At 47.3% G+C, this 144,179-nt stretch overlaps 2 protein-coding genes across 2 annotated transcripts in view; one reads left to right on the top strand and one right to left on the bottom strand.

The window, feature by feature from the left end:
* Window positions 1-21,259: 21,259 nt before the first annotated feature.
* On the bottom strand, window positions 21,260-94,032 carry LOC135057434 (uncharacterized). Its single transcript, XM_063963328.1, has 2 exons — window positions 91,487-94,032; window positions 21,260-21,981 (listed from the first exon to the last, which is right to left on the bottom strand). Exon 1 carries the CDS (start codon window positions 94,030-94,032, stop codon window positions 92,161-92,163), a length of 1,872 nt encoding a protein of 623 aa, XP_063819398.1. The 3' UTR covers window positions 21,260-21,981; window positions 91,487-92,160.
* A 30,930-nt stretch (window positions 94,033-124,962) lies between these two features.
* Window positions 124,963-144,179, top strand: part of LOC135056863 (DBH-like monooxygenase protein 2) — a 404,570-nt gene continuing 385,353 nt past the window's right edge. The window contains exons 1-2 of the mRNA XM_063962536.1: window positions 124,963-125,100; window positions 135,474-135,620. Coding sequence (XP_063818606.1) covers window positions 125,035-125,100; window positions 135,474-135,620 — 213 coding nt within the window. The 5' untranslated portion in view covers window positions 124,963-125,034. The remainder of the gene's footprint in view (window positions 125,101-135,473; window positions 135,621-144,179) is intronic.

Below are 144,179 nucleotides of genomic sequence, written 5' to 3' on the forward strand. Positions count from 1 at the left end.
GAGTGGGATCTCCCGCTAATGCCCTATAAACTCTGGTATCACTTAATTGACGTTCTAGTTCCACTTTATAATCAGAAACATTCTGAATCACGATACCCCCGCCCTTATCTGCGGGGCGTATCGTGATATCAGTGTAACTAGACAAATCTCTGAGGGCTTGATATTCCTCTCTATTCAAATTATTTCTAACCATATTAGGCAAACCAGATATCACATGTTTAGAAACAGAATCACTAAGCATTCTACCATAAGTCTTAATGGAAGGATTGTAGGAAACAGGATCAAAATGGCTACGTCTCTGTAATCGAGCCAATTGAGGTGGTAAAGATTCAACAGGAATCGCCTGTTTGCAGCTGCTATGTTTCCATTTGTTTCAGTCTGTTTTTAATTATACATGTATTTTGGTGCTTTGTTTATTATGTTCACGGATCGGTGGTTCCACCGATCATACTGTAAACTGTGAAGTTGTTTGTTTATAGTTACCCCGGTTACGCGGCGAGCGGTGATGACGTCATCTGTGGGCATCGGCATTCGCGTCCCGCGCCGGAGCTGTTTGACACGCTGTGGTGAGTCTATTTAAGGTATTTTTGTATTACATTTATTGTCCTGATGAAGAAGTAATACACTTCGAAACGTTGCTATACCCTGCTCGTTGCCTGTCATTTTTTCTGAGTGCCGCCCGTCCGTTTGCTATATTGGACCTTACAGCTATTGAGGTACCTAGGAGGGCACCAGGCAAGTAATCAATTTATGTGAGGAGTGCTGCCACAACCATGCTATATATATATATATATATATATATATATATATTTATATATTTATTGTAACACTGTAAGGGAACAAGGTGCCGTTTCGTGGGGTAAATGGCAGCTATGCAGCAGCTGAGGAATAACACAAGTCCAGTGTGTGGTGTAACTGGCCACGACCAGTTTTATTAAGCAGAAAACAAAACAAACATCAAAAGAAAATACCTTGCCTGTCTGGCACTGACTAAACATAAGACGTTCCTAACTGTCTCTAAACAAAAACACAGAGTTTTCCAACCGACACTGTATGGCTCACTTGTGTAAGGAAGCGTATTTCTCTCACAGAGATCCTGCAGTCTTCTCAGGCAGTCTGCCCACACTAATCAGGCTTGCAGCCCTATAACCCACTTACACAGCTGAAACCCTGATTAGCCCTCTGTGAGGACAAAGACCCAAACTGGGCCCAATGTCTGGAACTTGCCCTATCTCTCTTTCAGGGCCCTTATCCAGCTTTTCCAATAAACTGAAAAGGTTCTGACAAAACAAAACATTTTTCTAGAAGTTTTCATTTTCTAATACATGTAAGACAAGAACCTGGGACAAACATACCTGCCCTCAAACACTATTCCAGTGTTCTTGTCACTATATATATATATATATATATATATATATATATATATAAAATAAATGTCATACATTTTATTACATATATATATATATATATATACACAGCTGTGTAGTCATACACTTAGTGTCAATAGGCCATACAGCGCGCGATACCCAGTGTGACTGAGTCATTCCGAGGGGCACCATGTGCTATCTTTTTTCTTTAAATGTTGCATTGTATTCACATAGCAGACGCAATAAAAGACCACTCACAGTGCACCAGAGACGCCGGGCTACGACTACCTGCACAGGAATTAGTTTTTCACATGTACAAAGTTGCAGATGACGCACAACAGAACGTGGCATGAGGGAAATCTACAACCGATGCATTGTAGCACTTCATATACAGATTCAGACTCAGTCGCACACAGATGTAGAAGTGTCACACATCAGATTGATCGGTGTAATCTAGTAGAGTAGTGTTGTTGATCTCAGTTGTTATATATATATATATATGCGAATAACACGCACAATCTGAGAGAAAAAGACTTTCCTGGAAAAGACAGAAACAAGGTTCACTGGAACTCCTGACATATACAGCGTTATAAACAGACAAGCCCGTTTTAGTCACATATCTGGTATTCTGTATGCTTGTACTTTCTGTTTGAATTCTATAGTTATACAGTACCAGGGCCGTCTCCCTCATTGGGCTTAAAAGGCAGTTGTCCAAGGGTCCAAGGATTCTAGAGGCCGTAACCGAACAACTCCCCCCCTGCTGAGTGGCAGCAACAGTTGGAGAAAGGGCCCAGTGTTAGCGCTAAGCTCCTCCCTCCTAGATGTACTGTCACCGGCAGCTCAGTGTTCAGACTCTCCGTAGCGTCACTGCTGGCGCTCCCATGCAAAATCCCGGGATATTTGAGGCAGTGTAAAAGGGTATCACAGGACCCTGGTCACCGGCAGGTATTGTCCCCTCCAGTTCACCTCACCTCAACCATTAAAATCAATGGACAGTGCTAGCTTTATTTAAACCTATCAGCCAAGTCTCCCGCCGTGGGCTCGTGACCCCCTCCTGCTTTTACCATGCTTATGTATGAATTTATAATAAACATTCTTTACAGCATTTTATAATAAACATCTTTTTATATACAACTACGTGTAACCAGCCCAAACATTAAATGTGGGCGCCAATGTGTTTGGATTTTTTCCTGTGGAGGCCAATGTGTTTTACTTTTCCTGTGGGGTTAATGTGTTTTCTTTTTTCCTTCGGGGGGCCAATGTGTTTTTTTTCCCCGTGGAGGTCGATGTACGTGTTTTTTAATTTAAAAAATAAGCTGTGGGTACGGTATTCCCTGTGAGGCCACAGCCACTTTGCAGGAGCACGTGCAAAGAAACCACACCACCACCACCACCTTCCTCTATCATGGTGCGCTCCATGTCATTTTTTTTCTGGATCTGCCCCAGCCCCTCTCCCTACCACCACCTCTTGGACATCAAAGCCACCACCGTCAATTACTTATTACAATATTTGTGATGAATGCAGCCATGCCAGTGCACATTGCATATTTTTTGGCCAGCCTGTTCCTGCATTCAGTATCTATGTCGAAGATGCAGGATATAACTGAGTGTGAACCTATACGGCCCACTGCCTGCATGATCAATGGAGTTGTGTATCCCATACTACAATATATGGTTAAATGCTGAACCTGTCATCTACTATATGTATTTAGGTAATTGTCCATCTTTTTATATGGTCGTGCCTCTCAGGGAATATCTTTCTAGCCCTGATTTGCGCCCTATAAAATGCCTATGACATGTACTGTATATGTGTGATTGTATTGTATTGCACTAATGGATGTAAGGGCTTGTTGTCAGGTGTGTGCCCAGTCAGGTCAGCTGTCTAGGATATCTGGAAGTGCAGGACTGACCCCCCTCTGTTGCAGACCCCCTAAACAGGAAACAGCAGTCATCTGAAGGGCTTGTGACATCACAAATGATTACACAGGGTTTATCGTGACTCATTTTATTATATCAATGTGAACTACCCCCTTATCAGCATAAGAACCTGGCTTTGTTCTACCAGGGTCCTTTCCAGACTCCCAGGCGCCAGTTCAGCAGGGAGACAAGCTGCTCAAGGGACATTTTACATTTCTTGGATTCAAGAGCCAGCCAATCCCTGCACAGAACTCAGTGGACATGTGCATTCTGGGATTCAAGAGCCAACCAATCCCAGAGAGATAATTGCCTGCTATCGCCACCAGCATCAGAGGTTTTAAAAGGTCACACGGAAGGGCTTTTGGAGTTAGTTGAGTGAAGCTCCTGCCTTGTGAGGAGTTTTGGAATGAGGCTGTTGTCAGGAGTCGAGAGATCCTGTCAGGCCATTGGTCTGGAGACCTGGCTCTGTGGAAAGGGTCCAGTATACGCAGCCAAGCGTATTGCTCCCACAGGAGCAATCCTAGGTTACTGGCTTAAGTGTGCCAAAAGGAGCTGGGTGACTTTTTCAGGTTACCCTTCTTGCAAGAGTAGAGGATTCACACAGGCCACGTGGCCAAGATCAGCAAGACACACATCATCGCCCCTTCCAGCTAGAGATGTGCGGCTGGTACTTTTCATATTTTGGTTCTAATTCCACTTTCGTGTTTTGGATTTGGCTTGGTTTTGCCAAAACCTCTCTTTCGTGTTTTGGTTTTGGATCTGGATGATTTTTGAAAAAACATAAAAATGGCTAAAATCATAGAATTTGGGGGTAATTTGGATCCTATGGTATTATTAACCTCAATAACATTCACACCTCACAATATTGTTTTTAGGCCAAAAGGTTGCACCAAGGTGGCTGTATGACTAAGCTAAACAACACAAGTGTGCGGCACAAACACCCGGCCCATCTAGGAGTGGCACTGCAGTGTCAGACAGGAGGGCAGATATAAAAAAAGGCCCCAAACAGCACATGATGCAAAGAAGAAAAATAAGTGCACCGAGGCTGCTGTATAACTAAGTCAAGCGACACAAGTGTGCGGAACAAACACCTGGACCATCTAGGAGTGGCACTGCAGTGGCAGACAGGATGGCACTTTTCAAAACCTAGGCTCCAAACAGCACCTCATGCAAATATGTAGAAGAGGTGCAATGAGGTAGCTGTATGACTAAGCCAAGCGACACAAACAATTGGCCCAACTAGGAGTGGCACTGCAGTGGCAGACAGGAAGGCAGATATCCAAAAAAAGGCCCCAAACAGCACATGATGCAAAGAAGAAAAAGAGGTGCACCGAGGTTGCTCTATGACTAAGCTAAGCGACACAACCACCTGGCCCATCTAATAGTGTCACGCAGTGGCTGAATGTCGAAAATGGGCTGTAATTGTTCGGTCCACTGACAGCATTTCCTGCATGCCCCAATAATTTTTAAAAAATTCTGCAATTGGTGGACTTATACGGCAGTACCCCAGGACTAATACAGCAGTACCCTTTGACTCATAAGGCGGTGTCAGACAGGATGGGACTTTTTAAAAACTAGACCCCAAACAACACCTCATGCAAAGATGTCAAAGAGGTGCAATGAGGTACGGCTAAGCCAAGCGACACAAAACAATTCCCGCTGGAATTATACGTCCAAATCACTGGAATTATACTTCCAAGTCACTGGAATTAAATGGCAAAATTACTGGAATTATACATCATCCAAATCACTGGAATTATACTGCAAAATCACTGGATTTATACTACAAATTCACTGGAATTATACGTCCAAATCACTGGAATTACACGGCAAAATCACTGGAATTAATTGGCAAAATCACTGGAATTATGCGTCAAAATCACTGGAATTAAATGGCAAAATCACTGGAATTATACGGAAAAATCACGGGAATTATATGGAAAAATCACTGGAATTAAATGGCAGTACCACTGGACATACTGTATACGGAAGTGTCAGATAGGATGGCACTTTAAAAAAATAGTCCCCAAACAGCACATGATGCAAAAAAGAAAAAGTGGTTCAAGTTGGAATTGTCCATTGGGCCCTCCCACCCGCCTTTATGTTGTTTAAACAGGATATGCACACTTTAACAAACCAATCATTTCAGCGACAGGGTCTGCCACACAACTGCGGCTGAAATTACTAGTTTGTTTGGGACCCCACCAAACAAGAAGCAATCAATATCTCCTTGCACAAACTGGCTCTGCAGAGGCAAGATGTCCACCTCATCATCATCCTCCGATTCATCACCCCTTTCACTGTGTACATCCCCATCCTCACAGAGTATTAATTTGTCATAGTAACAGAGGAACATAGTATCTAAGGTTGAAAAAAGACAATTGTCCATCAAATTCAATCTATTTGTGGTCTCCTATGCACGATTATTTTGTATAAAATTTTGACTGAAGTTGATGACTGCCGTTACGTTTTACCCCTCTTTTTTATAATAACCATAGTGCGTGACTATGCCCCGTAACCCTGGATATCCTTATCCATAAGGAATTTATCTAACCCATTCTTAAAGGTGTTGACTGAGTCGGCCATTACAACTCCCTTAGGCAGGGAATTCCAAACACGTATCGTCCTTACCGTAAAAAAGCCTTTACGCCGTATTGTGCGGAATCTCCTCTCCTCTAACCTGAGCGAGTGCCCACGTGTTATCTGTGATGATCTAACCAAAAACAGGTCCTGCGCAAGATCTGTATATTGTCCCTTTATATATTTGTAAATGTTGATCATGTCCCCTCTTAATCTCCTCTTTTCCAGTGTAAACATGCCTAGTCTTGCAAGCCTTTCCTCGTATTCCAGCATCTCCATACCCTTAATTAGTTTGGTCGCCCGCCTTTGAACCTTTACTAGCTCCAGGATATCCTTTTTGTAGTAAGGTGCCCAGAATTGTACACAGTATCCAAGGTGTGCCCTCACAAGTGATTTATATAACATCCCTAGCATCAATTCCCCATTTTATGCATGCTAATATCTTATTAGCCTTCTTTGCTGCAGTCCTACTTTAGGTACTACTGCTTAGTTTGCTATCTATGAGGACACCCAAGTCCTTTTCCAGTATAGAATCCCCTAATTTTACCCCATTTAATAGGTAGGTGTTATTTTTGTTCTTGTTACCACAGTGCATTACCTTACACTTGTCTGTATTGAAGCGCCTTCTCCATTTCGCTGCCCAAGCTTCTAATTTAACTTAGTCGTTCTGAAGCGACACAACATCCCCCCCCCCCCCCCCCCACATTTATAACTTTACACAATTTGGTATCATCTGCAAAAATTGTCACCATGCTCTCTAGACCTTCTGTAAGGTCGTTAATGAAAATATTGAACAATAGCGGTCCTAATACTGAGCCTTGCCGCACACCGCTTAGCACTTCAGTCCAAGTTGAAAAAGATCCATTAAGATCCATTAACCACAACGCGCTGCTCCCTATTATCTAACCAGTTTTTGACCCAAGTGCATATTTGTGCTTCCTAGCCCTGATTCTTGTAGCTTGTAGATAAGTCTCATGTGTGGTACAGTGTCGAATGCTTTGGCAAAAAAGATTAAATCTGCCTCTTTACCCTGATCTAGGTTTGCGCTTACTGTTTCATAAAAGCCAAGTAAGTTGGTTTGACAGGATCTGTCCTTCATAAACCCATGTTGATTCCTTTTAATGACCTTATTGACCAAGGAACTTCTGAATACTATCTCTTAGAATACCTTCCAATACGTTCCCCACTATAGATGTAAGACTAACTGGTCTATAATTACCTGGTTCAGCTTTACTTCCCTTTTTGAATATAGTGACTACTTCCGCTATACGCCAGTCTTTGGGAACCATACCTGATATCACTGAATCCTTAAAGATCAAAAATAGCGGTTTTGCAAGTTCAGAGTGAAGCTCCGTTAGAACCCTTGGGTGAATATCATCAGGACCTGGTGACTTATTAATCTTTAAATGTTTTAATCGGTCACAGACTACTTCCTCGCTTAAATAAGTACCTATCAGTGGGATATTCTCATTATTGAGATTATGTGTTAGTCCCTGAATTGGGTCCTCTCTAGTAAATACTGTTGAAAAAAACTCATTTAGTGTGTCCACTATGTCATTATCATTTTTGCTTAAGACTCCCAACTTGTCTTTTAAAAGGCCTATACTCTCCTTCTTTAATCTCTTGCTATTAATGTATTTAAAGATTTTTTTGGGATTCGCTTTGCTTTCCTTTGCTACTAGTTTTTCAGTTTCTACTTTAGCCGCTCTTATTTCCTTTTTGCAAATTTTGTTACATTCCTTATAGTGCTGAAATTATTCTGCTTCCCCGTCAGATTTGTATTTTTTAAATGCTCGCCTTTTCTTGCCCATAAGTTCCTCTATGTTTTTGTTAAGCCACATCGGTTTATGATTTTTATTCCTTTTTTGCTGCTCATAGGAATAAATTTGAGTGTATTTTTAGCTAGCAGGAATTTTAGTACCTCCCATTTCTCCGTGGTATTTTTTCCTAAAAACAAACCTTCCCATTCAATATCCCTGAAAAATACCCTCACCTTTAAAAATTTGCTTTGCTAAAGTTTAGAGACCTAGTTGAGCCAGTATAGGGCTGTTTATGAAAACTGATATTGAATGTGACCATATTGTGGTCGCTGTTTCCTATGGGTTCCCCTACTATAATACCTGATACCAAATCCCCATTGTTTGTTAATACCAGGTCTAAGATTACATTGTACCTAGTTGGTTCCTCAATTAGTTGAACTAAGTAGTTATCATTAAGTGTGTTTAGAAACATATTGCCCCTAGCAGTATCACATGAATACTTTTTCCAGTTTATCTCTGGATAGTTAAAATCTCCCATCACTACTGTCTCCTACTCCTGCTGCTCTTTCATTTTGCTTTAGTAACAATTCCTCGTCAGATGCGTTGATACCAGGCAGCCTATAGCATACACCCAATACTAACTTTTTTATTTCTTTTTCCCTGCATGCAATTTCTACCCATAATGTCTCGACAGTGTCTACAGTCCCCTCCTGAATAACTTCCCGTATATCAAGTTTTAAAAATTTCTTTACGTAAAGACACACCCCTCCACCCTTTTTATTTAGTCTGTCTCTTCTAAACAGTGTATAGCCCTCTAGATTGACTGTCCAATCATGAGATTCGTCCCACCAAGTTTCAGTAATGCCTATAATATCATACTGTTTGCTTGCTGCAAGTATTTCTAGTTCGCCCTTTTTACCAGTAATGCTTCTAGCGTGTACACACATACAACTAAGATAAGTATTTTCCCTTGCGTTAGGGACATCTTTCACCTTATCTAGCAATGATGACCTGTAATCGTCATTGGTAAGTGCTTTGGTAAAATCTCTTTTAGTACCCATGTTAGTAACCTTACCGCCTGCTCTTACCCTCCCCCAACTTCTCTCCCATTTCGTTTACTACCGCCATCCCCACTATTCTCACTGCATGACCCGTAGTTTCTAGCTAAACCCTCCTAGTTTAAAATCTCCTCCAAACTTCTAACCATCCTTTCCCCCCAGCACCGCTGTCCCCCCTCAGTCAGGTGCAATCCGTCACGACAAAAGAGATGGCGCCTGACTGAGAAGTCCGCCCAGTGTTCCAGGAACACAAACCCTCTTTCCTGCACCAATCCCTAAGCCACACATTTATCTCCCTAATCTCCCTGTGCCTCCTTGGACCAGCACGTGGCACGGGTAATATTTAGGAGAATATTACCTTAAATGTCCTTGCCTTAAGTTTCTTTCCTAAGTCCCTATAGTCTTTCTTAAAGACATCCCACCTACCTCTAACTTTGTCATTGGTGCCAACGTGCACCAAGACTACCGGGTCTTTCCCAGCCCCTCCCAACAATCTATCTACCCGGTCCGTGATGTGCCATACCCGAGCACCCGGGAGACAACAGACTGTACGGCGATCACGGTCCCGGTAGCAGACTGCCCTATCTGCCTTCCTGATGATAGAATCCCCTACCACCACCATCTGACTAGGTACCTCACTATCTTTTATCCTAACTGCGCCAGAGGGACCGATCCTCTGGATGCTAGAGGGAGCAGTCTCCTCCGGCAAGTCATTTCTTCACTATCATCCTCCAATTCCTCGTCCAGTTGGGCAAATTTGTTTGGATTTGATAGGTCGGAGATGTCGAGCCTCCCCCTCTTTTTCTTCCTTCTAACTGTGACCCAGCTGGCTACCTGATCATCATCCTCTTCTACCAGTGACCCCTCCCGCAACTCCTCCACCGTTCTGTCTAAACTTTGGTTGAGATTGTGAATCTCTCTCAGTCGCATACCGTTTTGCTATAGATCACTTACCTGGGCTTCCAGGGCAATCGTTCGCACACACCTCATGCAGATGTAATCACACTGGGCCGGTAGCTCCAGGTGTGCATACATCTTGCATGACATGCACTGAGTGAGGTCCCCAATCACAGCCCCTCCCATATTGTTTGTAAGGTCTAACTCCCTGTTACTCTCAAAGAAAAAGAAGCAAAAAGAAAAAGTAGAAGACAAACAATCTCACTTATACAATAATTAAGATGGCTTATACTCATCTATCTTTGTGCGGTTCTTGGTCCTTCACTTTTATGCAGCCGTAGTACTCCAGTGCCCCCTCTGAGTGGGACCTCTCCTGCGGCACCAATATTCCACTTAGCAGTTGCAGTTGTTCCAGCTCACTGCACCTCCTTTTCTCTCGGCTTCCAGCTCCTGCTTTTGCTGTTACCAACTCACATACACTTACAAATCCAAGCAACACTTTAAAACACAAGCCCTTACAATGAGCCACTGGAATCCACCATCACAGGTCCCTGTGTACTTTCCGGAGACAATTACTGGTCAAGGTCTTCCTGGAGGAATTTATAATTCATTTTGATGAACATCATCTTCTCCACATTTTCTGGAAGTAACCTCCTCTGCCGATCGCTGACAAGGTTACTGGGTGCACTAAACACTCTTTCAGAGTACACACTGGAGAGGTGGCAACTTAGGTAAAATAAAGCCAGTTTGTGCAAGGGCATCCAAATTGCCTCTTTTTCCTACCAGTATACATATGGACTGTCTGACATGCCTACTTGGATGCTGTCACTCATATAATCCTTCACCATTCTTTCAATGGTGACAGAATCATATGCAGTGACAGTAGACATGTCAGTAATCATTGGCATGTCCTTCAGTCCGGGCCAGATATCAGCACCCGCACCTGACTGCCCTGCATCACCGTCAGCGGGTGGGCTAGGAAATTTTATCCTTTTCCTTGCAGCCCCAGTGGTGGGAGAAATTGAAGGAGGAGCTGTTGACAGGTCACATTCCGCTTGAGTTGACAATTTACTCACCAGCAGGTCTTTGCACCTCTGCACACTTATGTCTGCTGGAAAGAGAGATACAACATAGGCTTTAAACCTAGGGTCGAGCATGGTGGCCAAAATGTAGTGCTCTGCTTTCAACAGATTGACTACCCTTAAATCCTGGCAAAGCAAATGAAGGGCTCCATCCACAAGTCCCACATACTTAGCGGAATCACTCCATTTTAGCTCCTCCTTTAATTTATCCAGCTGCGTCTGCAAAAGCCTGAAGAGGGGAATGACCTGACTCAAGCCGGCAGTGTCTGAAGTGACTTTACGTGTAGCCAGTTCAAATGGTTGGAGAACCTTGCACAAGACAGAAATCATTCTCCACTGCACTTGAGTCAGGTGCATTCCTCCTCCTTTGCCTATATCATAGGTGGATGTATAGGCTTTAATGGCCTTTTGCTGCTCCTTCATCCTCTGAAGAGTGTTTAATTCCACCTTATTACCACCTCTTGCTTCAGTTTATGGCAGGGCAGGTTCAGGAGTGTTTGCTGGTGCTCCAGTCTTTGGCATGCAGTGTCAGAATGTCGAAAGTGGCCCGCAATTTTTCGGGCCACCGACAGCATCTCCTGTACACCCATGTCATTTTTCTAAAAATTGTGAACCATCAAATTAATTGTATGCGCAAAACATAGGATGTGCTGGAATTTGCCCAGTTGTAATGCACGCACAAAATTGGTGGCATTGTCTGATATCACAAATCACCAGGAGAGTCTAAGTGGGGTAAGCCACTGCGCGATGATGTCCCTCAGTTTCCGTAAGAGGTTGTCAGCTGTGTGCCTCTTACAGAAAGCGGTGATACACAGTGTAGCCTGCCTAGAAACCAGTTTAGATTGCGAGATGCTGCTACTCGTGCCGCAGCTGCTGTTGTTGCTGCGGGAGGCAATACATCTACCCAGTGGGCTGTCACAGTCATATAGTCCTGAGTCTGCCCTGCTCCACTTGTGCACATGTCTGTGGATAAGTGGACACTGGATACAATTGCATTATTTAGGATACTGGTGACTCTGACGTCTGTGTACATTCTCTGTATCGCCTGCCTAGTGAAGTGGAACCTAGATGGGATTTGGTACTGGGTACACAATATCTCCATCAATTGTCTAAATCCCACTGCACTAACGGCATATACCGGACGCGCGTCTAACACCAACATAAGTGTCAAGGCCTCAGTTATCCGCTTTGCAACAGGATGACTGCTGTCATATTTCATCTTCCTCACAAAGGTCTGTTGGACAGTCAATTGCTTAGTTGAAGTAGTACAAGTGGTCTTTCTACTTCCCCTCTGGGATGGCGTTCGACTCCCAGCAGCAACAACAGCAGTGGCAGCAACAGTAGGCATACCGCTCAAGGATCCTCCCGAGGAATCCCGGTTAGGAGAGGACTCCTCAGTCTTCCCAGGGACATGGCCTGCAGGACTACTGACGTTCATGGCTGTGGAGGAAGTTGACATTGAGGGAGTTGGTGGTGTGGCCTGCAGGAGCTTGGGTACAAGAGGAAGAATGGATTTAGGTGTCATTGGACTACTGACGCTCTTACTCAAAGTTTCACAACTTGACACTGACTTCTGATGAATGCGCTGCAAGTGACGTATAAGGGAGGATATTCCTAGGTGGTTAACATCCTTACCCTTACGTATTACGGATTGACAGAGGCAACACATGGTTTGACACCTGTTGTCCGGATTTGTGGAGAAATAATTCCACACGAAGAGCTGGCTTTTTTGGTATTTTGCCCAGGCATCACAATGGGCTTCTTGATCTCATGGACAACAGGTGTCTCCCCCAGTGCCTCATTTAAACAAACCACATCACCATCAGAATCCTCATCATCAACTTCTTCCTCAGCGCCAGCAACACCCATATCCTCATCCTGCTGTACTTCAATAGTGACATCTTTAATTGAATATCAGAAACTGGACTGTGGGTGCTCCTTCCAGCACTTGCAGAGGGCGTGCAAATGGTGGAAGGAGCCACCTCTTCCCGTCCAGTGTTGGGAAGGTCAGGCATCGCAACCGCCGACACACTTGGACTCTCCTTGGGGATTTGGTATACCATCTCAGAACGCACAGTTCTTTTCTGTGCTTTTTCCAGCTTAACACTTTTAATTTTTCTAGCGGGAGGATGAGGGCTTCCATCGTCATGTGAAGCTGAACCACTAGTCATGAACATAGGCCAGGGCCTTAGCCGTTCTTTGCCACTCCGTGTCGTAAATGGCATATTGGCAAGTTTACGTTTCTCCTCAGACCATTTAAATTTCTTTTTTTGGGTCTTTTTACTGAACTTTGGCTTTTTGGATTTTACACACCCTCTACTATCACTTTGGGCATTGGCCTTGGCAGACGACGTTGATGGCATTTCATCGTCTATGTCATGGCTAGCGGCAGCAGCTTCAGCACGAGGAGGAAGTGGTTCTTGATCTTTCCCTGTTTTATCCACCAAATTTTTTGTTCTCCATTATTTTTCTGGAGTTACATAACATAATATGCAGCACAGGAGCACTGAACATATGGCAGCAGAGGATACCACTGTGACTGGACAGTCACTGGAATGACTGTAGGCTGATGCACAGGACACTATCACTGGTCTGATGCAGGACAACACAGCAACACTGTAAGGGACTTGTTATTATACAGCAGCACTGGACATATGGCAGCAGAGTATACCACTGTGACCGGTCACTGGACTGACTAATGACTGATGCAACACAATACACCACCACTGAACTGATGCAGCACAGCACCACTGGACTGGACTTATACAGCAGCACTGGACATAAATGGAAGCAAGAGGACAAATGCAGCACAAGACACGGACACTGAGGACACAGAGAATGCAGACACTACCTCTCTCTACACTCGCCAATACTGGAGTGAAAATGGCGGGGACACGCGGCTCCTTATATGGAATCCAAATCCCGCAAGAATCCGACAGCGGGATGATGACGTTTTGCCTCGTTCTGGTTTCCGAGTCAGGCGGGAAAACCCGAGCCTGACTCGGATCTGGACTCAGAGCATGAAGTCCGGTAGGATTCGATTCTCAGAGAACCGAACCCGCTCATCTCTACTTCCAGCAATCAGCATCCACCAGGAGTCGCCACACTCAAGTATTCCCTGAGGTGGTTAGTGACTGTGTAGTGGCAGGAATTTCTTGCTTTTGTGTGGTTCTTTCTCTTATATAATCTTAACTGTAATTGTTATTAATTCTACCTGTAAATAATGTATAAAGTGTGTTACGGTTTTTCCTGTATAATTAGTGTGTATGAAAATAAAGGTGCATTTTGTACCTTGCTATTGTGTCCTTGCTGTGTGATTCCCGACCCATACTGGGCACTGGGGTAACCGCACTGAGCTGTAAAGGACAGCCTTTCTGAAGGCTGCTCCCATAATAAGTGCACATAAACCCAGTGTCCTCACAAGTAGTACCCTTTATTCACATTGCACCACACAGTAGTACCCTTTAAACACATTATGCCACACAGTAGTACCCTACATTCATATTATGCCACATAGTAGTACCCATTATTCACATTAAACACCACACAGTAGTACCCTTTATTCACGTTACTCCACACAGTAGTACCCTTTATACACATTACGACACACAGTAGTACCCCTTATTCACATTATGCCACAGTAGTACCCTTTATACACATTACTCCACACAGTAGTACCCTTTATATACATTACTCCACAAAGTAGTACCCTTTATTCATGTTACTCCACACAGTAGTACCCTTTATATACATTACTCCACACAGTAGTACCCTTTATTCACGTTACTCCACACAGTAGTACCCTATATACACGGCCCTCATTCCGAGTTGATCGGTCACAAGGCGAATTTAGCAGAGTTACACACGCTAAGCCTACGCCTACTGGGAGTGTATCTTAGCTTCTTAAAATTGCGACCGAAGTATTCGCAATATTGCGATCACAAACTACTTAGCAGTTTTAGAGTAGCTCCACACTTACTCTGCCTGTGCGATCAGTTCAGTGCTTGTCGTTCCTGGTTTGACGTCACAAACACACCCAGCGTTCGCTCAGACACTCCCCCGTTTCTCCGGCCACTCCTGCGTTTTTTCCGGAAACGGTAGCGTTTTCAACCACACGCCCATAAAACGCCGTGTTTCCGCCCAGTAACACCCATTTCCTGTCAATCACACTACGATCGCCGGAGCGATGAAAAAGCCGTGAGTAAAAATCCTATCTTCATTGTAAAAATACTTGGCGCAGTCGCAGTGCGAATATTGCGCATGCGTACTAAGCGGAATTTCACTGCGATGCGATGAAAAATACCGAGCGATCAACTCGGAATGAGGGCCTATATACACATTATTCCACACAGTAGTACCCTTTATACATGGTACTCCACACAGTAGTACCCTTTAAACACATTTCCCCACACAGTAGTACCCTTTATTCACGTTACTCCACACAGTAGTACCCTTTATACACATTACTCCACACAGTAGTACCCTTTATACATGTTACTCCACACAGTAGTACCCTTTATTCACGTTACTCCACACAGAAGTACCCTTTATACACATTACGACACACAGTTGTACCCCTTATTCACATTATGCCACAGTAGTACCCTTTATACAAATTTTGCCACACAACAGTGACCCTTATTCACATTACGGTACACAGTAGCACCCTTTAAACACATTACGCCACATAGTAAAGCCCTGTAATCGCAGCGGTAAGCGTCTTTACCATTTACATGTGATTTTAGCAGTAACAGTTTTGAGACTATTGCAATTTCAGGGGTCTATTTACTAAGACTTGGATGGATATAAAGTGGATGGAGATAAAGTACCAGCCAATCAGCTCCAAACTGACATTTTTCAAACCCAGCCTGTGACATGACAGTTATGAGCCGATTGGGTGGGACTTTATCTCCGTCAACTTTATCTCCATACAAAACTTTGTAAATAGACCCCTCAGTCTCAATAGCAATCTAACCTATTCAGGTTGGACGGCAAAAGTCTGAAAATTATAAAACGAGCGATTTTTTGACTTCTGTGCACGCGCTGCATTCGCACAGTGCATGCGCGGGTAGCAAAATGGGGGATGGAGAATCTGCAATCCAGCCTGAATAGGGTCCATAATCCATAATAGGTTGAGTATCCCGTATCCAAATATTCCAAAATACAGAATTTTTTGAGTGAGACTGAAATAGTGAAACCTTTGTTTTCTGAAGGCCTAATGTACACAAACTTTGTTTAATATACAAAGTTATTAAAAATATTGTATTAAATGACCTTCAGGCTGTGTGTATAAGGTGTATATGTAACATAAATGCATTCTGTGCTTAGACTTATTTCCCATCACCATGATATCTCATTATGGTATGCAATTATTCCAAAATACGGAAAAATCTGATATCCTAAATACTTCTGGTCCCAAGCATTCTGTATAAGGGATATTCTACCTGTACTGATATACAGTACATTCAAATATTTCAAAATGTAGGAATCCCTGATAAAAAGGCGAAATATTAAAAATGATTTAGTAAGAAAAATGTGTGTTGGAAAAATAAAGAAAAATATAAAGAAAGGAAAATTCATATACTGCCGCCACTCCTGTGTTGTACGATTGTTGTATAGACACTGTAAGTAGGATGTTTTATATGTAGCTGAAAACGCTGTCTCTAGTAGTAATACTCCGAGGGAAATGTTTCGCTGTTCAGAACTTAGGTGGCCATTCCGAGTTGATCGCACGTACCAACTTTTTGCTGCCTGTGCGATCAACTTGACGCTGCCTATGGGGGAGTGTATTTTAGCATAGCAGGGCTGCGATCGCTTGTGCAGCCCTGCTATGCTAAAAAAGTTTCCTGCAAAACAAGACCAGAGTCAGACTTACTTACCCTGTGCGACAGATCCCTCGAAGAAGGTCCCGTGATTGACGTCAGACATCCGCCATCCAAACGCCTATACACGCCTGCATTCGCCTCACCATGCCTGGAAAACGGTGAGTAGACACCCCGGAACTACTGCCCGTCAATCTTCTAACGATTACTGCTGCAATCACTTTCAGCGCTGGCGGCTGTGCTGCACAGTGACGACTGTTGCCAGGCAACGACGCATGTGCGCATTGCAGGTGCCGCGCAGCTGCAGTTCCGACCCGTTTGCACCGCAGCGAAGGACCGCTGCATGCGAATGGGTCGGAAGGACCCCCTTAGTATCCATTATACAGATCTAAATGTGCCTGGTAGTTTTCCTCTATTAATGTTCTGCGTATTAAAGGATTAAAGATATTATTACTCCCCACAGCCAGGGGCATAGGGAGGGTGGTTCCGGTGGAGCTCGAGCTCCAGGCGCCCAAGACAGTACAGGGCGCCGCATCTCAACTCCACCAGGACCTCCGTCTGGCCGCACGGATCTCACAGCTGTCAGTCACTGACAGCTGCGAGCTGGCGCAGCGTCAGCTCTCTACCTCCCTCCCCTCCACCCCTCTGTGCTTTGTGATGCACGGGCGGCTGACGTCATGACGTCAGACGCCCGACGGGTGGAGACATGCCGCAGCCAGATGGGACAGGACTGCGGATACGGAGCAGCAGGAGCGGGACAAGTGAGTATTGTTTTTGTTTTGTTTTTTCTTTGTGTGTGAAGCGGCGCTGCCAGGGGGCACCATTACTGGGGGCAAATATACAGGGGGCACCACTACTGTGGGCAAATCTACAGGGGGCACAACTACTGTGGGCAAACATACAGGGGCCACAATTACTGGGGGCAAATATACAGGGGGCACTACTACTGTGGGAAAATCTACAGGGGGCACAACTACTGGGGGCAAATATACAGGGGGTACAACTACAGGGGGCAAATATACAGGGGGCACAACTACTGGGGGCAAATATACAGGGGGCACAACTACTGGGGGCAAATATACAGGGGGCACAACTACTGGTGGCAAATATACAGGGGGCACTACTACTGTGGGCAAATATACAGGGGGCACAACTACTGGTGGCAAATATACAGTGGGCACAACTACTGTGGGCAAACATACAGGGGCCACAATTACTGGGGGCAAATATACAGGGGGCACTACTACTGTGGGAAAATCTACAGGGGGCACAACTACTGGGGGCAAATATACAGGGGGTACAACTACAGGGGGCAAATATACAGGGGGCACAACTACTGGGGGCAAATAGACAGGGGGCACTACTACTGTGGGCAAATCTACAGGGGGCACAACTACTGGGGGCAAATATACAGGGGGCACAACTACTGGGGGCAAATATACAGGGGGCACAACTACTGGTGGCAAATATACAGGGGGCACTACTACTGTGGGCAAATATACAGGGGGCACAACTACTGGTGGCAAATATACAGGGGGCACTACTACTGTGGGCAAATCTACAGGGGGCACAACTACTGGGGGCAAATATACAGGGGGCACTACTACTGTGGGCAAATCTACAGGGGGCACAACTACTGGGGGCAAATACACAGGGGGCACAACTACTGGGGGCAAATCTACAGGGCGCACTACTACTGTGGGCAAATCTACAGAGGGCACAACTACTGGGGGCAAATATACAGGGGGCACAACTACTGTGGGCAAACATACAGGGGCCACAACTACTGGGGGCAAACATACAGGGGGCACTACTACTGTGGGCAAATCTACAGGGGGCACAACTACTGGGGGCAAATATACAGGGGGCACAACTACTGGGGGCAGATATACAGGGGGCACAACTACTGGGGCAAATATACAGGGGGCACTACTACTGTGGGCAAATCTACAGAGGGCACAACTACTGGGGCAAATATACAGGGGGCACAACTACTGTGGGCAAACATACAGGGGCCACAACTACTGGGGGCAAACAAACAGGGGGCACTACTACTGTGGGCAAATCTACAGGGGGCACAACTACTGGGGGCAAATATACAGGGGGCACAACTACTGGGGCTAGATATACAGGGGGCACAACTACTGGGGGCAAATATACAGGGGGCACTACTACTGTGGGCAAATCTACAGGGGGCACTACTACTGTGGGCAAATCTACAGGGGGCACAACTACTGTGGGCAGATATACAGGGGGCACAACTACTGGGGGCAAATATACAGGGGGCACAACTGCTGGTGGCAAATATACAGGGGGCACTACTACTGTGGACAAATCTACAGGGGGCACAACTACTGGTTGCAAATATACAGGGGGCACAACTACTGGGGGCAAATCTACAGCGGGCACAGCTATAGGGGGCACAACTACAGGGGGCACAACTACTGGGGGCAAATATACAGGGGGCACAACTACTGGGGGCAAATATACAGGGGGCACTACTACTGTGGGCAAATCTACAGGGGGCACAACTACTGGGGGCATAAATACAGGGGGCACAACTACTGTGGGCAAATCTACAGGGGGTACAACTACTGGGGGCAAATCTACTGGGGGTAAAACTACTGGGGGCAAATCTACAGGGGGCACAACTACTGGGGGCAAATCTACAGGGGGCACTACTACTGTGGGCAAATCTACAGGGGGCACAACTGCTGGGGGGCAAATATACAGGGGGCACTACTACTGTGGACAAATCTACAGGGGGCACAACTACTGGGGGCAAATATACAGGGGGCACAACTACTGGGGGCAAATCTACAGCGGGCACAGCTATAGGGGGCACAACTACAGGGGGCACAACTACTGGGGGCAAATCTACAGGGGGCACAACTACTGAGGCAAATATACAGGGGCACAACTACTGGGGCAAATATACAGGGGACACTACTACTGTGGGCAAATCTACAGGGGGCACAACTACTGAGGGCAAATATAGAGGGGGCACAACTACTGTGGGCAAATCTACAGGGGGTACAACTACTGTGGGCAAATCTACAGGGGGTACAACTACTGGGGGCAAATCTACAGGGAGCACTACTACTGTGGGCAAATCTACTGCTAGTATATGCATGATAGACATATGTATAAATCAAGTGCATAGTCAGGAAGAGGAGAAGGTGGCCCCACAGGCAGTGGGGCCCACCGGGGATTTCCACTGTGGGCCAGTCCGACCCTGTTTGGATCATTGTCATTTTGATGACAATGGATCAGCAAGTCTCTCTTGAGGTGGTTAGCCATCAAAATTTTTGAAACCGGCAGCTACCTCATTATTACACCTTTCAGCTTTGCACCACCTCATGTCGGATTGGTGGTCTTGAACAATTGCCATGCTCACCTGTGCTGGTTCAACGCCATGGAGTACTGCATCATTAATGCTTTCTTGTTCAACCTCATAAATCATTTTGCATGACTCATCAAATGGATTAAATTGAGACATAATTCTTGCATCAGATCAGGATTGTGCCCCACATTTGATGTAATCCTCATTCATTGATTCGCATCCTCACCCGAGTCTAATATTTACAGTTGTGCAAACGTTCGTTGGTCTTCATTTGCTGCACGCAAAGTTCCTGCTCGATGCTAAATTTTACCTTTAATTCGGAATCAATAGGGACCATAGCCAAGTGGTGGGAGTATATTAGCACCCATAGACACAAATGCTAAAGCACTATTAATTGATCTTATGTTCATACTGTCCTTTCATTAATTGCTCAATAACAGGGGGCAGACCTTATTGCATCCAATTTGCTTTACCCTTGTGGCAGCATTCATTGAGTAGTTTGTCAGGGTAACTAAAACAAACCACCAGGTCGGCGCACAATACCAGTAATGTTGATAAAGAACAATTTATTACATAAAAACAAAAACAGACTAATTTAAAAGACCACAACAATACACAAAGCTTAAATATGAGGTATTATGAACCTCTAACACAAACATAAAATGTATAAATACGTGAAAGGAGCGCTAAAAAAATGGGAGAGCCCGTCTCTAGGTAGTAGAGTCTCTCTCACATACAATCCATATCTGACAGTTCAAATGGAAATTAATGCTGCCAAATTGTGTAGTTGGCGTCTATGACCACTTGAAAGTGTCCAAATTCAAATAGCTATTTCCTTGGAGCACATGTATATGATAAACCAACCGGTTGCTGTTACTCACTGAGCCGTAATCTCTTACTGCACGGGATGGGTAGTTGAAATCCGCTTGTTATCACCCTGTGCATGGGTGAGACATCCGTCAGCGATATATTCAGATTAAAACCATTCCCTTCCGTATGGCACCAAGTGAGTGCGCCAGACCGTCGTGCAAATCCCCCAGCTCAACTGAGCAATGCCCGGCCGGGCAAGGTATAGCAATATTCCAAGTGCAGGGGAAGTATCAGTGAGATGATTAAATCGCAGGCTGAAGCATTCACCGGCAGCTTGTAACAGACGGTTGGTAACAATGTCTATAGTGCTCCTTGGGACACTGAGGTCAAAAGCGGCCCTTTCTTCTGTACCCTCAACGCGTTTCTCCGCACCTCAGGCGGCTTCTTCAAGAGGCAGAGTGTTTTAGTTTGTCAGGGTATCCGGTCTTTAGGTTGACCCTGTCTAGGTCGTCAGTCACTAGGTCGACCACTGAAGGTCGACATGCTTTAGGTTTACATGGTCATTGCAAATGTCAACACATGAAAAGGTCGACATGAGTTTTAAAAAATATACTTTTTTTAACTTTTTCTTACTTTACAATCCACGTGGACTACGATTGGGAATAGTAACCTGTGCCGAGCGCCGCGGTAGCGGCACAAAGGCACCTTGCCCGAAACATGGCGAGGGGACACAGTGCACTAATTGGGGGTTTCTGTTCACTTTACGAAGAAAACGACACCAAAAAAAATCCAAAAACTCATGTCGACCTTTTTCTGTCATTTTCTGCATCGACATCATGATCGTGTCGCCATATTCCAAGTGTCGACCTAGTCACTGTCCACCAATAATGGTCAACCTAATGACTGTAAACTTAGTTAGGGTTGACCCAATGATCCACAGCCGTTTGTCAGATGGCTACTTAGCCACAAAATGCTTCATACTGTTCATGGACGCACAGCTATGAGCATAAATATTTGTTTTATCACAGTCACCGACATTAAGAATAGCGTGACATCTTGCTTGGGGACTTTGTAGGTGTTGACGTGATATCTTACCTCTGTCCTCTTTGCTCTTCGATTGTTTTTTCTGTGACGGGCAATTTGTTGAGAACTCATACCTGAATGGTGATGACGATCCCACTCACATTCTCTTTGGTCATAAGTCATAGATTGTTGTTAGGCTTTCTCCCGATACGCTGTTCATATTTTTTGCTGCTACTTGCTGTGTAGTTACTCCCACAACAGACATGTGCCTTTTAGGTGGCATTACGGTTACACTTGGTTGCTTCAATGAATTAGTATATTCCTATGAATGTAAAACAAAGTTCAAATAAAATGAATGGATAGAAAATTGAGTCCATTTTGAATAGCAAAGGTCGTTATAAAGGGTAACTGCCACACCAAAAAACCTAAATAAACCAAATTTAAGAAAAAAAAAACAAGAAATGAAGAAAATGTAGTCAGTGGGAAAAGTCAAATTTGTTATAATGTTAAAAAAAATCAGTTTAATACAAAAGAATTTTAAGAAACAGCAAAAACTACAGCCGCTAAGAGCAAACTCCAAACAGCAAATGAATTCTACGTTGTTTTTATATTTGTAGTTGTTAGAATGTTTTCATATAAAAAAATAAAAAGAGGTTTATCATCAGGTGCCATCTAGTGGCTGCTGGGGTGCAAAGCACTTGAATTCCTCACATACTTGGAAAGGCAGCGTTAGCCTTTTATATATACTGTATATAAGATTTTCCAATTGCATTGATGCAGAATACAACAAAATCTTTGTGGGGCACAGTTTTGTAATTTATTAAATATTATTTAAGAAATATCTTTTATAGTTTTATACCCTTAAAATATTACCGTTTACATTCAAATTAAGAAAACTGTATTATACCATCTATTTTGGTCTCATTCAGTCTTTGTAGAATATAGTTTATGAAATGACTGCCAGGTAAGACCTGATTGAGCTGGCGAAATAAAAGCTATCCCTTCTTTTTGAATTAGATATTGAGTTATATTTTACATTAATTCAGGGATATTATGTTGACCTCCTATCATCAAGGACATACCACACATATATAGGGATATTGAATCGCTGGTTTGGATATTGGCCACCTTGAAAAAAAATCACATAAAGTAAATTAAAAGACTGATAATGACTGTTTTCCTCCTTGTGTGCATATATATGACAAGGAGAAAACCTTGGTAAATGTACAGTACTAACAATGCTCAGAATCCTGTATCCTAAATCAGATGGTGAGATTCTGCAGTACCAGCCATAAGCAATAATTAATCATAAATCACAATATAAATCTGCACAGTGGAATCATGAATTTGTTAATATTCCTGCTGCAAATATATAGCACACCTAAACAGGAATATTAATTCCTTAGTGGTCTGAATATTCACAACCTTAAATAATTTTATGCTTTTAAATCATGGCAATCAAAATTATTGTTTAGACACCTCGGGTTGGATGCATGGCACATTGCATTCTCAGTGGCGCACGCAGGGGGGTTATCCGAGTACCTGGCAACTCCACTCCCCTGATGAGCTTAATTTTCTATTTTTGAGACGGAGACACAGCTGTCTCCGTCTAAGCTAAAAGCCGCGATCACGAACGTGAAGCTGCTGCCCTGCTGCAACAACGGAGAGCTACTGCACTGTATGTACATAAGCTCTATTCTTCTTACAGAATGCCCGGCGGGGAGCTGCTGGCTGCACATGATCAGCCACAGCAGCTCCCTCTGTCCTCATGCTGCTGCCCATCGATCTGCTCCCAGCCCCTGGTGGGGAAAACAATGTGTGTATGTATATATTAGTAGTTATGTATGTATGTGTGCTTGTGTATGTATGTATGTATGTATGTATGTATGTGTGTTAGTGCATATATGTATTAATGTATACACATATGTGTGTGTAAATATATATGTGTGTGTGTGTGTGTGTGTGTGTGTGTGTGTGTGTGTGTGTGTATAAACATATATATGTGTGTGTAAATATGTACGTGTGTTGTAAAGTTCAATTTACTTACAAGGAAAGCAATACCTAATCACACTATGGTTCGGGCCGCTGCGGCCACTAAACGTAAACAATAACCACTAAGATATATATGCACGTTGCGTATACACGACGACACGCTGTGCGCACAATGCAGTGACACGTGTGGCTGAGTACACCTTATACCCCAAACAAGAATGGAATGCGACACCAGTATTTAAATGTAATGTTGTGGTCCAACGCATCAACAATATTTACTCAAAAGATACAAGTAAAAATGCAACAGTAATACAGGGAAGAGCTACAACTAATAGTACATACGTTTCTTCGCGAGCGCTCCTGGATCCAGGTCTCAGTCAGCCTTAGCAAGATGACCTTCAGAGAATAGACTGAGCCTGGTCAGGAAGCCTTTCTTTTATACAATGGGTCCAAATTCAATACAATGGGAAATGTAAGCTCTTCTTCCATAGGTCAAGGGGCAGGTCATTAACAGTACATGAGGGGGTCAAAGGTTGGTTTGAATAACTGGGCGATGCTTGGTCCAGGTGTACTTGCAGGTCTCCGCCACTGGGTTCTGATAAAGCTAAATATTTATCTTATTTAAAACCCTTTAAGAGGTCTATGAACACTGTACGCTATTGACGTATGGAGTACCGTAAGGGTACGCACGTTGCGTAACAATCGCTTAGCCGTAGTCGAGATGCTCAAGGGTCACGTTCGCTCACGGCCAAGAGATCACAGGCAGGCACGCTACTGGCTGCCGACTAACGTAATGATTCGCTATAGCGTAGCGGACACTCGGGACCACGAGGAGATCACCAGCGGCGCAGACGCTCACAATGTTAAACCTTTATATCTAAACCATAAACAGTGTAATATGCAGTAAAACCTTAGTGTAGTGATAGGGTGTAAATGCAACACAGTGTAACCTTATTAACTTAAAAGCTGTTCGAGCGTCACCGACGCTCTGAGAATACTTAACACTATAAGAAATACACAAATACCGTGCTTAGGGTCTAACGCCTTATATGAATGTTATACTTGCAAAAAGATTAATACAGTACAAGTCATACACTACAATATAACATAGACTACCTAACCAGATAACTACACAGGGAATACAATACAATTACGTTTAAGGGAAAATAAGAGAGAAAGAGGAGAAGAGAGAGAGAGAGAGAAATGGCTCACAATAACAATAAGAACAATATGATTGCAGAGAAAACATACGCACAAGGGGAACGATTGCATGCGCCTCGATATCCAGCTCCCGATTATCAGCAATGAGAACCGTTGAAGAGAGTGAGCTGGATATCATCGGCTTGTCTATTTATGCCCCACACACAATACAATTCAATGGTCCCTACAATCTCATTGTTCATTGGACACAGGAATTCGTCTAAAACAAAAGGTCATAGGTTGATTCATACAGGTGGGCTGTGTCTATTCCCAACTGCTCAGGTGGGTGGGAAACTAGGTTTCCCGCCGCATGGCTAAGTAAGTGCAAATAATAGTAAATGGACATAAACTTCTTATGTCCATAACTATTCGCACGAGCGATTAATCCGCTCCGAACCAACACCGGAATATTGCTAATTAAATACTCTTCCGATGGATACTAAACACCACTGTATGACCCTTGTCTGACCCTTCGTATCAAACAAAGAGGGATCTCTCTGTCCAGGAACATGCTACATTAACTAAACTTTCAGATTCTATCAAAGGGACCATCATCTACAAAATACATTATATAGTGAAAATATGTAACGTTTGAGTCGCCCGCTACGAACACATAAACTCTACCGTAAATACGCATACCGTGCACCTGCGGGTGCACGTAACAGCGGGTATGCGCACGCACGGGAGAGCGTACGCATGCGCAGAGCGGACATTTATGAGGTGCAAATATGGCAGTGTGCATAGTGATATTTTTCTGACTTTGACAGTCCACCCTTTGGCAGTCAACAATAACTGCCACTTTCTAAAACATTTCAAAAAGAGAAAAATATATGTCAAGTGTAAATACATTTCCATGGTTGGGTAAGGGAGGAGAGAGGAAGGTGTGAAAAAGGGTATGACCTAGTGAGATAGCAGAAGCATGTGTGTATGAATCCATGTTTGGGGGGTCATGTATCATCGTGCCGTACGTGTTGTACATCAAGCTTCGAGGTATTGCGAAGTATACATTTGAATTCCTTCTTATCCCGTATTAAGGGTCTGTGGATGGGCTGTCAAACTCTACCGAGCTTTTTTCGGCTGTGCTTGTAACAAAATGGGGAAGCACATTTTAGTTGATTATACATGAATGGGGGAGGTATGTGATTGCTGATATCTGTGCCTGTATTCCCTATCGACTATGTGTGTCATTACCTGAGGGTTGTAGAAATGAAGATAAAGAACACTTATGGTAAATGCAGTGGTATTCTATGTCAGGTTAATGAACATTTGTCGGTTGAAGTCTTGTTCGGTGTCTGTTGAATGCTGTCTTCTTTGTGCTTTTGCCCATAAGGTGCGAGCAAAAAGCTTTGTCAATGTCCATAGACTTACAAAAGTGTTGGGCTAGCGTAATTTTAAAATTTCTAGGGAAACTGGGGGTCTATGGCATAGTTCATCAAATATCTGTGTATAAGGTTGTCAAAACTTCTTCTTTAATCCATCCGTTGTCTGTATACAGGATCATCAAATTCCTCGTCCAAGTGGGTCTTTTTTACCTTGGAAAAACCGGAAAAACAGGTGAAAGAAACGGACCGTATAATCGCATTTTCATCACATCATTGTTTCTACCGTTGGGTCATAAATCAAATCCATTGGAATTACAGTTTCCTCACTCCTCAGACTCATTACCCTGGTACGACGTTTGCACTTCATTAAAGCCTGACCGCATCTAAATATCAAACCAATCGATATGACAACACCTAAGATACATAGAAGAAACTTCCCAACACCCATTATGACTCCTTGAGCCCATTCTCCTAAACCAGAGAACCAATTTCGCGGGTTCAACCATGACACCCAACCAGTCAGCTCATTACCCACAGCAGCAAGAGTGAGATTGTGTCTCCTGCGAAATTCCCACTTTAGTTGGAGAATATCGTCCATCTTTTGGTCTATGACCTCGACCGGGTCCTCGGTGCTATTCGTAATATATGTGCAACATTTCACGCCGTATTGCGTTGCCAGTGTGACACAATATCCACCTGTCACTGCTGTGAGATAATTAAGAACCATTCTATGCTGGACCAGTTCTGTTTTATAAGCTTGAAGTTCTCTTCCAGTATACCTAAACGTGTCATCATACATTTCAGTGATATTGTCTAACAAATTTGCAAGCGCGGAGATGTATCTATAGTTCATCACTCCTCTAGCGGTGCGAGTGAAATCTAACGCAAGCAGAACCTGAATCCCGGTGGATTCATGGATCAGATCAGAGGCCGAATGCTCTGTCCTTTCTGTCAGTTGCCTTTTAACTACGTGCTCGTAATGAGTGTGAGTATAAGGAGCTTGGGCACCACGGTGTATATCTTTCATTTTGGCATGTGATACAGTCATTACCTCAGGCAGTACTTTTCCAATATAACACAATCCTTCAGAGTTTGGGGCAAGCTACTTATACGCCTTCCTCCCGCATATGAAATATGCATCATCGGGGAGAACATATGGGACGGAGTAGGACATAACCATATTACACATCTTCCATGTGAAATCTCCTAACCCTAATTCTCCCATCTGTTTAGTACACGTATCAGTTTGTACGATATGTGCGCAGTATCCTGGTGATACCTCTCCAACTCTCGTAATCCTACTTCCTAGGGTATACCTATATCGGAAAGATTTTTCTCTACTGGCTATGTGGCGTATAAGCTCTGTATCTGTCGGCATTCTATCTGCTCTATATGAAAAGGTCATGTTTTGGTTACTCCATGACACTTCCCAATTTCCCGTCTTTCGGGGATTGGTAATGTTAAAACATATTAGGGATCTATCCACATGATATTGGTGGAGCTTCAAACTAGGAGGACTGGAGATATTAAACCTCCTGTCCACCGGTCTCCCACCCTTTAGCTCAAGTACCTCCCCTACCGTTAAAGGAAATGGTACTAGCCCTGATTTGCTATGACCTTGAGGTACTTGAGAGCATACCCAACAATCTGTTTGATTTAACACACTACCCACTAAGGAGTGATAGTCACTCAATGGATGCCGGTCCATATGGATATTAAAACTGGATTGGCATTTCTTAATGCACCCATCCTCAACTACATTGTCACAGAGCCTACAGATACAGTTTTCTTCAGCTAACAATCCTTCACAATTCCTTCTATTGTCAATGCTATCGGATCATTTTCTGATACTCGCCTTTACTTGTTGGTTAAGTTGTTCTTGGAAAACTACGCCTCCATCTTTGTCATCAGAACCCATCCAAGAACCTCTCTCGACCTCCATGGTACTCTCGCCGGAACAGACTGCTCTGGTCAACATCATGGTCAACAGGAAAATCCGGATCACAGTCTCTTGGGGCAAGTCCATCTTATAGGAGGAAACGGAGAAGAATGAGAAGGGGGAAAAAAATAATTGAGGGAGATGGGATGGGAAGTTGGAGAAAAACAATAAAAGGGAACAGGGAATCGACAACTGCTTTTGATCTTGTGATTTTCAATGCTCAGGTGCCGCCTCAGTCCTCTTGGAACAGACACTCCAGTGATACAACTTCTACCGTCTGTTCCTTATCATGGGACCTCTCTGGATCAGCAACCTTCTTACAGTGGGACGAATGAACCCAAGTCTCTCTCTTGGCAACCTTCAATGCTGTAGTGCTAGTCAATAAGACTTGGTATGGTCCTTCCCATCTGTCAATAAGGCAACCTGAGCATAGAAAATTCCGTATCATTACATAATCCCCAGGTTCAATGTCATGACAATTACTATCTGGTAAATCAGGAATCACTAACTTCAAATTATCATTTTGATTCCTTAGCTGTTTACTCATGTTAATCAAGTATTTTACAGTCACTTCATTGTTACACTTCAAATCATCCTGAGGGTTAATCATAACATGCGGTTGTCGACCAAACAAGATTTCAAAGGGGGACAGATTAAAAGGGGACCTGGGAGTGGTTCTGATGCTGTACAGTACAATGGGTAAAGCTTCTGGCCATGTCAATCCTGTCTCTGCCATAACTTTGCTCAGTTTATTTTTAATAGTGCTGTTCACTCTTTCCACCTTCGCACTCGCCTGTGGACGATATGGAGTGTGCAGCTTGCTATCAATTCCCATCAACTTACACATTCCTTGAAAGACATCACCTGTAAAATGGGTACCCCTATCACTTTCGATTATTCTAGGGATACCATATCTACATACAAATTCCTGCACAATTTTCTTAGAAGTAAACATAGCGGTATTTGTGGCCGCAGGAAATGCTTCGACCCAATTTGAGAATACATCTATACAAACAAGTACATATTTCAAATTTCGACAAGGGGGTAATTGAATAAAGTCAATCTGTATTACCTGAAAAGGACCGCCTGTAGGTGGGATATGAGATGGCTCTGTTGGTATTGCCTTTCCGATATTCTTCCTCAAACAGGTAAGGCATGACATTGCTCTCTTACCTGCATGAGATGAAAATCCTGGGGCGCACCAATATGCTCTTACCAACTTGCACATTCCCTCCTTGCCCAGATGAGTCAGCCCGTGGGCTGCTTCAGCTAAACATGGAAGATATGCTTTGGGGGCCACTGGTTTACCTTGTCCATCCGTCCAGAGTCCTGAGGACTCCTGGCCATATCCCTTTGCCTTCCAGACTGCCTTTTCCTGTGTGGAACACAAATTTTGCATTTCACACAGCTTCTGTGTGTTGATGGTATTAAATACCATCAGTTGTGTGGTGTCTGTCTGTCTGGGGGTACCAGCTGCTAACTTAGCAGCTTCGTCTGCTCGGCTGTTACCAAGTGATACTGGGTCTTGGCTATATGTGTGTGCTTTACACTTGATAACAGCCACTCTGTCGGGTTCCTGTATCGCTGTTAGAAGCCTTTTGATGTGAGCTGCATGCGCTACCGGTGTACCAGCTGCCGTCATGAAATTTCTGAGGCGCCATAGGGCTCCGAAATCATGGACTACCCCGAATGCGTATCTAGAGTCGGTGTAGATATTGGCTGATTTGCCCTTAGCCAATTCACATGCTCTGGTTAGGGCGACCAGTTCAGCAACCTGGGCTGAGTGAGGTGGGCCTAGCGGTTCAGCTTCTATGGTGCCTTGGTCGTCTACGACTGCGTATCCAGTACACAAGTCTCCCGAGTCTGACTGTCTGTGACAACTGCCGTCCGTGTAGAAAGTAAGCTCTACCTCTTCCAGTGGGTTGTCACTGATGTCAGGCCTTGCGGTAAAATTTTGGGTCAAATATTCCATACAATCATGTGTGTCCTCCTTTGTATTAAATCCTCCTTCCCCATCACTCTCATCCTCCACCCTTTGTGCCTGTCCAGGCACACCTGGGAGATATGATGCAGGATTTAATGCACTACATCTCTTTATGGTGATGTTTACGGGAGCCATTAGTGCTAATTCCCATCTTGTAAACCGCGCTGATGAGACGTGCCTGGTTTGGGCAGAATTTAACAAGGCTGACACTGCATGGGGTGTATGAATTGTGAGGTTGTGACCTAGCACTACATCTTCGCTTTTCGTTACTAGCAATGCTATCGCAGCAATGCTTCGCAAGCATGTGGGGAGGGATCGCGCTACCGTGTCTAGCTGAGCGCTGTAGTATGCTACCGGCCTGCTGGCATCACCGTGCTTTTGGGTTAGGACGCCTGCCGCGCAACCAGCACTTTCTGTTCCGTACAGCTCAAAGGGTTTCCCATAGTCTGGCATACCTAATGCTGGCGCCTGCGTTAGGCACTGTTTAAGTCTCTCAAATGCCATTTCGGACTCATCTGTATGCGAAATCCGATCCGGTTTGTTTGAGGAGACCATCTCCTGCAAAGGTAACGCTAGAATGGAAAATCCTGGGATCCAGTTACGGCAATACCCACACATTCCTAAAAATGTTCTGATCTGTTGCTGAGTTTGTGGCAGAGTCATGTCTCTAATTGCTTGGATTCTATCAGCGGTCAGGTGTCTCAGTCCTTGTGTTAGACAGTGTCCCAAATATTTTACTTTAGTTTGGCATAATTGCAACTTGTCTTTGGAAACCTTGTGTCCTGTGTCTGAAAGATGAAACAGGAGCTGTTTCGTATCCTTCAGGGACGCTTCCAATGAATCTGAACACCGTAGTAAATCATCCACATACTGTATCAATACTGATCCACTCTCTGGTTGGAAAGACTGTAAACAATCATGCAAAGCCTGGGAAAATATACTTGGACTATCTATGAAACCTTGTGGTAATCGAGTCCATGTGTATTGGACTCCTCTGTATGTAAATGCGAACAAATACTGGCTGTCAGGGTGCAGAGGTACCGAAAAGAAAGCGGAGCAGAGGTCAATAACAGTGAAAAATTTTGCAGTGGGAGGGATTTGCATAAGGATGACAGCTGGATTTGGCACTACGGGGAACTGACTCTCAACTATTTTGTTAATCCCCCTTAGATCCTGCACTAGCCTGTAACCCCTCCCCCCACTCTTTTTAACAGGGAAGATGGGACTATTGGCAGTGCTGGACGTTCTTACCAGAATGCCCTGTTGTAGCAAGCGCTCTATTACGGGATAAACTCCTAACTCCACCTCTGGCTTCAGAGGGTACTGTGGGATTTTTGGAGCTATCCTACCATCTTTTACTTGTACAACTACCGGAGCTACGTTTGCCATTAATCCAGTGTCCTGTCCATCTTTAGTCCAAAGTGACTCTGGTATCTGAGATGTCATTTCTTCTATTTGGGATGGAGTCCTATTGGTCATAATGGTATGTGACATTAATTTTGATGGGGAGTCTAACATGTCTCGCACTTCCTGAGCGTGATTCTCAGGTATGTCCAAGAATACACCTTCAGGAGTACAATAAATGACGCACCCCATTTTACACAGTAAGTCTCTTCCCAGGAGATTGGTTGGTGCCGATGCAGCCAGCAAAAAGGAATGCTTGGTATGTAAAGGCCCTATTGTAATCTCGGCTGGTTTGCTAACAGGGTAGTGCTGGACTACTCCCGTTACTCCCATGGCTGGAATTGTCTTACCAGTGGTTCTCATGCCCACTGTCGAATTTATCACTGATTTGGCCGCCCCCGTATCTACAAGAAAGTTTAATGATTTACCAGCTACATTGATTGCAATTTCGGGTTCACTTCCAAGACTTGCAATCAATTTTACTGGCTGCAGATTACAGGTATGGCCACACCCCTATTGGGTATGGTGACCTCCCTGAATCCCGCTGGCAGCAACTATTTGTGAAGGGGTTAACTGGGAACTGTCAGAAGCTTGCCAGCCTCCTTTTGGGGGATATCTTTTTGTTTCCCCTGTATGTGGCTCATAACTCCGTTTCTGCGGACCCTGATCCCAATGTCGTGTGTCGTGTCGTTGTCTAGGGGGTTGATAAGATTTTTGTATATTTCTTGATCTACAGTCTCGTGCAAAGTGTCCCTCTCTGTGACAAACATAACAGGTTACCACATTTGACTTACCCACAGGGTTTGGTGATTTATAGAAAGGCTGCCTTGTGGTCAGGGCCTGTATACTTACGGCCATTAATTTATCACCTTGTAGTTCCCTGTGTCTGGTGATATTCCGGTCGTGATCAATAGCAGCCTCTCTCAAAGTAGCCACCGACAGACCTCGCCAACATGGTTGCGTGGTCTGTACCCTGGTCTTTAATGCTTCTTTTAAACCATCCATTAGTACCGATACTGCTACTTCTCGATGGTTTATGTTTGTTTTAATGTCTTCTATACCTGTATATTTTGCCATCTCTAATAATGCCCTGTGAAAATACTCTGCAGCTGTTTCTGACTCTTTTTGTTTAATGGAGAATATCTTGTTCCATTTAACTACCGCTGGGAAATACTCCTTTAACTGTAAGCTTATTCTTTTTACATTATCTTTGTTGTACACATCTGTAAGAGGTACATCCTGATCTAATCCACAGTCAGCTAAAAATTGAGCTGCGTCGACATTGGAGGGTAAACATGCCCTCAGCAATATCTGCCAGTCTTTGTTATTGGGCTCTACAGTGTTCCCTAGGTCTCTGATGTATTTTTGGCTAGCAACTAAATCTCTCCTAGGGTCAGGGAATTCAGACACTATGGTTCTTAATTCCATTCGGGAAAACGGGCTGTACATGGCAATGTTCCTGACAGGAGTGACTCCTGAAACGTCAGTTTTCCCATTTGGCACTGTTATTACCCTAACAGGATTAAGTCTAGCAACATCATTCTGTGTAGATTCTACAACCTGTGGTGAAACAGTTTCAGCATAGTGTATGGTGCCGTACTTACCCGTTGATACGACCTCACCTGTCCCTCCGCTAGGGGCCTTTGCTACTAATCTTATGGGTTGGGCCGTGCCTACTGTTGTTTCTGATATGGTGGCTGCTAGAGAGAGCGCCGATATTGTTGCCGATTCGTCCTCTTGATCACACTCCTGGGGAAAGTTCAAAACAGGGTACAACTTGCACGGGTTAATACTTGCATTGGTTAACTTATTAACATTTACACAGTTGCTAAGTGTTTGTTTGTTACACCCTAGTGCGTCATTCTCCGCAACCAATTTCTCTCCTGATATGTATGGTGGCGGTGGGGCCGTGGCTATCAGTTTCCTGATAGGATTAGATCCCGCCGCCTGAGCCAATCCTCTCTGTATTTCACCCTCCTGTTGCCATAACTGCAAATAATCATAATGTTTGATTCGTCTCTTTGCTGATTTAATGAGACATATCCTCCTCCTTAAATTTTGTAACACTTCTGGGCTGAAGCTGCCTACTCTTGGGAATTTCTCCCCGTCATGTACTGTCATTCTCTCCCATTCATCACATAAAACCTCTGTGTGTGAACCGTATTTTTCACACATTACATATCTTGCCGACCCGACTGGTCGGTTCACTGAATCAACCCGAACCGAGGTTGATCGTCCCCTACCTGAACAATTGGCCCCCATAACTTGCAGGCGTTGCGCTTAGCGAACCCTTACAAACAAACCAAAATGTTCACGATAGGCCAACGGTGGTGGTTTACCGAGTACCCCACTCACTCGCCCACGCCGACCAATACGACCTACACACTGCTCTAGTGCTGGCGTACTCGACCCAGGGCCCCTGACCTGAACCTCTATTTACTGGAACATGCGAGGGTTATCCGCAGAACACTTACTCTTTCCAGTAACTATTGGTTGTTGGACAATTCCTGAGTGACCAGCGAACTTCCCTTTAGAAAATAAAAAATTACACAAATCACGTCAGAATGTACAAATAGCGTTTATGACCCTTAATGGTACGCAAGTGGTACTGGTCAGGTTTACTAATGCACACAATTACGTGCGGTACAATCGTTCAGTACATAAGCAACTAATCTTATGTACGGAGCGACCAACGGAATCGAAAATTTTGGCTGCGAATTCCTTCAGCAAGAGCTTTATGGCCTATATGGATTCTGCACCAACCCGCGGGGTTGTGCTCTTTTCTCTATTTATAGCGGACTTCCTTGTCTGCTGTACCTGGACCTCCTGGTCTGTTCTGGACCTCCTGGTCTGTGCTACAGTATGACCTCCTGGTCTGCTATGCTCTAATGCTCTGATTTATGTTTAACAAGGGATGCCTCCCTAGCCACCATGTACGTCACTTACACGTATGTACCCTGCGGGAACCCGACTTCCTGTGGTTCAACCTCAAAATTGTATATAACACACTCACTCACCACATGTACACTTTTGTTTCTATTTCTATTTCTGCGCAGAAATTTTCTTTAGACCAGATGTGTTGTAAATTTGGAGAAGGATCTGTTAGTCTAAATTTCGGACACTAAAAATAGATTTGCGCTATTTATCGCGTTGCCACCTCTTCGCCTGCTAAAATAACACTTATCGTGTGATTTGAGTTACGTGGGCGTACCCGGACGCTCCGTTGCGTAATTTACGCTGCGTGCGTCGGCCTTTGCGTACGCGAGTCTCAGCCCTTTGTTAGAGACACGTGTACACAAAGCAAATGTCCACCGTAACACAACTAACACGTTTATCAATGTAGATGATCCTCGATCGTCTACCGAGCACCGCACCAATCTCTCCTTGTATCTTTAGGCAGAGCTGCGTGCGAGCTTTACAATTTATCCCTTAATGTATTACTTTTACACTTTAACTATGAAATAGCGACAAATCTCTCTTAGCACGTTTATCAATTATAAAATGGCAACCAGGAGAGTGATATATGAAAATACACGAATAAAAAGAAATGCAGATATGCGTATGTGCGTACACAAGACAGAAATAAACAGTTTTAAAAGACACTAGCATTTTGTTCTTACCTCCGGTTCCGGATTCCCTCAGCACCCTTTACTAAGCGAAGCAGACGCTTATCCAAACAGCACTATGAGGAATATGATCTCCCGCCCTTTGCTGATGGATAATGTCTGCTGAAATTACCTAGCAGAGATATGTGAAGGACTGGACGAGTACCCAATTGATAAAGCTAAATATTTATCTTATTTAAAAAACTTTAAGAGGTCTATGAACACTGTACGCTATTGACGTATGGAGTACCGTAAGGGTACGCACGTTGCGTAACAATCGCTTAGCCGTAGTCGAGACGCTCAAGCGTCACGTTCGCTCACGGCCAAGAGATCACAGGCAGGCACGCTACTGGCTACCGACTAACGTAATGATTCGCTTTAGCGTAGCGGACGCTCGGGACCACGAGGAGATCACCAGCGGCGCAGACGCTCACAATGTTAAACCTTTATATCTAAACCATAAACAGTGTAATATGCAGTAAAACCTTAGTGTAGTGATAGGGTGTAAATGCAACACAGTGTAACCTTATTAACTTAAAAGCTGTTCGAGCGTCACCGACGCTCTGAGAATACTTAACACTATAAGAAATACACAAATACCGTGCTTAGGGTCTAACGCCTTATATGAATGTTATACTTGCAAAAAGATTAATACAGTACAAGTCATACACTACAATATAACATAGACTACCTAAACAGATAACTACACAGGGAATACAATACAATTACGTTTAAGGGAAAATAAGAGAGAAAGAGGAGAAGAGAGAGAGAGAGAGAGAGAGAAATGGCTCACAATAACAATAAGAACAATATGATTGCGGAGAAAACTTACGCACAAGGGGAACGATCGCATGCGCCTCGATATCCAGCTCCCGATTATCAGCAATGAGAACCGTTGAAGAGAGTGAGCTGGATATCATCGGCTTGTCTATTTATGCCCCACACACAATACAATTCAATGGTCCCTACAATCTCATTGTTCATTGGACACAGGAATTCGTCTAAAACAAAAGGTCATAGGTTGATTCATACAGGTGGGCTGTGTCTATTCCCAACTGCTCAGGTGGGTGGGAAACTAGGTTTCCTGCCGCATGGCTAAGTAAGTGCAAATAATAGTAAATGGACATAAACTTCTTATGTCCATAACTATTCGCACGAGCGATTAATCCGCTCCGAACCAACACCGGAATATTGCTAATTAAATACTCTTCCGATGGATACTAAACACCACTGTATGACCCTTGTCTGACCCTTCGTATCAAACAAAGAGGGATCTCTCTGTCCAGGAACATGCTGCATTAACTAAACTTTCAGATTCTATCAAAGGGACCATCATCTACAAAATACATTATATAGTGAAAATATGTAACGTTTGAGTCGCCCGCTACGAACACATAAACTCTACCGTAAATACGCATACCGTGCACCTGCGGGTGCACGTAACAGCGGGTATGCGCACGCACGGGAGAGCGTACGCATACGCAGAGCGGACATGTATGAGGTGCAAATATGGCAGTGTGCATAGTGATATTTTTCTGACTTTGACAGTTCCCACCGAATATCAAGAGTACAGTATTTACAGCTTTTGTGAATATTACAATTCTGCGCATATCTATGTGCAGAAACATGCGATTAACTGCACACAACAACCGGATTGCGATTAACTGCACATCTGGATGCCAAACACTAAGTCCAAACCATGTTCTGTCCCCTCACATCCTGTAAAGCTGGATAACTCTATTGTTCTACCCTCTGAGTAAATGTAACTTGCTGGCAGTGTGTGTGGAGACTATGTGTAAATTGTGCACTATATAAATTGAATATTGAATATGTCTTTGTAGCTTTTCTGTGTGAATGCATATGCTACCATATATACTCATACCACACACCAATACACAGGGCTAGTTAACCAATGTACATAGCGTGCATGTATGTGTACGCACGGCGACCACATGTACGCACAGAGGCCGCTATGTGTGGTGTTTGCACGTGGTGTATAATATTTTTGACTTCGACAGTCCACCCTTTGACAGTAAACAATAACTGTCATAGATTACTAACAAAATATTTCAAAACACATAACAGGTGACCTAGGCACACGTATGTATTTATTTCATAAATCAGACATTGACTATGGTTGGGGAAGAGAGGGAGAAGGACGAGACATCCTCTATATGCACTCAGCAGTCAAGGGACCACTGGTTGGGTGTGGGACGACATTCAACCTATAGAATATGCTGGGGCAGTGCTATAGCCTAAGATGTCTGATTTGAACGAACGTTGCATACATACATGTACCTATGTCTTTGCACACTGATGTCCGGGTTCGGTATTTGCTGGGTAGAGGGAGAGAGGAACACAAAAAGATGGTGAAAGAAACAGGCCATGAAATTCATTTACATTCCTATCACAGCACTGTCTCTATCGTCGGGTCGTAAACCAGATCTGCCGGAGAAACTTTCCCATATTTGCAATCACACCTTGTGCCCACTCCCCTAACCCAGTGTTTCGGCTCCCGACTGACCCTACAAACATCACATGTGTTTGTCCCCTCTGGCATATGTATATATTCCAGCGATTGCTGTTAAAAAGGAATGCACCGGGATAAACACGTCGGGCTGAATAGCTTATTTTAAAAAGTGCTGGACACACAAATTTATGCACACGGTATGAGCCGAAATTCACATTACAGCACACGGTATGAGCCGAAATTCACATTACAGAACAAGGTATGAGCCAAAATTCACATTACAGCACAAGGTATGAGCCGAAATTCACATTATAGGCAGCACACGGTATGAGTCGAAATTCACATTACAGCACACGGTATGATCCACATTTCAGGGACAGGGAGAGAGAGTTACAGAGAGTGACAGCAGGGACAAAGAGTGACAGAAGGGACAGGGAAAGGGACAACATGGATATAGGGAAGCAGGGAAACATTACCTGATACGTGCAGCGGAGGTGCGGAAGGGACGGTTGGCGGCGGCGGAGCCCATGGTCTGCGGGGGATGCGATGGTACTAAGCTGTCTGTTGTTGCTGCAGCATTGATGTCCCTCTGACCACAGCCAGTTGTGGTCAGCTTTCAGTGGCAGTGCAGCGTGCGTTGGTCAGTGAGCGTTGGTCAGCGGTGGGCGGCTGTGAGATATATATATATATATATATATATAAAAATAAAAAAATGTACATTTATTTTATTTATTCCCCCATGTCCCTGCAGTCCAGGTGATCTGAGGGTGAGCTGGCCAGACACTTCCCACCCAGTACAGCCCCCCCCCCCCCTCTCCATGTCCGTCCTCATCTCGCCTATGTGGTGATGTCCTCATCTTGCCTGTGTGGTGATGTCCTCAACTCGCCTGTGTGGTGATGCCGCATGCCCCCCGTCCAGGAGGGTGCAGCTGCTGCTGTGAGGAGTGCGGAGGACAAGGAAGGTAAGGAGCGGTTCCAGAGCTGGCCAGCGCCGCATCGCGTCCCCCAGCTCCGGCGTTCCCGGCCCGCTGCCTTCGTAGCTCCTGCTGCTATAGAGATGCCGCGCGCATGCCCCAGCATCCTGAGTGGCCGCAGCAGTGAGGGGGAAACTGTATAGCAGCGCCGGGACTGGGAGGAGACAGATGGCCGCAGCAGTGAAGGGGGAAGATCCGAATAGCAGCGCAGGGACTGGGAGGAGACAGGTGGCCGCGGCAGTGAAGGGGGAAGACCCGAATAGCAGCGCTGGGACTGGGAGGAGACAGGTGGCCGCGGCAGTGAGGAGGAGACCCGAATGGCAGCGCCGGACGGGGAGGAGACAGGTGGCCGCACTGCAGCAGCATCACTTGGGGCGGGGGGAGGCAGAACTGACAGTCACCTGTCTAATATTGATTGTGGTGGCGGCTGCTGGTTGCGCCCCAGATCATTCTGCGCTGTGTGAAAGGCACACAGCGCACATACCTAGTTACGGCTCTGCGTGGAACAGAGGGTTAAGATGAGATTTGGCTGGGTTTGGTGAAGAAGTGTGTCTATTATAATTATCTTAATTATTTGAGCTGATTTTAGTAACACAAGCGCAGAATATATATTCAATATAGATAAATATACTTGCACAGTGAGTGTCCTCAAATGAGTTATCTGGTTTTGTCATTTGTCGGTGGCAATAGGTGGTAAGTATCTAGTGATATAGGTCAGGACGCCAATCCTTTAGGACGCTGCAGTGCCTAGTATATGAAGTGGCTAGGTATAAAGTGGCAGCTAAAATCAATGGCAGTGTTATATCTGAAAGTCATTAGTAAGATCTTCAACTGATATTGATTGCAAATTGCCTCCTCCTCTCTCCTTCTCATCAACAGGTAAACAATATTGACGACTATTCCAACTGCTTTTACTGAAGTATTACTAGGTAAACAATATTGCAGACTATCCCAAATTACATTGCATGAATAAAACTTTAGAAAGATGTTCTAAGTGGATTTATAACTGTACTATGCAAAGAACTTAAGGGCCATATTCACAACATGATTTGGGGAGAGATGTGTGCTGAGATGTGGCCTCTCCTCACCTCTACCATGAAAACTCCAGGACCAGGCTTGCCACATCTCCAGCTGAAAACATCAAGTCTGCCCCTGGGCCTAACCCTCAAGATAGGCAGGGAACTGTGGGGGGAGAGCACCAGGACCAGGCTCAGCAGGGACATCTCCATTGCTCCTGAGTGTGCTCCCCACATTCTCATACGCACCAGTACTATGATCTTATCAAAATAATGTTATCCCAATTTTCCTTCTACCACTGGTTACCTGCAATTGCCCCCCCCCCCCCCCCCATTTTTTTTTATCTTCCACCCCACTGTGTGCTTTTCCTGTAAGGTGTACCTCCACTGATTGCACACCCTGCCATTGTGCCCTAAATACAGGTTGGGTGTGGTATGGTAACTAGATAGTAGATAGTAACTAGGTTGACAGTGTCTAGGTCAACCACTATTGGTCGACAGTAACTAGGTTGACAAGGTCTCTAGGTCAACAGGGTCCAGGTCGACAGGTCAAAAGGTCGACATTAGTTTTTTGGGGTTTTTTGTGTCGTTTTCTTTGTAGAGTGACCGGGAACCCCAATTAGTGCACTGTGTCCCCTTGCATGCTTCGGGCAAGACGCCTCGCTCTGCTACCACTTACAGATTACCATTCCAATCGTAGTCCACATGGTTCGTTAAGTATGAAAAAGTTTTAAAAAAGAAAAAAATCGTGAAAAACTCATGTCGACATTTTGACATGTCAACCTAGAACATGTCGACCTAGAGACCCCGTTTACCTAGAAACCCTGTCGACCTAGTTATTGTCGACCAATAGGGGTTGACCTAGATAGTGTCGACCTAGTTACTGTCGACCTAGAGACCAGATCCCATACAGGGTAGATCATACTACTACACAAGTGTCAGTTTTCCCATATATGCACTGGTCCCTTGTATGGCTCACCTCCCACAGTGTAACCTTTGAAGTGTGTCCAACATGGCTGCCCCATATGGTACACTTGTGGATGGGATGAAAAATACATGGGCCTGGTGGTTTTGATGCAACCCTACTCTGAACTGTAGGACTCTGAAATCACCCCCATTTTGTGTCATCTCTTCTAATTGTAGACTATTCCACCCTGGGTAATCCTACGCTATGTGCCCAAAATGGCTGCCACACCTGGTACCTTGTGAGGGTGGAATGGGGGGGTTTTCAGAACTGGGTGGATCCAGTCATGGGGGTGGGGACTGAGGTGACCCAGTATATGCTGGGTCCGTAAAACTAGTGTGTCTGTGTGTGTGTGTATATATATATATATATATATATATATATATCTACACATATATATATACTGTGTATATATATATATATATATATACATATACACATACACACATACATAGCATATTAAAAATGCATATATATATATATATTGTGACAAGAACACTGGGATAGTGTTTGAAGGCAGGTATGTTTGTCCCAGGTTCTTGTCTTACATGTTTTAGAAAGTGTTAACTTCTAGGAAAAATGCTTTTGGTTTTGTCAGAACCTTTTCAGTTTGCTGGAAAAGCTGGGTATAGGCTCTAAGAGAGAGATAAGGAGAGTTCTAGACATTGGGCCCAGTTCGGGTCTTTGGCCTCACAGAGGGCTAATCAGGGTTTCAGCTGTGTAAGTGTGTTGTAGGGCTGCTAGCTTGATTAGTATGGGCAGACTGCCTGGGAAGGCTGCAGGATCTGTGTGGAAGAGACACGCTTTCTGGTACAAGTGAGCTATACAGTATTTACTGGAGAACTCTTTGTTTTGTTTAGTGATAGTTAGGAATATCCTGTGTTTAGTTAGTGGCGGAGAGGCAAGGTATTTTCTTTTGGTGTTTGTTTTATTTTCTGTTTCAATAAAACTGGCCGGGGCCAGTTGTACCAAAAACTGGACTTGTGTTGTTCCTCAGCTGCTGCGTGCTGCCATATTCCCCAGGAAAAGGTACCTTGCACCCCACCAGTGTTACAAATTGGTGGAGAATGCGAGCACTCCGTTCTGCGCATAAGTGAAAGCAGCAGCTTTGTGAGGCCTGCAGAAAACGGTGACTTATGCAGATACAGCCCAGTGTGATGTTACTGAGACTTGCCCTGAGGATTTGATATATGTCCTGGGTGAAAGCAGCTGTAAAGCCGCCTGAAAAGTCTGTCGACATGGAGGAACTGCTCAAAGCCTTGCTGCAAGCTACAGCGGCTCAGCAGGAGGCCAACAGACAGCAGCAGGTGGCAATGGAGGAAAATTGGAGACTACAGCGAGAGGCTTTAACAGAAGTGGTGCAGAGCCTTGCAGCCCGGATTGGAGATATGGCCGTCAGTGCTCCGACCAGCTCTAGTTCTATACGGGCCAGTCACTTCCTGCAGAAAATGACAGAGGCTGATGATGTGGAGGCCTACTTGACCACGTTTGAAAGGACTGCAGAGCGTGAGAACGGGCCAAAAGCACAGTGGGCCAGTCTGCTGGCACCTTTTCTGTCAGGTGAGCCCCAAAAAGCGTACTTTGATTTAAGCCCTGCTGAGGCTCGGGACTATGATAAACTAAAGACTGAGATCCTGACCCGCCTGGGAGTCACGCTGTCAGTACGAGCACAACGGGTGCACCGTTGGGTGTACGCCATGGAGAAGCCTCCGCGCTCTTAGATGCACGACCTTATTCAGCTAACAAAAAAATGGCTACAGCCAGAGACATTAACTGGTCCCCAGATGGTTGAAAGAGTCGTCATGGACCGCTACTTGAGATCTTTGCCCATGGTCCTGCGCAAGTGGGTGAGCCATGGAAACCCGGGTACTGCTGACCAATTAGTGGACATGGTAGAGCGGTATTTGGCAGCAGAGGAACTACTGATGACCACCCAGCAACCCATAGATCCTAGACAGCCCTTCATTAAAGACTAGTAAGACTGTTCCGTGGGAAAACGTTGCTGGGCGGTTAAGAGAACGCAAGGCTGGAGAGACTGTAAACACTGGCCCTGGAGACAGGCCAATGGGGCTAGAACGGTCTATGTTGCCCAAACGGGTTGATAATCGTGTGGTTAAATGTTTTAGATGTATGCCAGGTCATGTTATTGCCAATTGCCCAGTCATGCAAGAACCCATGCAATGTGATGCTGCCTTTGAATGTCGCAGAATGTCTTTCTTTGCTAGGTTAGCCTGTACTGTGGTACCTTCACCTGTGCTGGAAAAACAAATGTGTGATGTGTTCTTAGAGGGTAACCGGGTAGAGGCCTTGCTAGATTCAGGAAGTTTAGTTACCCTCGTGAAAGCTGGGTTAGTGAACCCCTTAAAGGTCCAGCAAATACCTATTGGGGTAACTTGCATACATGGGGATACCCAGTATTATGTCACTGCTGAAGTGAATATAGAAACTTGTTGTGGGTCAGCAATGGTTAAAGTAGGACTGGTCCCCACCTTGGTGCATAAGGCCATAATAGGGAGGGATTTTCCTCATTTTTGGAAACTGTGGGAATCACGTTTATCAACAGATGTGAGAAGTGAAGAGCCAGTTGATAATACCGGTGATTGTACGGATGTACGTGTGTCTTCGGAACTTACTGACCCTTTGCCTTTTGCCAGTTTGGCTGGGGAAGTGACAGATGGGGAGTCCAGTGAGGACCCTCTTGCTGGGAACAGAGACATAGTGGTTGGAAACGAAAGCGTGCCAGACCTGGAGGTAAAAAAGGATCTGTTTGCATCTGAACAGTTAAAGGATCCTACCTTGATAAAGGCTAGGGAGAATGTTAAGATTGTTAATGGGGAGCCTGTGGTACCAGGTGACAGGGTTACGTATCCCCACATGGCCATCTGTAATGAGCTCTTGTACCACATTGTCAAAAAGGGTGAGGATGTGGTAGAACAGCTGGTAGTACCCCAGCCTTATCGGAGAACGGTACTAGATTTAGCTCATAGTTACGTTACAGCAGGACATTTAGGGGCAGAAAAAACCACTGAAAGAGTTTTACAAAGGTTCTTTTGGCCAGGGGTTTATAAAGAAGTGTCTGAATATTGTTCTTCCTGTCCTGAATGCCAGTATCATGCCCCTAGACCCCATTTCAGGAGCCCACTAGTTCCCATGCCTATTATAGAGGTCCCGTTTGACAGAATAGCCATGGATCTCGTGGGGCCCTTGTTAAAGTCCGCTCGGGGCCATCAGTATATCCTCGTAATAATGGACTATGCCACTCGATATCCTGAGGCTGTTCCCCTTTACGCACTATCACAACCAAGGCGATAGCTAGGGAGCTGGTGCAGGTTTTTAGTAGAGTGGGAATACCAAAAGAAATTTTGACTGACCAAGATACTCCATTTATGTCAAAGGTCATGAAAGAATTGTGCAAATTATTTAAGGTCACTCACCTCCGGACGTCCATTTACCATCCCCAAACTGAAGGGTTGGTGGAAAGGTTTAATAAAACATTAAAAAGTATGTTAAAAAAGGTGGTTGATAAAGATGGGAAAAATTGGGATTGTTTGTTGCCCTACTTGTTAATGGCCATCAGAGAAGTTCCTCAGTCCTCTACGGGGTTTTCTCCGTTTGATTTGTTGTATGGTAGACACCCCAGAGGGCTGTTGGACGTTGCCAAAGAGACGTGGGAAGGACAGCCCACTCCTTATAGAAGCGTTATTGAACATGTATCACAAATGCAGGATAGGATTGCAGCTGTGGTACCTATTGTCAGAGAGCACATGGAACAGGCCCAAAGTGCTCAACAGAGGGTATACAACCGGAGTGCCAAGATACGGGAATTTGCTCCTGGAGATAGAGTTCTTGTTTTGGTACCCACTGTGGAAAGCAAGTTCCTAGCTAAATGGCAGGGTCCGTTTGAGATTAGGGAAAAAGTGAATGAGGTTAATTACAAAGTATACCAGCCGAGAAAGAGAAAACCTGAACAAATTTATCATGTTAACTTAATTAAACCCTGGAAAGATAGGTTGTCTCTGTCAGCGGAGCCTTGCCCTTCGGTGTCTTCACCTCGGTTGCTCCCCGCAGTGAAGGTGTCAGAGACATTATCAGCTGGTCAGAAAAATCAGGTTAAAGAATTTCTCATCCAAAATAGGGAAATATTTTCAGAGCTGCCTGGCCGAACGACCATAATAAAACATGACATTGTCACAGAACCAGGGGTCAGGGTCCATTTAAAGCCATATAGGATTCCGGAAGCTCAGCGAGAAGCTGTTTCTAAAGAAGTTAAAACCATGTTAGAACTTGGAGTCATAGAGGAATCTAACAGTGAGTGGTCCAGTCCCATAGTTCTCATCCCGAAGCCCGACGGTAGCTTACGCTTCTGTAATGACTTTCGTAAGTTAAATGAGGTGTCCAAGTTTGACGCATACCCCATGCCCCGTGTGGACGAGCTTATAGAAAGGCTGGGAACAGCCAGGTTTCTCACCACGTTGGACCTGACCAAAGGTTACTGGCAAATACCTTTATCTGAGGGCGCAAAAGAAAAAATAAGATTTTACTTACCGATAAATCTATTTCTCGTAGTCTGTAGTGGATGCTGGGGACTCCGTCAGGACCATGGGGAATAGCGGCTCCGCAGGAGACAGGGCACAAAAAGCAAGCTTTTAGGATCACATGGTGTGTACTGGCTCCTCCCCCCATGACCCTCCTCCAAGCCTCAGTTAGGTACTGTGCCCGGACGAGCGTACACAATAAGGAAGGATCTTGAATCCCGGGTAAGACTCATACCAGCCACACCAATCACACCGTACAACTTGTGATCTGAACCCAGTTAACAGTATGATAACAATGAAGTAGCCTCTAAAAAAGATGGCTCACCACAATAATAACCCGATTTTTGTAACAATAACTATGTACAAGTAATGCAGACAATCCGCACTTGGGATGGGCGCCCAGCATCCACTACGGACTACGAGAAATAGATTTATCGGTAAGTAAAATCTTATTTTCTCTAACGTCCTAGTGGATGCTGGGGACTCCGTCAGGACCATGGGGATTATACCAAAGCTCCCAAACGGGCGGGAGAGTGCGGATGACTCTGCAGCACCGAATGAGAGAACTCCAGGTCCTCCTCAGCCAGGGTATCAAATTTGTAGAATTTTACAAACGTGTTCCCCCTTGACCACGTAGCTGCTCGGCAAAGTTTTAAAGCCGAGACCCCCTCGGGCATCCGCCCAAGATGAGCCCACCTTCCTTGTGGAATGGGCATTTACAGATTTTGGCTGTGGCAGGCCTGCCACAGAATGTGCAAGCTGAATTGTACTACAAATCCAACGAGCAATAGTCTGCTTAGAAGCAGGAGCACCCAGCTTTTTTGGGTGCATACAATATAAACAGCAAGTCAGACTTTCTGACTCCAGCTGTCCTGGAAATATATATATATATATATATATATATATGGAGTAAAGATGCGGCGGCACTCAGACAGACTCATTAGTATGCAAAAATCAGGTCATTTATTAGGACCTCTTAACCGACATGTTTCGGGCCGGAGCCCGTCCTCAGGGTCAAACAGCAAGTGAAAACATACAGATAAAACGTACATACATATATACCAAACCTAAATGAATGTGAACATACTCACCTGTTCATCGGCGCTCCCGCCCGCCGCCCCGCTCGGCTGTGTACTGCGTCGCTGGAAGCTGGCGTGTCAGGTGCGCCGGAAGAACAGGGTAGTAACCATGGGAACAGCTTTGGCGTCGCACTGTACGCCGCTGCTGATTCCCCAGTGACATCCTAAAATATACAAACGAAAAAGTGCATTATTACTAAGACACCAGTGATGAATAAAAAATGTTAAAAAAACGGCATTAGTAAAGCATTGACTGTCTGCAATATTAGAGGAATAAGTATTTGAAATATCAACATACTACTAATAGTATATCTGATAATACACTCTAAATTTACTAATAGGTGTTGCCCACCTTAAACGCTGCATATGGTTTGTAATAATAATAAGGGCCAGTCAACCGGTATTAAGAAATAATCCAAAAAGATCTACCTTGTGTAAATGGGATACTAGTAAATCAAGAGAACTAAAGAAAGCTTTGTAGGCTCATTTGTTCATTTAATCCTCTGGGAGCCAAAGTGTCAAGGGAAAATATCCATCGGGTCTCCTTCTGTAAGAGACGCTTAGCTCTATCCCCACCCCTCGGCATAATAGGTACATGGTCTATAAGGGTAGCTCGTATACTAGAAACCCCGTGTTTAGCTTGTAGGCAGTGGCGCGCAAAAGGCTGATCACTAGTGCCCTTTTCGTATGCTTTTTTGATGGCACTACGATGTAGTGCCATCCGCTCTCTAAATTGGCGTATTGTCTTACCCACGTAGACGAGTCCACATGGGCAGAGCAAGATATACACCACATGTGTAGTTGTACAAGTTAACCTATGCCTAATGCTCAATTTTTTGCCAGAGTGTGGATGGTTGAACGTGGTGCTCGACACCAAGGTGTTACAAGTGGCGCATCCAAGGCATCTAAAGCACCCGTTTTTGGGTCTCAAAAAATGTGCTGCTTGACTTTTAGTATGAGATGAAAAGTCAAGCAGCACATTTTTTGAGACCCAAAAACGGGTGCTTTAGATGCCTTGGATGCGCCACTTGTAACACCTTGGTGTCGAGCACCACGTTCAACCATCCACACTCTGGCAAAAAATTGAGCATTAGGCATAGGTTAACTTGTACAACTACACATGTGGTGTATATCTTGCTCTGCCCATGTGGACTCGTCTACGTGGGTAAGACAATACGCCAATTTAGAGAGCGGATGGCACTACATCGTAGTGCCATCAAAAAAGCATACGAAAAGGGCACTAGTGATCAGCCTTTTGCGCGCCACTGCCTACAAGCTAAACACGGGGTTTCTAGTATACGAGCTACCCTTATAGACCATGTACCTATTATGCCGAGGGGTGGGGATAGAGCTAAGCGTCTCTTACAGAAGGAGACCCGATGGATATTTTCCCTTGACACTTTGGCTCCCAGAGGATTAAATGAACAAATGAGCCTACAAAGCTTTCTTTAGTTCTCTTGATTTACTAGTATCCCATTTACACAAGGTAGATCTTTTTGGATTATTTCTTAATACCGGTTGACTGGCCCTTATTATTATTACAAACCATATGCAGCGTTTAAGGTGGGCAACACCTATTAGTAAATTTAGAGTGTATTATCAGATATACTATTAGTAGTATGTTGATATTTCAAATACTTATTCCTCTAATATTGCAGACAGTCAATGCTTTACTAATGCCGTTTTTTTAACATTTTTTATTCATCACTGGTGTCTTAGTAATAATGCACTTTTTCGTTTGTATATTTTAGGATGTCACTGGGGAATCAGCAGCGGCGTACAGTGCGACGCCAAAGCTGTTCCCATGGTTACTACCCTGTTCTTCCGGCGCACCTGACACGCCAGCTTCCAGCGACGCAGTACACAGCCGAGCGGGGCGGCGGGCGGGAGCGCCGATGAACAGGTGAGTATGTTCACATTCATTTAGGTTTGGTATATATGTATGTACGTTTTATCTGTATGTTTTCACTTGCTGTTTGACCCTGAGGACGGGCTCCGGCCCGAAACATGTCGGTTAAGAGGTCCTAATAAATGACCTGATTTTTGCATACTAATGAGTCTGTCTGAGTGCCGCCGCATCTTTACTCCATATACCAGTGACCCAGAGTCACCCGGAGGGCACCGCAGCAGATATTCTACAGGCGTTCAGGAGTGCCGGGCCATCCAAAAACTTTCTATATATATATATATATATATTTTTAGGGCCCCGACAACGTCTAGCAACTTGGAATCCTCCAAGTCCCTAGTAGCCGCAGGCACCACAATATGTTGTTTCAGGTGAAACGCTGACACCACCTTAGGAAGAAACTGGGGACGAGTCCGCAGTTCTGCCCTGTCCGAATGGAAAATCAAATATGGGCTTTTTTAAGACAAAAACACCAATTCTGACAATCGCCTGGCCGAGGCCAGGGCCACATCATGGTCACTTTCCATGTGAGATATTTCAAATCCACAGATTTGAGTGGTTCAAACCAATATGATTTGAGAAATCCCAACACTACGTTGAGATCCCACGGTGCCACTGGAGGCACACAAGGGGCTGTATATGTAATACTCCCTTGACAAACGTCTGGACTTCAGGAACTGAAGCCAATTTTTTCTGGAAGAAAATCTACAGGGCCGAAACTTGAACCTTAATGAACCCCAATTTGAGGCTCATAAACACTCCTGTTTGCAGGAAGTGCAGAAATCGACCTAGTTGAAATTTTTTCGTGGGGCCTTCCTGGCCTCACCCACGCAACATATTTTCACCACATGTGGTGATAACGTTGTGCGGTCACCTCCTTCCTGGCTTTGACCAGGGTAGGTATGACCTCTTCCGGAATGCCTTTTCCCTTAGGATCCGGCGTTCAACCGCCATGCCGTCAAACGCAATCGCGGTAAGTCTTGGAACAGACAAGGTCCCTGCTGGAGCAGGTCCTTTCTTAGAGGCAGATGCCACGGTTCCTCTTGGAACAGACATGGTTCTTGCTGAAAGCAAATCCCATCTTAGCTCCCGAGGCCATTAGTCCTCTGTGAGCATCTCTTGAAGTTCCGGATACCAAGTCCCTCTTGGCCAATCCGGAGCCACGAGTATAGTTCTTACTCCTCTACGTCTTATAATTCTCAATACCTTGGTTATGAGAAACAGAGGAGGGAACACATACACCGAGTGTTACACCCACGGTGTTACCAGGACGTCCACAGCTATCGCCTGAAGGTCTCGTGACCTTGCGCAATACCTGTCCCGTTTTTTGTTCGGGCGGGACGCCATCATGTCCACCTTTGGTCTTTCCCAACGGTTCACAATCATGCGGAAAACTTCCCGATGAAGTTCCCACTCTCCCGGGTGGAGGTCGTGCCTGCTGAGGAAGTCTGCTTCCCAGTCGTCCACTCCCGGAATGAACACTGCTGACAGTGCTATCACATGATTTTCCGCCTAGCGAAAAATCCTTGCAGTTTTGACCACTGCCCTCCTGCTTCTTGTGCCGCCCTTTCTGTTTACGTGGGCGACTGCCGTGATGTTATCCCACTGGATCAATACCGGCTGACCTTGAAGCAGAGGCCTTGCCAAGCTTAGAGCATTATAAATTTGCTCTTAGCTCCAGTATATTTATGTGGAGAGAATTCTCCAGACTTGATCACACTCCCTGGAAAAATTTTTCCCTGTGTGACTGCTCCCCAGCCTCTCAGGCTGGCCTCCGTGGTCACCAGCATCCTATCCTGAATGCCGAATCTGCGGCCCTCTAGAAGATGAGCCCTCTGTAATCACCACAGGAGAGACACCCTTGTCCTTGGATATAGGGTTATCCGCTGATGCATCTGAAGATGCGATCCGGACCATTTGTCCAGCAGATCCCACTGAAGAGTTCTTGCGTGAAATCTGCCGAATGGAAGCGCTTCGTAATAAGCCCCCATTTTTACCAGGACTCTTGTGCAATGATGCACTGACACTTTTCCTGGTTTTAGGAGGATCCCGATTAGCTCGGATAACTCCCTGGCTTTCTCCTCAGGGAGAAACACCTTTTCCTGGACTGTGTCCAGAATCATCCCTAGGACCAGCAGACGTGTCGTCGGAACAACTGCGGTTTTGGAATATTTAGAATCCACCCGTGCTGTCGTAGAACTACTTGAGATAGTGCTACTCCGACCTCCAACTGTTCTCTGGACCTTGTTCTTATCAGGAGGTCGTCCATTTTCTTTGAAGACGAATCCTCATTTCGGTCATTACCTTGGTAAGGACCCGGGGTGCCTTGGACAATCCAACGGCATCGTCTGAAACTGATAGTGACAGTTCTGTACCACGAACCTGAGGTACCCTTGGTGAGAAAAGCAAATTTTTGGGACATGGAGGTAAGCATCCCTGATGTCCCGGGACACCATATAGTGTTCTCTATCACTGCTCTGAGTGACTCCATCTGGATTTGAACCCTTGTAAGTGTTCAAATTTTTCAGATTTAGAATCGGTCTCACCTAGCCTTCTGACTTCAGTACCACCATATAGTGTGGAACAATACCCCTTTCCTTGTTGTAGGAGGGGTAATTTTATTATCACCTGCTGGGAATACAGCTTGTGAATTGTTTTCAATACTGCCTCCCTGTCGGAGGGAGACATTGGTACAGCAGACTACAGGAACCTGCGAGGGGGGAAACCTCTCGACATTCCAATCTGTACCCCTTGGATACTACTTGTAGGATCCAGGGGTCCTGTACGGTCCCAGCGACATGCTGAGAACTTGTCAGAAGCGGTGGAGAACTTCTGTTCCTGGGAATGGGCTGCCTGCTGCAGTCTTCTTCCCTTCCCTCTATCCCTGGACAGATATGACTCTTATAGGGATGAAAGGACTGAGGCTGAAAAGACGGTGTCTTTTTCTGCAGAGATGTGACTTAGGGTAAAAAACTGTGGATTTTCCAGCAGTTGCCGTGGCCACCAGGTCCCATGGACCGACCCCAAATAACTCCTCCCCTTTATACGGCAATACATCTTTTTGCCGTTTGGAATCTGCATCACCTGACCCCTGTCGTGTCCATAAACATCTTCTTGCAGATATGGACATCGCATTTACTCTTGATGCCAGAGTGCAAATATCCCTCTGCGCATCTCGCATATATAGAAATGCATCCTTTAAATGCTCTATAGTCAATAAAATACTGTCCCTGTCAAGGGTATCAATATTTTTAGTCAGGGAATCCGACCAAGCCACCTCAGCTCTGCACATCCAGGCTGAGGCGATCGCTGGTCGCAGTATAACACCAGCATGTGTGTGTATACTTTTTAGGATATTTTTCAGCCTCCTATCAGCTGGCTCCTTAAGTACGGCCCTATCTGTAGATGGTACCGCCACTTGTTTTGATAAGCGTGTGAGCGCCTTATCCACCCTGAGGGGTGTTTCCCAACGCGCCTTAACTTCTGGCGGGAAAGGGTATACCGCCAATAATTTTCTATCGGAGGAAACCCACGCATCATCACACACTTCATTTAATTTAACTGATTCAGGAAAAACTACAGGTAGTTTTTTCACCTCACACATAATACCCTTTTTTGTGGTACTTGGAGTATCAGAAATATGTAACACCTCCTTCATTGCCCTTAACGTGTGGCCCTAAAGGAAAATACGTTTGTTTCTTCACCGTCGACACTGAAATCAGTGTCCGTGTCTGGGTCTGTCGACCGACTGAGGTAAATGGGCATTTTACAGCCCCTGACGGTGTTTGAGACGCCTGGACAGATACTAATTTGTTCGCCGGCCCTCTCATGTCGTCAACCGGCTTGCAGCGTGTTGACATTATCACGTAATTCCATAAATAAGCCATCCATTCCGGTGTCGACTCCCTAGAGAGTGACATCACCATTACAGGCAATTTGCTCCGCCTCCTCACCAACATTTTCCTCATACATGTCGACACACACGTACCGACATACAGCACACACATAGGGAATGCTCTGATAGAGGACAGGACCCACTAGCCCTTTGGGGAGACAGAGGGAGAGTTTGCCAGCACACACCAAAACGCTATAATTATCCAGGGACAACCTTTATATAAGTGTTCCTCCCTTATAGCATTTTAATATATATGTACATATCGCCAGATCAGTGCCCCCCCTCTCTGTTTTAACCCTGTTTCTGTAGTGCAGTGCAGGGGAGAGCATGGGAGCCTTCCCACCAGCATTTCTGTGAGGGAAAATGGCGCTGTGTGCTGAGGAGAATAGGCCCCGCCCCCTTTTCGGCGGGCTTCTTCTCCGGAGTTTGTGATATCTGGCAGGGGTTAAATACATCCATATAGCCTCAAGGGCTATATGTGATGTATTTTTCGCCATACAGGTATTATACATTGCTGCCCAGGGCGCCCCCCCCCGCGCCCTGCACCCTCCGTGACCGCTGTGAGAAGTGTGCTGACAACAATGGCGCACAGCTGCAGTGCTGTGCGCTACCTGATGAAGACTGAAAGTCTTCTGCCGCCTGGTTCCGGACCTCTTCATCTTCAGCATCTGCAAGGGGGGTCGGCGGCGCGGCTCCGGGACGAACCCCAGGGCGAGCCCTGTGTTCCGACTCCCTCTGGAGCTATGTCCAGTAGCCTAAGAATCCAATCCATCCTGCACGCAGGTGAGTTGAAAATCTCTCCCCTAAGTCCCTCGATGCAGTGAGCCTGTTGCCAGCAGGACTCACTGAAAATAAAGAACCTAAAAACTTTTTCTAAGTAACTCTTTAAGAGAGCCACCTAGATTGCACCCTGCTCGGACGGGCACAAAAACCTAACTGAGGCTTGGAGGAGGGTCATGGGGGGAGGAGCCAGTACACACCATGTGATCCTAAAAGCTTGCTTTTTGTGCCCTGTCTCCTGCGGAGCCGCTATTCCCCATGGTCCTGACGGAGTCCCCAGCATCCACTAGGACGTTAGAGAAAACAGCCTTTTCGGTTCCGGAGGGGCTGTACCAATACAAGATGTTACCCTTTGGGTTGCATGGGGCTCCAGCAACCTTTCAACGGGCAATGGATAAAATTTTGAGGCCCCATAGAAAATATGCAGCTGCCTATTTGGATGATGTGGTAATTCACAGTACAGACTGGGGGTCCCATTTGGTTAAAGTACAAGCAGTACTGGACTCAATTAGAGAGGCAGGGTTAACTGCTAACCCAAAGAAGTGCTGCCTCACAATGGAGGAGGTCAAATACTTGGGCTTCACCATAGGCAGAGGTCTGATTAGGCCCCGATTGAATAAAATTTATGCTATTCAAAACTGGCCTCGTCCAGTGAATAAAAAACAGGTAAGGGCTTTTTTGGGAATAACTGGGTACTATAGACGGTTTATTCCCAATTTTGCAACCACGGCGGTGCCGTTGTCAGACCTTACCAAAGGGAAGCAGTCAAATATGGTGAAATGGAACCCTGATGCAGAAAAAGCGTTCCAAGCGTTAAAAGTGGCTTTGTGTTCACAACCGGTATTGATAACACCAGATTTTTCAAAAGAATCTGTGGTACAGACAGATGCCTCAGAGGTAGGGATAGGAGCTGTGCTGTCCCAAACCAGAGATGGGGACGAACACCCTATCATTTATTTGAGTAGGAAACTCAATGAGCATGAAAAAAGGTATGCCATTGTGGAAAAGGAGGCTTTGGCCATTAAGTGGGCACTAGATACCTTGAGATATTACCTCTTGGGTAGACAATTCAGACTAGTGACAGACCATGCCCCTTTAAAATGGATGTATGTAAATAGAGGCAAGAATGCTCGTGTAACTAGATGGTTTCTAGCGTTGCAGGACTTTAAGTTTACTGTCGAACAAAGACCGGGAACACAGTTGGCCAACGCAGATGCATTGTCTTGCATCTTCTGTTTGGGGGCTACAAGTGTTCCGGCCCCTAGGTCGAAACAGGGGAGGGGGATATGTGACAAGAACACTGGGATAGTGTTTGAAGGCAGGTATGTTTGTCCCAGGTTCTTGTCTTACATGTTTTAGAAAGTGTTAACTTCTAGGAAAAAATAAGATTTTACTTACCGATAAATCTATTTCTCGTAGTCCGTAGTGGATGCTGGGACTCCGTAAGGACCATGGGGAAGAGCGGCTCCGCAGGAGACAGGGCACAATACTAAAAAGCTTTAGGATCAGGTGGTGTGTACTGGCTCCTCCCCCCATGACCCTCCTCCAAGCCTCAGTTAGGATACTGTGCCCGGACGAGCGTGCATAATAAGGAAGGATATTGAATCCCGGGTAAGACTCATACCAGCCACACCAATCACACCGTACAACCTGTGATCTGAACCCAGTTAACAGTATGATAACAACGAAGGAGCCTCTGAAAAGATGGCTCCCAACAAGAATAACCCGATTTTTGTAACAATAACTATGTACAAGTATTGCAGACAATCCGCACTTGGGATGGGCGCCCAGCAACCACTACGGACTACGAGAAATAGATTTATCGGTAAGTAAAATCTTATTTTCTCTGACGTCCTAGTGGATGCTGGGACTCCGTAAGGACCATGGGGATTATACCAAAGCTCCCAAACGGGCGGGAGAGTGCGGATGACCCTGCAGCACCGAATGAGAGAACTCCATGTCCTCCTCAGCCAGGGTATCAAATTTGTAGAATTTAGCAAACGTGTTTGCCCCTGACCAAGTAACTGCTCGGCAAAGTTATAAAGCCGAGACCCCTCGGGCAGTCGCCCAAGATGAGCCCACTTCCTTGTGGAATGGGCTTTTACAGATTTTGGCTGTGGCAGGCCTGCCACAGAATGTGTAAACTGAATTGTATTACAAATCCAGCGAACAATCGTCTGCGTAGAAGCAGGAGCACCCATCTTGTTGGGTGCATACAGGCTAAACAGCGAGTCAGATTTCCTGACTCCAGCCGTCCTGGAACATATATTTTCAGGGTCCTGACAACGTCAAGTAACTTGGAGTCCTCCAAGTCCCTAGTAACCGCAGGTACCACAATAGGTTGGTTCATGTGAAACACAGAAAACACCTTAAGGAGAAATTGAGGACGAGTCCTCAATTCTGCCCTGTCAGAATGAAAAATTAAGTAAGGGCTTTTATATGATAAAGCCGCCAATTCTGACACACGCCTGGCTGAAACCAGGGCTAATAGCATCGTCACCTTCCATGTGAGATATTTTAAGTCCACAGTGGTGAGTGGTTCAAACCAATGTGACTTTAGGAAACTCAAAACAACCTTGAGATCCCAAGGTGCCACTGGGGGCACAAAAGGAGGCTGTATATGCAGTACCCCTTTTACAAACGTCTGAACTTCAGGCACTAAAGCCAGTTCTTTCTGGAAGAAATTCGACAGTGCCGAAATTTGAACCTTAATGGACCCTAATTTTAGGCCCATAGACAGTCCTGTTTTCAGGAAATGTAGGAAACGACCCAGTTTGAATTCCTCTGTAGGGGCCTTCTTGGCCTCACACCACGCAACATATTTTCGCCAAATGCGGTGAAAATGTTTTGCGGTTACATCCTTCCTGGCATTGACCAGGGTAGGGATGACTTCATCTGGAATGCCCTTTCCGGCGTTCAACCGCCATGCCATCAAATGCAGCCGCGGTAAGTCTTGGAAAAGACAAGGCCCCTGCTGGAGCAGGTCCTTTCTTAGAGGTAGAGGCCACGGGTCTTCCGTGAGCATCTCTTGAAGTTCCGGGTACCAAGTCCTTCTTGGCCAATCCGGAACCACGAGTATCGTTCTTACTCCTCTCCTTCTTATGATTCTCAGAACTTTTGGTATGAGAGGCATAGGAGGGAACACATACCCTGACTGGTACACCCACAGTGTTACCAGAGCGTCCACCGCTATTGCCTGAGGGTCCCTTGACCTGGCGCAATATCTGTCTAGTTTTTTGTTCAGGCGGGACTCCATCATGTCCACCTTTGGTTTTTCCCAACGGTTTACAATCATGTGGAAGACTTCTGGATGAAGTCCCCACTCTCCCGGGTGGAGGTCATGCCTGCTGAGGAAGTCTGCTTCCCAGTATTCCACTCCCGGAATGAACACTGCTGAGAGTGTTATCACATGATTTTTCGCCCAGCGAAGAATCCTTGCAGTTTCTGCCATTTCCCTCCTGCTTCTTGTGCCGCCCTGTCTGTTTACGTGGGCGACTGCCGTGATGTTGTCCCACTGGATCAATACCGGCTGACCTTGAAGCAGAGGTCTTGCTAAGCTTAGAGCCTTGTAAATTGCCCTTAGCTCCAGTATATTTATGTGGAGAGAAGTCTCCAGACTTGATCACACTCCCTGGAAATTTTATTTCCTTGTGTGACTGCTCCCCAGCCACTCAGGCTGGCATCCGTGGTCACCAGGACCCAGTCCTGAATGCCGAATCTGCGGCCCTTTCATAGATGAGCACTCTGCAGCCACCGCAGAAGAAACACCCTTGTCCTTGGAGACAGGGTTATCCGCTGATGCATCTGAAGATGCGATCCGGACCATTTTTCCAGCAGATCCCACTGAAAGGTTCTTGCGTGAAATCTACCGAATGGGATCGCTTTGTAAGAAACCACCATTTTTCACAGGACCCTTGTGCAATGATGCACTGATACTTTTCCTGGTTTTAGGAGGTTCCTGACTAGCTCGGATAACTCCCTGGCTTTCTTCTCCGGGAGAAAACATCCTTTTCTGGACTGTGTCCAGAATCATCCCTAGGAACAGTAGACGTGTCGTCGGAAAAAGCTGCGATTTTGGAATATTTAGAATCCACTCGTGCTGTCGTAGAACTACTTGAGATAGTGCTACTCCGACCTCCAACTGTTCTCTGGACCTTGCCCTTATCAGGAAAGCGTCCATATTTCTTTTAAGAAGAATCATCATTTCGGCCATTACCTTGGTAAAGACCCGGGGTGCCGTGGACAATCCAAACGGCAGCATCTGAACTGATAGTGACAGTTCTGTACCACGAACCTGAGATACCCTTGGTGAGAAGGGCAAATTTGGACATGTAAGTAAGCGTCCCTGATATCCAGTGACACCATATCGTCCCCTTCTTCCTGGTTCGCTATCACTGCTCTGAGTGACTCCATCTTGATTTGAACCCTTGTATGTAAGTGTTCAAATATTTCAGATCTCACCGAGCCGTCTGGCTTCAGTACCACAATATAGTGTGGAATAATACCCCTTCCCTTGTTGTAGGAGGGGTACTTTGATTATCACCTGCTGGGAATACAGCCTGTGAATTGTTTCCAATACTGCCTCCCTGTCGGAGGGAGACGTTGGTAAAGCAGACTTCAGGAACTTGTGAGGGGGAGACGTCTCGAATTTCCAATGTACACCTGGGATACTACTTGTAGGATCCAGGAGTCCACTTGCGAGTGAGCCCACTGCGTGTTGAAACTCTTGAGATGACCCCCCACCGCACCTGAGTCCGCTTGTACGGCCCCAGCTTCATGCTGCGGACTTGGCAGAAGCTGTGGAGGGCTTCTGTTCCTGGGAATGGGCTGCCTGCTGCAGTCTTCTTCCCTTTCCTCTACCCCTGGGCAGATATGACTGGCCTTTTGCCCGCCTGCCCTTATGGGGGCGAAAGGACTGAGACTGAAAAGACTGTGTCCCTTTCTGCTGAGATGTGACTTGGGGTAACAAAAGTGGATTTTTCAGCTGTTGCCATGGCAACCAGGTCCGATGGACCGCCCCTTTATACGGCAATACTTCCATGTGCCGTCAGGAATCTGCATCACCTGACCACTGTCGTGTCTGGCAGATATGGACATCACACTTACTCTTGATGCCAGAATGCAAATATCCCTCTGCGCATCTCGCATATATAGAAATGCATCCTTTAAATGCTCTATAGTCAATAAAATACTGTCCCTGTCAAGGGTATCAATATTTTCAGTCAGGGAATCCGACCAAGCCCCCCCAGCGCTGCACATCCAGGCTGAGGCGATTGCTGGTCGCAGTATAACACCAGTATGTGTATATATACGTTTAAGGATATTTTTCAGCCTTCTATCAGCTGGCTCCTTAAGGGCGGCCGTATCTAGAGACGGTAACGCCACTTGTTTTTATAAGCGTGTGAGCGCCTTATCCACCCTAAGGTGTGTTTCCCAACTCGCCCTAACTTCTGGCGGGAAAAGGTATACCGCCAATACCTTTCTATCGGCGGAAACCCACGCATCATCACACACTTCATTTAATTTATCTGATTCAGGAAAAACTACAGGTAGTTTCTTCACACTCTACATAATACCCTTATTTGTGGTACTTGTAGTATCAGAAATATGTAACATCTCCTTCATTGCCCTTAACATGTAACGTGTGGCCCTAGAGGAAAATACGTTTGTTTCTTCACCGTCGACACTGGAGTCAGTGTCCGTGTCTGTGTCTGTGTCGACCGACTGAGGTAAATGGGCGTTTTTACAAGCCCCTGACGGTGTCTGAGACGCCTGGACAGGTACTAATTGGTTTGCCGGCCGTCTCATGTCGTCAACCGACCTTGCAGCGTGTTGACATTATCACGTAATTCCTAAATAAGCCATCCATTCCGGTGTCGACTCCCTAGAGAGTGACATCACCAATACAGGCAATTTGCTCCGCCTCCTCACCAACATCGTCCTCATACATGTCGACACACACGTACCGACCCACAGCACACACACAGGGAATGCTCTGATAGAGGACAGGACCCCACTAGCCCTTTGGGGAGACAGAGGGAGAGTTTGCCAGCACACACCAAAAACGCTATAATTATACAGGGACAACCCCTTATACAAGTGTTTTCCCTTATAGCATTTTCACATATGTAATTATATCGCCACAAAAGTGCCCCCCCTCTCTGTTTTAACCCTGTTTCTGTAGTGCAGTGCAGGGGAGAGCCTGGGAGCTTTCCTCACAGCAGAGCTGAGCAGGAAAATGGCGCTGTGTGCTGAGGAGAATAGGCCCCGCCCCCTAAAACGGCGGGCTCTTCTCCCGGAGTTTGTGAGATCTGGCAGGGGTTAAATACATCCATATAGCCTCAGGGGCTATATGTGATGTATTTTAGCCATAAAAAAGGTATTATACATTGCTGCCCAGGGCGCCCCCCCCAGCGCCCTGCACCCTCAGTGACAGTTGGTGACTGTTGGTGAAGTGTGCTGACAACAATGGCGCACAGCTGCAGTGCTGTGCGCTACCTTATGAAGACTGAAAGTCTTCTGCCGCCTGTTTCTGGACCTCTTCAACTTCGGCATCTGCAAGGGGGGTCGGCGGCACGGCTCCGGGACCGGACTCCATGGCTGGGCCTGTGTTCGATCCCTCTGGAGCTAATGGTGTCCACTAGCCTAAGAAGCAAATCCATCCTGCACGCAGGTGAGTTCCCTTCTCTCCCCTAAGTCCCTCGTAGCAGTGAGCCTGTTGCCAGCAGGACTCACTGAAAATAAAAAACCTAAAAACTTTTTCTAAGCAGCTCTTTATGAGAGCCACCTAGATTGCACCCTTCTCGGCCGGGCACAAAAATCTAACTGAGGCTTGGAGGAGGGTCATGGGGGGAGGAGCCAGTACACACCACCTGATCCTAAAGCTTTTTAGTATTGTGCCCTGTCTCCTGCGGAGCCGCTCTTCCCCATGGTCCTTACGGAGTCCCAGCATCCACTAGGACGTCAGAGAAATGCTTTTGGTTTTGTCAGAACCTTTTCAGTTTGCTGGAAAAGCTGGGTATAGGCTCTAAGAGAGAGATAAGGAGAGTTCTAGACATTGGGCCCAGTTCGGGTCTTTGGCCTCACAGAGGGCTAATCAGGGTTTCAGCTGTGTAAGTGTGTTGTAGGGCTGCTAGCTTGATTAGTATGGGCAGACTGCCTGGGAAGGCTGCAGGATCTGTGTGGAAGAGACACGCTTTCTGGTACAAGTGAGCTATACAGTATTTACTGGAGAACTCTTTGTTTTGTTTAGTGATAGTTAGGAATATCCTGTGTTTAGTTAGTGGCGGAGAGGCAAGGTATTTTCTTTTGGTGTTTGTTTTATTTTCTGTTTCAATAAAACTGGCCGGGGCCAGTTGTACCAAAAACTGGACTTGTGTTGTTCCTCAGCTGCTGCGTGCTGCCATATTCCCCAGGAAAAGGTGCCTTGCACCCCACCAGTGTTACAAATTGGTGGAGAATGCGAGCACTCCGTTCTGCGCATAAGTGAAAGCAGCAGCTTTGTGAGGCCTGCAGAAAACGGTGACTTATGCAGATACAGCCCAGTGTGATGTTACTGAGACTTGCCCTGAGGATTTGATATATGTCCTGGGTGAAAGCAGCTGTAAAGCCGCCTGAAAAGTCTGTCGACATGGAGGAACTGCTCAAAGCCTTGCTGCAAGCTACAGCGGCTCAGCAGGAGGCCAACAGACAGCAGCAGGTGGCAATGGAGGAAAATTGGAGACTACAGCGAGAGGCTTTAACAGAAGTGGTGCAGAGCCTTGCAGCCCGGATTGGAGATATGGCCGTCAGTGCTCCGACCAGCTCTAGTTCTATACGGGCCAGTCACTTCCTGCAGAAAATGACAGAGGCTGATGATGTGGAGGCCTACTTGACCACGTTTGAAAGGACTGCAGAGCGTGAGAACGGGCCAAAAGCACAGTGGGCCAGTCTGCTGGCACCTTTTCTGTCAGGTGAGCCCCAAAAAGCGTACTTTGATTTAAGCCCTGCTGAGGCTCGGGACTATGATAAACTAAAGACTGAGATCCTGACCCGCCTGGGAGTCACGCTGTCAGTACGAGCACAACGGGTGCACCGTTGGGTGTACGCCATGGAGAAGCCTCCGCGCTCTCAGATGCACGACCTTATTCAGCTAACAAAAAAATGGCTACAGCCAGAGACATTAACTGGTCCCCAGATGGTTGAAAGAGTCGTCATGGACCGCTACTTGAGATCTTTGCCCATGGTCCTGCGCAAGTGGGTGAGCCATGGAAACCCGGGTACTGCTGACCAATTAGTGGACATGGTAGAGCGGTATTTGGCAGCAGAGGAACTACTGATGACCACCCAGCAACCCATAGATCCTAGACAGCCCTTCATTAAAGACTAGTAAGACTGTTCCGTGGGAAAACGTTGCTGGGCGGTTAAGAGAACGCAAGGCTGGAGAGACTGTAAACACTGGCCCTGGAGACAGGCCAATGGGGCTAGAACGGTCTATGTTGCCCAAACGGGTTGATAATCGTGTGGTCAGACTGCCTGGGAAGGCTGCAGGATCTGTGTGGAAGAGACACGCTTTCTGGTACAAGTGAGCTATACAGTATTTACTGGAGAACTCTTTGTTTTGTTTAGTGATAGTTAGGAATATCCTGTGTTTAGTTAGTGCCGGAGAGGCAAGGTATTTTCTTTTGGTGTTTGTTTTATTTTCTGTTTCAATAAAACTGGCCGGGGCCAGTTGTACCAGAAACTGGACTTGTGTTGTTCCTCAGCTGCTGCGTGCTGCCATATTCCCCAGGAAAAGGTGCCTTGCACCCCTACAGTGTTACAACTTATATATATATATATATATATATATATATATATATACACACATACAGTACACGTATATATATACACATGTATATCTATCATATGTGTGTGTTTATATATATATGTATATACACGTGTATATATGTATGCACATGGATATATATGTACTATAATTAAAATAAAGTAAACTTTTATTGCACTTACAAGTGCCACCAGGAAGACAGCAGGCTGCAGAGGATGCTAGACAGCCATTAACAATACTCATGCAGCTAAAAAAAAAAAATATATTATATATATATATATATATATATTTTTTTTTTTAGTATAGGGGGTTTCTGGGTGCTCGGAACCCCCCTGGGTGCGCCACTGAATGATGCATTGTGCTTTATGTGTGCTTAATTTCTGTGTGGCTTATCTATTGCTGTATTACTTAGATCCTCTGTATTATGGCCCTCATTCTGACCTGATCGCATGCTGCAACTTTTTGCTGCCCGTGCGATCAGGTAGACGCCGCCTATGGGGGTATGGGGGAGTGGATTTTTGCATAGCAATGTCGTGTTCGCTTATGCAGCCGAGCTATGCCAAAAAGATTTGTGCAGATGAGGAGTAGGTCCTGACTTACATACCTGTTGCGATCCCTTCAGCGTCTCAGGTCCCGGAATTGACATCAGACATCCGCCCTCCAAACGCCTCGACAAGCCTGCGTTCGGCTCTCCACTCCCAGAAAACGGTCAGTTGACGCCCGTCCCCGCCTCCATCCTGTCAATCTTCATGCGTTCACAGCTGCAAACGCTTTCTTTGTAGGAAGCGTCGCTGCCCAGCGACGGTATGTGCCGGGAAACGACGCGCCTGAGAATTGCATCCGCTGCACATGCGCAGTTCTGACCGGATCGCACGGCTGCGGAAAAGTGCTGCGTGCGAACAGGTTGGAATGACCACCAATGTGCATTGTTTTTGATGTCTGTAAAGCACCTTGAGTCCAGTTGGAGAAAGAGCGCTATATAAATAAAATTATTATTATTACTATATCGTCAACTGTGAATATCCATCTCAGGAGGGCTGGCAGATAAAAAGCAGATTTATCATAAGAACTTACCGTTGTTAAATCTCTTTCTGTGAGGTAAACTGGTTTCCACAGGCATAACATTCGGGGTGTAGAGTTGGATCTTGATCCGAGGCACCAACAGGCTAAAAGATTTGACTGTTCCCAAGATGCTCAGCGCCGCCTCCTCTATAACCCCGCCTCCGTGCACAGGAGCTTAGTTTTGTTAACCATCCCAATGGAGTAGCAGGTAAAAGAGATGACAACCGTTAGTAGCCACGTACACCACATTCGTACGACAGTAGAAGGTATCAGAGGCTAATGCCATACAAACCCAAAGAAGCTAAGTGCGTCACGGTGGGCGCCCTGTGGAACCCAGTGTACCTCACAGAAAATAAGTTCTTACCATAAATCTCCTTTTCTGCAGCGGGGTACACTGGGTTCCACAGGGATAATATCGGGGATATTCTAAAGCAGTTCCTCATGGGAGGGGACGCACTGTATCGGGAACAAGAATCCGGCGTCCAAAGGAAGCATCCTGGGAGGCGGAAGTATCATAGGCATAGAACCTTATGAACGTGTTCACTGAGGACCACGTAGCCACCTTGCACAAATATTCAAGGGTCGCGCCACGGGGGGGGGGCCGCCAAAGAAGGTCCAACCAACTGAGTACAATGGGCTTTGATGGTAGCAGGAGATGGAAGACCAGCCTGTACATAAGCTTGTGCAATCACCATTCTAATCCATCTGGCCAGGGTCTGCTTATTCGCAGGCCAGCCACTTTTGTGAAAATCATAAAGTACAAAGAGAGAATCAGACTTCCTGATGGAGGCTGTCCTCTTCACATAGATACGGAGAGCCCGTACCACATCCAAAGACCACTCTTTGGAGGACAAATTAGGAGTGATAAAGGCCGGATCCACAAACTCTTGGTTAAGGTGGAAAAAAGACACCACCTTAGGTAGATAACCAGGGCCTGTCCAAAGAACCGCCCGGTCACGGTGAAAAATCAGAAAAGGTGACCAGCAGGATAAGGCACCCAAATCTGAAACCCGTCTAGCAGAGGCAATAGCCAGCAGATAAAAGGTCCACAGATTCAAGAGGTTCAAACGGAGACTCTTGCAAGGCCTCCAGAACCACCGACAAATCCCAAGGAGCCACAGGCGGGACATAGGGAGGTTGAATGTATGAACATCAGGCAGAGTCACAATTTTTCTCTGAAACCATATGTTACGTTCTCTGTGCTTAGAAAGTGAGCTAGTAATAGTAAGTGGGTAAGTCCCGAGTACAGGAACGTGACGCTGTAATAAGGACAAAGAATAGCAGTAACCCCTAGGACCCTACCTCAGTTGTTTCACCTGCGTGGTCAGTCTACGCCTGCGAGACTATGTGTTCTTGGGCATATGGGAGCCACGTTTGAAGGGCAGATTAAGTCTGCCCAACTCAGATGCTCCCCGGTCTTAATATGAGACAAAGCATAAACTGAGACGGGATGATAACAAGGGGACCTTTAACTAAACAAAACTCAATGCTAGGGGCTACTACAAAACTAAAAGCTAAACGTATGTGCAGCACACCGCCAAAGGAAAAGGACAACAAAGTTGCTACTGTCCACACCCTACACAGCACCGTCGTGTACCGGGGAGGACAGCTTGGGCGGAAACCTCAGCAAAAACACCAGCTACAAGTTTAAACAAAGAATACTGCGGCCTAGGCCACAAGACGCGGCAGAAGCTGCAACTCACAACACCGGGAGAGTAACTACAAGTGAACGAGAACCCTGATATGACAGGCACAGGTTTCAATTGACTGGAGGGCTGGAAAGACTCCCACAACCGGCTTCCGAACACCAGGACTCAGGACCACTGGGAACAGAGTAGACCAGATAACAGCACGCTGAACTAGGAATTCCCCAGAGCAGGAACAGCTCACAGGAAGCTATAACCGGCGTCTGTGTAAGGCACTGAGGGAGAATATAAGAGGTGTCTGTACCAATAGCTAAAGAGCACCTAAATTGATGATGTCGTGCAGCTGCCCTGCTGCACGACCACATGCTGACAGGTGATTGATTAATTAGATAGCAACGGGGAACGCAGTCCGCCTGTGGCGTCCTCGTTGCTATGGACCCGGCGGCTCAGCGCGCACGGCATCCCGGTGTTGCCAGACGCCGTGCGGGGACAGGAGGAGGCGCGGCAGCCGTGACGCGCGACGGGACCATACCTAGCACCATACCGACAAGGCAGAAATATGAACCTTGATGGAGGCCAGACGAAGGCCTAAGTCCAGGCCCCGTTGTAGGAATGTCAAAAGTTTGGCCATACTAAACTTGTAAGCATCATGATTGTTAGATGCGCACCAAGAATTCCAGACCCTATGATAATTCCGAGCTGAAGCCGGGTTACAGGCCTTCAACATGGTTTGAATGACCACCTCAGAAAATCCTTTGGCCCTCAGAACTGAAGCTTCAAGAGCCACGCCGTCAAAGCCAGCTGGACCAAATCCTAGTATACACATGGCCTTGAATGAGGAGGTCTAGGCGCTGTGGAAGCAGAATAAGATGCTCTAACGAGAGACCCTGTAGGTCTGAGAACCAATGCCGTCTGGGCCATGCTGGAGCGATCAGAAGTAGGATTACTCCATCTTGCTTGAACTTCCTTATCACCCTGGGCAGAAGTGACACCAGAGGAAACACGTATGGCAGCCGAAAATTCCATGTAATTGCCGTGCGTCCACGAACACTGCTTGAGGATCCCTTGTCCTTGCTCCGAAGACCGGAACCTTGTGATTGTGTCGAGACGCCATCAGGTCTACATCTGGTAGGCCCACTTGTCCACTAGGAGTTGAAATACTTCTGGATGGAGGCTCCACTCTCCGGCATGTACGTCCTGACGACTGAGGAAGTCCGCTTCCCAGTTGAGGACCCCCGGAATGAACACTGCCGATATGGCTAGCAAATGGAGTTCCACCCACTGAAGAATCCTTGACACTTCCAACATTGCCATGTGGCTTCAAGTGCCGCCTTGATGATTTATGTACGCCACCGTGGTGGCATTGTCCAACTGTAATTGAACAGGCCTGTTCTGTATGAGATGCTGGGCCAGGTTCAGAGAATTGTACACTGCCCGCAATTCCAGAATGTTTATCGGGAGGAGAGACTCCTCCCTGGTCCACCGACCCTGAAGAGAGTGTTGCTCCAACACCACGCCCCAACCCTGCAGACTGGCATCCGTCATCAGAAGGACCCAGTTGGAGATCCAGAAGGGATGACCCCTGCTCAATTGATGGTCCTGTAGCCACAAGCTCAGTGACAGACGAGCCTCCGGAGACAATGAGATCATGTGAGACCTGATCTGGTGAGGCAGGCCGTCCCACTTGGCAAGAATCAGCTTCTGCAGAGGGCGGGAATGAAATTGAGCGTACTCTACCATGTCGAAAGCCGACACCATGAGGCCTAGTACTAGCATCGCCAAGTGTATTGACACTCGTGGGCGAGAAAGGAAGCATTGAATTCTGTCCTGAAGGTTCAGGGCCTTCTCCTGAGACTAGTTGGTTGTGAGTGTCCAATAATGCCCCCAGGTGCACCATGCTCTGAGCAGGGACCAGGGAAGATTTCTTCCAGTTGATGAGCCACCCGTGGGCTTGCAGAAACTGAACCATCAGATCCAGATGACGGAGGAGAACTTCTTGGGAATTCGCCAGGATCAGCAAGTCGTCCAGATACGGCAGGATCCTGACACCCTGACGGCGGAGTAGGGCCATCATTACCACCATGAGCTTTGTGAATACTCACGGAGCCGTGGTCAATCCAAAAGGTAAGGCCCGAAATTGATAATAGAGGTTGCCAATAGCAAACCGCAGGTATTGCTGATGCGACATGGCAAAAGGAACATGGAGGTAAGCATCCTGTATATCCAGGGAGACCATATAGTCCCCTGGCTCCAATGCCAGAACATTAGAGGGAAGAGTTTCCAAACGAAACTTGGAGACCCTCACAAATTTGTTCAAGGACTTGAGGCTGAAAATGGGCCAGGAGGAACCATTCGGATTCAGGACCAGAAACAGTGGTGAATAGCACCCCTTGCCTCTTTGAGCCAGAGGCACCAGTACTACGACTCCTGTGCCCAGGAGGGACTGTACCACCAAATGAAGAGTTTTTGCCTTCACCTGATCCGAAGGGACGTTTGTCAGGCAAAATTGATGAGGGGGACAATTCTTGAAGGATATGGCGTATCTGTGAGTGACGACTTCCCTTACCCAGGCGACGGAAGTGGTCTTCAACCATACCTGGGTAAACCCTAGAAGTTAGCCTCCCACCCAGGGGGAGGCCTGCCCCATCATGCAGTAGGCTTGTCTGATTTGGAAGCAGGCTGATGGGCAGCCCAGGCACATTTAGGTTTGGGCTTAGTGGGTTTGCAAGTGCGATTTTGTTTTGGGTACGCATGACCCTTTGCTTTACGTGGAGGTTGAAAGGAACAATAGGAAGTACTCTTAACCTTCAAGACCAAAGGAACAGTACTAGGTAGACACGCTGTCTTAGCTGAAGCTAAGTCAGCCACAATCTTGTTGAGAGCCTCCCCAAAAAGAATGTTCAACTTAAAAGGGAGCACCTCCAGGGTTTTCTTAGAGTTCAGATCCACAGACCAGGACCGTAACCATAGAATCTGTCGAGCCAGAATGGACGTAGTAAAAATCTTGGATGCCAGAGTACCGGCATCAGAAGCCGCCTCCTTAATGTAATGAGAGGCTGTGACAATGTACGAAAGACATTGTCTAGCATTATCAGAAAAATTGGACGGCAGCTCTGCTTCCACCTCCTGAGCCCACGCTTTAATAGCTTCTGCAGCCCAAGTAGCCGCAATAGTGGGCCGATGCACAGCTCCCGCAAGGGTATAAATAGCTTTTAAGCAACCCTCCACACGCTTATATGTCGGTTCTTTCAGGTAGTTACAGGCAGAGCAGAGGACACCACCAGCCGAGCCACTTGCAAATCCACCGGCGGTGGCGTTCCCAATTTTTGCCTAATTCCGCAGCAAGGGGATAGCGAGCCAGCATCTTCTTGTGAGGTGTGAATTTCCTTCCTGGATTTTCCCAGGATTCCTGACGTATGTCAACTAAGTGGTCAGAATGAGACGAAACTAGTTTAGTAACCTTCTGACGTTTAAATCTATCCAATTTCTTAGAGGTAACAACAGGTTCTGGGTTATCATCAATTTGAAGAATCAGCCTGATAGCCTCTACTAGGTCAGGAACATCCACCTGTGAAACAGATTCCCCATCAGAAGCATCTGGTTCAGTGTCTGATGGGTCAGTATACACGCCATCCTCATCAGACTGAGTGTCTGAAACATGGGTGGATTGTCAGGAAGTAATGGCCCGCTTATAGGATCCCTTGGTCTTAGGCGGGCGAGGGTTAGGTTTCTGTTTATTCAATGAGTGATTCAATTGCTGTAACTGAGTGGACAGAAGATCTGCCCACTGTGGATTAACCGCAGGGACAATATGTGGCTGTACAGACACGTGAGGTCCCATAGGTGGCGTAAGTCTAGTTACCAGCGTATTTAGTAAAGTAGAGAAAGTAGCCCAAGGTGGGTCATTATGTACCCCCATTGCTACAGCCCTACTGGGGGATAGGGAACCCCCAGAACCTGAACCCTCTGCTGCTATGTTTTCCTCTAATGTGTCTGCGGCATCACCACCGCGTATTGCGGGATCTGCCACAGAACCGTCGCCCCTTGTAGCTGACATAATAAGAAAGTGTGAACCCCCGGGCACCACAGTACAATATCAGTTTACTACCTAACCAAGAACCCCCTGTGCAAAGTGATAGCACAAACAGAAGATTCAAGAGGTATATGGTGACTGAAAATCACAGAGAAAAATACAAAATAAGTATATACTGTGAAAATACCTATATCAAATAATTACCCTGACGCACTTAGCCCCCCTCACGGTACAGAATATAAGGATAGCAAACTGATTGAGGTACACGGAGTAGAAATCACGCCGCAGCTATATGCACATGACCATGTTACAATAGCCCCAGAGATATACGCAATAGAGGGTCTCTGAGTCACACCTGCAGCAGTGTACAGTATTAGCGATTAGTCTCAATCTGCGATCAGCCGTTATGGAGGATGTACCAGGTACAGGTAACACAACCCTTGACAAATTAGACACTCTTTAGGGATGTGAATAATAACTCAGGGTGTACTCAGGTTTTCCCAATATGGAGTTTAACACCCTAAACAGAGGGAAGACATTTATCTCACACACACACACACACACACACACACACACACACACATACACACACACACACACACACACATATACACACACACACACACACACACACAGTCACATGTGCAATGCAGAAATTATGACCAACAATAAAACTGCACTGGACTAGCAATGCTAAGTAATACTAGGAGAGAGAATTGACAGCATAGGAAAGGAATGAGTTAAACATCTTGTGAGGGGTGGACCTAGCTGGAAGGAAAGTACAGCCCTTTGGGAAAAGGGGAGGGTTAGTATATATAGGGAAGGATAGACATTTTGTCTCTCTCTTGTTGGTGAAATTGCCTTTGAGTGGGTGAGTGCTGCATAGCAGGCTTCCCAACTTTTACTGTGTTTCCCCTGGGGCTCATTAACTTTATTTTAACACCCTCCTCTGCATTCCCCCTCTACAATTCAACTAGGCCTCCACGGGCTCGAGCAGGGCCGCGGTGCGGCAGCCCGGGTCAGCTTTGTCGCTGGGTTCCAGGCCGACTTTGCCGGAAGGGACTTGAGCGGCAAGATGGGCCAGCAGTGCGTCCCGGCCGCCCGGAGGTGGAAGGGCGGCTGCCCCCACCTCCGAGCGTGGCGGGTGATTAGTGGGAGGCGGGCGACAGCGGGCGCGCGCATGCGCGCCGCTGTGGGCGCCCGCCCGCGGAGCCGCACGGGGCTCATATTCAGCTCCCTGGGCACTTTACAAGGTGGAGGGGCCAGAAGGGAGTCGGCTGCTAGCCGCGCGAGGTCTGTCACTGGGCCTCGCGCGGCGGATCTGCAAGGGGATGCGGCCGGCCGGGAAGCAGTGGGACGCGCGCACGAGGTGCGCGCGCACCCACGCTCGCTTCCGGCGTCGCCGTTCGCGCACGGGGGCGCGCAGCGGCGTCGCCAGCCTCCCGGTCTCCCCAGCTTGCTCCCCTGCAGCCGGAGTCTGGCGGGGGGCGGGGGGGGAGGAGAGGTACGAGGGTGGTTCCCTCAGAATAGTATAAGCAGGGCCCTGCAGAGAGGGACGACCAGGGGGAACACGGGGGGTTAGAGGCACCAGGAGTCAGGGCGCGCGCACGATGTGCGCGCGAGCCCGTGCTCACGGCAGGCGGCGCCGTTTGTGCGCGTGCGCGCGCAGCGGCGCCGCACATCTCTCTGTCTCCCCAACTCGCTCCCCTGGAGCCAGATGCCAGTGGCTTGCGGGGGAGGAGGGGGGGCAGGGAAGGGGTGGAGGGCCGCAGGGCTGCTGCGGGCGCTAACCGGCCTCGCCGCAGGTCCCTCCTAGCGGGCGGAGTTGGCTCCGATCTGCAGGGGGTTCGGAGAGCGACAGCAGCGTTCGCGCCGACGGCCAGTCCCTCGGTAGAGACGGGCGCCCCCCCCCTTTTTCCCCGCCAAGGCGGACGGGTCGGCAGACGTCGGCCCCCGGGTGACGCCGTCGGGCGTCATGCGGGTAGGCGCGCGCGGGCCCCGGCTGGGGGCACCGGGGAGCCGGCGCCGTGGTTCGGGCCAGTAAGGGCCCCTCCGGAACTCTGGCGTTGGCTCTGGCCAAGGTGGGCGCGGCATTACGGCCGCTGGCTGCGGCTACATCACCGGGGGTAGCGGCAAGCTCCGACGCGGCCGCAATGGAAGGCGGGTCCGGAAGGCGGTCAGCTTCAGCGGCGCGGCGAATTGCCACGCCAGCAGGGAGCTCGGAGAGGCCGCCGCAGACCTGGAGCACTGTCTGGAACAGGACGGGCAGGGATGCGCTGCGGGGACAACCCCCTCACGAGTTGCTCGGCATGCACCGCAGTTGTTTCCTGTGTCTTTCGCCCCTTTTCTCTCCTGCAGGGGATCGCGGCGAAGTGGAGATGGTGGAGTACGAGTAAGAAGACGTCGGTTCTGCCACGCCGGAGGATTCCGTGTCGGTGCAGTCGACGGGTTCAGGTGAGGTGTTACAGTCGGTAGCGGGCTCATCCACGAGTCCCAGTTCTCGCAGCTTTTCCTCTTCCTCCTTTTCCTCTGCTCTGTCGTCGCAGGCGTCCGAAGTCAGTAGCGCGACTAGGGCGAGGAATCAGGCGACTAAATTCGCCAAAAGGGCGGCGGGGCAGCTGGGAGCTCGAAGAGGCGTAAGCGGATTAGGGAGGAAGCTCGCAGGGCCAAGAAACGCAGCGATTTGCATGGGTTTGTTCGCTGCGACTACACTGCAGTGATGCGGGGCCTGCGGGATAGTGGCCGTAGGAAGATTCACAGTGGGACTTCGTGCATGTGTTCGTCTGTACGAAGGAAGCGAAGAAGGAGTATAGGTCGGCGGCTGCAAAGAGGGACATCGGGGCCGAGGCCTTCCGTACCTTCGATAACTGGCTGGCCGGTTTTTGGGTCTTCGCGGCGTGCTGCCTGGAAGATAGGCCGGTCGAGCACAGGAACGTGATTCGGTACATGCTTCTCATACATGCCTTGCAGCGCAATTCTTCGGGATCGGAGTGGCGTAGGTAGAAGCAGGATGGTTAGCGGGTCATGGACTTTGGGTTCAAGGACGTCTAGGTCTGGCTCAAAGTCACTCGGGCTTCGCAGCATATGGAGGAGCCGCGGAAGCCGGGGGCGGACGAGCACCACCGTGCAGGGTCGTCCGCCCAGGGGTAAGGCGCGGACGGCGGATCGGCCAAATCCAGCCTCCTCCTGCTTCAAAGGCAGTCGTCAAGGTACCCGGGGTAAGCAAACTTATCCCAGGCAGGCCGCGGGCGGGAGCGCTCCACAGAGCTCCAACGCCAATTGCTTTAGAAACGATGTGCAAGGGGTTAAATTGGTATCCAAATAGGGCGGATGCAAAATTTCTGTTTTCCGGTTTTAGTTTTGTTTTCGCGTGCCTGTTGCGAGCGAGGTGTCGGTTCGGGCCCAGTGGATACGGAGGTCATCTCTCCAGTGGGGGTGGTTCCGAAGAAGACTCCGGGCGCTTTTCGGCTTATTCAACATCTTTCTTACCCATCGGGGACGGCGGTCAATGACGTGAGGCCGCCGGATCATGGTTCGGTGGTTTATCAGTCGTTTGACGAGGCATTGGCGCTGGTCCGGACTCATTCCGTTATGGGGTTTCGGATCGGAGCGGAGTATTTCATCGGCAACGGTTTGCCGAGGGGGTGTTCCGTTTCATGCTCGTTTTTCGAACGGTTTAGCACGTTTCTACACTGGTTCGTGGAGTCTTCGCCAAGGGGTCATGGGGTCGCCCATTACCTCAATGACTTCCTGTGTGCGGGGCGGCACATTCAGCACGGTGCGGCGACTTGCTGGTCAGCATCCGAGCCCTGTTTTTTCCACTTCGGCGTTTCAGTGGACGAGGAGAAAACTGAGGGACCGTCCTCCTGTTTGTCCTTTTGGGGATCGATTTCGACACAGCGGCAGGATCGGGCCGGCTGCATCGGGACAAGGTGGTGAAGCTCCGCGAAGCTATTGGCCGGTTCGAAGGGTCGTGTAAGATCACACTGCCGGAAGCTGGAAAGGGCGACTGCGGGGTGTGCCAGACCACATCATTTCGTGCGATGATCCTCCGAGATTAAAGGGGATGGAGCAATATGGGCCTCATTCCTGGAGGATTTCAACGGGGGTGTATATGGCAGGCTCCAACGGTGGTCAGCGCTAGGTTGCAATTGTTCACCGACGCAGCTGGGGCCTCTGGATACGGATGTTATCGGGAGGGATCTTGGTGCGTGGCTTCGTGGACGGCATCGCGAAGGCGTAACCAGGGACTTTTTGCTTCTGGAGTTTTTTCCCCATTATGGGGGCGCTGGAGGTTTGGGGCGAACGGCTAGCTCCTCGCAGCATCTTGTTTAGATGTGACAATCTGGGCGTTGGCGCATGCGATAAATAACAAGGGGGCGAAGTCGCTGTCATTCTGCGGGTGTTGGGACAGTTGCGGTAGACATGCCTACGTCGGAACGTGTGGTTCCGCGCGCAACATGTGCCGGGGCTGGAGAACGGAATTGCCGACGCTCTGTCACGAGGGCAGTGGGAAAGTTTTTGTTTGTTGGCACCGGAGGCCGACGAACATGGTGTTCAGTTTCCCGGTTATGTTGGGAGGTGATCGGGACGGATTGGAGGGTCTTGCGTTGCGGTCAGTCGCGCCAGCCACGCTTAAGCCGCAAGCTTGGAGCGAGTAGGAGGAGTTTGTTTAAGGACGAATTCAGCAAGGTAAGAGCGGGCATCGGAGGATGCTTTCTTTTATTTGGCAGCTGTATGTTTTGGGTAGGTCCAGAGCGGTGGTATCCAGGTATTTGGCCAGGATTTCGTTTTTCAGCAGAATAAAGGGCGTCCCCGATGTGGCTAAGATCGGGATTCTGTTGAAGGCGATGAAAGGATGGGCGCGAGTCGCGCCGCCTGACAGGAGGAGGCCCATTGATGTGGCCTTGTTGCTGGATGTCATCAGGGCGGTTAGAGGTGTCGCGTCGTCCATGTTTTGAATTGCGGTTGTTCTTCAGTTTGGCGTGCTCAATGGCTTACCACGGGGCTTTTAGGGTTTCGGAACTGGTAGCGCCTTCTAAGCGAGCAGATTCGCGCATGCTGGTCGGGGACGTGGTGGTGGGTGAGAAGTCCTTGCTTTGCAGATTGCGGCGCTCTAAGACGGACCAAGTGGGGAGAGGTCAATGGGTCACCTTGGTTCCGGCTCTTGAGGAGAGCATTTACCCAGTGAGGTTGGCGATGCAATATGAGGCAGTACGGCCCGACGGTCGGGGGTCATGGCCGCTGCACTATGACGGGCTGCCGGTGACGAAGTATCTATTTCATGGGATGCTGGGTCGCTGTCTTGCGAGCTTGGGCCTTCCACCCGCTGCGTTCGGGACGCATTCCTTCCGCATAGGGGCTGCGACGTCGGCTGCGGCGACGGGATTTTACATGGCTGAGATCCAGGCGGTGGGGGCGATGGAAGTCGTCAAGTTACAGACGGTATATGCGCCCCGTTGCATGAGATGTTAGTTCGCGCGTACTTGTGTGTCAATTCCAGTCGTTTAATCATGTTATTACAGTTCAGTACGTTATGGTGTTGTGCGTTTGTTTGTCTTCCCCTTATGAATGCCATTTTTAGATTTCTCACAAATATTTAAGATGCCCGCTCTAATATATATATATTGCAAATGCCTGCACATCTTATTACCAAAATCCCATAAATGTGCATTTGCATCGCACAACTCCTCATAAGCATACCACAGCATCCCATAAGAGAAAACGATACACCCACACATTATCTGAGTTCCAAAGCTCAATGAAGTATATATTTCTTGTTAAAAGGATATGGATACAATATATATTACAAAGTACAGTATATCTATAATTACATGGTTACACACACACACACACACACACACACACACACACACACACACACACAGAAAACAGTTAGAACATAGTTAAAACAGTTACATATAGTTATAGTTAAATGCCTGCGATACATTTACCAGATCCTTCTCATTATTAGTTTATCTCTCCATATGACTCTGTCTTTCTCTCTTTCCTCTTTAAAATCATGCAAAACCTCCATCTTCCTCTGAGTTCACCAGCAACACTGAAAACTCACCTCTTTTCTCTTTGGCCAGGCACTACCTTCCTGTTTGACCAGTACCTGGGGGAGGGGTCTCTCTAGCTTTGTATATGCTAATCAGGTTCAGCCCTGAAATCTTAGTAAAGGGTTGGCTTGATCATTCATTGTTCTTAACAAAGTGATCTTAGCTTTTATACATATAATCATATCTATCCACTGCAATGTCCCACAACTTCACAACAAGCCTCAAACTAACCCACACATCAATCTGCTTGCTTCAATACCAAACATGATGGGCGCATCTGGTTCTGTTCAAATAATACACATTCATGACATCAATTCATCAGCCAATTCTAAATCTCCATGATGTCTGATGCTTGATATTATTATAATTATGTACTATATGAAATAAGTGTCGAATCCCTCTCGGTGCCATGTCCGTGTAAATGCGTGTGTTACTATATATTGCTGTGCTCGCTGCGCATATTTGCAAGTATAGCGACTTAAATGTGTGCAGTTTGTATGTTCTCTCTATGTAATATTTTTGACTTTGACAGTCCACCCTTTGGCAGTCACCAATAACTGCCACTTCCTAAAACATTTCAAAAAGAGAAAAATATATGTCATATGTAAATACATTTCTATGATTGGGTAAGGGAGGAGAGAAGAAGGTAGGAAAAAGGGTATGACCTAGTGAGATAGCAGAAGCATGTGTGTATGAATCCATGTTTGGGGGGGTCATGTATCATCGTGCCGTACGTGTTGTAAATCAAGCTTCGAGGTATTGCGAAGTATACATTTGAATTCCTTCTTATCCCGTATTAAGGGTCTGTGGATGGGCTGTCAAACTCTACCGAGCTCTTTTTCGGCTGTGGTTGTAACAAAATGGGGGAGCACATTTTAGTTGATGATACATGAATGGGGGAGGTATGTGATTGCTGATATCTGTGCCTGTATTCCCTATCGACTATGTGTGTCATTACCTGAGGGTTGTAGAGATGAGGATAAAGAACACTTATGGTAAATGCAGTGGTATTCTATGTCAGGTTAATGTACATTTGTCGGTTGAAGTTTTGTTCAGTGTCTGTTGATTGCAGTCTTCTTTGTGCTTTTGCCCATAAGGTGCGAGCAGAAAGCTTTGTCAATGTCCATAGATTTACAAAAGTGTTGGGCTAGCGTAATTTTAAAATTTCTAGGGAAACTGGGGATCTATGGCATAGTTCATCAAATATCTGTGTATAAGGTTGTCAAAACTTCTTCTTTAATCCATCTGTTGTCTGTATATCGGCTCATCAAATTCCTCGTCCAAGTGGGTCTTTTTACCTTGGAGGAAAACGGAAAAACAGGTGAAAGAAACGGACCGTATAATCGCATTTTCATCACATCATTGTTTCTACCGTTGGGTCATAAATCAAGTCCATTGGAATTACAGTTTCCTCACTCCTCAGACTCATTACCCTAGTACTATGTTTGCACTTCATTAAAGCCTGACCGCATCTAAATATCAAACCAATTGATATGACAACACCTAAGATACATAGGAGAAACTTCCCAACATCCATTATGACTCCTTGAGCCCATTCTCCTAAACCAGAAAACCAATTTCGCGGGTTCAACCATGACACCCAACCAGTCAGCTCATTACCTACAGCAGCAAGAGTGAGATTGTGTCTCCTGCGAAATTCCCACTTCAGTTGGAGAATATCGTCCATCTTTTGGTCTATGACCTCGACCGGATCCTCGGTGCTATTCGTAATATATGTGCAACACTTCACGCCGTACTGTGTTGCCAGTGTGACACAATATCCGCCTGTCACTGCTGTGAGGTAATTAAGAACCATTCTATGCTGTACCAGTTCTGTTTTGTAAGCTTGAAGTTCTCTTCCAGTATACCTAAACGTGTCATCATACATTTCAGTGATATTGTCTAACAAATTTGCAAGCGCAGATATGTATCTATAGTTCATCACTCCTCTAGCGGTGCGAGTGAAATCTAACGCAAGCAGAACCTGAATCCCGGTGGATTCATGGATCATGTCAGAGGCCAAATGCTCTGTCCTTTCTGTCAGTTGCCGTTTAACTACGTGCTCGTAATGAGTATGAGTATAAGGAGATTGGGCACCACGGTGTATATCTTTCATTTTGGCATGTGATACAGTCATTACTTCAGGCAGTACTTTTCCAATATAACACAATCCTTCAGAGTTTGGGGCAAGCCACTTATACGCCTTCCTCCCGCATATGAAATATGCATCATCGGGGAGGACATATGGGACGGAGTTGGACATAACCATATTACATACCTTCCATGTGAAATCTCCTAACCCTAATTCTCCCATCTGTTTAGTACACGTATCAGGTTGTACGATATGTGCACAGTATCCTGGTGATACCTCTCCAACTCTCGTAATCCTATTTCCTAAGGTATACCTATACCGGAAAGATTTTCCTCTACTGGCTATGTGGCGTATAAGCTCTGTATCTGTGGGCATTCTATCTGCTCTATGCGAAAAGGTCATGGTTTGGTTACTCCATGACACTTCCCAATTTCCCGGCTTTCAGGGATTGGAGATGTTAAAACATAATAGGGACCTATCCACATGGTATTGGTGGAGCTTCAAACTAGGAGGGCTGGAGATATTAAACCTCCTGTCCACCGGTCTCCCACCACTTAACTCAAGTACCTCCCCTAACGTTAAAGGAAATGGTACTAGCCCTGATTTGCTATGACCTTGAGGTACTTGAGAGCATACCCAACAATCTGTCTGATTCAACACACTACCCACTAAGGAGTGATAGTCACTCAAGGGATGCCGGTCCATATGGATATTAAAACTGGATTGGCATTTCTTAATGCACCCATCCTCAACTACATTGTCACAGAGCCCACAGATACAGTTTTCTTCAGCTAACAATCCTTCACAATGTTTACAAATAACATGGCTGCTAGATCGTTTCCGATACTCGCCTTTGCCCGGTGGTTGTGTTGCTATTGGAAATTTACACCTCCGTCTCAGTCGTCAGAACCTTTCTGGATCCTTTCTCGACCTCACTGGTACTCTCACCGAAACAGACTGCTCTGGTCAACATCATGGTCAACAGGAAAATCCATATCACAGTCTCTTGGGGCAAGTCCATCTTACAGGAGGAGAAAAGAAGAAATTTTGTAATGGGGGTACAGGAAAACAGTTTGAGGGGGAGAGAAACTTGTTACGATAATTAGTTCTCTAGTCTTGTTGTTCTTCTTGTTCTGCTGTCATCTCAAAGGTGCTGTCTCTCAGTCTTCCAAACGAACATTCTGGTGATGCAATATTCCTTCCAAACCAGCGATCTTTCTGTAAGGAGCAAAAATCTTGCATTACCATTTGTCTAACTGATGGGTGACATACCATCTTTAAAACATGAAAGCATGAGTGAGAAGAGAGAGAAAACAACAACAGCAAAAAAAAACAAAAGAGAGAGAGAACAATTCATATATGTATATATAACATAACACATCAATAAACAACAACAGGAAAAAACATTTTTCAAACATTTTCAAACATTTGAAAACATTGTCAGATCATCAGGCTGTCATATCTACATGTCTGATGGTTTCCTTGCGCAGTCCCTCCCACCAGCACCTCCTTACTCCACCCTTTGTATCTGGCCACGATACATTGATGTGGGTAATTCATGCTGGGGTTTGGTAGACTTCTGCAAAGACCAAGTAGATATGCAATGTTTGAGTCCTACCAATAATCGTCAGAGATGGGGAGATAGAGAGAGAGAAAAAACATTTCACAAATACATTTACAACGTTTCACCTGGTCATTCCTGTGTCTTCAGGGAATGACCTCCCAATGTATTAACCGTTACCTCAGGCTTACCATCAGTCCTAATGATCACCTTTCTTGACTATATTTTATGGGTGTGGCCCAAAATTCTTCCTATATGATCCCTGATTATAATTTGGTGTGTCATAATTTTGCTCATTTCTCTGTCTAGGGGGTCTGACTTTATGTGGGCTATTACAGTTGCTGGCATAATGCCCTTCTCTTCTACAAAGATAACAAATCCTTGGCTTCCTCCAAGTGTCAGTGAAATGGGGTCTTGGTTGATTTGATGCCTCCTCAAACGCTTGGATGCTCATCACCATCAACCGCTTTCCCTGTACTTCTCTGACTCCTTGGATACCATGATTATGTTGTTGTCTAGGGGGTGTATATACCTTGTGTGTGCTTCTAGACCTGCAATCTCTTGCATAATGGCCTTCCTTCAGGCAATTATAACAAACTTCCATATTTGAATTTTTCGCAGTGGTGTGGGGCTTTTGTTGGGGTGGTCTTGTGGTTAGGGCCTGTATACTTGTTGCCATTAACTTGTTATTTAGTGACTCTCTGTATCTGGTGATATTCTGATCATGATTAATGACGGCCTCTCTTATTGCGGCCACCGAGATATCTCTCCAGTCTGGGTTGGTGGTCTGTACCCTTGTACTTAATTCATCCTTTAAACCATTCATTAATACCTTAACCGCTACTCCTCTATGCTGTGCATTAGTTTTGATGTCTGTGATCCCAGTGTTTCTAGCCATCATTTGCAGTGCTCGATTGAAATAATCAGAAATACTTTCCCCTTCGCTTTGTCTTATGGAGAAGATTTTGTTCCACTCGACAATGGCTGGGAAATATACTTCTAACTGTTGGTTGATCTGCTTAATACATTCCTAATTGTGTTCCTCCGTACGAGGTGCCTCCGTGTCTAATTTACAATCAGCAATGAATTTTCCAGGGTCAACACTGGAGGGCAAACATGTCCTCAGCACTGCTCGCCACTCTTTGTTGGTGAGTTCTGTGGAGTTTCCTAGTTCTTTAACAAACCTTTGACATGCTACTAGATTTTTCCTAGGATCAGGAAATTCAGACATAATTGATCTCAATTCGGTCCGGGACCAGAGACAGCGCATTGCACTGTCCTTGACGGGAATGATTCCCTGATCGTCAGTCTTCCCATTGGGGACTGCGATCACCCTGACCGGATCAAACTCAACTACATCATTTTGTGTTGATCTTACAATATGGGGTACATCTGTTTGTGCGTGATATAAAACATTGTACGTACCTGTGGACACGACCTCACCTGACCCTCCGTTAGGGGGTTTGATTATTGCCTTTACCGATTTGGTCGCGTCCACCTGGATGTCTTGTAGGATGGCTTCTGGAAGAGGTGCCGACATTGTTCTGGGCTCACTTTCTTGTTTGTATTCCTGAGGGAAGTTTGACATGGGGTGCAACTTGCATAGGTTAATAGTTGTACATTTAACAGTATTACAATTATCATTGTTACATTTATTACACTTATTCTTATCATCTATACTACAGTTGCTAAGAGCGTTTTTATTGTTCAACCTTGTGCTTTTCTCCGCAACCATAATCCTCTCCATTGCCATGTCTCTCCTCTCAAGATAAGAGTCAGATAAGTCAATTAAATCTCTTTGCAATTCACTTTCCTGTTGCCATAACTGCAAATAATCATAATGTTTGATTCGTCTCTTTGCTGGTTCAATGAGACCTATCCTCCTCCTTAGATTCAGTAACACTTCTGGGCTAAAGCTGCCTATATTTGGGAATTTCTCCCCATCATGTACCGTCATTCTCTCCCATTCATCACATAAAACTTCTGTGTGTGACCCGTACTTTTCACACATTACGTACCTTGCCGACCCGATTGGTCGGTTTCTATAATCAACCCGAACCGAGGTTGATCGCCCCCTTCCTGAACAACTGGCCCCCATAATTTGCAGGTGTTACGAAACCTTACAAAAAACCAAGATATTCACGATAGGTTGGCGGTGAAGTTTACCGAGCACCTCACTCACTCACCCACGCCGACCAATATGCCCACACACTGATATAGTGCTGGCGTACTCGACCCAGGGCCCCTATTAACCTGAGTTTACTGGAAAATGCGGGTGTGATCTGAAGAGCATTAACCCTTTCCAGTAAAGGTGTGGTTGTCGGATAGTTCTAGAGTGACCAGCGAACTTCCCTTTTTGGTAAAAATAAAAAATTACACAAATCACGTTAGAATGTACAAATAGCGTTTGTGACCCCTTTACTCTAATGGTACTAGGTCAGATTACTAACTACTGTACACAATTACGTGCGGTACAATCGTTCAGCACATAAGCAACTAATCTTATGTACGGAGCGACCAACGGAATCGCCATTCGGCAGCTGCGAATTCCTTCAGCCTGAGCTTGTATGGCCTATATGGGTGTTGCACCAACCCTTTTTGGTGTTGTTCCTGTGGACTCTATAGCGGACTTCCTTGTCTGCTGTACCTGGACCTGCTGGTCTGTTATGACCTCTTGGTCTGACCTCCTGGTCTGCTACAGTATGACCTCCTGGTCTGCCACACTCTAATGCTCAAATTTTATGTTTAACCAGAGATGCCTCCCTAGCCACCGTGCATGTCACTTACACGTATGTACCTTCACGAGAACTCGATGATTTCTTTGGTTCAATCCCCAAAATTGTATAAATGTATGTAAAAACACTCACTCACCACATGTACACTTTTGCTACTATTTCTATTTCTGCGCAGAAATTTCTCTTTAGACCAGATGTGTTACAAATTAGGAGAAGGATCTATTAATTTAAATTTCGAATGTTAAAATAGATTTGCGCTATTTATCGCCTGTTGCGTTATTTACCGCGTTGCGCTATTTATCGCGTTGAAATAATACTATCGTGTGACTTGAGTTACGTGGGCGTACTCAGACGCTCCGTTGCGTAATTTACGCTGCGTGCGTCGGCCTTTGCGTACACGAGTCTCACCTTTTGTTTGAGACACGTGTATACCAGTCTTTTATCCACCGTAACACAACTAACACGTTTATCAATGTAGATGATCCTTGATCATCTACCGAGCACCACACCAATCTCTCCTTATACCTTTAGGTAGAGTTGCATGTGCGCTTTACACTTTATCCCTTTATGTATTACTTTTACACTTTAACTATTTAAATAGCGACAAATCTCTCTTAGCACGTTTATCAATTCAAATGGCAAACAGGAAGGTGAGATATGTGAAAGTACACAGATGAAAATGCAATTCTAAATTAATCTAATAACATACATTGATGTAAGCACAGACATATAGACATTACATATATGTACTAATCACTTATTACATATATGAGACCTTATTCAGTGCTTCCAATTTGCATACGAATGTGCTTTCAAACTATCTGTAAAGGCAATCTCCTTCACTGCTGGGAGAGAAAAAACAACAACAAACCAGTCGCACAGGTTCATTTGCATTTCAATGGCCCATCTCACAACTAGCAGAGAATCCTAGAATCTTGGAGGTGAGAGGGGAAAAAGAAAAAAAACAACAAAAAACAAAACAACAACTTTCATTAAGCCCTATCTGAACTATTTATAATTGACTATGACACTGGTTAAATAAATGCATTGGTAACTCATAAATGGTGATTTCTTTTTGACAGTGGATGGCTGATTATTTCCTGAGTCAACTGAAAATCAGCCATTCAACAAAAAAAAAAATTGACCTTCCCAAAATGGCCGCTGCTCCTCCCCCTTCCACCTCCATGAGGGTCACACAAAATGGTGGACAGACCATGCGGCCTCTCCTGCCATAAAGAAAATCACCATGCAAGCTCCCAAAGTAACTTTTAAATGTACTTTTAAACCTACTTAAACAGATAAACAATCTAATCTTAATCAAACACGATATGATCCATTTGAACCTGGTTTTGCGACAATAAAAATACATTTTAGCATCTTAAATATTATGAGAAACGCCTTGTCCCTTAAAATTTCCTATCAGCGTCTTACTGATACCACAATACATTAACGTGGATGTTTTGGTTTTTTTTTCAGCATTTTGCGAGATGTCCATCATTAGCCGGTCAATTACAGCCACGTTTGTAATGTACAGTGCATCATTAAGATCGTGATATCACGGACCAGAGCCCCCATCTATGAATGCCATTTTTAGATTTCTCACAAATATTTAAGATGCCCGGTCTAATATATATATATTGCAAATGCCTGTACATCTTATTACCAAAATCCCATAAATGTGCACTTGCATCGCACAACTCCTCATAAGCATACCACAGCATCCCATAAGAGAAAACGATACACCCACACATTATCTGAGTTCCAAAGCTCAATGAAGTATATATTTCTTGTTAAAAGGATATGGATACAATATATATTACAAAGTACAGTATATCTATAATTACATGGTTACACACACACACAGAAAACAGTTAGAACATAGTTAAAACAGTTACATATAGTTATAGTTAAATGCCTGCGATACATTTACCAGATCCTTCTCATTATTAGTTTATCTCTCCATATGACTCTGTCTTTCTCTCTTTCCTCTTTAAAATCATGCAAAACCTCCATCTTCCTCTGAGTTCACCAGCAACACTGAAAACTCACCTCTTTTCTCTTTGGCCAGGCACTACCTTCCTGTTTGACCAGTACCTGGGGGAGGGGTCTCTCTAGCTTTGTATATGCTAATCAGGTTCAGCCCTGAAATCTTAGTAAAGGGTTGGCTTGATCATTCATTGTTCTTAACAAAGTGATCTTAGCTTTTATACATATAATCATATCTATCCACTGCAATGTCCCACAACTTCACAACAAGCCTCAAACTAACCCACACATCAATCTGCTTGCTTCAATACCAAACATGATGGGCGCATCTGGTTCTGTTCAAATAATACACATTCATGACATCAATTCATCAGCCAATTCTAAATCTCCATGATGTCTGATGCTTGATATTATTATAATTATGTACTGTATGAAATAAGTGTCGAATTCCTCTCGGTGCCATGTCCGTGTAAATGCGTGTGTTACTATATATTGCTGTGCTCGCTGCGCATATTTGCAAGTATAGCGACTTAAATGTGTGCAGTTTGTATGTTCTCTCTATGTAATATTTTTGACTTTGACACCCTTTTTATCCTACTCAGGGATTAGCTACTCGCCGTTGCTGGCATGAGCCGGCAGCGGGGGTCTGGAGTTATTTTGCAATTTTTTGCCTGACTTGACGGACTGAATTCTAATCCACAATTCGGCTAATCTGTTTTAATCAGAGTCCCTCAGCAGGTCTTTATGCTTTCACCTCCAGCTGAGTTATTACATGTTTTACCCCTTCCCCCCCCCCCTTTTTGGTTATTTTCATCTTTCCCATTTGTGTGTTCATGTTAGGCTTCAAATTGGCTGATTGCTCGTGCAGATCGGCTAGGCCGAGACTGCTGCAATATACGACAGCAAAATTTTTCTTTTTGGCAGATCCTTCAGGTTAATGCAGTAGATTAAACGATGGTACAGATGATTAGTATCCACTTTTACCCCCTTTTTTCCTCCTCTTCAGGTTGGTTGGAAGATGACTTGCCTATTTGGGTGGTTGGCCACTCTTATGTGTATTGGGCCGCCCAGTTTTGGCCTCGCAGGGGGCACAGATGTTTCCTAGGGCTCGAGAAGTTCGTTGGCTTGGTTGGCAAGGGATGATGTGGACGGAGTGGAGAAGTAGACTAGTGAGTCAGGCCAGCAAGCATGTAGCCCTAGGGTGTTGGTTGTCCATTTAGGTGGCAACGACCTGGGGAAGAGGACTTCTTTGGAGATGCGGTGGGCCATGATACAGGATCTGGCAAGTTTGGCCGCAGCAGTGGACCAATTGTATATTGGTGTTCTCCTTGATGGTGCCAAGGTTGAGTTGGCAAGGTGTGGCGGACGGTCGCGAAATTGAGGAGGCCAGGCAGAAGGGGAATGGACCAATTGTATATTGGTGTTCTTCTTGATGGTGCCAAGGTTGAGTTGGCAAGGTGTGACGGACGGTCGCGAAATTGAGGAGGCCAGGCAGAAGGTGAATGGGGCGGTGGCGAAGTGGGTTTTCCCACGGAGGCCAAGTGGTTCGCCACCCTAGGATTCAGTTCAGAGACAAAGTCACCTTCTTCGGCCTGATGGTGTGCATCTATCCAATGAGGGGATGATGTTTTTTCCTGGAGGATCTGTTCCTAGGGTTGCTGGAGTTAGGGTGAGGTTATGGTGGCGGTGCGAAGACTCTGGGAAGGAGTCTTTAGCTGTTGGCGGAAAAGAACGGCAGTTGGTGGTTGTATGGTAAGCTGTAGTGATTTACAGTTTGATTTGGTTTAGGTGCACTCACCTCCATCGACTTATTGGCCGCTTGACCACCTGTCCGGGAAGGCAGCGACAGGGCACCCAGGAGCGGTGGGTAGTCACTGTGGGGGTGGAGTTGTCACCTATTACCGGTTTTTGATAGTTGTAGTAAAATTAGGATGGTTTCGAATTTTTAGTATTTTACGGTTAATTTAGGTTAGTAGAGCCGTTCTTTTTGCTGCCACCATTTTGCCGGCTGTATCGGCATCTTAACAAAGTTTTCATTTACAGGTTTGCTATGGTTAGGGTCAAATAAATAGCTAGCAATTTTTCTGCCAAATTCAAGTCTCCGTGTCTTTATTTATTGGGTTTAGAGGTAACGAATGCTTTACTTGGAATGAACGGGTCCACCAAATGTCACTAGGATGTTTAGGAGAGAGAATTGACAGCATAGGAAAGGAATGAGTTAAACATCTTGTGAGGGGTGGACCTAGCTGGAAGGAAAGTACAGCCCTTTGGGAAAAAGGGAGGGTCAGTATATATAGGGAAGGATAGACATTTTGTCACTCTCTTGTTGGTGAAATTGCCTTCCCGCCCTCCCGCCCTTTTGGTAAAGGTTCTGGCACGGAGTGCCTTGGCATTAAATTGTTGGCTGGTTTTATCGTTGGCTATTTATTGGCGGAAAAGAACGGCAGTTGGTGGTTGTATGGTAAGCTGTAGTGATTTACAGTTTGCTTTGGTTTAGGTGCACTCACCTCCATCGACTTATTGGCCGCTTGACCACCCGTCCGGGAAGACAGCGGCAGGGCACCCAGGAGCGGTGGGTAGTCACTGTGCGGGTGGAGTTGTCACCTATTACCGGTTTTTGATAGTTGTAGTAAAATTAGGATGGTTTCGAATTTTTAGTATTTTACGGTTAATTTAGGTTAGTAGAGCCGTTCTTTTTGCTGCCACCATTTTGCCGGCTGTATCGGCATCTTAACAAAGTTTTCATTTACAGATTTGCTATGGTTAGGGTCAAATAAATAGCTAGCAATTTTTCTGCCAAATTCAAGTCTCCGTGTCTTTATTTATTGGGTTTAGAGGTAACGAATGCTTTACTTGGAATGAACGGGTCCACCAAATGTCACTAGGATGTTTAAGTAAAGCTATACAGATTAATAGATATATCAATGCACAGTAAAGACTGGTTGTATATCTCAGGGTACTTGTACTACTGTACATAACCCTGAAGTAATGCACTGTTAATTAACTAACACTGTCAACAGACATGTAGAATACTTAAGTGTCCTGTAAAATGCATAGCGCTGATAATGCAGGCGGCTTTACAGAGGAGGCTTTGCCCATACAGTCCTAGGATCCGCTCAGCATGTGAAGATGGTGCCCAAATGCTGACAGGGAGTGAGGAAGAGAGAGAGATGCAGCTCCAGGGAACATTTACTCTAAATGGCGCCCTGGGGCTGGGGGAGGGGCTACAGGTCAGAACCATATCCCCTTGCTGGACTTCCCCACTGGGTACTGTGGGCCATAAGAAAATGGTTTATGCAGAAAACGGACATGTGCCCTTGCCTTGGTGGTCTAGTGGTGTCCCTGTACCAACACAGTGTCCATGCCAGCACGCGCAGCCCGCCTCCTAATTGCCGCGCCAGATCACGATTTCCAACGGGTCGCGCCTTGGCAACCCTCTTACCTCCTCCCTAGATGCAGCCACGCGATCCCGGAGAGCAGCGGTGAGTGTGTGTGCCTGACTTGATGAACCGGAGCCTCCGCTGTAAGTACCCGGCGACCGGGGCACAGGAATACACTGCGCCGCCGGGGGAGGTTATGGAGCAGCAGCAGGAGATGTCAGAATGACATCTAGCACTAGAGTGCCTCTGCTGCAGCCCTTGAAGTCTTCTATCTTCACTTAAAAAAGCTCTTCTCAGGGCTTGTGGAGTAGCCCTCCCTGTTGTCAGCCTGCACTGCAGGCACCAACTTACAAACTGAGCTCCTGTGCACGGAGGCGGGGTTATAGAGGAGGCGGCACTGATAGTCTTGGTGCCTCGGATCAAGATCCAACTCTACACCCCGATGTTATCCCTGTGGAACCCAGTGTACCCCACTGCAAAAACCTTATTCCCCATTTTCTAGCTGCATGTTGCGTAAAAGTGTAGCGGGTATTTGTCTCCCTGAAGAGGTCTACTAGGGTGGTTCAATATGTGCTACCGCTCTAAGATGACTAAGCTAAGCGACCCAAGTGGCCGACACAAACACCTGGCCCATCTAGGAGTGGCACTGCAGTGTCAGACAGAATGGCACTTCAAAAAAAATTGTCCCCAAACAGCACATGATGCAAAGAAAAAATGAGGTGCACCAAGGTCGCTGGATGGCTAAGCTAAGCGACACAAGTGGCCGACACAAACACCTGGCCCATCTAGGAGTGGCACTGCAGTGTCAGACAGGATGGCACTTCAAAAAATAGTCCCCAAACAGCACATGATGCAAAGAGAAAAAGAGGCGCAATGATGTAGCTGTGTGACTAAGCTAAGCGACCCAAGTGCACGACACAAACACCTGGCCCATCTAGGAGTGGCAATGCACTGTCCTCCTACTATATATACTGAGCACAACAACTAAAAGGCACCACAGGTATGGATGGATAGTATACTTGACGACACAGAGGTAGGTAGAGCAGTGGACTACTGTACCGTACTGCTATATATTATATACTGGTGGTCAGCAAAATTATGCACTGTCCTACTATATATATATACTGTGCAAAACTTAAATGCACCACAGTCATGGGTGGATAGAATACTTGACGACACAGAGGAAGGTAGAGCAGTGGCCTACTGTACCATACTGCTATATATTATATACTGGTGGTCAGCAAAATTCTGCACTGTCCTCCTACTATATACAGTATATACTGTGCAAAGCTTAAATGCACCACAGGTATGGATGGATAGTATATTTGACGACACAGAGGTAGGTAGAGCAGTGGCCTACTGTACCGTACTGCTATATATTATATACTGGCGGTCAGCAAACTGTGCAAAATTGAAATGCACCACAGGTATGGATGGATAGTATACTTGACGACACAGAGGTAGGTAGAGCAGTGGCCTTCTGTACCGTACTGCTATATATTATATACTGGTGGTCAGCAAAATTCTGCACTGTACTCAGAGGCGTAACTAGGGTTTTTGGAGCCCAGGGAAAGACGGAAAATGGCGCCCCCCCCCCCCCTTTAAAAAAAAACTAAAAAAAACACTAAAAGAAGCATGTGCGCGCGCCGAAGGGGCGTGGTCACACTCAAGAAAGGGTGTGGCTACGCTCCAGAAGGGGTGTGGCCACTGAAAATGGCCCACAGTGCCAGCTACATTGCCCCACGGTGACGGATACATGCCCCACGGTGCCAGATACATGCCCCACGGTGCCGGATACATGCCCCACAGTGCCAGATACATGCCCCACGGTGCCAGATACATGCCCCACGGTGCCAGATACATGCCCCACGGTGCCAGATACATGCCCCACGGTGCCAGATACATGCCCCACGGTGCCAGATACATGCCCCACAGTGCCAGTTACATGCCCCACAGTGCCAGATACATGCCCCACAGTGCCAGTTACAGTGCCCCACAGTGCCGGATACAGTGCCCCACAGTGCCGGATACAGTGCCCCACAGTGCTGGATACAATGCCCCACAGTGCCAGTTACATGCCCCACAGTGCCAGTTACATGCCCCAGAGTGCTGGATACAATGCCCCACAGTGCTGGATACAATGCCCCACAGTGCCAGTTACATGCCCCACAGTGCCAGTTACAGTGCCCCACAGTGCCAGTTACAGTGCCCCACAGTGCCAGTTACATGCCCCACAGTGCCAGTTACAGTGCCCCACAGTGCCAGTTACATGCCCCACAGTGCCAGTTACAGTGCCCCACAGTGCCAGTTACAGTGCCCCACAGTGCTGGATACATGCCCCACAGTGCCAGTTACAGTGCCCCACAGTGCCAGTTACAGTACCCCACAGTGCCAGTTACATGCCCCACAGTGCCAGTTACTGTGCCCCACAGTGCCAGTTACAGTGCCCCACAGTGCCAGATACATGCCCCACAGTGCCAGTTACATGCCCCACAGTGCCAGATACATGCCCCACAGTGCCCCACAGTGCCAGTTACAGTGCCCCACAGTGCCGGATACAGTGCCCCACAGTGCTGGATACAATGCCCCACAGTGCCAGTTACATGCCCCACGGTGCCAGACACATGCCCCACAGTGCCAGATACATGCCCCACGGTGCCAGATACATGCCCCACGGTGCCAGATACATGCCCCACAGTGCCAGTTACATGCCCCACAGTGCCAGATACATGCCCCACAGTGCCCCACAGTGCCAGTTACAGTGCACCACAGTGCCGGATACAGTGCCCCACAGTGCCGGATACAGTGCCCCACAGTGCTGGATACAATGCCCCACAGTGCTAGTTACATGCCCCACAGTGCCAGTTACAGTGCCCCACAGTGCCAGTTACATGCCCCACAGTGCCAGTTACAGTGCCCCACAGTGCCAGTTACAGTGCCCCACAGTGCTGGATACATGCCCCACAGTGCCAGTTACAGTGCCCCACAGTGCCAGTTACAGTGCCCCACAGTGCCAGTTACATGCCCCACAGTGCCAGTTACTGTGCCCCACAGTGCCAGTTACAGTGCCCCACAGTGCCAGATACATGCCCCACAGTGCCAGTTACATGCCCCACAGTGCCAGATACATGCCCCACAGTGCCCCACAGTGCCAGTTACAGTGCCCCACAGTGCCGGATACAGTGCCCCACAGTGCCGGATACAGTGCCCCACAGTGCCGGATACAGTGCCCCACAATGCCCCACAGTGCCAGTTACATGCCCCACAGTGCCAGTTACATGCCCCACAGTGCTGGATACAATGCCCCACAGTGCTGGATACAATGCCCCACAGTGCCAGTTACATGCCCCACAGTGCCAGATACATGCCCCACAGTGCCAGTTACAGTGCCCCACAGTGCCAGTCCCAGTGCCCCACAGTGTCAGTTACATGCCCCACAGTGCCAGTTACATGCCCCACAGTGCCAGTTACAGTGCCCCACAGTGCCAGTTACATGCCCCACAGTGCCAGTTACAGTGCCCCACAGTGCCAGTTACAGTGCCCCACAGTGCTGGATACATGCCCCACAGTGCCAGTTACAGTGCCCCACAGTGCCAGTTACAGTGCCCCACAGTGCCAGTTACATGCCCCACAGTGCCAGTTACTGTGCCCCACAGTGCCAGTTACAGTGCCCCACAGTGCTGGATACATGCCCCACAGTGCCAGCCCCCCCCCCTCCGTTCCGCCGCCGGACCCCCCCTGCCCCGTCACTCACCTGTGAGGGGAGGAGAGCGCAGCGCCTCTCCTTTCCCTCGCTGCTCCCTCCGGACGCCGGCGACTGTCTGGCTAGCCAATCAGAGTTCGCGGACCGGCAGCCAATCAGGAGCCGGTCCGCAAGCCCTGATTGGCTAGCGCCAGAGACCGGAGACGGCAGCGCTGCTAGTGCTCCAGCGGCGGTGAGGGAAGGGAGAGACGCTGCGCTCTCTCCTCCCCTCACATTTAGGGGTAACAGGGCGAGTGGGGCATGATGCCCTGGACGCCGGCGGTGCCCCCCTCTCCTGGGCCTGCCAGGGCGCCCAGGGCACGTGCCCCACTCGCCCTACCCTAGTTACGCCACTGACTGTACTCCTACTATATAAGTACTAGGTGCTTCATCGCGCCCTACGGGCGCTCTTCACACCGTCGCAAGGGGCTACGCCCCCTTAACCCTTGCATGCCTTTCTGGGGTTTAATATTTGTGTGACACTAAGGTACAATTATAGTGATAGTAGCAATGAATGGAAAATCTACAGTTGAGTAAGATATGCAGGTATTTGTAGGATTACCTTTAGTTTTACTTCACAGTTCTCCAATCACTTTCATTCTTCATAGAGAGGTGAGTATAGGAGTCTCAATTGAATAACTGTAGAAACAATGTATACTTTCCATGCTAATTTATTAAAGAACACTTCTCAACAATGAATTTGATGATGAGTCAATAATGATCATCTCAACAAGAACAGAAAATGTTCATACATAAAAGCTCACAGTTAAGGAACTCATGCAATACCCCCAACACTATAGTGTGTCACACCAATGACAACCACCAAAATTAGTCCATCTCTGCTGGTGCAACATTCAAGTTATGCATGCACATTAACTGTACACAGACATAACCAAATTCACTTTAGTAATAGTGTCACTAAGCACATTTACAGTAGCATAACACTATACTTCCACCCTACTATTCTGTACTATTACTTATTAGAGTTATACCTCAAATTAAGTAGCAATTCAATTTAATTTCGGTGGTGCACATTCAAAACTTTTAACAAGAAAGGATGCTGTCTATGTTAGAGGAATTAGCAGTTAACTTGCTCCAATCAGTTTAATCCAATTGCCAGCGATGTGTGTAGATGCTCACTCAATACAGTTGCCAAAGTTATCTGAATAACAATCTCTGCTGAGGTCTATTTGTAATCCCTCCATAGTTAGGAATTGCTTTCCATTCCACTCCTAACTGCAATCAAAGTTAATATTTTAGTAGTTATTGTATCCTTTTACTGACTGTTCTCTTAGGCAAATAAGTAGGTAGGAGATTAAAGTAGAGAGTCCCTGGCTGTCAGATATAATATCCATAGTACTGACTGATGACAGGATGGTTAGATGTTTGTAGGCAAAAATACATTTAATGCAGGCTTTAGTCTCTTAATAATGCCTCTGTAGAGCCTGACTGATTAAGCTGTATCCTTACTGTAAGTATATGCTGAAGACAGGGTAGTGCTTTCCTACACTTTATTTTACAGATAGTAATATTGACTGAAATAAGGAAGTTTTTTGGCTAATATGCCTATGTTATTAATGAATTACTTTGAAAGGGTCACTCTCAATTATGGACTGCATGGTACTGAGGTGTGCGGTGCAGTGCTTAATTGCAATACCTCTTGTGAAGCTTTCAAGTGTTACAAGTCCTCCATCACCTTATAAGACAACTCCTGCTTCACCCCTCAGTCTGTATTGCTCGTGCACCAGATGCCGGGACTTCAGGGGAATGTTCTGCCTGCTTCTGTCACTCGCAGCCAGGCTGCTCCCCTGGCCTTGCCTTATCTGAAGAAGCTGGTAATTCAATTTTATTATATTTTTCAAGGGATTTATGGGACAGAATAGGAGCCTGTCAGCACTGCTCTGACACCCAGCGCAGCTCCTTCCCTTTCCACCATTACCTCAGAGCTCCCCTGGACCAACTGCCACTGTCTTCAAACTGTCTCCTCCCAGACCACCTGACTCTGGTCATGTGACCTTTTCAGCAATTGCTGTGGGTACTTGAAGTTATACAATACTGTATATAGATAAATTGACTGCTCTTTTTGGTGGGTATCACATACAATCCCACTAGAATTTTGCATGTCCTCATGCAACAAGCCATTTCAAAGTCCAATAAAGAACAGTCTCACATTTTTGTACAAGGAGAACAATTTAGCTATTCAACTTATGAACATGAGATAAGTACATACATCTGAAATTTACAAGAACAATACCTATTATAAACATTTATTCTCTGACTAATGTCTATACTGAATAAATGGAGCACCTTTATTTCTCCATGCTGACTTTCTCAAACCTGCCACATAATGAATGCTATCTCACTGGGATTCTTCTCAATATATTCATTGTCTGTGAATGTATACTCTGAAGGAACAGAAATTGAGGTCTCTTTCACTAAACTATATGATTGCTCAGGAAGAGAAGAATCCAGCTTTTGCATGACAAAATCCAGACAATTCTGTACAGGGGACCCCAACCTCTCTGCTATGGCTAAGTTGGTAATGCTTTCAGTACTTTCCTTACAATACGCCTGCATATCTGCTTGGTTGTGGTGGGCTATACTGGAATGAGTGTCCTCCATTATTGTCTTACTCTGACATAATGGCTCTGCAATAGACTGTGGTCTGACTACTTCATGAAACCTCTGATGCACCAATCCACTCTGTTTCTGTGTATCTTGTACAACTGTTCTCCACAAAAACTCACTCTGCTTTGGGACATCGGGATATTGTTTGTTTCCACATGGTCTCCTTGGGTAATTTGGTGGGTAGCGATGTCTCCAGTAATGTGACTGGGGATTAGCACTTTTAGCCACACTTTCAACTTTGTCTGACTCCTCTCCACCTTCATTATATCGATAGTTTGGCTGGTAGTTATTTGGAGAACCCCTGTGATATGGATAGTGCTGATAGTGATTGCGATCTGCTGCATATTTGCTGCCTTGCACTGGAATACCACCAGGACCAGTTACATTTGCTGCCTGTAGACCTTTCTTTCCTTTGACCACATAAAACTCTACAGTCTCTCCAACTTCCAGACTTTGTAGATATTTTCTTGGGTTGTTCTTCTGGATGCCTGTGTAGTGTACAAAGATATCTCTCTTCATGTCATCTTGATTAATAAAGCCATAACCACGTCTTACATTAAACCATATGACTTTGCCCAAAACTTTCCCTGCACTGGCTGGCGTAACAACATCTGCAGGTGGCATGCCGACAGCTTTTATTTGGTTCTGCACTACTGGGTTGAGACCCCCATCTCCAGGTAGTTCTTCCTCCAAGAGTGAACCTATTCTCTCCATTCTTCGTGAGGGTTGTTCCTTGGCCTCAGTACTTCTAAGTAAATTTTCTTGTTGGCAGTGTGCAAAAGGACCACTCTCCTGGCAAAGTCTACAAATTGGCCGATTCTGTTCGACAAAATTATCCTTAAATTGTCTATAATTTCCTGTCGTTCCCCATTTTTTGTCATAACAGGGCCTTGTTCCAGATTGCCAGTCTTTCTCTTCTCTTCTTGGTCTTTCTTTCAAGCTTTTTATTTCTTTATACATATCTGTCATGCCCTGAATAAGTTCTGCAATTTGTACTTTTAGAGCAACTAACAAATCTGCTATACTCAATGACTGAATATGTTGATTTGCTGATTCCAAATATGCGGTGGTCTGCATTTGCCTGGAACTGGTTCCCAAAATATTGATTGCTGTTTCTTTAAAATCTAAGAAACTGCAGGTTGGTTTTTGCAGCCGTATCATTTTAAGATGAGTTTTCATCTGTTCTCCATACACCCCCTCGACAAACTGACTAACAAGTGTTTCATCTTCTTGAATTATTTCCCCTGGTTTGCAGGCCTTAATGTCTTGCAATGCTTCTTGTAAACCAAGAGCGAACTCTCGCAGAGTTTCATCAGGTTGCTGCTTTCTTGCATAAAAATGCAACATCAAATCCGATAATGTTCGGGACTCAAAGATTTTCGATAATCTTTCCAATATGTCTGTTGCTGTTCTCTTCTGACTCTGTGGCCAAGAATTTGCTTCCCGCTGAGCAGTCCCCTTCAGTTGTCCAATTAATATTTCCACTTTTTGTTGTTCACTTAGTGGGTATAGCCTAAACATTGCCTGAATTTTTGTCTTAAATTCTTTGAATTCAATTGACTCTGCAGGACACATATCTCCTGAAAAAGCAGGAAGCCATGGTGCACCAAAATAGTATGGCATTGTAATTGGTGAGGAAGTGTGCATAATGGAGCCCTCCCTCATGGGTACTTCCCCTTGATACATCTTGATCTAACTAAGTTTAAAACTTGCTTTGGGTCTATCCTGTTCATTGGACGCCAAATGTGACACTAAGGTACAATTATAGTGATATTAGCAATGAATGGAAAATCTACAGTTGAGTAAGATATGCAGGTATTTGTAGGATTACCTTTAGTTTTACTTCACAGTTCTCCAATCACTTTCATTCTTCATAGAGAGGTGAGTATAGGAGTCTCAATTGAATAACTGTAGAAACAATGTATACTTTCCATGCTAATTTATTAAAGAACACTTCTCAACAATGAATTTGATGATGAGTCAATAATGATCATCTCAACAAGAACAGAAAATGTTCATACATAAAAGCTCACAGTTAAGGAACTCATGCAATACCCCCAACACTATAGTGTGTCACACCAATGACAACCACCAAAACTAGTCCATCTCTGCTGGTGCAACATTCAAGTTATGCATGCACATTAACTGTACACAGACATAACCAAATTCACTTTAGTAATAGTGTCACTAAGCACATTTACAGTAGCATAACACTATACTTCCACCCTACTATTCTGTACTATTACTTATTAGAGTTATACCTCAAATTAAGTAGCAATTCAATTTAATTTCGGTGGTGCACATTCAAAACTTTTAACAAGAAAGGATGCTGTCTATGTTAGAGGAATTAGCAGTTAACTTGCTCCAATCAGTTTAATCCAATTGCCAGCGATGTGTGTAGATGCTCACTCAATACAGTTGCCAAAGTTATCTGAATAACAATCTCTGCTGAGGTCTATTTGTAATCCCTCCATAGTTAGGAATTGCTTTCCATTCCACTCCTAACTGCAATCAAAGTTAATATTTTAGTAGTTATTGTATCCTTTTACTGACTGTTCTCTTAGGCAAATAAGTAGGTAGGAGATTAAAGTAGAGAGTCCCTGGCTGTCAGATATAATATCCATAGTACTGACTGATGACAGGATGGTTAGATGTTTGTAGGCAAAAATACATTTAATGCAGGCTTTAGTCTCTTAATAATGCCTCTGTAGAGCCTGACTGATTAAGCTGTATCCTTACTGTAAGTATATGCTGAAGACAGGGTAGTGCTTTCCTACACTTTATTTTACAGATAGTAATATTGACTGAAATAAGGAAGTTTTTTGGCTAATATGCCTATGTTATTAATGAATTACTTTGAAAGGGTCACTCTCAATTATGGACTGCATGGTACTGAGGTGTGCGGTGCAGTGCTTAATTGCAATACCTCTTGTGAAGCTTTCAAGTGTTACAAGTCCTCCATCACCTTATAAGACAACTCCTGCTTCACCCCTCAGTCTGTATTGCTCTTGCACCAGATGCCGGGACTTCAGGGGAATGTTCTGCCTGCTTCTGTCACTCGCAGCCAGGCTGCTCCCCTGGCCTTGCCTTATCTGAAGAAGCTGGTAATTCAATTTTATTATATTTTTCAAGGGATTTATGGGACAGAATAGGAGCCTGTCAGCACTGCTCTGACACCCAGCGCAGCTCCTTCCCTTTCCACCATTACCTCAGAGCTCCCCTGGACCAACTGCCACTGTCTTCAAACTGTCTCCTCCCAGACCACCTGACTCTGGTCATGTGACCTTTTCAGCAATTGCTGTGGGTACTTGAAGTTATACAATACTGTATATAGATAAATTGACTGCTCTTTTTGGTGGGTATCACATTTGTATTATATGGAGTATTACCTGCATTCCTTTGTTAGTGGTTAAATATTGCACAATGAAAGGGCGTGCGATGGTGAAGGAGGCACAGCCCCTTGCGACGGCGTGAACAGCACCTGCAGGGCACGATGTACAGAATGTAGCAGGTGCGGGGGGGACTGCGGATGGTGTCTGTAGATGCTGCGGGTGGAGGGGAGGCAGAAGTGGGGGTGGGGCCCAGATGGGGAAGGTTCGGGAGGTGCTGCGCGTGGGGAGGGGCAGAGAAGTGGGGGATGCAGATGGGGGAGGGGTCTGGAGGCACTGCAGGTGGGGGAGGGGCAGGGGTGCCACGGGTGAGAGAGGGGCAGGTGTGGGGATGTTGTGGATGGATGAAGGGTTCCGGAGGTGCTGTGGGATGGTAAGGGACGGGAGTGCCGGGGGTGGGGTAGGGGACCGCAGGCACCATGGGTAGGGTAGGAGCAGGTACGGGTGTTGCGGCGGAGTGGAAAGGAGGTCCGGAGGTGCTGCAGGTGGTGGAGGGGCAGGTGCGGGGGTGCCATTGGTGGGGGAGGGGTGGGTGAGGTGGGGACCGCTGATGGAGGAGGGTGTCTGCAGATGCTGCGGGTGGAGGGGGGCAGGTGTGGGGGGAGACATATAAGGGGGGTGAATGGTGGAAGGGGCCTGGAGGTGCTGTGGGTGGTGAAGGGGTGAAGGAGTGGGAGCCACAGGTGGTGTAGGGGGTCTGGAGGCACAGCATGTGGGGGAGGGGTGGAGTGCCGCATGTGGTGGAGGGGAAGGTGCGGAGGTGTGGTGCATTGGGGAGAGGTCTGGAGGCACTGCGGGTACTGTACATGCCATAAAAGGTAGTTGGAGGGTATGCAGTAACAGGGCCAGGACAGGGGTGACAGGGTCAGTACAGGGGTGACGGTGCCAGGACAGGGGTGACGGTGCCAGGACTGGGGTGACGGTGCCAGGACAGGGGTGACGGGGCCAGGACAGGGGCGACGGGGCCAGGACAGGGGTGACGGGGCCAGGACAGAAATGATAGGGACAGGATAGGGGTGACAGGGCCAGGGTAGGGGTGACGGGGCCAGTATAGGGTTGATAGGGCAAGCACAGGGGTGACAGGGCCAGGATGGGGGTAACAGGGCCAGCATAAGGGTGACAGGGCCAGGATAAGGGTGAAAGGGCCAGGATAAGGGTGAAAGGGCCAGGATAAGGTTGGCAGGGCAAGGCCAGGGGTGACAGGGACATGACAGAACACAGGGCACGGGAGAGATTGGTATTAGGGACAAAACAGTGGTGACAGACAGATGTGTCTTACCGGAGTCACTGCTGCTGGCTGCTGCTGTTCCACTCCAACCTGTTGGGATCTGCTGCTGCTGGAGACTTGGCATGGCTGACTCTCTCAGGCTGGAGTCCTGCTTCCTCTGCCCGTCCGCATCCCTCCCCCCCTCCTTAGTCACACACCGCAGACCTCGCGCAGCTGCCGGGCACTGTGGTAAGGTGAGACTGGAAATGACTGGTTAGCCTCCAGGAGATGCTGCGGCTGGAGGGAGGAGGGAGTCATAGCATGCACGTGGCGTGGACCTCACGGCTTCCGGGCACTGTGGTAAGGGGAGACTGGGAGTGACTGGCTAGCTCCCAGGAGACGCTGCGGCTGGAGGGAGGAGTGGGTCAGAGCCTGCAAGCAGCTCGGATTTCTGCAGCGCTACCCGCCAGCTAAAGTGTGTGAATGAGCTGTGCGCACTCCACTGCGGGTGGCAGCGCTGCAGCTAGCGGTGGGGTTGCCGGGGCTGGAGATAACAGAGGCAGTATGGAACCTGCACAGCGGCAGGTGCCCCACTAAACTGCAGCTAAGAAGCGTGGAGTGTGTCAGAAAGTGACGCTCCTCCGCACCAGAGAGACCCTGCTGAGTATGCCGATGTGGGGGGTCAAGCACACAGTGAGCCGGTGCCCGTCTGTCTGTATGACATACCCCTCACACCCCCCCATACCTCCCAAATGTCCCGATTTTCGCAGGACAGTCCCATTTTTTGGGGTCTGTCCCGCTGTCCCACCCGCGGGTCGCAGTGTCCGGCGTGGGGGGGGGGGGGGGGGCAGTTGGAAAGCTCCTGTACTAAATGTTCTGCTTAGCAGAGCAGCGGTGAATAGTGGAGACAGAGGGAGAGAGGGCATCAGGGGGTACGGATTAATGGGGGTTTCCAGCAGCAGAGCCGGATTAAGGGGGGGCAGGGGATACGTACCGTTGGCCCCACAGTTTTAGGGGGCCCCTCGGCTGGAGTAGCTCTGTCCCAGCTCAGAAGCTCCCCCCCCCCCGTCCTGCCAGCAACAACGGCAGCATTGTGCTACAGTCAGCACACGCTGCTGCGTATTGGCAGGTCTGTGGTGTTGCAGGGAGGCAGCAATCTCCCTGCTTTCTTCTGCCTGTGCGGGTGTGTAGGGGGAGCGACCACCTCCTCTGGATTTAGCCCTAGCTGAGGCGCCAAAATCCCATTAAAAAAATAAAAATAAAAATCAGAATTTGCATAAGGGGGCGTGGCCGCGCGGGTGCGATTAGGCCACGCCCCCAACCCACAGCAGGCAAAGCAATGAGATAGGGCTCCCCTGTCTCAAGTGCCCTGGGCCCCCCCGGACTCATAATCAGCCCCTGGGAGCATGCCAGCAGCTCACAGAGCGCTGGGCACGCTCCCTCACTGACGAAAACGGGGACCCTCCCGTGAAGCCACGCCCCCTTTTCGCCGAGTGTGTTTCTCTCCCTCTCTCCCTCTGTCTCTGCCTGGAGAAAGCTCCTGCAGAAAGCTGGGAGGTATGCAGCCCTGCCTGTGACATGCCCAATGCCCATGCTATCTGCTTCTGCTCCTAGTCTCCTCTAGATTCGGCCAGATCTCTGTGACACATTTGACTAACTCCGCCCAGTGTTGTGACTCCGCCCAGCATTAGCAAATGAATCACAAGGTCACAGAATAGGGCTATTATATAGGAGATAGCACAAGAACGGTTATATTTGCGCTCTTCACACCGTCGCAAGGGGCTACGCCCCCTTAACCCTTGCATGCCTTTCTGGGGTTCAATATTTGTGTTATATGGAGTATCACCTGCATTCCTTTGTTAGTGGTTAAATATTGCACAATGAAAGGGTGTGTGATGGTGAAGGAGGCGCGGCCCCTTGCGACGGCGTGAACAGCACCTGCAGGCCACAATGTACAGAATGTAGCGGGTGCGGGGGGTACTGTGTCTGTAGATGCTGCGGATGGAGGGGGGGGCGGAAGTGGGGGTGGGGCCCGGATGGGGAAGGGTTGGGAGGTGCTGCGGGTGGGGGAGGGGCAGAGGAGTGGGGGATGCAGATGGGGGAGGGGTCCGGAGGCACTGCAGGTGGGGGAGGGGCAGGGGTGCCATGGGTGGGGGAGGAGCAGGTGTGGGGATGTTGCAGATGGGTGAAGGGTTTCCGGAGGTGCTGTGGGATGGGAAGGGGCGGGAGTGCCACTGGTGGGTAGGGGTCCGTAGACGCCATGGGTAGGGGAGGGGCAGGTACGGGTGTTGCGGCAGATGGGGAAGGAGGTCCGGAGGTGCTGCAGGAGGTGGTGGGGCAGGTGCGGGGGTGCCATTGGTGGGGGAGGGGTGGGTGAGGGGGGGACCGCGGATGGAGGAGGGTGTCTGCAGATGCTGCGGGTGGAGGGGGCAGGTGTGGGGGAGACATATAAGGGGGGTGAATGGTGGAGGGGGCCTGGAGATTGCTGGAGGTGGTGAAGGGACGGAGGAGTGGGAGCCGCGGGTGGTGTAGGGGGTCTGGAGGCACAGCATGTGGGGGAGGGGTGGAGTGTCGCATGTGGTGGAGGGGAAGGTGCGGAGGTGTGGTGCATTGGGGAGAGGTCTGGAGGTGCTGCGGGTACAAAAAGGTAGTTGGAGGGTATGCAGTAACAGGGCCAGGACAGGGGTGACAGGGTCAGAACAGGTTTGACTGGGCCAGGACAGGGGTGACAGGGTCAGAACAGGGGTGACAGGGTCAGAACAGGGGTGACAGGGCCAGGACAGGGGTGACGGGGCCAGGACATGGGCGACAGGGCCAGGACAGAAATGACAGGGACAGGATAGGGGTGACAGGGTCAGTGTAGGGGCAGCAGGACCAGGACAGGGGTGACAGGGCCAGTATAGGGTTGACAGGGCAAGCACAGGGGTGACAGGGCCAGGATAGGGGTAGCAGGGCCAGCATAAGGGTGACAGGGCCAGGATAAGGGTGAAAGGGCCAGGATAAGGGTGAAAGGGCCAGGATAAGGGTGGCAGGTCAAGGCCAGGGGTGACAGGGACATGACAGAACACAGGGCACGGGAGAGATTGGTATTAGGGACAGAACAGTGGTGACAGACAGATGTGTCTTACCGGAGTCACTGCTGCTGGCTGCTGCTGTTCCACTCCAACCTGTTGGCATCTGCTGCTGGTGGAGACTTGGCATGGCTGACTCTCTTAGGCTGTATTCCTGCTTCCTCTGCCCGTCCGCATCACTCCCCCCCTCCTTAGTCACACACCGCAGACCTCGCGCAGCTGCCGGGCACTGTGGTAAGGTGAGACTGGAAATGACTGGTTAGCCTCCAGGAGATGCTGCGGCTGGAGGGAGGAGGGGGTCATAGCATGCACGTGGCGTGGACCTCACGGCTTCCGGGCACTGTGGTAAGGGGAGACTGGGAGTGACTGGTTAGCTCCCAGGAGACGCTGCGGCTGGAGTGGGTCAGAGCCTGCAAGCAGCTCGGATTTCTGCAGCGCTATCCGCCGGCTAAAGTGTGTGAAGGAGCTGGGCGCAACTCACTGCGGGTGGCAGCGCTGCAGCTAGCGGTGGGGTCGCAGGGGCTGGAGATAACAGAGGCAGTACGGAAAGTGCACAGCGGCTGGTGACCCACAAAACTACAGCTAAGAAGCGTGGAGTGTGCCAGAATGTGACGCTCCTCCCCGCCAGAGAGACCCTGCTGAGTATGCTGATGTGGGGGTCAAGTATGGCATACCCCCTCACAGTGGCGTAACTAGAAATTTTTCTCCCCCAAGCCAAAAATTTTTTGGCGCCCCCCCCCCCCCCCCGCCGCATAATTAGGAGCAAGAAAGGGATAAATATGCGCGCGCCTAAGGCGCGCGCTGCAAAAAAAGGGGCGTAGTTTTCTTGGAATGGGCGTGGTTTCTCGTAAAGGGGCGTGGTATTGCAGGAAAAGACTACCTTATACCCCAGTTTTGCAACCTGCACGCCCAGACGTTAGCCACCACAGGAAAGAAAAATAATCCTGATTCATGCCCCTTACATTATTTGTCATTTTTCCTCCTTATAGTAATGCCCAGTATACATTATGCCACATACTGCAATGGCCCTTAGACATTATGCCGCACACAACAATGCACATGACACAATATGCACACACTGTAATGCCCCCGACACATTATGCCACACACCGTAATGCCTGTGACACATTATGCCACACACCGTAATGCCCCCGACACATTATGACAGGAATCGCAATGCCCGTTATACATTATGCTACACACTGCAATGCCCCTGATACATTATAGCACATACAATGCCTGTGACACATTATGACACACACCGCAATGACCTTGAGACATTATACCACAATGCCCGTGATATAGTATACCATACACCGTAATGCCTGTGACACATACCGCAATGCCCTGCCCGTTATACCCTATGCCACACACCGCAATGCCCGTTATGTATTATGCCACACTGCAATGACCCTGAGACATTATACCACATACCACAATGCCCGTGATATAGTATACCACACACCGTAATGCCTGACACATTATGACACACACCGCAATGTCCGTGATACATTATGCCACACACTGCAATGACCCTGAGACATTATACCACATATCACAATGCCAGCGATATAGTATACCATACACCGTAATGCCTGTGACACATTATGACACACACCGCAATGTCCGTGATACATTATGCCACACACCGTAATGCCCATTACACATTAAGTCCTACAGTAAGGCTTCTAATTACTTTTCAATTACCTTCTCGTTGTCAGGGGTTTCATGCACTGGGTGTCATGCTCGTTGCCAGGTGTTTCATGCACTGGGTGTCATGCTCGTTGTCAGGTGTTTCATGCACTGGGTGTCATGCTCGTTGCTAGGAGGTAGTCCTTGTTGCTAGGGCTGTGCTCCCAGTGCCACATATGTCCCCAGTGCCAGATATTCCCCCACGGTGCCAGGTACTCACATGCCCCCGGTACCAAATATAGCCCCCCCCCCATGTGCCTGGTACACATATACCCCCCCAGTGCCACATATGCCCCCAGTGCCAGATATTCCCCTAGTGCCAGATATGCCGCCAGTGCCATATATTCCCCCCGAGTGCCATATATGCCCCCAGTACCAGATATGCCCCCCGTGCCATATATGCCCCCAGTGCCAGGTATTCCACCCCAGTGCCATATATCCCCCCCCAGTGACAGATATTCCCCCCCAGTGCCATATATGCCCCCAGTGCCAGATATTCTCCCCCAGTGCCATATATGCCCCAGGGCCAGATATTCCCTCCCAGTGCCAGATATCCCCCCCCCCAGTGCCAGATATTCCCCCCCAGTGCCAGACATCCCCCCCCCAGTGCCATATATCCACCCCGTACCAGATATCCCCCCCCCAGTGCCATATATGCCCCAGTGCCAGATATCCCCCCAGTGCCAGACATCCCCCCCCCCAGTGCCAGATATGCCCTAGTGCCAGATATCCCCCCCCAGTGCCATATATGCCCCAGTGCCAGATATCCCCCCAGTGCCAGACATCCCCCCCCCGTGCCAGATATGCCCTAGTGCCAGATATCCCCCCCCCAGTGCCATATATGCCCCAGTGCCAGATAACCCCCTAGTGCCAGACATCCCCCCCAGTGCCATATATTCCCCAGTGCCAGACACCCTCCCCCCCCCAGTGCCAGATATGCCCCAGTGCCGCCGCCGCCGCCGCCGCTTGTTGGAGGGACACGGAGGGCGCAGCGTGTGCCTCTCCTGTGTCCCTCCTGCTGCATCATCTCCGGCGGCCGCGGGTCTGATAGGGGGAAGTGCCGTCCGTGAGCTCTAATTGGCTCACGGACGGCACTTCCCCCTATTAGAGCCGCGGGCCGCCGGAGATGATGCAGGGCTCAGGAGGGACACAGGAGAGGCACACGCTGCGCCCTCCGTGTCCCTCCAATAAAGCAGACTGACATGCGGACGTTCGTCCGCATGTCAGTCTGCTGTAATCAGTGGCGCCCCCGCAGCCCCTCGCCCCCAAGCCACCGCGAGGACTGCGGGGGCAGTAGTTACGCCACTGCCCCCTCACACACCCCCATACCTCCCAAATGTCCCAATTTTCGCGGGACAGTCCCATTTTTTGGGGTCTGTCCCGCTTTCCCACCCGTGGGTCGCAGTGTCCGGCGGTGGGGGGGGGGTGCAGTTGGAAAGTTCCTGTACTCGCTGTTCTGCTTAGCAGAGCAGTGGTGAATAGTGGAGACGGAGGGAGAGGGGGCATCAGGGGGTACGGATTAAGGGGGGGTTCCAGCAGCAGAGCCGGATTAAGGGGGGGGGGGGCAGGCGGTACGTACCGTTGGCCCCACAGTTTTAGGGGCCCCCCCGGCTCGAGTAGCTCAGTCCCAGCTCAGAAACTCCCCGCCCTGCCAGCAACAACATTGTGCTACAGTCGGCACATGCTGCTGCGTATTGGCAGGTCTGTGGTGTTGCAGGGAGGCAGCAGTCTCCCTGCTTTCTTCTGCCTGTGCAGGTGTGTAGGGGGCACCCTACGACCACCTCCTCTGGATTTAGCCCTAGCTGAGGGGCCAAAATTCCATAAAAAAAAAAAAAAAAAAAAAAAATCACGGAATTTGCATAATGGGGCGTGACCTCGCGGGACGCGAATAGGCCACGCCCCCAACCCACAGCAGGCACAGCAATGAGATAGGGCTCCCCTGTCTCAAGTACCCTGGGGCCCCCGGACTCATAATCAGCCCCTGGGGGCATACCAGCAGCTCACAGAGAGCTGGGCATGCCCCCTCACTGACGAAAACGGGGCCCTCCCGTGAAGCCACGCCCCTTTTCGGTGTGTGTGTGTGTGTGTGTGTGTGTGTGTGTGTGTGTGTGTGTGTGTGTGTGTGTGTGAAAGCTGGGAGGTATGCACCCCTGCCTGTGCCATGTCCATACCATACATGCCGACATTCTGGCTGCTCTCTGCGGGAGAGAGCAGCCAGGTCGGCTTAGCAGCGGGGCAGGGGAGAGCTGTGACGTGGGGAAGAGGTGGGGAGGAGGCGGACCGGAGGCGGGATGGGGGCGGAGCTTGGGCGGGATGGGGCGGAGTTACGGCGTGACATCATTTAAGCCACGCCCCCCGCTATGTAATGCCGCGATCCCCGGCATTACACTGCAGGGGGCGTGGCTATGATGACGCGATTCAGCGAGAATCGCGTCATCAACTGCCCGTACCGCCCACTTTACATACTAAGTGGGCGGACGGGCAGGGGGGACTTCTGCTTCCGGGAGACTTGCCTGCTCTTCCGGGGGGCCGGGAGGGTCACCCGATTTTCGGGAGCCTCCCGGCCATTCCGGGAGAGTAGGCAAGTATGGTCCATACTATCTGCTTCTGCAGCTGCTCCTAGTGTCCTATAGATTTGGCCAGACCTGTGACTCATTTGACTAACTCCGCCCACTGCTGTGACTCCACCCAGCGTTAGCAAATGAATCACAAGATCACAGATCCATCAGGGCTATTATATAGGAGATATATACTACAATGCAGCACAGATATGGAGCGTTTTTCAGGCAGAGAACATATAATACTGGTGGTCACTGGTCAGTAAAACTCTGCACTCTACTCCTCCTATATAATACTGGTGGTCCCCAGTCCCCACAATTAAGCAGTGTGAGCACAGATATATGCAGCACACTGAGCACAGATATGGAGCGTTTTTCAGACAGAGAATGTATAATACTGGTGGTCACTGGTCAGCAAAACTCTGCACTGTACTGCTCCTATATACCTATATAATACTGGTGGTCCCCAGTCCCCACAATAAAGCGGGTCTGGGACTGAGGGTCGACAGCAAAAAGGTTGACACACCTTAGGTCGACACCAATTGGTCGACACACATTAGGTCGCCATGGACAAAAGGTCGACATGGACAAAAGGTTGACATGAGCAAGGTCGACATGGAAAAAATTCGACATGAGTTTTTAATGTTTTTTTGGTGTCCGGTTAACCCGAGCGCGCCCAAACGTCATCATCCCGCACTCGGATCCTTGCGGGATTCGTATTCTATATAAGGAGCCGCGCGTCACCGCCATTTTTCACTCGTGCATTGGAGATGATCGTGAGAGGACGCGCCTGGCGTCCTCTTAGTTTCTATGTTCAATGGGCTGCAAATATCTGTGCTCAGTGTCCTGCAAATATCTGTGCTCAGTGTGCTGCAAATATCTGTGCTCAGTGTACTGCAAGTGCAAATATCTACATCTCTGCCTGAAAAACGCTCCATATCTGTGCACAGTGTGCAGCAAATATCTGTGCTCAATGTGCAAATTGCTTTATTGTGGGGACTGGGGATCAGCAGTATTATATAGTAGAAGGACATTGCAGAATTTTGCTGACCAGTGACCACCATTATTATACGTTCTCTGCATGAAAAACGCTCCATATCTGTGCTGCATTGTAGTATATAGTAGGAGGACAGTGCAGAATTCTGTGTCGTCAAGTATACTATCCATACATACCTGTGGTGCATTTAAGTTTTGCACAGTTTGCTGACCACCAGTATATAATATATAGCAGTACAGTACAGTAGGCCACTGCTCTACCTATCTCATGTCGTCAAGTATACTATCCATCCATACCTGTGGTGCATTTAAGTTTTGCACAGTTTGCTGACCACCAGTGTATAATATATAGCCAGTGGCGTCACAAGGCAGGTGCGGGGGGTGCGGCCCGCACCCGGGTGTGACGCCTGGAGGAGGGTGACACCAAATGTCAGCTCCTCCGCACTGACAGGAACCAGGTGTTGCAGTGAGAAAGTCTCCTACAGCACCCGTCTCCTGTCACAGAAGAGGAGCCGACAGCGGACGGAGACTGGCTCTAGGGGAAGCCTAGCATCTCCAGAGATGCTTGGTACGCCTTCAGAGTGACGTACAAGGCCACGCCCCTTTTTGCTGCGATCAGGGGCGCGCACCGGGTGTCACCACACCTGGTGGCACCTCTGTATATAGCAGTACGGTACAGAAGGCCACTGCTCTACCTACCTCTGTGTCGTCAAGTATACTATCCATCCATACCTGTGGTGCATTTCAGTTTTGCACAGTTTGCTGACCACCAGTATATAATATATAGCAGTACGGTACAGTAGGCCACTGCTCTACCTACCTCTGTGTCGTCAAGTATACTATCCATCCATACCTGTAGTGCATTTCAGTTTTGCACAGTTTGCTGACCACCCGTATATAATATATAGCAGTACGGTAAAGTAGGCCCCTGCTCTACCTACCTCTGTGTCGTGAAGTTTACTATCCATCCATACCTGTGGTGCATTTCAGTTGTGCGCAGTATGTATAGTAGTAGGCCATTGCTATTGATACTGGCATATAATTCCACACATTAAAATATGGAGAACAAAAATGTGGAGGTTAAAAAAATAGGGAAAGATCAAGATCCACTTCCACCTCGTGCTGAAGCTGCTGCCACTAGTCATGGCGGAGACAATGAAATGCCATCAACGTCGTCTGCCAAGGCCGATGCCCAATGTCATAGTACAGAGCATGTAAAATCCAAAACACAAAAGTTCAGTAAAATCAAAATTAAAAGCGTCTGAGGAGAAGCGTAAACTTGCCAATATGCCATTTACGACACGGAGTGGCAAGGAACGGCTGAGGCCCTGGCCTATGTTCATGACTAGTGGTTCAGCTTCACATGAGGATGGAAGCACTCATCCTCTCGCTAGAAAAAAGAAAAGACTTAAGCTGGCAAAAGCACAGCAAAGAACTGTGCGTTCTTTGAAATCACAAATCCCCAAGGAGAGTCCAATTGTGTCGGTTGCGATGCCTGACCTTTCCAACACTGGACGTGAAGAGCTTGCGCCTTCCACCATTTGCACGCCCCCTGCAAGTGCTGGAAGGAGCACCCGCAGTCCAGTTCCTGATAGTCAAATTGAAGATGTCACTGTTGAAGTACACCAGGATGAGGATATGGGTATTGCTGGCTCTGGGGAGGAAATTGACAAGGAGGATTCTGATGGTGAGGTGGTTTGTTTAAGTCAGGCACCCGGGGAGACACCTGTTGTCCGTGGGAGGAATATGGCCATTGACATGCCTGGTCAAAATACAAAAAAAATCAGCTCTTCGGTGTGGAATTATTTCAACACAAATGCGGACAACAGGTGTCAAGCCGTGTGTTGCCTTTGTCAAGCTGTAATAAGTAGGGGTAAGGACGTTAACCACCTCGGAACATCCTCCCTTATACGTCACCTGCAGCGCATTCATCATAAGTCAGTGACAAGTTCAAAAACTTTGGGCGACAGCGGAAGCAGTCCACTGACTAGTAAATCCCTTACTCTTGTAACCAAGCTCCTGCAAACCACACCACCAACTCCGTCAGTGTCAATTTCCTCCTTACCCAGGAAAGCCAATAGTCCTGCAGGCCATGTCACTGGCAAGTCTGACGAGTCCTCTCCTGCCTGAGATTCCTCCGATGCATCCTTGAGTGTAACGCCTACTGCTGCTGGTGCTGCTGTTGTTGCTGCTGGGAGTTGATCGTCATCCCAGAGGGGAAGTCGGAAGACCACTTGCACTACTTCCAGTAAGCAATTGACTGTACAACAGTCCTTTGCGAGGAAGATGAAATATCACAGCAGTCATCCTGCTGCAAAGCGGATAACTGAGGCCTTGGCAGCCTGGGAGGTGAGAAACGTGGTTCCGGTATCCATCGTTAATTCAGAGCCAACTATAGACTTGATTGAGGTACTGTGTCCCCGGTACCAAATACCATCTAGGTTCCATTTCTCTAGGCAGGCGATACTGAAAATGTGCACAGACCTCAGAAAAAGACTCACCAGTGTCCTAAAAAATGCAGTTGTACCCAATGTCCACTTAACCACGGACATGTGGACAAGTGGAGCAGGGCAGACTCAGGACTATATGACTGTGACAGCCCACTGGATTGATGTATTGCCTCCAGCTGCAACAACAGCAGCGGCAGCACCAGTAGCAGCATCTCGCAAACGCCAACTCGTTCCTAGGCAGGCTACGCTTTGTATCACCACTTTCCAGAATACGCACAGCTGAAAACCTCTTACGGCAACTGAGGAAGATCATCGCAGAATGGCTTACCCCAATTGGACTCTCCTGGCGATTTGTGACATCGGACAACGCCACCAATATTGTGCGTGCATTACATCTGGGCAAATTCCAGCACGTCCCATGTTTTGCACATACCTTGAATTTGGTTGTGCAGAAAAATTTAAAAAACGACAGGGGCGTGCAAGAGATGCTGTCGGTGGACAGAAGAATTGCAGGCCACTTTCGGCGTTCAGGCACCGCGTACAGAATACTGGAGCACCACCAAAAATACCTGAACCTGCCCTGCCATCATCTGAAGCAAGAGGTGGTAACGAGGTGGAATTCAACCCTCTATATGCTTCAGAGGATGGAGGAGCAGCAAAAGGCCATTTAAGCCTATACATCTGGCCACGATATAGGCAAAAGAGGTGGATTGCACCTGTCTCAAGCGCAGTGGAGAATGATTTCAACGTTGTGCAAGGTTCTGCAACCCTTTGAACTTGCCACACGTGAAGTCAGTTCAGACACTGCCAGCCTGAGTCAGGTCATTCCCCTCATCAGGCTTTTGCAGAAGAAGCTGGAGAGATTGAAGGAGGAGCTAAAACAGAACGATTCCGCTTGGCATGTGGGACTTGTGGATGGAGCCCTTAATTCGCTTAACCAGGATTCACGGGTGGTCAATCTGTTGAAATCAGAGCACTACATTTTGGTAACCATGCTCGATCCTAGATTTAAAACCTACGTTGTATCTCTCTTTCCGGCAGACACAAGTCTGCAGGGGTTCAAAGACCTGCTGGTGAGAAAATTGTCAAGTCAAGCAGAACGTGACCCTTCAACAGCTCCTCCTTCACATTCTCCCGCAACTGGGGGTGCGAGGAGAAGGCTAAGAATTCCGAGCCCACCCACTGGCGGTGATGCAGGGCAGTCTGGAGCGAGTGCTGACATCTGGTCCGGACTGAAGGACCTGCCAACGATTACTGACATGTCGTCTACTGTCACTGCATATGATTCTCTCACCATTGAAAGAATGGTGGAGGATTATATTAGTGACTGCATCCAAGTAGGCACGTCAGACAGTCCGTACGTATACTGGCAGGAAAAAGAGGCAATTTGGAGGCCCTTGAAGAAGCTGGCTTTATTCTACCTAAATTGCCCTCCCTCCAGGGTGTACTCCGAAAGAGTGTTTAGTGCAGCCGCTCACTTTGTCAGCAATCGGCGTACGAGGTTACTTCCAGAAAATGTGGAGAAGATGATGTTCATTAAAATGAATTATAATCAATTCCTCCATGGAGACATTCACCAGCAGCAATTGCCTCCAGAAAGTACACGGGGACCTGAGATGGTGGATTCCAGTGGGGACGAATTAATAATCTGTAAGGAGGGGGATGTGCACAGTGAAAAGGGGTGATGAATCGGACGATGATGATGAGGTGGACATCTTGCCTCTGTAGAGCCAGTTTGTGCAAGGAGAGATTGATTGCTTCTTTTTTGGTGGGGGCCCAAACCAACCAGTCATTTCAGTCACAGTTGTGTGGCAGACCCTGTCGCTGAAATGATGGGTTCGTTATAGTGTGCATGTCCTGTTTATACAACATAAGGGTGGGTGGGAGGGTCCAAGGACAATTCCATCTTGCACCTCTTTTTCCTTTCATTTTTCTTTGCATCATGTGCTGTTTGGGGACTATTTTTTTGAAGTGACATCCTGTCTGACACTGCAGTGCCACTCCAAGATGGGCCAGGTGTTTGTTTCGGCCACTTGGGTCGCTTAGCTTAGTCACACAGCTACCTCATTGCGTCTCTTTTTTTCTTTTCATCATGTGCTGTTTGGGGACTATTTTTTTGAAGTGCCATCCTGTCTGAGACTGCAGTGCCACTCCTAGATGGGCCAGGTGTTTGTGTCGGCCATTTGGGTCGCTAATCTTAGTCACACAGCTACCTCATTGCGCCTCTTTTTTTCTTTGCATCATGTGCTGTTTGGGGACTATTTTTTTGAAGTGCCATCCTGTCTGACACTGCAGTGCCACACCTAGATGGGCCAGGTGTTTGTGTCGGCCACTTGGGTCGCTTATCTTAGTCACACAGCTACATCATTGCGCCTCTTTTTTTCTTTGCATCATGTGCTGTTTGGGGACTATTTTTTTGAAAAACCATCCTGTCTGACACTGCAGTGCCACTCCTAGATGGGCCAGGTGTTTGTGTCGGCCTCGGTGCAAATTTTAGGACTAAAAATAATAGTGTGAGGTGTTCAGAATAGACTGAAAATCTGTGGAAATTATGGTTATTGAGGTTAATAATACTTTGGGATCAAAATGACCCCCAAATTCTATGATTTAAGCTGTTTTTGAGGTTTTTTTATTAAAAAACACCCGAATCCAAAACACACCCGAATCCGACAAAAAAATTTCGGTTCGGTTTTGCCAAAACGCGTCCGAATCCAAAACACGGCCGCGGAACCGAACACAAAACCAAAACACAAAACCAAAAAAATTTCCGGTGCACATCACTAATTAATATAAACATCTTTCCCATAGATATACCTGGGGAACGGGTGTTACACAGAGGTTGCACAACAAGTGCTACGATAAGCAGGGTAATAGAAGGAGAGAAGGAGTCAGAGATGAAAAGGGGGCTCTGATATTAGCTGTCATTCCAATGAACTGTTCTATTGTCAATGTGAAAAAAACCTCTTATATAACTTCTGGCAGGAGTGATAAATTGCTGCTTAGTCCTCTTCTTCTGTTACCTGAATACAATATTATCTGGACACTGAAGGCTTGATAAGATAAGGTGGTGTCACTATTCAATAACACTAATACAAGATACAGGAATAAGTTCCTGTAAGACACACCTCCTGTATAATCTGATAATATTCACTATATTCTCCAAGACGTAATCCTAGCACAATGCATACCATGCTGGAGAGAGCACCAGCTAGAGCTCCACACCATGAAGACTAGGAAGGGTTCCATGTGCAGATACATCTGGTTACTGCTGACTGGGGTTCTCCCCATCCTAGGGTCACGGGGGAATCTCGATCTACCCTTTTCCAGAGAGTTGACCTCTTCTAAAAGTGAAGTTGTTATTCTTTTGGAATGGGGATATGACAGAGAGATCCAGGAGATTGTGATGGAGGTCCAGACGCCCCATGCATCATGGCTGGCTTTGGGTCTGAGCCCTGATGGATCCCTGAATAAGACTGACTTTGCACTGGGCGGCTGGAATGAACATAAAGAACAATTTTTCTATGTAAGTATGCCATTAATATTATGGGGTCTATTCAATTAGGAGTAAGTTGGGTCCTGCAAGCTGTTTTAATAGTGTCTACACTATACAGAGTCTACACTATACAGAGCATTGGATTTGCAATCCACTTCCAAACTCAGGAGGGGGGGTTGAATTGGCGTGACATATGAGAGTTTCATGATGCAAGTGAGCTTTTGCAACCATGCATCTAATTGAATTGACCCCTACCTTATGTATCAGGATTTAGAGGTGGGTTTATAAAAAGGACTGTGTGGGGAACCGTGCCTGAAATTCATTACTGGGAGATTTTGTTGCTTGTATAATGCTCCTAATTAAAGGAAAGGAACTTGTTTTACAGCATTACAAACATTACACTCCCAGCTGCCATTGTGTTGTTCTTTCCTCCTAGATGTGAGCAGAATTAGTGTAATATATGTAGTTTCATTTATATATATATATATATATATAGAGAGAGAGAGAGAGAGAGAGAGAGAGAGAGAGAGAGAGAGAGAGAGAGAGAGAGATAGATAGATAAGTTTGGTTTGCAATATAATTTATTTGTTTTGATATTCATTTCCAATAGTACCAAGCAAAATATAAATTTCTCTTACGTCCTAGAGGATACTGGGGTCCACATTAGTACAGTGGGGTATAGACTGGATCACTAGAAGCCGTGGGCACTTTAAGAAATCAATAGTGTGCACTGGCTCCTCCCTCTATGCCCCTCCTACCAGACTCAGTTTAGAAAATGTGCCCGGAGGAGCCGGTCATGCTTTGGAGAGCTCCTGAAGCATTTTCTACATCTATTTTTTCTATTTGTTATTTTCAGACAGTGCTGTTTGACAGCAGCCTGTCTGCTTCGTGGGACTTAGTGGGGAGAACGGCCCAACTTCCTAGAGAGTTAATGGTCCTGTTTATCTGCTGACAGGACACCGAGCTCCTGAGGGAGCCATTCGCAAGCCACACTATGGCGCAGCGTACCCTCCCACAGCATGCCGCCACCTCCTAACAGAGCCAGAAGTCAGGAGAGTGGTGAGTACAGCGCCGGCGGCCCGGTTAGTGGGTCGCCTGTGGGAATGGCGGTACAAGGGTAGGAGCGCAGCTCTGTGTACAGGCTGCGCTCCAACGGGCTCACAGGACTTGCAGGCAGGCTTGAACTGGTCCACAGGGGTACAGGGGAAACCACTGGTGGGCCCCTCTGCCTGGGGGGCCCACCTCCTCCTCTAAGGATCAGGTTTCAGACTGTGCACTTGAGTTCAGAGGCGTATCTAGGGTAGGGCGAGTGGGGCACGTGCCCTGGGCGCCCTGGCAGGCCGAGGAGAGGGGGGCGCCGCCGGCGTCCAGGGCATCATGCCCCACTCGCCCCCGTTAACCCTAAATGTGAGGGGAGGAGAGAGCGCAGCATCTCTCCCTCCCCTCACCGCTGCTGCGAGCACTAGCAGCGCTGCCAACAGAGCTGCCGTCTCCGGCGCTAGCCAATCAGAGCTTGCGGACCGGCTCCTGATTGGCTGCCGGTCCGCGAGCTCTGATTGGATAGCGAACCGGCGCCAGACAGCTGCCGGAGACCTGGAGCGGCGAGGGGAAGGAGTGGCGCTGCGCTCTCCTCCCCTCACAACAAGAAGCCGGCGGTGAGTGACAGGTGGGGGATCCGGTGGCACGGGGAGATGGGGGGTCCGGCGGCACAGGGGGGTCCGGTGGCACATCGGGGCAAGTATCTGGCACCAAGTGGGGCCTGGCACTGTGGGGCATGTAACTGGCACTGTGGGGCATGTATCTGGCACTGTGGGGCATGTATCTGGCATTGAGTGGGGCAATGTAACCGGCACTGTGGGGCAATGTATCTGGCACTGTGGGGCAATGTAACTGGCACTGTGGGGCATGTATCTCGCATTGAGTGGGGCAATGTAACTGGCACTGTGGGGCAATGTATCTGGCACTGTCGGGCAATGTAACTGGCACTGTGGGGCAATGTATCTGGCATTGTGGGGCAATGTAACTGGCACTGTGGGGCATGTATCTGGCACTGAGTGGGGCAATGTAACTGGCACTGTGGGGCAATGTATCCGGCACCGTGGGGCATGTATCCGGCACTGTGGGGCATGTATCCGGCACTGTGGGGCAATGTAACTGGCACTGTGGGGCAATGTATCTGGCACTGAGTGGGGCATGTATCTGGCATCGTGGGGCAATGTATCCGGCACCGTGGGGCATGTATCCGGCACTGTGGGGCATGTATCCGGCACTGTGGGGCAATGTAACTGGCACTGTGGGCCATTTTCAGTGGCCACACCCCTTCTGGAGCGTAGCCACACCCCGTAGCCACACCTCTTTGGTGCGCGCACATGCTTCTTTTGGTGTGTTTTTTTTGGGGGGGGGGAAGGGCGCCATTTTCCATCTTGCCCTGGGCTCCGAAAACCCTAGTTACGCCTGTGCTTGAGTTATATACATATGTTACCTTATACTGGACTATGGTGTATTTTCTACAGTGCATTGCTGTTATCAATCTGTTATTAATCGGGTACATTATAATGCATGCAGCAGCTGAATTTACTGTATATACAGTATTTATGAAGGAGCCCAAAAATTGCACTCTCTAATGGTTAGTCAAGCCAATGAGCTGGCAGGCCACACCCCTTCTGCGGACTGGCCACACCCCTAACATGGGCCTCTACCACAGCATTTTCCCGGTGGGCCCTACATGCCCCAGTCTGACACTGCATGCAGGTGTTATCTGTCACACTGATGAGGGGGCTCACTGAGCCACCATTACTACCCACACACTGGCTATCATTCATATCAAGGGTTTTAATCCTTGATTGTACAAATACCTCAGGCCAGTATAATAAACAAAAGTGCGGGAAGCCGCGCGCCATTAAGGGGGCGGGGCTTCCCGCTGAGCTGATCCAGCAGCTCACTAGCGCCATTTTCCCTCTGCAGCAGAGACTGGCAGGAGCTTCAGGGAAACGCAGTTCCTCCATGTGAACCCCAAGTCTCCTCAGTGGTACCGGGGGGTCATAGTAAGGGGTGTAGAATGGTATGCCAGCGGTCGGGCTCCCGACGACCAGCATACCGGCGCCGGGAGCCCGACCGCCAGCATACCGACAGTGTGGCGAGCGCAAATGAGCCCCTTGCAGGCTCGCTGCGCTCGCCATGCTATTTTATTCTCCCTCCAGGGGGGTCGTGGAACCCCACGAGGGAGAATAAGTGTCAGCATGCTGGCTGCCGGGATCCCGGCGCCGGTATACTGTGCGCCGGGATCCCGACAGCCGGCATACTGAAGACCACCCATAGTAAGGGAGGGGAACAGTGTTAGGATACTAAGCTGCTGCCAGTGGGGGGCAGAACCTCCATGGTTAGATTCCATTAAGGGGTTGATATCAAATATTTCTACAAAGCAATCTAATAATGAAAAGGAGACACAATTCTTAAGACAGTATATGGATGACCTGATCAATAAAGATTCAGCTCCCATACCTGTGTCTCAAACCCCCGCCATTTGCCCACAAAAGCGTACTCTGGCCCAGCTCATGCAGGGTGATACTGATGACGATACATCAGATCCAGAGGATGGTGAGGTGGATGCGAGTGGGGGGGATGCTGTCTTATCACAGGGCATACAGGCCCTGATAGAGGCTATCAGAAATGTCCTGCACATTCCTGACAAGTCGGCAGAGGTGGAGGAGGAATGCTTTATTAATGTAAAAAAATAAATCCTCGGATACTTTTCCTGCATCAAAGGAATTGAATGCCCTGTTTGAAGAAACTTGGGCTAACCCTGACAAAAAATTTCGGATCCCTAAAAGACTGATTTCATCCTTTCCCTTTCCCCTGGAAGAATGAAATGGGAAAACCCACCGATTGTTGATGCATCGGTATCTAGATTGTCACGTAAGATTGTCTTACCTGTGCCTGGGGCTGCATCCTTCACCACTTAACTGACGATTTATTTTACAAAAAAACGCTCCAAAATTGTCAGGTTTTTTTATGAGTGAATTAGGTGAAGAATATGAATTTAACCCTATCCCAAATGATTTTAGTTAAAAAAAGGAAAAAAAGGAAAAAAATATTTTTCAAACATCAAAATATCGCGACCATCAGAACATCGCAGCTTTCATTTTGAAAGCCTGGACAGCCTGTAGGTATACAGAGGTGGTGTCTGGGGGTGGCTTGGGAGGGTTCATTTAAACTCCCCAGCGACTGCCAATGTCTGCATCCGCTGGAGGGGGGAGGATTCTGCCGTGCTGACCGATCAGCAGTGAACGGCAGTACGGCAATCAGTGGGGGAGAGGGCAGGGAGGCAGAGGGACCTTCCGGTCCCTCTGACAGCAGCAGCGGAGGGATGTTTATCTTTCCTGCCGCTGTTAACACTCTCTATCTGACTGGTCGCATCCTGTGCGACCAGGTCAGATAGAGCACTTGCAGGCATGGTCGCATCTGATGCGACCATGACAGGCAAGTGGTTAAAGGACACAGCTGACTGGAAAATTAAGAACACTCTCAATTCGCTATAGATGTCGGCGGGGGTGGCCCAGGGGCCCAGTATTGCCTGCGCATGGATCACTAGAGCCACCGCAAAGTGGTCAAGTAGCCTAATTGACAATTTGGATACCTTACCCAGGGAGGAGACAGTTTTACTCCTGCAACATATCCAAGATTCTGCTAACTTTATGGTGGAGGCCTTAAAGAAAATTGGTTTGCTCAACGCACACACCACTGCCATGGCAATGTCCGCACGCATGGGCTTGTGGCTGCGCCAATGGACTGCGGATACAGACTCCAGAAAAGGTTGGAAAATCTACCTTACACTGGTGAGGTCCTGTTTGGGGATGAACTGGATAAGTTGATATCCAAGGCTACGGCTGGTAAGTCTACATACCTTCCTTCCGCAAGACCCCCAGCTAGAAAATCCTACTCTGCTCCAACTCTGCAGTCCTTTCGGACAGCAAAGTTCAAGGGCAAATCCAAAGGTTCTTCTACAGCCTTCAAAGGTAATAGAGGTAAACCCAGAAAACCAGCAGCTGCAGGTTCTCAGGAACAGACATCCGTGTCTGCTTCCTCAAAGCCTTCAGCATGACGGTGGTCCGCACTGCCAGGAAGACAGGCAGGTGGGAGCTCGGTTACGTTATTTCAGTCAAGTTTGGACAACATCTTGCCAGGATCCCTGGGTCACAGACCTTGTCACCCAGGGGTACAGACTGGAGTTTCAGGATCTCCCACCTCATATATTCTTCAAATCAGGCTTAGCAGCTTCTCCAGAGGTAAGTACAACGTTACAGGCTGCAATTCTAAAACTGGTACAGACTCAGGTCATTGTCCCAGTTCCACTTCAACTATGCAACAAAGGTTACTCTTCCAACCTGTTTGTGGTACCGAAGCTGGACGGTTCGGTAAGACCCATTTTAAACCTCAAGTCTTTGAACCCATATTTATGGTTATTCAAATTCAAGACGGAGTCTCTGAGAGCGGTGATCTCAGGTCTAGAGGAAGGGAAATTCCTGGTGTCTCTGGATATCAAGGATGCGTACCTTTATATTCTGATGTGGGCACCTCCTCAGGCTTATCTAAGGTTTGCTCTACAGGACTGTCACTACCAGTTCCAGGCACTGCCATTTGGCCTCTCCACGGCACCGAGGGTCTTCACTAAGGTAATGGCAGAGGTGATGTTTCTCCGCAAGGAGTGAACATAATACTGTACCTGTACGACCTGCTGATAAAAGCACCATCCAGGGAGAGGTTGTTGAACAACATTGCCCTCTCAACCCGCCTACTCCAGGATCACGGGTGGATTCTGAACCTACCAAAATCTCACCTGGAACCAACACGGAGGCCTCAGTTCCTGGGGATCATACTGGACACGGAGTAACAGAAGGTATTCCTTCCATTGGAAAAGACATTAATCATCCAGTTGATGGTGCGGGATGTTCTAAAACCAACACGGATATCGGTGCATCTATGCATTCGCCTTCTGGGGAAGATGGTAGCCTCTTATGAGGCTCTGCAGTATGGAAGGTTTCATGCAAAGCCCTTCCAGCTGGATCTGTTGGACAAATGGTCCGGATCGCATCTTCACATGCACCAGAGGATACGTCTGTCGCCGAAAGCCAGGATTTCTCTTCTGTGATGACTCCGGACTTCTCACCTGACTGAGGGTCTAAGGCTCAGGATTCAAAATTGGCTTCTGCTAACCACAGACGCAAACCTCAGAGGTTGGGGAGCTGTCACCCTGGGGAAACAGTTCTAAGAAAAAGGGTCGAGTCACAAAGCCATTCTTCCAATCAACATTCTGGAACTAAGGGCCATATACAACACCCTTCTACAGGCATCACATCTTCTTCAAGATAAAGCCATTCAGGTTCAGTCGGACAATGTGACGGCAGTAAGATACATAAACCGACAGGGCGGATTGAAGAGCAGAGCAGCAATGTTAGAGGTAACAAAGATTCTCCTCGGGGCATAAAGACACGCGGTGGCGCTGTCGGCAATCTTCATTCCGGGTGTAGACAACTGGGAAGCGGACTTCCTCAGCAAACACAACCTCCACCCGGGAGTGTGGCCTTCACCCGCAGGTGTTCGAGTCCTTAACATGTTGGTGGGGAATTCCACAAATTGACATGATGGCCTCTCATCTCAACAAACTGCTCAAGCGATTTTGTTCCAGGTTGAGGGACCCACAAGAAGTGGCGGTGGACCCTCTGGTGACTCCATGGCTTTACCAGATGGTATACGTGTGTTTCCACCTCTTCTATTGATCCCAAGAATTCTCAAAAGAATTAAAAAGGAAAAGGTTCAAGCAGTTCTCATTGCTCTGAACTGGCCAAAAAGGGTCTGGTACGCGGATCTACTGGAGATGCTCCTGGAGGACCCGTGGCCTCTACCTCTTCGAGACGATCTTCTGCAAAAGGGGCCATTCGTCTGTCAAGACTTACCACGGCTACGTTTGATGGCATGGAAGTTGAGCATCAAATTTTAGCCTGGAAAATTATTCTGGACAAGGTTATTCCAACCCTGATCCAAGCCAGAAAAGGGGTAACGTCTAAACATTAACACCATTTTTGGAAAAAATACGTCTCATGGTGTGATAACAGGAAATTTCCTGCAGTGGCATTTCAGCTGGGATGTTTTCTGCTTTTTCTACAGTCAGGGGGGGTGCATGTGGACCTACGTTTGGGCTCCTTGAAGGTCCAGATTTTGGCCTTATCCATTTTCTTCCAGAAACAATTGGCTTCCCTCCCTGAGGTTCAAACGTTCCTGAAGGGGGTTCTGCACATCCAATCGCCCTTTGTGCCTCCCATGGCACCTTGGGATCTTAACGTGGTGTGACAGTTCCTTCAGTAGGAATGGCTTGAGCCTTTACAGGAGGTTGACGTAAAGTTTCTTACATGGAAGACCGTTACACTGTTGGCTTTGGCTTCTGCAAGTCGTGTGTCGGAACTGGGGGCATTGTCTCACAAAAAATCTGACTCGCTGTTTGTTCTCTATGATCCCCCAAAACTTGGGTGCCCTGTTTCTTAGCAGTCTATTGCTCGCTGTATCAGGAGTACTATCAAGCAGGCTTATTCTACTGCAGGATTGCCGGTTCCTAAAGTACAGGCCCACTCGATTAGATCAGTGTTTTTTTCCTGGGCGGATGCTCGGGGTGTCTCGGCTTTACAGATCTGCCGAGCAGCTACTTGGTCAGGATCGAACACGTTTGCTAAGCTCTACAAGTTCGATACTTTGGCCTCTGAGGACCTTCAGTTTGGTCAATCAGTTCTGCAGGAACCTCAGCACTCTCCCACCCGGTTAGGGAGCTTTGGTACATCCCCATGGTACTAATGTGGACCCCAGTATCCTATAGGACGTAAGAAAAAACAGGATTTGAATTACCTACCGGTAAATCCTTTTTTCGTAGTCCATAGAGGATGCTGGGCACCCGCCCAGTGCTTCGTATTTCCTGCACTGTTACTTCATTAAGTAATGTTGTTGGTTCAGCTGTTGCTGTTCCTGTTCAAGTTTGGTTAGTTTGGCTTTCCTCTTATTTGTGTGTGCTGATTAGAATCTCACCCCTGTTATGTTACATCCTTCCTCAGGATATGTCCATCGCCTCAGGCACAGTTTCTAGACTGAGTCTGGTAGGAGGGGCATAGAGGGAGGAGCCAGTGCACACTATTGATTTCTTAAAGTGCCCAAGGCTCCTAGTGGACCCGTCTATACTCCATGGTACTAATGTTGACCTGCAGTAAACAAGAGGAGGGTGAATCCATGCATTGATAATTTTGTTACCCGGCTGAGAGAAAAGACCTGTCAGTATTGCACATAAAAAAATTAACTTAGACAAGATAAATTAGTATTGGGCATACATTATGAAAACACTCATCGCCGTCTCTTCAGAGCAGAATTTAGATCTGTCAGTAGCTATTGAAATGTGTCGCAGAGTAGAACTCACTGACCAGAGAATCAGAGCAATAGACAGATTCATGCCTCCCAACTTTGCGATGATGTGCGGCAGGACCCGTTGCGCCGGAGGCACGTCCGAAAAAGGGGTGAGGCTTCACCAGAAGGGACGTGGCCTCATCGGAAGACCCCCGTTTTCCATCATTTTGGGGTTGTGCCCAGCACTCTTGAGCAGTTGGGCACCCCCACCTCACTCCCTACACTGTTTAGATGCCGTAGGCGTGCGTACGGCATCTAATTCAGTAATCACCGGCTGCTTTGCAGAGCAGAGCAGCGGTGATTACAGGATCTCCCAGCTGACCCCCCCACCTGCGGGACACTGCGACCAGAGCCGGCCCTAACCAATATGATGCCCTAGGCAAGATTTTGGCTGGGGCCCCCTAGCACCACCGCTGCTTCCGCCTCTGACCTTGCACCTCTTTCCCACCACCATCACCCCTCACCCATAGCAGTCCTTATTTTGGTGTTTGTACCCCCTATATTTTAAATAGGAACAATTCGCACATTTGGTGCACACCCCAAAAAGGGGTGTGTTTTTGCTGGCAAGGGGCATGGCCACACAATAGTAACCCCATTTCCAAATACACCACACAATACTGCAACTTTATTCACATTTGGTCATGTGATAGTGTCCATAATTCATATTACATCCCACAGTAGTATCACTTTACCTTAAAGGTTACTCCTCACAGTAGAACCCCTTATTCACATTACATCACACTGAATTGCTCCTTATTCACATTACACCACACCATATTGCTCTTTATTCACATTAGATGACACAGTAGTGCCCTTTCTATACGCAACGCCACATAGTAGAGCACCTTATACACATAATGCCACACAGTAGTAATGCATTTATACACATAATTCCACACAGTAATGCACCTTACACATATGAGACACATTATTAATGTCCTTAGAAACATAATGCACCTTACACAATATGACAACCTTTATTAATGCCCTTTTACACATAATGTCCCTTACACATATGCTATACATTATTAATGCCCTTATACACATAATGACACACATAGTGCCCCCTACACATTTGCTGCACATTATTAGTGCCCCTATACACATAATGACACACATACAGTAGTACCCTGTTACACATATGCCACACATTATTAATGCCCTTATACACATAATGACACACATAGTGCCCCCTACACATATGTTGCACATTATTAATTCATTTTTACATGACACATACAATGCTCCTTACACATATTCTGAACATTACTGCACAACCAACCCACTCACATGCACACAGCACTCACACTGCCACTAACACTGTGACCTCTGCTTGGATACAGATGTGTCCTCATAAATCTTGCCTCAATGCTAATGTCGGGCACCTTTTTTTATGAAAAGCCATCTTATTTGCATTGCTATGTGGCTAGGATGCACAAGCAGCTTCTACTGATTAAAATGATATGCAGTATGCCTATACACTGTGTGAGACTGTGGCTGTATCTGCATATGAAATGCTACACACAGACTATAGGCATGCCGCATATAATTTTAATCAGCAGAAGCTTCTGATGCCCCTAGGCATATCAAATGCCCTAGGCAATTGCCTAGTTTGCCTATGCCTATGGCCGGCTTTGACTGTGACCCGCGGGAGTGACAGTTGGGAGGTATGCAGGTTGGTAATGTCAATGTTACAGACAGACAACAGTAGGCCCGCAGCCATGTTTCCTATCGCGGCAGCTGCATGTGATGTCAAGCAGCCGTCGTGATCACACCCCCACCAATCACCCGTTCGCGCAGCACCGCCCCGTTTGCTGGCCTCCACCCCACAATGCTTCGTGTCTGCCTAGGAAACGGAGCATTGGCTCCCCCGCCCCGCGACCGCCTCTGTCAATCAGAGCCGATCGTATCTTCTGTGGCGCTCTCACCCCCCCCCCATCCCGTAGAAAATGCAGGCTCATGCACAGGATGGGCGCTACACATGCGCCTCCAACTTTTTTGTAATTTTTGCGGTTGGATCACACACTGCGATACAACCTGAATTAGCCCCACAATGCGTTATTAGTGGACGTACCTACAAGATTACTTTTTAAATTGTAGAAGCCCACCAGAAACCATCATTGTCAGGTTCCACATGTGAGCGTTTGGGGTTGATGCAATTTCCTATTCCTGCTGAGCTACATAAGATGGAACATGATTTGTCACGACCATTGAGGAAAGAGCAAATAATAGAGGCCTACGATGATGTGTTCAAGTGGCCAGAGAAGTCTGTTCCTGGGGAAGTACATTTTGAACTTGTTCCAAGTGTTCCGCCATTCCAATGTGCTCCACGCAATGTGCCTCTAGCCAGTGGCGTCATGAGGGGGGGTGCAGCCCGCACCCGGGTGAAACCCTTCAGTGGGGTGAAACCCTTCAGTGGGGTGACACTAAAAAGAGCTGCACACACGCACCCCCATCACAACCACTGACTTGACAGACATGCCCGTGGCAGCACCCACTCCTCCCTGGGGCACCAAGCTCCCACACCCCCGCCAACTCATGAGCCGGACTGTCAGAGTCATTCACCGCTGTGCGCCGCCAAGTCCGTACTGCCGCAATCTCTCTGGAAATGGTGCCGGGTGCTGTACGTCACTCCTCATTACATAATTGCGCACTCCGGCACCGCATATCATTCTGGGAGGGACAAACGGAAGGAGACTTGAGTGCTGCTGCGTTAAAAGAGGAAGGACCTGGAGTGCAGTGCAGTGCGCACCTCGGATGTCACACTCCGTGGGGATGACACCAAGTTCTGCACTCATTTCTGCACTGTATCCCCCTCAGCTGACATAACGCACGGTGTGGCCAGACCACAAAGGGGTAAGGGGGGGGGGCTGCTGCGGCTGCGTGATGACACACACAGCAGCTGCAACCCGGGCAGCGACAAGTAACTCCCAAACATCCGCAGGAGTTGCGCTGCCTGGGAGTTACTCCGCTGGGTGATGCTTTTGTACTTGTGCAGGGGGGGGCGGCCTGACATGCGGGGTGGACTAGCCCTGTGCTGGGCGTCCCCCCGCATGTCAGTGTAAATGATTGTAGCGTGTAAGTGATCGTAGCTGTGCTAAATTTAGCACAGCTACGATCAACTCGGAATGAGGGCCATTGACTCCAACTGAGCAGAATTATGCACAAATTGAAAAGGATTGCTTGAGCATTGTGTTTGCTTGTTCCCGTTTTCATTATTCTTACGGCAGGGTGTGATCACGGTGGAGACTGATCATAAGCTGCTAATTGACATCTTTAAAAAGCCTCTTCTTGGTGCAAATAAAAGACTTCAGAGTATGATATTAACATTATAGCATTACAATCTCTGTGTTACTTACAGAGTCACTTACAGTGTCACCCAGACAGGCCGGCGCTTACCATTCAACAAAGGGATGCAAAGCAGGGAGGTGCCAGGCTGGAGAGGCGCTCTCCCAGCTCTGCATCCCTGTGCTGCTGAGCTGGTGTCCCTGCTGCTGCTGGATGCTGCGCCTGTCACACTCTATGACATGCAGAGGAGCCAGCAGCATGAAGCCTCCTCTATACCTCCCCTGTGAGTCCAGTGTGCGGACTTAGAAGGGGGCGGAGCTACACAGGACCAGGCTGCAGCCTGCAACACAGGAGGATGAGCTGCCAGACTTCCTTAGGTAAGTGGATGGAAAGAGAATGAGTGAATGAAAGTGTGTGTGTGTGTGTGTATGTATATGTATACAATATTTGTAATATATGTACAGTATGAATGTGTAAGCGTCACTGCTACAGGGGGCATTGCATGTGCAAGCGTCACTGCTACAGGGGTCATTGCATTTATAAGTGTCACTGCTACAAGGGCCATTATGTGTGTGTCACTGCTATAGGGGGCTTTACAGGTGTAAGCATCACTGATATAAGGGTGCATTAAGTGTGTAAGCGTCACTGATACATGTTATGTGTGTAAGCGTCACTGCTACAGGGGGCATCTTGTATAAGCATTACTGGTACAGGGGGCACTATGTGTGTAAGCACCACTATTACAGTGGGTATTACGTGTGTAAGCACCACTACTACAGGGGGTGATCGGTATGTAAGCGCCACTACTACAGGGGGCATTGTGTATAAGCGGAACTATTACAGGGGGGCATTGGGGGTAATTCCAAGTTGATCCCAGCAGGAATTTTGTTAGCAGTAGGGCAAAACCATGTGCACTGCAGGGGAGGCAGATATAACATGTGCAGAGAGAGTTAGATTTGGGTGGGTTATTTTGTTTCTGTGCAGGGTAAATAAAGGATGCTTTATTTTTAGATTGCAGATTGAACACACCACACCCAAATCTAACTCTCTCTGCACATGTTATATCTGCCTCCCCTGCAGTGCACATGGTTTTGCCCTACTGCTAACAAAATTCCTGCTGCGATCAACTTGGAATTACCCCCATTGTGTGTAAGCAGAACTACTAAAGGGAGCATTATGTGCGCTGTCACTTTGTAAAGTATGGTAGGGCGCAAATTTAGTTTACAGGGGGCGCCGAACACCCTAGCACCAGCCCTGAGCCCAGAATTATCACGCAGTATGCATCATGTGATGATTGATTTTGCACAGATTAACCAGGCAGATTATCTGAATGTCACTGATCAGCGACTGCAACAGGTTCAGCAGCACACCATGACTGATGAGAGCCCGCAGATTTTTAAATCTATTGTACTGGCTGTAGTACAAGGTGTACCAGATATGCTACAGCAGAGGAAGCAGATTTCTAAATTGTGGTATGATAAATTTGCAAAGGAGTTGCCTGAACTTGCTATTGGTGAGCCAATTCATATGAAGCCCCTTCCTGGAGATCGCACAGGTCGTTGGAGACTTGGTACCTGTGTGCGCCAGGTTGCACCACGCCAGGCTTGCCTACCCTCCCGCATTCAGCGGGAGGCTCCCGATTTTTAAGAGAGCCTCCCGCTGCCCCGCATACCTTGGCCGCCCTCCCGGATTTTAAGGTCCGTCATTAAAAAATCTGGACTGCGCATGCGCAAGTCCAGAGCGGCGGGGGGCGGGGCCTGCACGGGAGACTTCAGGCAGCCCCAGCAGGGTTGTGTGCAGCCGCAGCGTCAGCTGTACTGCTGTGCACACTGAGAGGCCGTCGGAAGCATTGTTTTGCTTCCCTGTGCCTAGCCCCTCCCACCTCACTCAGCAGCGTGTAGTAGTGTACCAGCCAGGACCACAAGAAGAAGCAGCAGCAGCACCAGATCTCCTCTCACTGGCTGCACTTCGGCTCTCACTGGGGTTCCTGCACTATGCTGCCCTCCCACACTGTACTGAGGTCGGCTCCCAGTCCATACAGAAAGGAGCAAGATAGCAAGGTGGGTGCAGGGGTGCAGACTGCAGAGTGTCATGGGGGTGGGGGGTGTAATATTGCACTGGCTGTAATATGGGAGTGAGGCTGTGTATAATAGTATGTAATATGGGGGAGGGGGGTATGTATGCTGTTTGTAACATGTTGGGTGTACCATGGTGGGGGCTGTGTATAATGTAATGCACTGGGTGTAATATGGGAGAGGGGGCCTGTATAAAATGTAATGTGCTGGGTGTAATATGGGGGGGGGGGGGGGTGCTGTGTATAATGTGCTGGGTGTAATATGGGGGGGGGGGGGGCTGTATATAATGTAATGTGCTTGGTGTAATATGGGTGGGCTGTGTATAATGTGCTGGGTGTAATATGGGGGGCTGTGTATAATGTCATGTGCTGGGTGTAATATGGGGAGGTTGGGATTGGGTGACCGGCGATCGGGATCCCGTCGTTCAGCATACCGACATCAGGGTCTCAGCTGCCAGATTGTAGGCGGGTGGGCGTGAGCGCAACGAAGCTCCTTGCTTGCTTGCTGCGCTCGCCACAGGTTCTATTCAAAGTCTGTGGGTTTTGGGACACCCACGAGTGGGAACAGTCCCTGTTAGTCAGAATGCAGACTGTCTGGATTTCTAGCGGTTAGGATGCCGACCGCTGGTAACGTGATTACATCCCATACGGAGGAGCTGTGTGCGCTATGTGTAATGTGGTACTGGGTGTTATATGGGGGGGTGGGGGGCTGTGTATAATGCAATGTAATCTGATACTGGTTGTAATATGGGCAAGGGGCGCTGTGTATGTTTATGTCATCCCTCCCAAATGTCCTGATTTTGGCTGGACAGTCTAGTTTTTCATCGACTGTACCGTTGTCCACCCGTGGGCATCAGTGTCCCACCCACGGGAGCCAGCAGACACACCGGAAGGAGCACAAGACGCCAGCACGGAGAATACGCGTCCAGCTGCAAGGAGACCAGCCACGCACAGACTGCTCAACACAGCACAGCACCCGGCATCACAGACGCCTGTCACGGATCCATGATACACAGGTAGATTGCAGTGACAGTTAGCGTGTGAGGGTTGTTGAATGGCAAAAAATAGACTCCACCAATTATTCATATAAACGGACCAGAAAAAAGCTGCTTAATTACAACAGAGAGCTTGCAAACATTGATTTTATTAATTTTTTAAATGTATTTAATTTTTATTTATTTAATTTTAATATTTAGTTTTTTCTTCTTTTAATCTCTATTCCTTCTTTAACGTTTATTCTTCTCTTTCCTCTTCTTAAATCTTAAGGCATTGCTATTCACAGCGCTTTGTTTCCCATTTATGTGTCCCGCAGTTGGCAGACCCTCTCTCACGCAGAGCAGCAGTGAATAGACACGGGGGGGGGGGGGTCATTCCGAGTTGTTCGCTTGTTGCCGATTTTCGCAACGGAGCGATTAAGGCAAAAATGCGCATGGTACGCAGTGCGCATGCGCTAAGTATTTTAGTACCAAACTTGGTAGATTTACTCACGTCCGAACGAAGAATTTTCATTGTTGAAGTGATCGGAGTGTGATTGACAGGAAAGGGGTGTTTCTGGGCAGAAACTGACCATTTTCAGGGAGTGTGCGGAAAAATGCAGACATGCCAGGATAAAACGCGGGAGTGTCTGGAGAAACGGGGGAGTGGCTGGCCGAACGCAGGGCGTGTTTGTGATGTCAAACCAGGAACAAAACGGGCTGAGCTGATCGCAGTGTAGGAGTAAGTCTCGAGCTACTCAGAAACTGCTAAGAAATTTCTATTCGCAATTCTGCTAATCTTTCGTTCGCAATTCTGCTAAGCGAAGATACACTCCCAGAGGGCGGCGGCCTAGCGTGTGCAATGCTGCTAAAATCTGCTACCGAGCGATCAACTCGGAATGACCCCCACTGTCCGCATGTGCACAGCGTCTATTCACCAGCAGAGACGACGCAGGACATGAGCAGCAACTCACAGAGCGCTGGTCCATGCCCCCATAGTAACAAAAATTTTGGGCGCGCGCCTTCGGCGCGCACAGATGTCTCTCCAGTATTGTAAAGTACTGGGTGTAATATGGGAGAGGGGGTGTGTGTATAATGTAATGTATTATGGTGCTGTGTGTACTAGATGTAATACATATATACAGAATGTAAATATGGGTGTAGTAGTGTGTGTGTGGCGTAGAAATGCCCTTGGCGCGGAGCTAGAGACGTACCTCAACGGCGCATTCTGCTGCCGCCTGGAATCTCCCTGAAACTAGTTTTCAAAAGTAGGCAAGTATGCACCACGCTCATATCATGCGGATGTGGAAGATAATTTCTACAGGCACAATCGTGTGGATTTGCGAGTAGCTGAACGGCCAATTCTACATAAGCATGTTGGGCATTCCATTACTAGCCTGAATATGGAGCCGGCTGTGCCAATGGCGACTCAGGAATTTGAAAGGCCACAGGTTGTTATACCAGAATATGGAGAAAATGAGAACATGGAACACGCAGGCATACCAGATGGAAGTCTATCATTATCACCTGCTAGATTTATACAGACTCCTGCCCAACGAAATTCAGTTAGTAATAAGCTGTGTCTCAGTGTTATGGATGTTACCAGTAAATAATAAGCCATGTCTCAGTATTATGGATCTTATATCAGTTAGTAATAAGCCATGTCTCAGTATTATGGATGTTATTCCAGTTAGTAATAAGCCATGTCTCAGTATTATGGATGTTACCAGTATTCTGGAAAGCGGTAATACAAAGCGTAGCCTGCCTAGGAAAGAGCTGGCATTTGCGAGATGCTGCTACTGGTGCCGCCACTGCTGTTCTTGCGGCGGGAGTCCATACATCTACCCAGTGGGCTGTCACAGTCATATAGTCCTGAGTCTGCCCTGCTCCACTTGTCCACATGTCCATGGTTAAGTGGACATTGGGTACAACTGCATTTTTCAGGACACTGGTGAGTCTTTTTCTGAGGTCTGTGTACATTTTCGGTATCGCCTGCCTAGAGAAATGGAACCTAGATGGTATTTGGTACCGGGGACACAATACCTCAATCAAGTCTATAGTTGGCTCTGAATTAACGATGGATACCGGAACCACGTTTCTCACCGCCCAGGATGCCAAGGCCTCAGTTATCCGCTTTGCAGCAGGATGACTGCTGTGATATTTAATCTTCCTCGCAAAGGACTGTTGTACAGTCAATTGCTTACTGGAAGTAGCACAAGTGGTCTTCCGACTTCCCCTCTGGGATGACGATCGACTCCCAGCAGCAACAACAGCAGCGCCAGCAGCAGTAGGCATTACACTCAAGGATGCATCAGAGGAATCCCAGGCAGGAGAGGACTCGTCAGACTTGCCATTGACATGGCCTGCAGGACTATTGGCTTTCCTGGGTAAGGAGGAAATTGACACTGAGGGAGTTGGGGGGGTGGTTTGCGTGAGCTCGGTTACAAGAGGAAGGGATTTACTGGTCAATGGACTGCTTCCACTGTCGCCCAAAGTTTTTGAACTTGTCACTGACTTATGATGAATGTGCTGCAGGTGACGTATAAGGGAGGATGTTCCGAGGTGGTTAACGTCCTTAACCCTACTTATTACAGCTTGACAAAGGCAACACACGGCTTGACACCTGTTGTCCGCATTTGTGTTGAAATAATTCCACACCGAAGAGCTGATTTTTTTTTTTGTATTTTGACCAGGCATGTCAATGGCCATATTCGTCCCACGGACAACAGGTGTCTCCCCGGGTGCCTGACTTAAACAAACCACCTCACCATCAGAATCCTCCTTGTCAATTTCCTCCCCAGCGCCAGCAACACCCATATCCTCATCCTGGTGTACTTCAACACTGACATCTTCAATTTGACTATCAGGAACTGGACTGCGGGTGCTCCTTCCAGCACTTGCAGGGGGGCGTGCAAATGGTGGAAGGCGCAAGCTCTTCCCGTCCAGTGTTGGGAAGATCAGGCATTGCAACCGACACAATTGGACTCTCCTTGGGGATTTGTGATTTCAAAGAACGCACAGTTCTTTGCTGTGCTTTTGCCAGCTTAAGTCTTTTTTTTTTTCTAGCGAGAGGATGAGTGCTTCCATCCTCATGTGAAGCTGAACCACTAGCCATGAACATAGGCCAGGGCCTCAGCCGTTCCTTGTCACTCCGTGTCGTAAATGGCATATTGGCAAGTTTACGCTTCTCCTCAGACGCTTTTAATTTTGATTTTTGGGTCATTTTACTGAACTTTTGTGTTTTGGATTTTACATGCTCTGTACTATGACATTGGCCATCGGCCTTGGCAGACGACGTTGATGGCATTTCATCGCCTCGGCCATGACTAGTGGCAGCAGCTTCAGCACGAGGTGGAAGTGGATCTTGATCTTTCCCTATTTTTTTAACCTCCACATTTTTGTTCTCCATATTTTAATGTGTGGAATTATATGCCAGTAACAATAGCAATGGCCTACTACTATATATACTGCGCACAACTAAAAGGCACCACAGGTATACAATGTAGATGGATGGGTAGTATACTTAATGGATGATGAGTGACGACACAGAGGTAGGTACAGCAGTGGCCTACCGTACTGCTATATACAGTATACTGGACCTGGTGGACACTGTCAGCAAACTGCTAAACTAGTCTAAATAAAAGCCACCACAGGTATACAATGTAGATGGATGGATAGTATACTTAATGGATGACGAGTGATGACACAGAGGTAGGTACAGCAGTGGCCTACCGTACTGCTATATACATTATAATGGACCTGGTGGACACTGTCAGCAAACTGCTAAACTAGTCTAAAAAAAAGCCACCACAGGTATACAATGTAGATAGATGGATAGTATACTTAATGGATGACGAGTGACGACACAGAGGTAGGTACAGCAGTGGCCTACCGTACTGCTATATACAGTATAATGGACCTGGTGGACACTGTCAGCAAACTGCTAAACTAGTCTAAAAAAAAGGCACCACAGGTATACAATGTAGATGGATGGATAGTATACTTAATGGATGACGAGTGACGACACAGAGGTAGGTACAGCAGTGGCCTACCGTACTGCTATATACAGTATAATGGACCTGGTGGACACTGTCAGCAAACTGCTAAACTAGTCTAAAAAAAAAGCCACCACAGGTATACAATGTAGATGGATGGATAGTATACTTAATGGATGACGAGTGACGACACAGAGGTAGGTACAGCAGTGGCCTACCGTACTGCTATATACAGTATAATGGACCTGGTGGACACAGTCAGCAAACTGCTAAACTAGTCTAAAAAAAGACACCACAGGTATACAATGTAGATGGATGGATAGTATACTTAATGGATGACGAGTGACGACACAGAGGTAGGTACAGCAGTGGCCTACCATACTGCTATATACAGTATAATGGACCTGGTGGACACTGTCAGCAAACTGCTAAACTAGTGTAAAAAAAAGGCACCACAGGTATACAATGTAGATGGATGGATAGTATACTTAATGGATGACGAGTGACGACACAGAGGTAGGTACAGCAGTGGCCTACCGTACTGCTATATACAGTATAATGGACCTGGTGGACACTGTCAGCAAACTGCTAAACTAGTCTAAAAAAAAGCCACCACAGGTATACAATGTAGATGGATGGATAGTATACTTAATGGATGACGAGTGACGACACAGAGGTAGGTACAGCAGTGGCCTACTGTACTGCTATATACAGTATACTGGACCTGGTGGACACTGTCAGCAAACTGCTAAATTTGTATAAAAAAAGGCACCACAGGTATACAGTGTAGATGGATGGATAGTATACTTAATGGATGAAGAGTGACGACACAGAGGTAGGTACAGCAGTGGCCTACCGTACTGCTATATACAGTATAATGGACCTGGTGGACACTGTCAGCAAACTGCTAAACTAGTCTAAAAAAAAGCCACCACAGGTATACAATGTAGATGGATGGATAGTATACTTAATGGATGACGAGTGACGACACAGAGGTAGGTACAGCAGTGGCCTACCGTACTGCTATATACAGTATACTGAACCTGGTGGACACTCTTCGCAAACTGCTAAACTAGTCTAAAAAAAAGCCACCACAGGTATACAATGTAGATGGATGGATAGTATACTTAATGGATGACGAGTGACGACACAGAGGTAGGTACAGCAGTGGCCTACCGTACTGCTATATACAGTATAATGGACCTAGTGGACACTGTCAGCAAACTGCTAAACTAGTCTAAAAAAAAGGCACCACAGGAGTGTTTTTCAGGTAGACAAACGTATACTGGTGGTCACTGTCAGCAAAACTCTGCACTGTACTCCTGCTATAGCTGCTCCCCAGTCCCTACAATTAAGCAGTGTGAGCACTCAGCACAGATATATCATGCAGCACACTGAGCACAGATATGGCATGGAGCGTTTTTTTCAGGCAGAGAACGGATAAAAAACTGGTGGTCACTTATCAGCAAAACTCTGCACTGTACTCCTCCTAACAGCTGCTCCCCAATCCTCCCCACAATTATAGTAAAATAAACAAGCAATCAGATCAACTGTCTCGTATTAGTATATAAACGGAGAGGACGCCAGCCACGTCCTCTCCCTATCATCTCAATGCATGTGTGAAAATGGCGGCGACGCGCGGCTGCTTATATAGAATCCGAATCTCGTGAGAATCCGACAGCGGGATGATGACGTTCGGGCGCGCTCGGGTTAACCGAGCCATACGGGAGAATCCGAGTATGGCTCGGACCCGTATAAAAAGGGTGAAGTTTGGGGGGGTTCGGTTTCGCGGAAACCGAACCCGCTCATCACTATTAGTAATAACCCGTGTTTCAGTGTTATGAACGTTATACCAGTTGCGTAAACCCTCCATCTAAGTGTTGTGAATGTACCAGCCATGTCTCAGTGTTATGGATGTTATACCAGTTAGTAATAAGCTGTGTTTCACTGTTATGGATGTCATACCAGTTAGTAATAAGCTATGTCTCAGTGTTATGGATGTTATACCAGTTAGTAATAAACCATGTCTCAGTGTTAAGGATGTTATACGAGTTAGTAATAAGCTGTCTCTCACTGTTATGGATGTCATACCAGTTAGTAATAAGCTATGTCTCAGTGTTATGAATGTTATACCAGTTAGTAATAAACCATGTCTCAGGTTATGGATGTTATACAAATTAGTAATTAGCCATGTCTCAGTGTTATGGATGTTATATATCGGTTAGTAATAACCCGTGTTTCAGTGTTATGGACGTTATACCTGTTGCGTAAACCCTCCATCTAAGTGTTGTGAATGTACCAGTTAGTAATAAGCCATGTCTCAGTGTTATGGGTGTTATACCAGTTAGTAATAAGCCATGTCCCAGTGTTATGGATGTTATACCAGTTAGTAATTAGCCATGTCTCGGTATTATGGTTGTTATATTGGTTAGTAATAACTCATGTCTCAGTGTTATGGATGTTATACCAGTTAGTAATTAGCCATGTCTCAGTGTTATGGATGTTATATCAGTTAGTAATGACCCGTGTTTCAGTGTTATGGACGTTATACCAGTTGCGTAAATCCTACATCTAAGTTTTGTGAATATACCAGTTAGTAATAAGCAATGTCTCAGTGTTATGGATGTTATACCAGTTAGTAATTTGCCATGTCTCGGTATTATGGGTGTTATATCGGTTAGTAATAACTCGTGTCTCAGTGTTATGGACGTTATACCAGTTAGTAGTAAGGGTGTGGTATGGAAGGTCGACAGTAATTATGTCGATAGTGTCTAGGTCGACCACTATTGGTCGACAGTAACTAAGTTGACAGTGTCTCTAAGTAGACAGTGTCTCTAGGTCGACATGTCAAAAAGTCGACATGAGTTTTTTTAATGTTTTTTTGTGTAGTTTTCTCTGTACAGTGACCGGGAACCCCAATTAGTGAACCATGTCCCCTAGCATGGCTCGCGAACTTTGGGCAAGGTGCCTCGCTCCATTACTGCTGCGCTCGGTACAGGTTACTATTCCCAATCGTAGTCATTGTGGATCGTTAGGTATGAAAAAGTTAAAAAAAATGTAAAAACATGTGAATAACTCATGTCGACCTTTTGAGCTGTTGACCTAGAACATGTCGACCTAGAAACCCTGTTGACCTAGTTAATGTCAACCAATAGTGGTCGACCTAGTTACTGTCAACCTAGAGACCGGATCCCAGTAATAAGCCATGTCTCAGTGTTGTAGATGGTATAACAGTTAAAAAAAACTTACGTCTCAGGGTTATGGATGTTTTAGCAGTTAGTAGTGAGCCATTCCTCAGTGTTCTGGATGTTATTCCAGTTAGTAATACGCCATGTCTCAGTGTTATGGATGTTATAACAGTTAGTAATAAGCCATGTCTCAGTGTTATGGATGTTATACCAGTTAGTAATAAGCCGTGTCTCAGTGTTTTGGATATTATACCAGTTAGTAATAAGCCATGTCTCAGTGTTATGGATGTTATAACAGTTAGTAATAATAAGCCATGTCACAGTGTTTTGGATATTATACCAGTTAGTAATAAGCCATGTCTCAGTTTTATGGATGTTATACCAGTTAGTAATTAGCCATATATCAGTATTATGGATGTTATACCACTTTGCAATAAGCCATGTCTCAGTGTTATGAATGTTATACCAGTTAGTAATTAGCCATGTCTCAGTGTTATGGATGTTATATCTGTTAGTAATAACCCGTGTCTCAGTGTTATGGACATTAATTCAGTAAGTAATAAGCCATGTCTCAGTGTTGTGGATGTAATACCAGTTAGTAATAAGCTATGTCTCAGTGTTATGGACATTATACCAGTTAGTATGTAATAAGCTATGTCTCAGTATTATGGACATTATACCAGTTAGTAATAAGCCCGTGTCTCAGTGTTATGGACATTATACCAGTTAGTAATAAGCCATGTCTCAGTGTTATGGACATTATACCAGTTAAGTAATAAGCCATGTCTCTGTGTTATGGACATTATACCAGTTAGTAATAAGCCATGTCTCAGTATTATGGACATTATACCAGTTAGTAACAAGCCATGTCTTAGTGTTATGGATGTTATATCGGTTAGTAATAACCCGTGTCTCAGTGTTGTGGACATTAAACCAGCAAGTAATAAGCCACATCTCCGTGTTATGGACATTATACCAGTTAGTAATAAACCATGTCTCAGTGTTATGGACATTATACCAGTTAGTAATAAGCTATGTCTCAGTGTTATGGACATTATACCAGTTAGTAATAAGCTATGTCTCAGTGTTATGGACATTATACCAGTTAGTAATAAGCCATGTCTCAGTGTTATGGACATTATACCAGTTAGTAATAAGCCACGTCTCAGTGTTATGGACATTATACCAGTTAGCAATACGCCATGTCTCAGTGTTATGGACATTATACCAGTTAGTAATAAGCCATGTCTCAGTGTTATGGACATTATACCAGTTAGTAATAAGCCACGTCTCAGTGTTATGGACATTATACCGGTTAGTAATAAGCTATGTCTCAGTGTTATGGATGTTTTTGAATTTGCCATCCCAGTGGTTGGGATGCATGTGGTCTTGTGACCGTCACAGAATCCTGACACCGCTCAGAACATCGGCGCCGTTACACTACCACCAGGATTCCGAAGGTAAGTCTCCTGGCGGGTATTAGGGTTAGGGTGTGGGGGTTGTAGACTTAGGGTTAGGCACTAGGGGGTCGTTAGCCATAGCCACCACCCCTGAAATTTAGCCATCGCCAAAACCCCTAGATTTAGCCCTAGCAGCCACCAGAGCAGGGTTATGCTGGAGGGGGGAGGGTTCACTTACTTAACCCCCCAAAAGTGTTGGGTTTGTCGGTTTCAGGATGCTGGGGCTGGTCATGTGACCACCGGTATCCCGAATGCCAGGATAATGTATTACCCCCATTATACAAGTTAGTAATAAGCCATGTCTCAGTGTTATCGATGCTGCTTTCAGAATCAGTTTCCCTCGACAACAAAAGTGGAAAACCTTTGCCTCTCCAGCCCTTCTGGCCTACAAATTGAAGGACAACTGGCGAGCCACAAGTTACCTGTGTTATTTTAGTGATGTGCAAACCAGTACTGTAAATAATAGACGACAATCAAATGTAAGTTTTCTGAATAATTCCTGGAAATATTACAGCTGTAATCTGGTTGCTGTGGGTTACAGCACATTCCTGCATATTGTACATTATTGTTACATAAACCCCAGTCTTAAAATTATGTCTTATCTCCGTTTAAGTAACCTTAAATTTTTGTTAAGATATTGATACTGTAGCTGACATTCGATAGAGTTATCACAGATCTTCTCATCCCTTCCTTTATCCCTCTCTGGTTCTACCTCACTAACACAAGTTCTGTCCTTATGTAGGATGCTCACACAGAAGTGGACTGGCCCCCAGTGAGAGACGAGTCACAGGACTATGACCTCATCAAGTTAAGTCGCAATGATACTCATAGCATTCTGAGGGTTTGGCGTCGATGGTTCACGTGTGACCCGTATGATCTGGAGATTCAGGTCAGTACATAAATATTCATAAGTAGCGTCTTATAAAATTAGGATGGTATTCATGTCACCAGCGGTCAGGAGGCTGACGGTCACATGACCTCAACCAGCATCTCACCCCCTCACTATCCCGATGGTCGGCATGCCGACCAACAGGGACTATTTCCACTCGTGGGTGTCCATGACACCCATAGAGTGGGAATAGAACCCGTGGCTACCGCAGGTTGCCACCGAGCCCACAGAATGGCGAGAGCAGTAAGCCCACAAGGGGCTTGCTGCACTCACCCACCCCCACACACAGGGTTCCCGGCGTTGGGAAGCTGACTGGCGGTCAGCCATACTACACCCATAAAATTGAATGAACTGTACTTAAAATCAGTTTGGAGTGCACACACGCTCTCGAGTCCAGGAATACCGACCATACCGCCTTGCACCCATTAATAATATCTGTGTCACCTGGAACATAGCAGAAGAGAGAGTTTCCGGAGATCTGCATCACAGAAATTACCGGAAATGTGATGCAGGCACCATGTTTCTGGAAATTTGCTCATGCGCACTACAGGAATCACAAGGAAAATGGCGCCCATTTCTCATGATGCTGCCCTGTTTGGAGTGTCATTAAGTAGCTAATTTACTGGAAACCATTGGAGTTCCTGAACCAATGTTTAGGACTAAACAATATTTTATGACCAATAGTAAAAACATTGGTTATACCAATGTTTTATGTCAGTGGCCCATCCCCATTTGCAGGTGTCTGCGGAAGGGAGGGCAATTTGATGCAATTACATTAAGCATCCCATGGATCCTAACAACCTAACTGTTAGGGTCTCCTGCCCTGTGCTGCCACGTCGTCATGGCAACCGGGAGACAAGTGCTAGCGGAGTAACCTGAGCGCAGCTGATACTCCGGTTCGGGTCTTTTGCTGTGCAGTGGTTACAGGCAGGGGATCCGGTGCTGGTTTTTGTGCTCACAGTCTGTGAGATCTGAGTGGGGCGTGGACAGCACCTGCTTTATAAGGCCTCTTCTCAGGTTAAGCAGATGCTGCTGAATCTTTGTTGGTTAGTCAGTTCCTGAAAGTTAGCCAGTACTGTGTAGCTTTGTATTTGTTGTTGCTTACTGCAAATAGGCCTGGGGATTTGGTACTATACTCTGCCAATCCAGACCTAGCAGTAAGACTGGAGTCAGTCGTTTAGCCTGCTGAGGTTCTTTTGCTATTCTGTGAACCCAGCAGGTTTGTGGCTGTACTTTCAGACCTGCATGCTTAATCCTCTCTCACTGTGCAGGGCGTTCATGTGTCAGTATAGTGGCAGTAAGCTGAACCTGTGCCCTGCAAGTGAGAATTAGGATTGTGGAGACTCTCCTTGTGTCTATTATTCCATCTCTGACAAAAGAGTTTACTGCCACACCCGTTGGTAACCCTTTAGGGTTTTGCTGTTGCCCTTAGCAACAGCATTTCGGGTTCTCTACGTATTAAAACACAACATCTTGCTTTTTCCATCTGAGCATTTCTAATACTAGGGAGACACCCAGGGGTAAATTTACTAACATTCGTATTTTCCGAAAAAAGGTCAAAGTTCAATCACGAATGACATCGAAAGTGTAAAACTGCAACTTTTTGAATTGATTACGACTAATTTACTAAGCTGTCGTATTCGGGTTTTTCTTTTGTTCCGATGTCGATGTCATTCGTGGTTTTTTTTCTATTTTTACGGCAGTGATTAGCAAAACACTGCCGACTTTTTTACAATGAATCTCGGCCGGATCTGTGTGATCCGTGCTGGGGTTCATTTTTTTTTGTTTTTTTTAAATTAAACACTGCAAAATATTTAAAAAAAAATTGCGTGGGGTCCCCCCTCCTAAGCATAACCAGCCTCGGGCTCTTTGAGCCGATCCTGGTTGCAGAAATATGGGGAAAAAAATGACAGGGGTTCCCCCATATTTAAGCAACCAGCATCGGGCTCTGCGACTGGTCCTGGTTCCAAAAATACGGGGGACAAAAAGAGTAGGGGTCCCCCGTATTTTTAAAACCAGCACCGGGCTCCACTAGCTGGACAGATAATGCCACAGCCGGGGGTCACTTTTATATAGTGCCCTGCGGCCGTGGCATCAAAAATCCAACTAGTCACCCCTGGCCGGGGTACCCTGGGGGAGTGGGGACCCCTTCAATCAAGGGGTCCCCACCCCCCAGCCACCCAAGGGCCAGGGGTGAAGCCCGAGGCTGTCCCCCCCCATCCAATGGGCTGCGGATGGGGGGGCTGATAGCCTTTGTTGTCAAAGAAAAGATATTGTTTTTAGTAGCAGTACTACAAGTCCCAGCAAGCCTCCCCCGCATGCTGGTACTTGGAGAACCACAAGTACCAGCATGCGGCGGAAAAACGGGCCCGCTGGTACCTGTAGTACTACTACTAAAAAAATACCCAAAAAAACACAAGACACACACACCGTGAAAGTATAATTTTATTACATACATACACACATACATACATACTTACTTATTGTAACACTGCCGTGTGCTGCCTGTCATTCAGTACAGGAGCACACAGCCGATCAGGAGAGTGCTACAACGTGGCGCTCCCTGATTGGCTGAAGAAACCCACTTAGACAGAAGTCAGAGTGGGTTTCTGGCAGTCGGGAAAAGGGGATCCATGTGAAAACATGGGTCCCCTTTTAGTGCGTGGCTCGGGTAAGCGTTTTGTTATTTCTTTCAAGTACGTGGATTACAAAGGATTTCTCCGAGGACCCTGGGCCCCTGGATCTCGTGAGTATAATTTCTTCAACAGGTACACCATGGATTCTACTGGAGAAGAGGACCGACCTGCGTGGGAACATAAGGTAAGTATGTATGTATGTGTGTATGTATGTAATAAAATTATACTTTCACGGTGTGTGTGTCTTGTGTTTTTTTGGGTATTTTTTTAGTAGTAGTACTACAGGTACCAGCGGGCCCGTTTTTCCGCCGCATGCTGGTACTTGTGGTTCTCCAAGTACCAGCATGCGGGGGAGGCTTGCTGGGACTTGTAGTACTGCTACTAAAAACAATATCTTTTCTTTGACAACAAAGGCTATCAGCCCCCCCATCCGCAGCCCATTGGATGGGGGGGGGCAGCCTCGGGCTTCACCCCTGGCCCTTGGGTGGCTGGGGGGGGGACCCCTTGATTGAAGGGGTCCCCACTCCCCCAGGGTACCCCGGCCAGGGGTGACTAGTTGGATTTTTGATGCCACGGCCGCAGGGCACTATATAAAAGTGACCCCCGGCTGTTGCATTATCTGTCCAGCTAGTGGAGCCCGGTGCTGGTTTTAAAAATACGGGGGACCCCTACTCTTTTTGTCCCCCGTATTTTTGGAACCAGGACCAGGCGCAGAGCCCGATGCTGGTTGCTTAAATATGGGGGAACCCCTGTCAATTTTTTCCCCATATTTCTGCAACCAGGATCGGCTCAAAGAGCCCGAGGCTGGTTATGCTTAGGAGGGGGGACCCCACGCAATTTTTTTAAAAAAAATAAACACTTTCCCACCCCTTCCCACTGATATACATGCACGGATCTCATGGATCCGTGCATGCCTATCTTATCACGAATAAAAAATAAAGATCTGGGTTTTTTTAGCACTTTTTTACGAGTTGTAATTTTTCACGGCAGTGTTTTGTTTTTTTTTGCTTTGCACTTCTTAGTAAATGACCAAGATTCATACTTAAACAGCCGCGTTTTGACCGATGGTGTATTCATTCGTGATTTTTTTCCTAGGACTTTCAAATATTACGAATGCCCTCATCACTGCCGTGATTATTGCTTAGTAAATTACCGAGATGACACTTTGATGAAAAAACGGCATCTCGGTCAAAATCGGGAGCTTAGTAAATTTACCCCCCAGTTTCTTAGCCTCTGGGCTTCTCTGTTCACTTTTTGTTGGTTTTGTTACCCTATCACCTTCTGTGTACGTAATGTCATATTTCCCAGTCTGTCTGTGAGTTCATTTGTTTTGCATCCCTTTCTGTTCAGACACCAGTACATTCCTGCAGGCACTGGTGTGCATAACAGTTCAAATACCAGTACATTCCTGCAGGCACTGGTGTGCATAACATATTCAGCAGCCCAATACTCATGTTGAAATTTGTGGGAATATGGAGCATACCCCTCAAAATACGTTGCAACAGGTGGTCGATCAGGTGCAGGTCCTGACTCGACAATTTAATGATTTGTCCATTAAAATGCCCACCTCCCAGGCCGCTGGCGGAGCTCCCGCAGCAGCAGCTCCTTCAGGGGTTAAGGAGCCGAAAGTAAATCTTCCGGATCGTTTTTCTGGAGATTGCTCGCAGTTCTTTTGTTTCAAGGAGAGCTGCAAGCTATATTTCCAGCTTAGGCCTCAGTCTTCTGGGTCAGAGATTCAGCGGGTGGGCATAGTGATTTCCTTGCTACAAGGAGACCCACAGGTCTGGGCATATGGGTTGCAGCCTGACTGTCCGTCGCTTAAAAGTATTGATGCTTTTTTTTACGGCACTGGGCATGTTGTATGATGACTCTGACAAGACGGCCTCAGCTCAGATTTCGATCCTTAAGCAAGGGCGAAGGCCAGTTGAGGTTTACTGTACGGAGTTTCGGAGGTTGGCCCATGATACCCAGTGGAATGATGCAGCCCTGAGACACCAGTACCGAAGAGGTCTTTCTAACCAGATAAAAGACCAACTGGTACAATATCCCTTGCCTGATAGCTTGGATCAGCTCATGCAGTTATCCATCCGGGTGGATAGACGGCTGAGAGAGCGTAGGCTTGAAAGGGAGACCGAGGTTTCCTTCTTTCCCAAGGGAACCTCAGACTCTGAGGAATTTTCCGAGGAGCCTATGCAGATTGGGGCTACCCGCCTCTCCTCGCGTGAGAAGACGCGGAGGAGACAGCAGGGGTTGTGTTTGTACTGTGGGAATAAGGGTCATGTGGTAGTGTCATGCCCAGAAAAGCCGGAAAACTTCAGGGCCTGAGGGTGATGGGAAATATCCTGTCAGGCCAGAAGTCAGAATTTCCCAAGAAGACTTTTATCATTCCGGTGACCTTGAAGATCCTCGGTCAAACTGTCAAGACTGAGGCCTTTGTGGACAGTGGGGCCGACGGGGTTTTTATGGACTGCCAATTCGCCCTGAAACACTCTTTTTCCTTAGTACCCTTGGCGTCAGAAATTGAGATTTGTGGGTTAAACGGGGAACCATTATCCCAGGGTAAAATTACCTCTTGCACTAGCCAGATTTCTTTGTTTATTGGAGCCACACACTCTGAAAAATTGTCCTTTTATGTGACTGTCTGTACTTTTGCCCCATTGGTGTTGGGGTTACCCTGGTTAAGGGCCCACAATCATCAATTTGACTGGGTCTCTGGGGAGATTCTTAGTTGGGGTACTGATTGTTTCAGGAGTTGCTTGAGCCTTCCAGTCAGGCTCTCGAAGCTAAGTTTGCCAGGATTGCCAGGGTGTTATGCAGATTTTGCGGACGTGTTCTCCAAAAAAGTTGCAGAGGTACTACCTCCCCATCGCCCCTATGACTGTGCCATTAATTTGTTGCCGAATGCTAATCTTCCCAAAAGCAGGTTGTACTCCCTGTCACGTCCTGAGACTCAGGCTATGGCAGAGTACATTCAGGAGAACTTGGCTAAAGGATTTATCAGACCTTCACAGTCTCCAGTTGGGTCGGGGTTCTTCTTCGTGGGTAAAAAGGACGGTTCATTGCGACCCTGCATCGACTTCAGGGAATTGAACCGTATCACGATTAAAAACTCATACCCACTGCCTCTCATTTCGGTCTTGTTTGACCAGCTTCGTACTGCCACCATTTTTTCTAAGATTGACCTACGCGGTGCGTACAATCTAATCCGAATAAGAGAGGGGGATGAATGGAAGACTGCCTTTAATACCCACTCAGGGCATTATGAATATTTGGTGATGCCTTTTGGGCTCTGTAATGCCCCGGCAGTCTTCCAGGATTTCATGAACGATGTGCTCAGGGAATATTTGGATAGATTCTTAGTCGTATACTTAGATGACATCCTAATCTTCTCTCATTCTCTCGAGGAACATCGGAAGCATGTACGCTTGGTCCTCCAGAAACTCAGAGACCACCGGCTTGGGGCGAAGCTGGAGAAGTGCGAATTTGAAGTTCAGCAAATCGCATTTCTAGGATATATTATCTCCCCAGAAGGTTTCCAAATGGAGGGTTCCAAGGTACAGGCAGTCCTGGATTGGGTGCAGCCCACTAGTTTGAAGGCGCTTCAGCGTTTCCTGGGCTTTGCAAATTTTTATAGACGATTTATCGCTGGATTTTCGTCTATAGTGGCGCCCTTGGTGGCACTCACTAAGAAAGGGGCGGATGTTGCTCACTGGTCTCGTGAGGCCAAAGCGGCTTTTGACCGTCTCAAAAGGGCATTTGTCTCGGCCAAGGTGCTGCGACACCCAGATCCAGAGCGTCCTTTTGTGGTGGAGGTGGATGCCTCTGAGATGGGTATTGGGGGAGTGCTCTCTCAGATGGGAGTGTCTGATAATTGCCTTCATCCCTGTGCTTACTTTTCCTGTAAATTTTCGCCTGCCGAGATGAATTATGACGTGGGTAGCCGGGAATTGTTGGCTATTAAGGATGCACTCGAGGAGTGGAGACACTGGCTTGAGGGGGCTAAGTTTGTGGTTTCAATTCTCACCGACCATAAGAATTTGGCATATTTAGAGTCAGCGAAGCATCTCAATGCCAGGCAGGCACGATGGGCTTTGTTTTTTGCTCGCTTTAATTTTTTGATAACATATCGCCCTGGGTCAAAAAACATCAAGGCTGATGCGCTCTCGCTGAGTTTTGCTCCAATCCAGGAGACCACCGAGGAGCCGTTGCCCATTGTGTCCCCATCATGTATTAAAGTGGGCATTACCCAGGACCTCTTGTCATTAGTCCTTAGAGCACAGGAGCAGGCTCCTCCAGACCTTCCGGTAGGTCTTTTGTTTGTGCCTCCTAGGTTAAGACAGCGAGTGTTCCTGGAATTCCATGCCAAGAAGTCGGCAGGTCACCCGGGTATTGCCAGAACTCGGGAGTTGCTATCTAGGGCGGTGTGGTGGCCCTCGGTGGCTAAGGATGTGGATCAGTGGGTTCGGGCATGTGACATCTGTGCCCGAAATAAAACTCCTAGAGGGGTTCCTGTTGGCCCATTACATCCACTCTCTTTTCCATCTAAGCCATGGACCCACATTTCAATGGATTTTGTGGTGGACTTGCCCAAATCCTCAGGGATGACAGCCATCTGGGTTGTCGTTGACAGGTTTTCGAAGATGGCGCACTTCGTTCCACTGGTTGGGCTGCCATCGGCCAGACGCCTGTCTGAATTATTTATGCTGCATGTTGTGCGTCTCCACGGGTTGCCACTTGATGTGGTCTCTGACCGCGGATCCCAGTTTGTGGCCAAATTCTGGAGGGCATTTTGTTCCGATCTCCAGATTTCTGTCAGCTTGTCGTCAGGCTACCATCCGCAGTCTAATGGGCAGACTGAAAGGGTGAACCAGTCCTTGGAGCAGTTCCTCAGGTGTTATGTCTCCAAGTGTCAGACTGACTGGGTTGCTCATCTGTCCATGGCGGAGTTTGCCTATAACAACGCGGCTCACTCTGCTACAGGGATATCTCCCTTCCTTTGTGTGTATGGGCATCATCCTAAGGCCAATTCTTTTGACCCCCTGGACTCCACGCCTGGTTGTTCCTCTGTCGTTTCGGTCCTTAGAAGTATTTGGAGGAAAGTGAAGAAAGCCCTTGTGTCTGTGTCATTAGTGACCAAAAGGGTTTTTGATAAGGGGAAAAGACCCTGCAGCTTCAAATTAGGAGACTTCGTCTGGTTGTCTACCAAGAATTTGAAGTTGAGACCGCCATCTCATAAGTTAGGCCCCCGGTTCATCGGCCCTTATAAGATCACCAGGGTTATCAATCCGGTGGCATTTCAGTTAGATCTGCCCCGTTCTTTGGGTATCAATAAAACATTTCATTGTTCCCTTTTAAAAAGGGCGATTAGTAATCCTTCTTCCAGAGGAAGACCTTCCCCTCTTCTGATACGTGGCCAGAGGGAGTTTGTTGTAGAAAGGATTCTTGACTCCAAGATGGTTCGGGGTCGGCTGTTATTTTTGGTGCACTGGAAGGGGTATGGCCCGGAGGAGCGGTCGTGGGTGCGCAGTTGTGATCTTCATGCCCCCAGACTGATACGCTCTTTCTTCTCGCAGTTCCCCGATAAACCTGGTGGTAGGGGTTCTTTTACCCCTCGTCAGAGGGGGGGTACTGTTAGGGTCTCCTGCCCTGTGCTGCCACGTCGTCATGGCAACCGGGAGACAAGTGCTAGCGGAGTAACCTGAGCGCAGCTGATACTCCGGTTCGGGTCTTTTGCTGTGCAGTGGTTACAGGCAGGGGATCCGGTGCTGGTTTTTGTGCTCACAGTCTGTGAGACCTGAGTGGGGCGTGGACAGCACCTGCTTTATAAGGCCTCTTCTCAGGTTAAGCAGATGCTGCTGAATCTTTGTTGGTTAGTCAGTTCCTGAAAGTTAGCCAGTACTGTGTAGCTTTGTATTTGTTGTTG

This window comes from Pseudophryne corroboree, chromosome 3 (genome assembly GCF_028390025.1).
Source record: "Pseudophryne corroboree isolate aPseCor3 chromosome 3, aPseCor3.hap2, whole genome shotgun sequence".
Lineage (NCBI taxonomy): Eukaryota > Metazoa > Chordata > Amphibia > Anura > Myobatrachidae > Pseudophryne > Pseudophryne corroboree.

Excerpts from the sequence above, each read along its gene's own strand:
- LOC135057434 (XM_063963328.1), bottom strand. The coding sequence starts at position 94,032 with ATGTGTCCTGCAGAGTCAATTGAATTCAAAGAATTTAAGACAAAAATT.